We start from the raw sequence: 126735 nt of genomic DNA, 5'->3' as shown, positions 1-126735 counted from the left end.
CAAATGCTTACTTGAAGACAAAGAACGATAAGGGGCTGTTTCCATAACACAAGTTTAAGGGCTTCAATGAACACAATTGTTTGGAGACAAACAATCTGCTCCACAGCTGTGTTTGCAGTCCAAGCAGGGCATCATAGAATTATAGAATTGCAGAGTTGCAAGGGATTCCTGAGGCTCATCTAGTCCAACCCATGGGTGTAGCCAGGGTTTTTGTTGGGGGCAGGAGAGGTTTTTGTTAGAGGGGGCAGAACCTCAAATTTCTATAGATTTTTAATTATTTATATTGATTGGGGTGGTATCTGCCCCCCTGCCCTCCCTTGGCTACGCCCATGGCCCAACCCCTTACAGAGCAAGAATAAGAGCTGAAGTATCCCTGACCGATGATCATCCTTTGTCGGAATCCACTTGTCTCAAGAGACAATGGAGTATGTCTCCAGGGGTGAAGTCAAAGCACTGTGTTGGCAGCACTGAAGTGACCTCCCTGGGGTGCAAGCCTGGGCAGCGTGTAGGGAGGGCTGCCCAGAGGACAACACACACACACACACACACACACACACACACACACACACACACACACCGGCCTCGCTGATGTGGTCCAAAGGAAGCAGAGCAATGCACTTGGCACCAGCTTGGCTGCAAGAGTTGCTAAAGGGAAGTGTACAGTAGACCATCCTTCATCCTTTGAAAGTGGAGAGTCTTCTATGCTGGGTGAGAAGGAATTCCCTGCACAGGGTGAAGAAGAAGAAGAAGAAGAAGAAGAAGAAGAAGAAGAAGAAGAAGAAGAAGAAGAAGAGTGTTTGTGTGTAGATGTGGCATCCCTCCAGCAAAGGGACGAGGGCTCCTCAGCACGTGGGGTGCCCTCTCCTGCCTCAGGTGAGAGGACGACACCTGTGTCCCTGGAGGATTGATGGGGCTTCTTGCTTCTGACAGGAGAAGAACTGCTCGGTCCTGGCTCCAGGCATGTTTTGTCTTTCCTTGCGTGGAGATCAGAAGCAGGTCAGGCTCAGGTATTTTGTACTATTCCGCCCTCTGCAATTACTAAAGGAACACAACGCCGAGCAAGCCCAGAACTTCGGCTGGGGACGTGTCTCCCCCCCACCCTCCAGTTCACAACCTTCCAGCAGGATCATTGACACACCCACCCACCCACACCCACACCACCCCAGCAAAGGAGATGGAGGGTCAAGATGGTCTCCTGCAGTGGAGGAAGGAGGCAGCAACTGTCCTGGCTTCTGGGATCCCCTTCTGCTCTTCAGCCAGTGTAGTGTAATGGCTAGTGTGTTGAGATATAATATGGGAGACCAGGGTTCGAATCCTCACCCAGTCATGAAGCTCCCGGGTTAATTTGAGCTGCTCCCTGGTGGGTTGGTGTGATAAAGGGGGAGGAGAACCATCTACACTGCCTTGAGCTCCTTGGAGGAAAAGGTGGGAGATGAATGCAATGAAGGAAAGAAGTTCTGGTTTTCTGAACCAGGATTTGCTGGCTTCAGTCTTGTGCGGTGCTTAGTCTTAAAATGGTTGCTGGACCCCATCTGATGGACCACTGATGAGTTTTATATTTACAAAGCAAGAGCACCCAGACAAAAAGTGCCCCTTTGCTATGCCACATTTCCCACTGGTGGAGAAGTGGTACCGCCATCTGTGCCAATTTGGGGGCAAGATCGTGCCTCTTTGGGGCGAGATCTCACCCAAAATAGACATGATCCTGCCCCAAATTGGCGCTGATGGTGGCAGCAGTTCTCCGCCAATGGCAGAAGTGGTGGGGAAGGTGTGGCACCTGCCAACGTGCCGCCTGAGGGACTTCTGACACCTGAGGCAGCAGCCTTACCCTGCCTAATGGCCAGGCTGGCTCTGCTGAGCCCCTTACATTGGATGGGACAAATGTCTTGTCACATCTCTCACCCAGGACGTTTACTAGCTGACTATTACTCCCTTGTGAACAGAGCTTCTTCTGTTATAAAACAATTATTTAATCAGATTGCACAACCTTCTTGAGGGTGTGGAAGAGTTTCTGTCCTCGCGTGACCCTTTGCAGTCTCATGCAGAAGCTGCCTGCCCCCCCCCCCCAGCCTTTCTATATCCCAGCAAAATTAGTGGTGTTTGTAGGGGCTGATTGACTGCGGATCCTGAACTGTTATTACAGACCCCAGAAGGAGGTGGGTGCATTCAGGAGAACTAAGTCACCCTGTGAGGTTCTGCTCTGAGATCAGCCCTGCCTTTCACAAGTGTCATAGGATCATAGAGCTGGAAGGAAACTCAAAGGTCATCAGGTGCACCCCCCCCCCCCCGCTGATGCAGGAAATCCATGGCTACAACATTCCTAGTAGGCGGGCCACCCAACTTCCAAGGAAGGGAGATTCCACCACCTCCCAAGGAAGACTCAAGCAACTCACGCTGTCAGGAAGTCCTTCCTAAGGTTTATGCAATACCTCTTCTTGTACATTGAACCCATTGGTTTGGACCCTTCTGTTTGGTGCAAGAGAGAATAAATTTGGCCTGTCATCTGTGTGACAAGAACAATGGCAAGAGAAATTGATGAACTATGAAGAAATGGCTAGATTGACATACGAACTGAGAGATAAGGACAACTGTGACTTTAAAGAAGAATGGGAACTTATCACATATTACTTAAAAAGACAACAAAATGGACTCCTTGGCAGGTTTTGAATAAACATACACAAATCTATTGATTGTTAATGTAGTAGGTAGATATAAGGATTCATACAATTTTACAGTATGCAGAGAACAATATGAGTTGTTATCTCACATCTTAATCATCTCTTCTCCAGACTTTGTTGTTTAGTCGTTTAGTCGTGTCCGACTCTTCGTGACCTCAAGGACCAGAGCACGCCAGGCACTCCTGTCTTCCACTGCCTCCCGCAGTTTGGTCAAACTCATGCTGGTAGCTTCGAGAACACTGTCCAGCCATCTCGTCCTCTGTCGTCCCCTTCTCCTTGTGCCCTCCATCTTTCCCAACATCAGGGTCTTTTCCAGGGAGTCTTCTCTTCTCATGAGGTGGCCAAAGTATTCTCCAGACTAAACGTACCTAATGCCTTCAGTCTTCCTTTGTAGGGCTTGTGGCTCATCCAGAAGACCTCCCTTCTCCAGCATTCCACCTGACCTTTATCCCAGTCCTTATCTGTGTATTGGATATGAAACCGTAGAGTGGATTTTTGGTGAGTGCACTGGAAAGAGGGGGTTCATCCTTCACTCACCAGCTGGAATGTTCCCCCCAATGCTGTCCCCCTCAGTGCAGCAATTAGTTGGGGGCACCCAAGCTCTGCTGCAGGATGATAATGAAGAAAGGAAAGGAAGGAGATGATTCCGAGAGCCTTGAGTTCCAAGCATTTTTGAAATACAGACTTCTATTACGAGGTGCTTGTACAGCTCAGAGAGGACTGTCATCCTTTTCATGGATGCATGCATCCGTTATGAACACCTGTTTGCCCATAACCTTATCCCCAATTAATAAGCTCACATAAGAACATAAGAGCCTGCTGGATCAGGCCAGTGACCCATCTAGTCCAGCATCCTGTTCTCACAGTGGTCAACTAGACGGGAAACCCACAAGCAGGATCTGAGGACAGGTCTCCCTTCCTGTGGTTTCCAGCAACTGGTATTTAGAAACACTGCTTCATCTGACTGTGGAGGCAGAGCATAGCTGCCCTGGCTACTAGCCCCCATTAGCCCTCTTCTCCATGAATCTGTCCAATCCTCTTTCAAAGCCATCTAAGTTGGTGGCCATCACTGCCTCCTGCAGCAGGGAGTTCCATAGTTCAATGCCGTGCTGTGTGAAGGAGGACTTCCTTTCCTCTGTCCTGAATCTTCCAGCTTTCCGCTTCCTTGGTTGCCCCCAGTTCTAGTGTTAGGAGAGAGGGAGGAAAAACTCTTCTCTAGCCACTTTCTCACACACCAAAGGAATGAAGAAAGGTTGGTTTAGTACATGAAACGAAAAGAGACAGGGTGTATAGATGCTTCTTCACGTAGCAAGGTTACACACACGAAGGTAGGAAATCACACACTAAGGTAAAGGTAAAGGTACCCCTGCCCGTACGGGCCAGTCTTGACAGACTCTAGGGTTGTGCGCCCATCTCACTCAAAGAGGCCGGGGGCCAGTGCTGTCCGCAGACACTTCCGGGTCACGTGGCCAGCGTGACATTGCTGCTCTGGCAAGCCAGAGCCGCACACGGAAACGCTGTTTACCTTCCCGCTAGTAAGCGGTCCCTATTTATCTACTTGTACCCGAGAGTGCTTTCGAACTGCTAGGTTGGCAGGCGCTGGGACCGAACAGCGGGAGCGCACCCCGCCACGGGGATTTGAACCGCCGACCTTACGATCGGCAAGCCCTAGGCGCTGAGGCTTTAACCCACAGCGCCACCCGCGTCCTAATAATCACACACTACATCAGCTCTATACAGTGGTACCTCGGGTTACAGACCCTTCAGGTTACAGACGCTTCAGGTTACACTCTGCTAACCCAGAAATAGTACCTCGGGTTGAGAACTTTGCTTCAGGATGAGAACAGAAACCGTGCGGCAGCAGCAGGAGGCCACATTAGCTAAAGTGGTACCTCAGGTTAAGAACAGTTTCAGGTTAAGAACGGACCTCCAGAACGAATTAAGTTCTTAACCACTGTAATTCTATGATTCTCTTATTTCTGGTCTTATTACAGCTCCTTCCTTGGCTTCACTGTAAGCATGCCCCCTTTTCTCTATCAGTTTTTTTTTTTACTTACCCAGCATCACTTCCCTTTTCCCAGTTGCTTTTGATGGCTCCTGGTCAAACAGGGCAGGTTTACTTAGAAACCTACCTTGCATCAAACTGGGGGAAGTCCCATATCCCATTTCAATTACACACACACACACACACACACACAGAGAGAGAGAGAGAGAGAGAGAGAGAGAGAGAGAGAGAGAAACTTGTGACTTCTGCCCCCAGTTCATGCCTCCAAGATGGCCCAACTTCAAAGATGAGCCAGTTGACATCATCTCCCTGGCCCTCAGCATCATCAGGAAGGTGATGATGCAGTGAGGATGATGATCCCTGTCAGCCCTGGGAAGACACACTCATCACCATCAGCAGGAGGCCAAGTGGCGGTGGTGGTTTGACCCACCAAGTTATCAGGAAATCATCCTTGACAGCAGCAGCTGGTAGAACTTGCTCAGCACCTTCTCTAGCCTCCCTCACCAGGAAGAAAACAGAGTGGCTTCCTCTGGGTCTGGCTCTGACGGCCACCAGAAACCTCTGTATTGAATGTGCTATCAGGGCAGGGCTTGGGGTCAGAGGTCCAGGGCCCCCACTCAGCAGTGCAGCAGCAGGGATAGCTTGTTCCTGTGAAGAATCACAGGACTGTAGACTTGGATACCTCAACATACATCTAGTCCAACCCTCTGCAAAGCAGGTATCATGGCTAAAGAATCCTCAAGAGAGGACCACCTAACCTCTATTAAAAAACATTCAATGAAGGAGAGTCCACCACTTTGCAAGTTTGTCCGCTCCACCGTCCAATGGCTCTTACTTCCAGATGTTTAGTCAAAATCTCCTTTCTTGTCATTGGTTTGGGTCCTACCCTCTGGTGCAGCAAAAAATAAGCTTGCTCCATCTTCCATATGACAGCCCTTAAGATATTTGAAGATGACTCTCATATCACCTCTCAGCCTTCCCTTCTCCAGGCTAAACATTCCCAGCTCTCTCAACCCTTCTTCTAAACAGGAGTCCGGAGTCTAGAAGACTCAGTCCTCTCCTCCAGCACTCAGGATGGGTGGGAGAGCGAGGCCCAGCTCTTTGAGAAGCTGAGCACGCTGGACCTCTGTGGGTCTGGAAGATGCCAATATAGAGGCTCATCCACAGGGGCAAAGGGGTGGGGTGGGTATTAGGAGAGACTCGGATCTGTTTGTATCTGTGTATCTAGAAAAGTGGTATATAAATGCAATTAATGACAAGCAAACTCTAGTTGATGTTAAACAAAATTCAAGCTTTTCATTGTATAATATGTGAATCCCACATAGGAGCAACAACAACTTGCATTTTAAGAGTTTATGAATGTTGTGTCTACCAGTAAAAAATAAGATTGCCCTGCAAATTAAATATGTTATTTGATTGTTTAGTTTATCCAAATAGTCATGGCACCAATGTTCAGGGAGTTTTAGTGTAGTCGCCTCTGCTTTAGGGCCTGATCGACCATAGGCCTGGAGATGGCTGGTGTTTGGACTTGACACTCACAGAAGCTGAGCTGGATGAGCACATTTTGCTTTGGATGTTGTTACACTGAGGTTCTGAGTTTAGGAAAAGAAGAGGGGTACAGTGATTGGGAGATATGCTGTACATATGTGATAGGAAAGATCCTAGCTGTAACTAACTAAGAGGAAACACAATGAATCCTGGTCTTGGTCTTTCAGTTGAGCAGGAGAGATGCAAAAGCTCTCTCCTCCCCCAGGGTAAAGACAAAGAAGGAAGAAGAAACGATGAGCTGAACAACCCTGCAAGCATCAGCCCAGCACTGAAGGAAGACCAAGCAGTCAGTGGAAAAAGGACATTCTAGAAAAGTTGGAGATTTCTCCCGATGTTGTCAGCCTGTGTTGCAAGCTGAGTTCCATCCCAACAACTTCTGGCAGAGATGTCCCTACTGAAGCGAGTCAAAGAGTTCCAGGATGGACTTTGAACCAGTGACGGGACCTGTGGGAGGCTCCTGGGCAGCCCTGCCTTTCAAGTCAGGAGAACAGGTACCAGTTCAGAAGAATGGCTTTTCTATGGCTTCTGACAGAGCCCCAGTTGTGCAAAATGGCCAGGGAGGGACCAGGTTGGGGCTAAGACTTTTTCTTACATCCATGACCCTGTATGAACTCCCTGAAACAAACTCCCAGAAGCAGCAGCTGTCTAGGATGCCATGTCTCTGCCACGTCACCTTTCACTGTAGTGTATCAGTACAGCCCCTGGCAGTTAAATGGGCAGATATTTTTTGGAGGGAGGGCAGAGAAAGTGCCTTGAGGAACAAAACAAGGCGACCCTGTTTGCCCCCTGCTTTCCAAGGGCCATGGAGGAGGGGAGAGATGGGACTCTTTCTTTACCCCGCCCTTGAGTGTCACTAATAATCGTCATATCCTGAGCTGCAGCTGGGCATGCCACCCTCCACCATGGCTGATGTGATGTGTACACAGGCAAGACCCCCCCCTCCATCGCTACCTCTTAGGAAATGGTAACAGTCTCCCTGCCCCTGATTTATGATGCTGCCTGCCAAGGCAATAGCATCCAGAGGTGCCCCCCCCCCCCAAGTTTGGGACGGTGCCACGGGGCAAACAATAGCTCCTGCCTGAGCTGAGAATCCCACACCCACCAGCCCTGCTGCCTCGTTTGCCATCAATCAACATCACCATGTGTTTGAAAGCAGGAATTAGCCAAGGCAGAGCGTCAGAGGGTGGCTCATGTCTGGGGAAAAGCAGAGAGTAGGGTGTCCAGGACCTTTGTGGAGGCAGATGCTTGCACCCCTTCACTGGCTCTGGCTGGTGGAAGGACTCTGGCAGGAGTCCCTTTCAGTTTCCAGGGAGGTCCCAAGATCCTTAGCTCCAGCCCTACCCGATTTCCCAGGGAAAAGATCTCACATGCAAGACACAGGCTGTTCCTTAGAAATATTTTATTAAAGGCATTTCTCCCCTTCCACAGTTCCCAGGGGTTGGTCTCGGTTGTTAAATTATTAAGCTTAAAAACACCACCACCATATATTGCACATGAGCCAAGTCTTTTTTTCACTCCTTCCTGCTTGCCACCTCCACCGCAGCCCCTGCATCCAAAGAGTCCTGCAGTGATGGATCAGGTGAAAGGGGGCCTGTTGGGAGTCCAGCCCCCTTTTCTCACAGAGATGCCTCTATGGGGAGCCTGCAAGCAGGACCTGAGCACAACAATAGCAGCAGCCCTCTCCCCACATGTGATTCCCAGTTGCTTGCACTGAGAGGTGTCCTGCCCCCTAGTATTACCAGCTCCTCCAGTGGATGGACCTTGCAAGGGAGGAGGTGGCGGCAAAATGTACCCTGATAAGTGCACCTGGCAGGGCTGGGGGTGCATGTGTGGGTGTAGCTGGGCATGGGGGTGCAGGTCTTTTCAGAAGCAGGATTAAAAGGCACCCCTTGAGAGCCAAGGCTGCTCCTTCTGCAAGGTGTGCTCTCAGAACCAACCTTTACAGCTTTGGGACAAAGGCAATATCTTGAAGGCAGAACTTAGCTCCCTTCCAGGCCAGCTGAAACCAGGGAGCTGCTTTCAGCTTCAGCAAAAGGGAACCTGGATCTTACTGAACCCACAACCATCTTCCGTGCCTGAGGGTCAAGGTGCAGCTGGACTTGTCCTTTGCCTAAGAAGTCACAGCACTCTGCCGCAGAGTCAGCAGCTGTTGTCTGGGGGTCCAAGGTCATAGACTAAGCTCCCGCCTCCAGACAGGAACTGCCCTCGGACACCCGAGCATCGCGACAGCAGCCGCCCCAGCGAAAAGCCTGGCTCGCCCCCAGCGAGGGGCAGAGGGGGGAACTAATACAGAAACGGCATCAAGTGTCTGGCTAGCAGAATGGCAGAGTGCAGAGCAGGTGCATTTCTGTTTGGGGCAAGCAGCTTCTGTCCCCCGTCCCGCCAGAGGGTAAGTCCAGCCGCCGAGTCCAAGGAGCGGCCTTTCCTGCTGGGGTCAAGGGCATCACTGGGTTGTCCGGACCTCCAGGGTGTCATCCAGCTGCTCTGGAAAGGTGCTGGCCAGCCGCAGGGTGCTGTAGTTGGGCGGGGGGGTCCTGGGGGGTGGGTGCTCCAGCGAGAGGGGCAGGCGCATGGCTGTGTTGAAGGTGGGCAGGTCATCGTCGTCTGCAGTGCAGGCTGGGTTGTCGTGGCCCTGCAGGCCATTTTGGGGGGTTGTTTCTGCCTCTGCCTCTTCTTCCTCCTCCTCCTCTTGCTCCCTGTTCTTGCCCCGCCACCACTTCTTGGCCTTCTGCCAGTGGCGGCGCAGGATGATGCAAATGGTGTCGAGGAAGAAGACCTCCACAATCTCGATGACACAGACCATGGAGCAGCTCATCCAGAGGCCCAGCTGGCCCCCAATGTTGGAGACAAGAATGACGGGCTGGAAAGGGACAGAGGGAGCACTTCGTCACCAGTTTTCCCCTGGGGGGTTTCCTGGCAGGGTTTAATTTCTACACGGAGAAGCGTTTCCCTGTATGGTCCATGGACCACTGAAGGCTCCCCATTCCCCTGGCCACTGAAAGGACACTCTCTTCATTCCACTTTCTCCTTGCCCCACCCAACCCTACCAGAAAACACTTGGGACTGAACATGGGACCTTCTTCGTGCAAAGCAAATGGCCCCTGAATGATGGCCATTGTTGGATGCTGCCTTCTACTAAGCCAGATAAGTGGCTTGTCTTGCTCAGCACCGACTGGCAGTGGCTCTCTAGGGCTTCACAATGTGTCTTCCTACCTGGAAACATTGCCAGGGATTGAACCTGGAGCCTTCTGCTTCCAAAGAGGGTGCTCTACGACCATGGAGCTGTGGCTCTTCTCTCCATCACACTAGGGCAAAATCTGCAGGTGTGGTGGAAATGGATCCCTCTTCCTGCCTCCCTCCACCAACACAGCCAGGCTGGAGCCCATGGGGAGATGATTCCCCTTAACAGTGCCAGTTTTAGCTCCTTCCTGAGCCTGAGTGGAGAAGCCCCTCTTGGCAAGTGTCCTCCCAGAAGGGGCTACTCAGAAGTTGGCCAAAGGCAACACTCACATCATTTGCTGGATTCTCCTTGATTTCCCTCTCGTTCAAGTCTTTGTAGAACACCACGAGGTTTGCCAGGTCTTCCCTGAGAAAACAAATTGTGGGGAGGGGGGAGAGAAGGAGAAGTGGAGCTGGATGAGGCAGGGCTGGTTGGGAAGCAACAGTGTCCTACCTAGGACGGGCAGCCCTGGCTTCTTATGGGATGGGGGGGGGGGACTTACTTTTTAAAGGTCTCACCGCGGTTGTTCCATTTATCCCATGACAGAAGTTCCAGCATCCATTTCTTTAAAAGAAGAGAGCCAGAATTAATTGAACACGCTCAAACATCAGAAAAGCCGTGCTGCTGGGTAAGAATCCAGTCACAAAATCATCGAGTTAGAAGGTACTCAAAGGTCCTTCTAGTTCAACCCTCTGCAGTGTAGGAATCACAGCTGAAGAATCCCTGGCAGATAATCCATCCACAGATAACCCTCTCCAATGAAAGAGAGTCCACCATCTGAGGGAAGATGGTGGACTGACCCTCAGAAACTTCTTCCTGAAGTTCAGTCCAGCTTCCTGTTCTCCCAGTGGCTTGCCCGATGCCCCAAAGGGAAGAAACACACAAGCAGGACAATTGTGTGGTCTCCTCTGTGATCTTGTCCTTCCCATTTGCCACCCCCCTCTCCTCAGGGCTTTGGGGGCCCCTCAAAATTGTGCTGGCAAGGACCAGCCCCTGTGCCTAGGGTAGGGCCCAGACTTGCATGTGGCAGCCACCACCGCTGCCCCTTCGATGGAGGTAACCATCTCCTGGACTCCTATTCAAAAGTGCCAGGCACTAAAAATCATGGGTGGGTGGGGCCCTTCGAAGCCCCACAGGCTGGGGCCCAGCTTAGCTGACAGCTGGCCCTGGGTCTGACTCTTGCCCTCCACTGCTTCACTCACAGCTCTTTCCTTGCAAACCAATTCCCTGCCTCCATCCCTTAGCCTGGTCCTCCCATGGAGTTTAGGAGCTCCCTGGGTAGGGCAGGATTTACACATAAGAGAGGGCTTTGCATGTGATCTTGTGCCTGTACAGGTGAACATAGGGAAAGGGCACATTCTTTAAAAAAAAATTAAATGAAACAATTTGTTCAGATTCTTTAGAATACTGCAAGGAGGTGGAACAAGTCTTAATTCCAGGGGACAATCTAATAGTTAATTGGGTCTTGGGGTGTTCACATTCCAGAAAAAGGATTTGTCACAGTTTATATAAATAATAAAATAATAATAATAATAATAATAATAATAATAATAATAATAATAATAATAATAATTATATGCCCACCCATCAGAGGTCACGGAAATAAACAACTATTTGACTTTTAGAAGACATCTGAAAGCAACCTTATATAGGGAAGTTTTTAATCTTATAATTTTTTAATATTGTATTGGGAGGAATCCAGATTGGCTTGGGCCACCCAGTCTGATAGGATAATAATAATAATAAGTAATAATAATAATAATTTGGAGACAAGACACCACCCCAAAATAATTTATAGTATTAATTCCCTCCAGAAGTAGAACTTCTGGATCTTTTTTTTAAAAAAGTATTTTTTATTGAATAGAACTTCACAAGACAAACACATATGTAAAAACCAAACCAAACCCAGGCGGGCATGGGATGTTACATTCACAAGAAGAAATTATAAAGCTCGTTATCCGGATACTCGCGATGAGATGCAGAAAGGTAAGTGAAAAGTCCCGTCATAAGAAACGAGAGAACAAGGGGTGGGGCACACCTGACTTGCAAGATATACAGAAACACAAACCTATGACTGAAACCTATGACTGAAACAAGGAGTAACTAGGATAAAATGCTCTATATTACATCAAGAATTTTTCAAAAAAACCCAATTAGATGTTACTTATCCCAGTTTTCTCAACATACTTGTGGAAGGGCAACTCTTTGTATCTTGAAGCATGATGGCAACGCCATCAGCAATTAAGCTGAGGAGGTGTTACCTACTGCAAACCCCTGGATCAATCTATTGTTATAAAACTTTATAGCATTCCTTACAATACAAACAGGCCAAAAACCAAGACACCATCTTCCAAGGCCGCACTCTCACACAAATCACGTGACCTGCATTGTTCATGCCCCCCCAAAAGTGTTTTTTTGTTGTTTTTGTTTTTGAAACAGTAACCAAAAGTATTTACTTTCGTGCACCATGCCTGAAAAAGTGCAGCCCAAAATCATGTGAGATCGCGGCAGCCATTTTGGTCACTGTCTTTTTGTGAGAGAAAAAACGGGGTGTCCCACTTTTTCCGGGACAGTCGACAGGTATGTTATAGCCAAGTTTTCAAGGGATAAAATGAACAGGAAGGAGGAAAGGGGGCAGCCCTCTTTTGTGCAGAAAGAGCACCACATCCTAGGCAAAGGGAGGTCAAGGCAAACAGGACTTGTGGGGGGGGGGGAGACACTCACCTGGGAGGCTGAAGAAGGCCACTGGGCAAGGCTGGTGGTGAGGGTCCACTCTTTCAAGCTGGGGAGGCAAGGCAGGCATTGAGCAAGCAGGGAGGGAAGGACTCAGCACCCTGATGGCTTCTCCGGAGACCCCAATGGCAGAAGACCCGGCCCTGTCACCCTTTGGAAACCCACCCAAGTCAAGGATGCAGGAAGTTGCCATTGGTGTAACTGGAGCCTAGAGCATTCTAGTTGTGGGGTGGTGGTAGAGGGATGGTGGGGGGGGGGGACAACTTACCTGCAGGCCTCTGTGCAGCTCCCCTGGCAATCCAGCTGCTCCTTTACAAACTTTTCATGCTGTTTGTAGTAGCAATACACTGGAGGAAGAGGAGAGAGAGAAGGGAGGCTGTTAGGAGCAGCCCAGCAGCCTCCACCAATCCTGCAAAATCCCAGCGTGGCTGGGGAAAAAGGTCTCAGGACAACCGCAGGACAAGCTCCCACTTTGTTGAGGAAGCATCTTGGGCAAGGAGAAGGCAACAGCATGGCCTTCACTCCTGCCTTCTGCTGTGAACGAGCAAGGGGCTCCTGCCTTTGGAAACCTCCTGAGAAGCTGCTGCAGGAAGGGGACTGTGAGCAACATCAAGGAGAGGGGGTGTTCCTGGGACCCAAGAGAAACGGGTCCAACCTCCTTGCTATCTTTGGTATGGCTAGAACGGAGTCATCTTGTTAATGCAATCTGGCTTTATTTATAGCTCCGAAATGTGGGTGTGAATGTTTTTCTTGTATGTTGCTATATTTGCTGTTACGTTGTTGTTTCAGGATGCTATTGTGAAATTGTTCCTGCGATGGCTGATTTCTGAGATGCAATTCCCGCTTGAAGAGCTGCTTTGGGCACGATTCGTTTCATGGAAGGGTGGCATAACAAAGGAGATTTCAACTAAAGAAGGAGATTCCAGCTAAACACCAGGAAGAACCTTCTGGCACTAAGAGCTGTTCGACAGGGGGCAGCTCTTAGCGCCTTCGGACAGAGGCGGATTTAGGGGAGCGTGACTGGTTCACCTGCACTGGGTGCTGAGCTGAGAGGACACTGCAACAATGGCAGAGAGGCGGGGGGGGGCACTGAATTTTGGCATTGCCACTGAAATTTGAAAGCCCAAAGTTCACCACTGCATCAGAAGGTGGTGGGCTCTCCTTCACTGGAGTTTTGAAAGCAGAGGTTGGATGGGCATCTGTCAGGGATCCTTTAACTATGATTCCTGCGCTGCACAACGCTGGGTGGCCCTTGGGGCCCCTTCCAACTCTTCCAATTCTATGATTCTATACAAATAACATGATGATGACAACGGATGATGAAGGGCAGCTTGGCAGCAGGCCATGTAAGCAGATGTGTGCGGAAGGCGAGAGGGAAGCAGGAGCCTCTTCTTGCCTAAATTCTGGTTTAGGCCCAGAGCTATGGCTTCCCAAGGAAGGGCGTTTTCTCCTGAAATCATGGATGGCAACAAACAGCTCACATTGGACTCAAGGCAGAGTGGGATGCATTCCTGGAAAGAGACGTCTCAGAGAAACTTAAGCCCCCTCTAGGGGAAGGCGGCCCTTTGACCCAGCTCCTGAGGAGAGCGGGCAGGTGGAGTGATGGAAAGACTTACTCCAGTCTGGATATTTCTTGTAGTTGCAGAACTCGGCATTATCGGGCAGGGGCTGGGCGTACTGGGCACAGCCGCACTTTTTCACCATCTCATTCTGGAAGCAGGAATGGAGGCAGGTCTGCGAGGGGGAGAAATCAAGCAGGGTGTCTGTCAGTGCCCTCCAGATGTTGTTGACTACAACTCCCATGAGCCCCCAGCCAGCATGGTCATTTTGGACTACAATTTCCACCAGCGGTTGCTGGTGCAGGCTGCGCGAAACCATGAGGCAGAGAGGTCCTGGGGCTCCAGGCTGCCTGGGTGCAATTTACCCCCCCCCCCGTATCCCTTGGGGGGATGCAAGAGCATGGGATCACTTCTCACAGTCCCACACCCCGGCCACCGCACATGCCTCACCTGCAAAGAGTAGGTTTTGTTCTTGTATAGCTTCTTCACATTGACGTCAGACCCGTCCTCTTTGCAGTTGCTGTATGGATAGCCGAGTCTTTTGGACTTTGTCTGTGGGATAGAAAGGAAGAACTCTGTTGGCGTGAGCTTGCCAAGGTGGGGTGTGTGATGGGAGAGGGGCGTGTGGGGCAGGGAAGAGGCATCCTGGGTTGCGCTTGTGCTTCTTCCTTTAATCCCAGATGTGTGGGTGCTGGAAAGGCACTTTGCACATGCTCAGATGCACTCTATTGTGTGCTATCAGGAGTTACTGTCCCAAGAGGCCAAAGCCAGGCCTGGCATCCCAAAGGAGGTTTGGCAGGATTTACATCCTGAAAGATCTGTAATAAATAAAAAAAATACTTGGCAATGGCCAGGATTGAAGCAGATGTTGTACCCCTGAAGTATGGATGAACTCCCTCATAAGACCTGACAATGTCTTATGTATATCTAATCTTTCATTGGGGAGACACTTCATAGTTTCACTTTTGGGGGTGGAGTGAACATCTGTGGTACTCCAGGTATTGCTGGACTCCAGCCCCCAGCCATGCAAGTTCAGATTTTTTTCCCCTTTTAATGCAGCCCTGACCCTTAGTCACAGCCACACAAGACAAAGAAAATGGCAAAGAATGTCTCCTCCAAAACGGCCTCCAGCCAGGGCAGAGCTTTCCAAAGTGTGTGTGGTGACACATTAGCACGTCAGCTCAGTGGTATCTCGGCTTACAGGCGCTTCAGGTTACAGATGCTTCAGGTTACAGACTCCGCTAACCCAGAAATAGTGCTTCAGGTTAAGAACTTTGCTTCAGGATGAGAACAGAAATTGTGCCGTGGCTGTGGGAGGCCCCCTTAGCTAAAATTGTGCCTCAGGTTAAGAATGGTTTCAGATTAAGAATGGACCTCCAGAACGAATTAAGTTCTTAACCTGAGGTACCACTGTATTACAATTTATGTATGTGTCCGTACCACTTATAAGGGGTTAGCTTAACCTCCCGGTTTGCTAGTAAAACTGCACTACTGTGTCGCAAAATGATGCATGTCTAAAAAGCATGTCACCAACATGAAAAGTTTGGAAAGCTCTGAGCACTGGGCAGCCGTATGCTGGGAGGGTGGTTTCTTGTGCACCCGAGAGCAGAATCTGCCCAGGGTGACTGCTGCCCATCTGCTCCAGCACCACCACTCACAAAGTGCATCCCGATGGAGGTGGCTGTGGCCGTCTCTATCTCAGTGCCGACGTCTTCGATGAAGGGATATTCATCCTGGCCGTGAATCACTATCTTGGCTCCCGTAGACGTCACCAAGAAAGGGTTGTACTCTGCTTCGTTTATATACAGGATCACCTGCAGCCCTGTGTAAAGGAAGGAGCGCAGGATTAGGCCAGTCTAGTGGAAGGTACAGGACCAAGAGAGGCTCCGGAGGAAGAGGAGGAGAAGGTGCTGTGGGGACAGGGGCCAAAAAAAAGTCAGGGCACACGGGATGAGACTTGCCAGCTAAACTATTGCGTCTCCCGTTCTCTCCTTTGTTTCTCTGCGCAGCACCTGAAGCAGCTAACAAAATAAACTAATGCATCTTTTTTAAAAAAATTGCAGCGAAAAATTTAGCCATACCAAAATGTAAAAATCAAAATGTAAAAACCAAAAATGTAATGCAGGCAGACAGATCAGTCTGCTGAGTTTGGGCAAAGCCAGGCAATTACTTGGCAATAAAAAACAGTGGTCAGCCACAAACCTGGGTATATTAGATTTCTACGTTGCTTTCCACTACAAAAGACCTGAAGCAATTCATAATCGAAATCTTTAAACGATAAAAAAATAAATAAATCACGCAAATGTTAATAAAAACAGATCTAACAGTAGAATCGTATCAGTGATGCTGCCCCAATGCCTGGCAAAAATAAAGCACATTTGGAACCAATGATAGCAGGTTTGGCCCCAGGCGAGCCTCCCTGAAGGAGCATTCAATAGACAGGGAGCTACAGCAGAGAAGGCCCTGTTCTCTCATCAGCACCCTCCGAAACGCCCTCGGAGGTGGCAGGTGTTGATGTCCAGGTCTGGGCAGATTTACCAGGGGGAAAGGAGGTCCTTTACAAGCAAGAAGGTCTCAGCTAAAGTGGCAGCGACTGGTACAGGAAATCCCCTAATGTGTATTTGCTTGCAAAATTGTGAACTTAAGCCTCTCAAGAGCAGTGCTTTTTTCAGGGGGGGAGGATGTAGGGGTACACATACAGATTCACACCAGGCCACTAGGGACCAGCTACCCAGACAAGTAATATTTCAAATGTCAAATCTTAATAGTGGAAAAGAGGCTTGCATGCAAGATTCAGGTCAGGCAAGACTATCCATGGAGGGGAGGAAGGGGGCAGGGCGGGAGGAGCAGCGATTGGATGCAGCTGGGACTTTGTAGGCTTCTCTTAGTTAGCTAGTTAGGTTTTTCCCCCATAAAATTTATCCACTGCTTGGTTGTAAAACACACACACACACACACACACCTCAAAGCAGTTTGCAAAGAAGAAAAAACAACAAAGTTATCACTAAAAGTAACTCTTGACAACATTTGAAAGAGAAAAACAGCAATAAACTAAAACAGATTGAAACATACATCCACATTCTACATGTCTGGGTAGGCTTGCCTAAACAAAACTGGTTTTAGCAGGTGCCAACGAGAGTACAGCGAAGGCTGGCTGATATCAATAGGCAGGGAGTTTCCAGAGTGTAGGTGCTGCCACAAGGAAAGGCTGATTTCTTGCAAATGTGGAGTGGGTGTTAGGTGGCATCTGTAACAGGATCAGTTCTGCTAGTTGAAGTGATTGAGTGGACATGTTCTCTTAGCACTCTGGATAGTGGCTACAGAGCTCAGGACAAGAATCTAGGCCCACCCACACCCACTCACAACTGAGATCAAGCAGGCAAACTCTCTGGAGGGCTCCCTTACCGTATTCACTGCCTCCGGTGGTTGTGTTCAGGATGCTTCCGTTCTGCCCACTGTTGAAGGTATAGCAGTTCCCGTGCATCGGATGGTGGAATGTTGTGAAGTTCCTGGCGCCGACCAAAGACATATTTATTTTTTAAAAGCACTTTGACCCACCTACTGTAGATAAACTCAACAAAAGAGCTTAAATTGCCCAATTAACATGCAGTTCATTAGAAATAAACTGTTTCTGCAGGGACTTTTGTTCAGCTTCCTAACAGACAAGGATAAAGAGTTAGTTTTGAAATTATTTGGATGATACCCAACTCTTAAAAAATGTCATGGGGAGGCAGCAAAGAAGGATCTTTCTGGGGGAGGTGTGGAGGGTGTCGACACCAGAACAGCCCCTCTCAGTGATGGCTCCACAGGGAAGAATGCCTGGCACCATCAAGAATTAACCCTGGGGCCAGGCAAAAAACATTTATATTTTGCTAGACCTTTGGGTTTTCATTACCTGTGGCCTCCTTTGGTGGGTGGGATGTTTCAGTCCCGCCTTTTAAAAATATGAATGAGGTTTAGGTTTTTGTTTTATGCTGATTTTAGAATCATATAATCGTAGAGCTGGAAGGATCTCCCAGGGGACATCTAGTCCAACCCTCTGCCATGGAGGAATCACAACAAAGGAATCCCTGACATAATGTACTGGTATGTGTTATTTATTTCTCTTGCTGTTCTAAGTCACTTTGAGTTATTCTGTTAAAAAAAGAGAAACTAATAAGTTTAATGAGTAACAACAACAACAACATCTTAAGGGTATATGGTCCCCACTGAGAACATCTGGCGAGCACCAGATTGGGGAAGGATGGGTTAATGCAACAAGTGGCTAAGCAGGAATGGTGGGTTGAGCCGAGTGACGACTAGGCTTCCGCTTGCAATGGCAAGATCTTTGGCATGACTCACCACTACCCAGTTGCGAACCTGAACAGCCCTGTTCTCCCCACGGATTGATGGGGAAACAGATGCTTTGGGGAGGCAGATCCCAGAGGGTGGGCTGTAAAGCTGCCACCTGGAAACCACAAGGCAGACCAGGTGGGTTGCCATGCAGAAACATCCATATCTGCAGTCCTAAGCTCATGGGTGAGACCACATTTTGGACGCTGCTGCAGAAAGGGCACTGCCCTCGTGGCTTCTGTACTCAGAGGTTCACCAGCGAAAGAACTCAGCTAAAACCTGCTCCAGCCACCGACCTTCACAAACCGTGAAGGCTTGAGAGGTGGTCTTTAAAAAGACACACGTGAGGCCAGAGAGCTCTGCATTCAGGGGGCTTCCGGATTGGCGCGCTGGGCAATGGCGGATTTCCTCCGTCTCGGAGGAGACCGCTCTCCGAAAAGAAGGGTCTGACAGCCACGGCGAGGCGGAGACCTGCAAAAAACCATGGTCGGAGGAAGACCGTGGGCTTGGGATTCGGCTCGTGCCATCAGCGCCTCCCCTACACACGTGAGGCCAGAGAGCTCTGCATTCAACACCTGTCCAACTGCACAAGGCCAATTTGGTGCGTATCTCACTTCTGTCTGGCCTCCCCAAGGATGCTAGAGAAAAGCCCCTATTAAACTTCCCATATCTAAAGCACTTTTAATTTGCATTAGATATGTTCCACCTCTGCTGCTGGAGCATGCTCTGCCCCCTGCTCTGTTCCCAGTGACTGACCTGGCATCGCAGGAACGGCCGTCAAAGAAGCAGCTCAAGATGAGCTCCTCTGCCGAGTAGCTCATGTTCACTTTCTCTTCAGCACTGATTTGGGCCATGATGTTCATGTAATGCAGCTTGTACCACTCTTGGATGGCATTGACACCCGAACTGAAGGTGTAAAGGGCACAGTCACTCTTGTTGTGGGAGTCACACTGGAAGGAAGAGAAAGCAGGGGCTCAGGCAAGCAGGCAGGCCGGGGGGCTGCCCCACAGATGCATACGCTGCCTTGCAGTGTGGAAATAGGTAGGTGGCTCAGCACAGAATAGCGTGGTGCAGTGGTTAAGGTGTTGGCCTAGGACCCGGGAGACCAGGGTTCAAATCCTGACACTCAGCCATGAAGCTCACTAGGTGTGACCATGGGCCAGTCACTGCCTCTTGGCCTAACGTGCCTCGCAGGTTTGTTCTGGGCATTAAATGAGGAGTGGGAGGACCACGTACACTTTGGACAAAAAGGGTGGGATATCAATGCAACAAATAAAATGACAATAATTGTTCAGAAAGAGAGAGAAAATCTCTCTGATCCAGCCTTGGAACTGCAAGTGACTCGTAACTCTGCAGGCAAGACATATTCAACTGTGAGACAGGAGGGACACCTTGTCGCATTTGTTTGTTGAGCTAATTAATGTGTATACAGTATTTATATTTGTTTGCAGTAGGATTTATAACCTGCTTTCTGCCTCAGTTGGAGATGCCCAAAGTGGAGAACAACCAAGGCTGCCTGGCAGGGGCTTCCGCTGAGCAGGGGCTACAACAGGAAAGCCCCCAACTCACTCCAGGCTATAGGCTGCCACCAGCCGCATTTCAGGAGGCAAGTGGCACCTTTTCCTATGGTGAAGTTCTGGGCACAATCCAAGGTGCAGGTCTGAGCCTGCAAAGAGCACTTGTTGACCTCACAAGCCTGTCCACTGCCCTCCAAATGGACTACATCTCCCAGCAGCCTCAGCACCACATGGCCGCTTCATGCCGGGACTGATGGGAGCTCTAGTCCAAAACCTCTGGAAGGCACTGGGTTGAGGAAGGCTGTGGCCATGGGGATGGAAAATGATTCAGAAGAAGACCCAGAGGCGCTGCATGGGGCTCCCCATCTCCTAGAGTTCCTTCCTGCCTGTGCCAAGCCTGCCAGCCCCAAATGTAAGGCTGGCATCCGACTCAACAGAGCTGCATCGGGTTCTCCCATAGGCCACAGAGCAAGGCGACTCACCAGTTGGAATCCCACAATATCCTGAGGGTTCTTGACGCTGACGATGCTGGAGCCGCCCGAAATTATGTTGGCCTCCATGCGCCGTTTGAAACCAGAGGAGGGATTTGGAAAAGGCTGCTGGTGAGTGAGGTTGTCTAAATTTGTCAAGGGAAAGTATCTGTGGAATTTTCTGTCCTCACTTGGCTCAGGATCACCAGCATCACGACGCTCCCTGATATTACTTCCAGAAAAGTCATACAAGGACTTCAGCGCGTTCTCTGTCTCTTTGTCCAGCTCGGCCAGGTGTTTCTTGATGGCACTGTACCTACCGGGAGACAGACAGTGGATCTTGTTGCTACAGTATACCTGAAGGAGCGTCTCCACCCCCATCGTTCTGCCCGGACACTGAGGTCCAGCTCCGAGGGCCTTCTGGCGGTTCTCTCATTGCGAGAAGCAAAGCTACAGGGAACCAGGCAGAGGGCCTTCTCGGTAGTGGCGCCCTGTGGAACGCCCTCCCAGCAGATGTCAAAGCGATAAATAACTACCTAACATTTAGAAGACATCTTAAGGCAGCCCTGTTCAGGGAAGTTTTAAATCTGTGATATTTTACTGTATTTTTTGTTTCTATGGAAGCCGCCCAGAGTGGCTGGGGAAACCCAGCCAGATGGGCGGGGTACAAATAATAAATTATTATTATTATTATTATTATTATATTACAGGGGGCAAGATCTTTTGCTACAAGGTGAGCGCGGGGGGTAGGGGTGGGGGCTGTTAAAATCAGATAGCCAGGATCTGGGTGCATCCACTCAGCCCAGCACTGGGCTCAAGGACCAAGACTGACACACGATTATTTTAAAGCAGACTTGTGCTTCAAAGTGGGAAGGATAAACAGCTGCCACTCATCACTCAACAGTCCAAAGATCTTCCTGCACTTTTGACACTAGGCAGTATGTCTTATAATCACCCACCTTGCTTGGATATCTATTTGGGCATAAGATCTGCTTATATCAATAGGTATGTTTAAATTGGATTGATGGACTGTACTTAGGTATGTTTAAATTGGATTGATGGACTGTACTTACTGTGACAACCCAACAAACAAGAACATAAAACGCCACTTTTCGATGAATGTAAAATCACCCCACCCACTCCCATAGTCCAGCTGCAAGATGACACAAGCCCCATAGGGATCAGGTTCACAAGCTGGACATTTAACAGTAGCCTACTTTGCAGGGTTATTGTCAATATTTCTGGGGTGATTAACATTTGTTACTATTTTATTGTACAAGTCACTCAGGGCATGATCCTATGCAATGCAAATTGCAATGGAAATATTATTATTATTCAAAACTCTCAGAGTGTCTTACAAACCACAAGACACAAAATACATGACATTCCACCATGGCAATTCTCAAACAAGTCGAAAGAGATTGTTAACAAAAATACAGCTGCAACCGCCACCCTTGTGTCACAGGTTTGCAGGGCAACAATTCCTACTTTGGGCATTTTCAAGAGAAGGAAGAATCCCTCCTGAAAGATGATTTTACTCGTTTCCCCAAAGAGGCCGGAGAGGCCTCCCTAAGCAGGGAGTTCTACAGGTGAGGGCTGCACACTCAGCAGGGCTGCTTTAGGGGATCTTAAAGACCAGGGCGGGGAACTGTGACTTGGAGCTCTCTGAGCACTCCAAATAATAATTAAATGCTGCTATTATAAGTTGCCATTATTTATTCCACCCAAGGAGTCATCTCCCTGACTCCACATTCCAAGTTCTTGAGCAGGACTGTGCTGAAAGCAGCCTGACTCTTCGCTGTCCCTGTCCCAGTGGCGTAGCGTGGGTTGTCAGCACCCGGGGCAAAGCAAGTAATTTGCGCCCCCTAACCCGTGGATTTGCGCCCCCTAACCCGTGGATTTGCGCCCCCTAACCCCCAGATGTTGCGCCCGGTGCGCCCAGCCCCCCCTGCACCCCCCACGCTACGCCACTGCCCTGTCCACTGGCAGGCTTGGGGGAAGCTTTCCTGGATGCTGAGCCCCACTTACTTGTAGGGGTTGATGTTACAGATGGTGACGGCTGGGAAGGGGAGTGCGTGGAACTGGACCGTGACAGAGACAGAGGCTTTGTAGTAGTTGAGGACAAGCTGAGTGCAGTACCACAGGATCAGTCCCACGGCGGTCAGCGTGAGCAGGATCCACAGGAAGCGGCGCAGGCGCCCCCGCGAGACCACGATGCGCCGACAGCCGTGGGTGTTGGTGTTCATGCAGTACCAGTGCATCAGCTCCCGTAAGGTGGGCGCCTGGGGGCCGGTCACGGGCAATGTCTTCTTGAGCTTGGCCTTGATCTTCTTGGCAGGCGCCATGCTAATGGCCGACACTTTGGAGGGGGAAACACAAAGCAAAAAGCAAGGATATTGCAGGCACTGGATATTGTAGAGCAGTGTTAGAAACTCAGATATATAAGCTAGGCACCCAGTGGCTCCTTAAAGCAAGGTTGGAGTTGCAAAAAAAGGAACGTCTAGTTGCCATTTGTGGCCAAGACGGCTCTAAAGTCTTCTTTTTCAGATGATGGACTGATTGTGATTCTCAGTTAAACCTTGAGCTAGGTTAAGAGCTTTGAGAACTTAAAAGAAAAAAAGTGACTTGAAACCAGGAAAGCCCACATATATATTGGCCTATTTCAACCTCTTTTTCTTTAATGGTATCTGTTCTGGCTCAGGCCGCACAGAAAAAGCATTTTGGTTCCAGAAACGCATTCCCATTGTACAGATAAAACATAACTGATAGAATCCTCAGGATTGGGTATTGGTGTGTGAAAACAACCCAGATCCAATGATCTCCAGATGGTGGAGATGTCAGGTGCTATCTTGGCGCCCAGGCATCTTCACTTGGTTGCAAGTGGTTGAAGGTAAAGGTAAAGGTACCCCTGTCCGTACGGGCCAGTCTTGCCAGACTCTAGGGTTGTGCGCTCATCTCACTCTATAGGCCGGGAGCCAGCGCTGTCCGCAGACACTTCCGGGTCACATGGCCAGCGTGACAAGCTGCATCTGGCGAGCCAGCGCAGCACACGGAACGCCGTTTACCTTCCCGCTGGCAAGCGGTCCCTATTTATCTACTTGCACCCGGGGGTGCTTTCGAACTGCTAGGTTGGCAGGCGCTGGGACTGAACGACGGGAGCGCACCCCGCCACGGGGATTCGAACCGCCGACCATGCGATCGGCAAGTCCTAGGCGCTGAGGTTTTACCCACAGCGCCACCCGCGTCCCTTATGCAAGTGGTTGAAAGCCAGGTGCAAAAACACTGTTGTAGAGCAGGGATGTCCAACAGGTCAATCACAATCTACTGGTAGATCCCCGGGAGGTTTTGGTAGATTGTGGCTGATCTCTGGTTCCCTTTCCTTAGGGTCACTAAAACTGACTCCTGCCCTGCCCTCCATTGTTATTTGATCTCTAGAAGGGCAGACGGAGCTTTCTCTGTGCTGCTGTTTTCATCCATAGCAATCTTTTTGTGAGTGACTTTACCCCTTTGTCCCTTGCCTTTAAACCCCCCCCCATGGAAGTTCCCCTCCCAAAAAAGCTATTTTTTAACCCCTAAGAAAGCTCAACAACTTTGAGCTGAATCCCCCCCAAAATGGTGGTAGATCACTGCCAGCTTTTAATTCTGAAAGTAGATCTCAGTCTCTTGAGAGTTGGCCACCCCTGTTGTACAGTTGGAAAAGGTTCAGAAGAGGTCAAGCAGAATGATCAAGGCGATGGAGCAACTCTTCCTATGATGGAAGGTTGCAGCGTTAGGGACTTTTTCATTCATAGAAAAGGTGAGTCAGAGGTAAATTACAGAATTGCAGAGTTGGATCATCTAGCCCAGGAATATGTAGTTGCCCCATACAAGGATTGAACCTGCAACCTTGGCTTTATCTGCCCCATGCTCTAACCAACTGAGCTATCCAGACCAGAGGTTTATAAAATTGCACTTAGCATTGAGACAGTCATCACACTAGAACTTGTGCACACCCAGTGAAGATACACGTTGGAAGACTCAGAAGGGAACAAACAAAAGAAAGTCCTTCTTCCTGCAGCACATAGCTAAGCTGTGGAACTCACTTCCACAGGAGGCAGTGATGGCCACCAACCTAGGCAGCTTTAAAAGAGGATTGGGCAAATTCGAGGAAGAGAGGGCTGTCAGTGCTACTGGCCATGATGCCAATATCCTGCCCCCAGGTTAGAAGGCTGTAATACTTCTGAATACCAGTTGTTGGAAACCGCAGGGGGGGGGGGAGAAGACTCTTGTGCTCAGGTCCTGCTCGAGCCTTTCCCGTAAGGAGCTTCTGGTTGGCTGCAGGAAGAAGAGGATGCTGCACCAGAAGGCCCCCTTTGGCCTGACCCAGCAGGCTCTTTGGACGTTCTCATGGCAGGCTTAATCAGAAAACCTCTGCTGCACATCTAAAACCATCCACAAACCTGTTTAAACAGTCAGAGGCCCCAGGTGAGCCACAGATACCCGTTGAGCCTTTAATAATACAAACACAGTGTCAGCAGGGACCTCAGAGGACATTTAGGCCAACCCTTTGCCAATGCTGGCACTCCACTGCTGTAGCCTCCCTGAAAGGGGTCTCTCCCCCCCAATGCCCCTTCTGACATTTGCTGGCCCCTCCTTCCTATTCCTAGAGCTGTTTTGTTCTTAAACCCACAGCCTTGCATTTGTGCTGTGTGTTCAATACACCAAGACCAACCTCTGAGATGGGGAGGGGACCAAATAAAGACAAATATTCCTCTTCCCATGGTAAGACTCAGGCCTGGCCCGACTTTCATATCGCTGTATACCACCCTGATAATTTTAGCAAAGGGAGGTCTATAAAAATACTCTTGGTAAATAAAGAAAGTAAGAGCCAGGCCACTCCCCCTGTTAAAAGCCATAGGGAACAATCATCACAATGACTGGCTACTTGAGAACATTTCCTAGAACTGCGTAGGTCAGTTGGCATTGAATAAAAAAAATAAAATTCCAAGAGTTTACTGAAAGTGAAAGGGGAGGAGGACCTCTGCTGAATCTCCAGGAGCGTTTGTTTGCACAGGATGGGGCTGGTGGCACATTGAATGCCCAATGTCTGGCTGAAACCAACCAGGCCTCTCTCCCTCTCTCGTGTGTGGGTGTGTGCTTTATCCTCACAACAACCCTGTGAGGTGGGCTAGATGGAGAGGCAGTGACTGGCCCAAGCTCACCCAGTGAGATTCATGACGGAGTGAGGGTTTAAACCCTGGTCTCCCAGGTCCCCAGTCCGACACACTAACCATTGCACCACACTGCACCCGTTTACTCTGCATCCCACGTACACCTACTGCGGGTTTGGAAAGTGGTTTACACACAACACTAGTCATATGCCATACCAATCCTGCCGTTTCTTATAAAATACTGCAACCTGACGCATTTCCCCTGAAACCAACTTCCATCTGAACGGAGGAAAAATCCCCGCATAACTGTGTTTTAAGCTAGCAATTTATGCTAAGACCCCCTGTTTTCAGTGAGTTGAGGATTGTGTATGTCACAAGACAAGGAGATCCTCCAGTTGCCGTCTTGCTCCCAAAATACGGGTGGCCAAGAGTATTTATATATTTATTTCATAAAATTTATAAGCCGCTTGGAAATCCTCAAAGCAGCTTACAAAGAGTATATAAAAGGGTATGTGGCAGGCCTAGATAGAGGAGTTGCTCCAGCTTGAAGAATTTTGTGAAACTCTGAGGCTTGCATCTCCCTATAGCTATGGGTGGCTGTTCAGCCAGAGGATATCTGTTTTGTCCTGAAATGGGTTCTCTCAGTAGCAAACACCTGCTTCCCATCAACACCTTTTATAGACTGGGATGAAAAGCCGTCTTTAAGATGCACGCACCTCTGGGAATTCCAGTGGTTCCCGGGGACCTTTTCCCACAAAGGGATTACCTTAGAGGCCAGAGCCTTCTCTGCTAATAGTACACAGTTCAGGGCAGCCCCTGCCAGCCACTCCCCATACGCAAGGGGACCTGCCCCCCAGCTGGGAATCTCACTTTAGCCCTAGAGAGAGCCAGCATGGCACAGTGGTTAGTGCTGGGCTAGGACCTGTGAGAGAGCTTCACTGGGGACCAGTCACTGCCTCTCAGCCTAACCTACCTCACAGGGTTGTTGCGGGGATTAAATGAGGAGGGGGAGAACCATTGAGCTCCTGGGAGAAAAAGGTGGCATATAAATTAAACAGATACATAAGAATAAAAGGTGGAACAACCTTCCTTCCTCTCTCCTCCCTGCTCTCCAATCCCCAGAAAGAAAGGGAAGAAGGACATTTCATGGGAAATCAAGGAGCATTGCTGTTATATCCCTGATACAACCCCATCTTCCTGTGACACCATCAGGAAGAAATGGTGTCACCTGGGATGTAAGGAAGTCTTCTGAGCGATGGAGGAGGAAGACAGAAAGCCCCCCTTTGACTGAGTCATTTGAGCTCAGCACTGTCAACACTGACTGGCAGGAGCTCTCCAGGATTTCAGGCAGGAGCCTAGTCTGTGCTTGGAGATGTCAGGGGGCCCGGAGGCAAGACAGTAGCTCCAACTGTGGCAAATGAAACACTGGGGAGACCCCTTCTTCTCCCTGGGGAGGGCTAGTTAAAATGGTCGGCTCTGGATTCCTGTCCCCCCTTCCCTCTCCACCCACCCCTTGGAGAGGGCAGACGTCTGCCCTGGGAGAGCCTCACTGCAGAGGACACCAGAAGAGCCCTGCAGTGCTGGATGAGGCCAAAGGGGGCCCATCTGGTCCAGCCTCTTGGTCTCTTCTGTGCCTCTTCTGTGAAACCCTCAAGCAGGACCTGAGCGTAAGAGCAGCACTGTCCCCTCCTGTGGTGTTAAGCAACCGGTATTCGGAATAAATATATAAACAAATTATAGAATCATAGAGTTGGAAGAGACCCAGGGGTCATCTAGTCCAACCCCCTGCAATGCAGGAAACTCAGCTATGGCATCTATGACAGATGGCCATCCAACCACCAAGGAAGGAGAGTCCACAACCTCCCGAGGGAGGCTGTTTCACTGTCGAACAGTTCTTACTGACAAAAGTTTTCCCCGTAGTCGGAATCTCCTTTATTGTAACTTGGAGCCATTGGTTCCAGACCTACCCTCCAGAGCAGGAGAAAATAAACTTTCGCTTGCAAAAGAGAGCTCGATAGAAGCCATCGATAGCCTTCCCCTCCATATATTAGCTCAATCTTCTTTTAATGCCACGCCACTCAATACAGGGGCACTCGCTGCCTTCTGCGGCAGCGAGTTCCATAGTTTAAGTCCTTACTTCTGCCTGTCCTAATTCTCCCCACAACCCTCCGGTCGAGGCTGGCTCCCAGCCCCGGGTTTGGACCCTCGGAGGTGGGCGCGTCTCCAATCTCCCTCCCTCCCACCCACCCAGGCAGCTGAACTTCCCAGCTTCCAGAGGCACCCGAGACAGAGAGCAGACCCGAGCACCTCATCTCCGCCGCGTCTCACCTGCGGGGCCGCGGTTGACGCTGAGAGCCGGCTGGGACTGCATGGCGAGGCTGGCGAGGGCGCAGCTCCTACTGCGGGATGCCGCGGCTGGCTCTGCTCTGCCCCGGCCGCTCCAGCCCGCCCCCGGCCGGCCGCCACGCCTTCGCCAGGCTCGGGTTGCAATACGCGCCCGCCGCCCCGCGAGCTCGAGGCGCCCCCTGCAGGTTATTCACCGCCCTGCCGCGCCACTCGCCCGCCGCTCCCTGCCCTGCAGCGGCCCCTGCCGGCAGCAAGCGTAGGAGCAGGCGGTCCAGCAGTGGAACAGAAAGAAAGGATTATGTTGTTTGTTTGTTCGTTTGAAAGAAGGAAAGAAAGAAAGTCTTGATCCATATCGTCAAAGTGGAGGAGCAGCTTTATATTATGCTGCCTTGATTTGCTTCATGGTTATGTAGTTATTTAAAATACTTTTAGCCCTTTCTTAAGGGTGGAACCCCACCCCGGGGGATGTTACATAGTTTGAAGCTATATAATACAGCTGCAGATATATATCAGTTAGAAAAGCCAAAAGAATGCAAGGAAGCATCCACCCTCTTTGAAAAAGACAATCCAATACTCAACTACAGCCAAAGCCAACCAACAATTGAAAAGATCAAACTCAGGAAAAAGCCAGTGAAAAGAATGGAGTCTTTACCACCCCTGCCAGCCTGGTGCCCTTCAGCTGTTTTGGACTACAACTCCTATCAGCCCCTTGAAGCAACATGGTCCCCTGTCTCCCTCCTGTCTAACCTATATGCTCTCAGAGATGGGCAAGTGAGGCAAGGTAGAGGTGAGATGGACCTTTGAATAATTTGGTCCAAACCATTTAAGATTTTAAAGGTCAAAAGCATCACTTCAGAGTAGACCAAGAAAATTGTCAGAAGAAGAAACAAACATTTTTCATCCCATAAATATTCTGGGTTTGGGGTTTATTCCTGTCCCTTGCTTTTGTTGCAGGATAGTGCAGAAGTTGGCAGTAATATGGTAACATTGGGGAAAGCAAATTATAAAGTAGAATGGAGGGTCTAGTATAAACCACCAGTAATGTGCTTACATTGATTATATCAATGATGTGTCACAAAATACTCCCCTGCCCCCACAAAAGAGTCTGGAGCAGGGGTAGGCAACCTAAGACCCAGGGGCTGGATGCGGCCCAATTGCCTTCTCAATCCGGCCCGTGGACGGTCCGGGAATCAGCATGTTTTTACATGAGTAGAATGTGTGCTTTTATTTAAAATGCATCTCTGGGTTATTTGTGTGGCATAGGAATTCGTTCATTCCCCCCAAAATCCAGCCCACCACATGGTCTGAGGGACGGTGGACCGGCCCATGGCTGAAAAAGGTTGCTGACCCCTGGTCTGGAGAGACCCATAGAAAACTGACTTGGGGTTTGTAAGCAAACTGTATTTGGGTGGGCTGGCTGTTTCTCTGCATCAATCCCATGTGGCAGCAGAGGACCTTAGGCACTTCAAAAGTCCAGCTATGCTCAACTTGTAGACAAATTCAAATATTACAAAACATCACAAATCTCTTGTGACCTCCTTCCAAAGGCAACCAAACACAGGAAACCACTGATTCCGTGGAACAAGCCACCAGACAAGCAGGAGTGAGCATAGCCATTGGACATTTAGAATGGAAAGATAGATGAGGAGAGCGTGGGAATTTCCCATCCAAATATGTCCATAAGTAGTCCATAAACAAGGGGAATATGGGATTTCTTTACCTATGTGAATACTCAGCAGGGATAGTTCTCAATCCTACAGTTTCGGAACTGCATAATTAGAGATATATTTGATGGTGAGGTGTTTCTACAACGAGGCAAAGAAGAAAAACAAGGGCCCCCCTCTTTTGGCTGAAGAAGGTAGTAAAAATGTTCCAAATAAATGATTCAGTGTAGTGTGTCATTAATATTTTCTCTCAGCCTACAATAACTGTGGTTGTATGAGGTATGGTGAATGCTGACATTCACATGAAGGTTAACAGCCCTCAGGCAAATGCTGGGAATGTCTGCAAACTCCGAAATGCTGGCGATTGTTTGAAAAACATAGGATTGAATAATGAATTATGTGTGTGTGAGTGAGTGTGCCATTCACAAAACCTATCTTGGACTGTTAGTTTTTAAGTGCTACAAGACTCTTTATTGTTTTTGTTGCAACAGACTAGCATAGCTGCTCTTCTGAAATGTGAATTTAACATTTGCTACGTTTGAGGTTTTCAGTTTAACATATGCAGATACCACTGGAGGGTGATTCATTAGGGTGAGCCTTGGTCTGCCCTGTCCAGCCCTGCCTTCTGACAACCAGTCCAGAGGGTAGCAATGCCTATCAAGTTCCTCCTCTATAGCCCCAGTTCTGCCCTTGTAGAACTCAGCAGTTCTACACTGAACTCACGCATTGGCTCTGGCTCCCCCTACTGTTGACCTCCTTCCTTAAACTCTACCAGACTCTGTGAACAACAGCCACCCACTGACTGATACATAAATATATGTGATAACTTCAGCAGTGTCACCCAACCACATAACACACTGTAAAGCAGTGGGAGTCTGATCACTCCCAAATCATCTGCTTCTTGTTTTTAATAGCTCCCATGTGGTTCATCGATGCCTTTACAGTTGCAAAGCAGGAGGAGGGCACATTCAAGATCTGTAAAGACTGAAGGCATAACTGAGGTCGGGTGAAGCTGCAGCTTGTCTTCATACCCTTGCAGCAGCCTCTGCTGAAGATGCCAAAGGTTATCTCCAAAACAGCAGTGCATCACAGGAACACATCAGACAACCTTCAAGCAGTCAAGCAGTAAAGCTTTCCAAACTTTTCATGTTGGTGACATGCTTTTTAGAAGTGCATCATTTTGCGACACAGCCATTCAGTTTTACTAGCAAACCGAAGGTTAAATGAACTCCTTTCCACCCCCTGGAGGAGCGCGGGGAGCATTTTCACAACACACCTACACACTGCAGCCGACACACTAATGTGTAGCGAAACAGTTTTGAAAGCTCTGCAGTAAAGGAAGTGTTGCTCTATAGGGAAGAACTAGGAGCACTGATGTTGCTGGAGCCAGCGATGCTGCAAATGTGTGTGCGTGGGGATTGCTGTGTTTGCTGGTAGAGGCTGGTCCAAGACATTTTGTTGCCGGAGGCAAAGGGCAAGATGGCACCTCCCTCCCAAGTTCAGAAGGTAACTAGATTGAGAAGGGACTTGAACTCAACACTGGCAACAGGATAGCAGCACACCTGAAGGCTGCTGTTCAGGGGGGTGCAGGACAGGCCCTGTGGAACACCTGCTTTTGCCCTCCAACAAAAGCAGTGGTCGCACCCGCCTTGCTCAGGGAAAGCTCCCTGGGCAAGGGCGGGTGTAGCAATCTAGTATGACCGCGACAATCACAGAGAACAATGGCTCTTAAAGTGAACCACTCAGTGGGATCAGGTGTTAAACAGGGTTGTGTTATTGCCCCAACTCTATTCATTATTTTCATTCCATGATCCTACGAGTTGTCGAAGGGAAACTCCCCACTGCAGTAGAAATCATATATTGAACAGATGGAAAGCTCTTCAGTCTGAGCCGGCTGAAAGCAAAGAGTAAGGTTACTGTAACTTCCGTCATAGAGCTTCAGTATGCTGATGGCAACGTAGTGTGTGCACGCTCAGAGGATGACCTCCAAACCATCCTAAATATCTTTGCAGAAGCTTACGAAAAGCTTGGCCTATCATTCAACATCCAAAAAACCAAAGTGATGCACCAACAAGTACAAAATAACCCCTCTGCAGCACCACAAATCTAACTCGATGGTGTCACGTTGGAAAATGTCCATCACTTCTCCTACCTAGGCAGTTATCTTTTCACAAGGGCCAACATTGATGTCAAAATCAACTATCGCCTGAGCTCTGCGAGTACGACTTTCTCCCGAATAAAGTGCAGAGTGTTTGAGGACTGGGACATTCGCAGGGAAACCAAAATGTTTGTTTACAAAGCTATTGTACTGCCAACCTTACTATCTGCTTGTGAAACAAGGACCACTTATAAACGCCATCTCCAACTCCTTGATAGATTCCATCAACGGTGTCTCCGAAAAAATTTACACATCACTTGGGAAGACAGGTGAACTAATATCAGCGTACTAGAAGAAGCAAAGATCACCAGTGCTGAAGCAATGATTCTTCAACATCACCTTCGTTGGACTGGTCATGTTGTGTGGATGCCTGATGATCGTCTTCCAAAGTAACTACTCTATTCCGAACTTAAAAATGGAAAGCGTAATGCTGGTGGTCAACAAAAGAGGTTTAAAGACTGTCTCAAGGCAAATCTTTAAAAATATAGTATAAACACTGACAACTGGGAAACACTGGCCTGCGAGCGCTCCAATTGGAGAACAGCCTTTACCAAAGGTGTCATGGGCTTTGAAGACACTCGAACTCAGGACGCAAGGGAGAAACGTGCTAAGAGGAAGGCACGCTTGGCAAATCCTCACCTTGTTCAACTCCCGACTGGAAACCAATGTCCCCACTGTCGAAGGACGTGTGGAACCAGAATTGGCCTCCACAGTCACTTACGGACTCATTGTTAAAACCGTGTTTATGGAAGACAATCTTATTCGGCTACGAGTGATGACCAAAGAGAAGAGAGATAGAATGTTTGCATGCTAGCTACTTTATTTATTTATGGCCACGATAATTCCGTCTCTGTGGAGAAAAGGCAACTCCTGGCTTCCCTGTGAGCTCCCTGAGGCGACGGAGGTTTTGGCGGGAAGTCTAGAGGAGCCGAGCAAGAGGAAACAGGCTCGGGCCTGGGCCTTCGCGAGCCAGCGCCGAGGGGAACTGGGCCGCACTGAAAGCTGCCCGGCTGGCAAGAGTGGCCGAAGAAGCCGCCGCCGCCCCTTTACGCTATTTGCCTCTCTTCTTCACTGAGGGAGACGGAGGAGGGGGAAAGAGGCCTTTGCCAGGACCAAAGATGGCGGCGGCCGCGAGAAGGGTAGGCCGGCTGGTTCCCGCGGTTGCCCGCAACCAGCATGGCGGCGCCGGCTTCCTGCGTGCCCGTCTCGCAGCGCGGGCTCCGCCCCGCCCGCCGCCGCCTCAGCCTGAGCAGCAGCAGCAGCAAGAGGAGGAGGAGGAGGAGGAGGAGGAGCAGCTCCGGCTCCTGCACGGCTGTGCCGCCGGTGAAGCTCCCAGGCGCGGAGGCTGGGCTGCGGCGGCGGGGATGAGGCGGTGGTAGGCCCGCGGGGAGAGGGCGCCATGTCGGGCCGGGCGAGTGGCGCTGCGGCGGTGGCGGCCCCGGTGCTGCCCGCCGCCGCTTCGCCGGTGGTGGTGGCGGCGGCGGCCAAGGAGAAGCGCTCCTTCAGCAAGCGGCTGCTCTTCCGGGGCCGGGTGGGCGGCGGCGGGTCCGGCACTGGGGGCTCGGGCTCCTCCTCCTCCAGGTCGCTGGGCGGATTCATGAGCCGCGTGCTGAAGACGCTCTCGACGCTCTCCCACCTGGGCACCGAGCACGGGCCCGCCGCCACCACCGCCCGCCACGGACACCCCCCCGGCGGCAGCAGCCTGGGCCGCTGCTTCCAGCCCAGCCCGGAGCCCGAGCCGCCGCCTCCCCCGTCGCCGCCGCCGCCTCCGCAGCCTCCCGCCACCCAGGAGCTGATCTCGTCGCCGCCACCGCCACCGCCGCCGCCGCCGGGCTCCTCGGCGGGGTCGTTGCTGTTGCCGGCCGTGCCCGGCGTGGCGGGGCTGCGCAACCACGGCAACACGTGCTTCATGAACGCCATCCTGCAGTGCCTCAGCAACACCGAGCTCTTCGCCGAGTACCTCGCCCTCGAGCAGTACCGCGCCGCCAACGCCGCAGAAGCCGGGGACGGAGGCAGAGGCGCCGGCGGAGAGGAGGAGGAGGAGGAAGAGGAGGGCCGCGGCGGCGAGAGGGACGTGCCAGCCGTGGCCCCCGCCCGCCCGCCGGAGCCCGCCCCGGACAACTGCAAGGGCGAGGTGACGGAGCAGCTGTCGCACCTAGTGCGGGCCCTCTGGACGCTCGAGTATACGCCGCAGCACAGCCGGGAGTTCAAGGTGAGGGGCTCTCCCGCTCCTCTGCCGGCTCCTAGCAGCCCCTCCGCAGGGGAAGCATCTAATCTGGCCAGGGTCCCCTTTTCAGAAGCACAAAGAGCAGCAGCAGGGCCAGTGCATCGAGACCTGCAGCACCTAAAAATAATCACCAGATGCCCTGCTTGCTTGGAAGGCATGCTGCGCTGTGACCTGGGTGCTCTTGGCAAAGGTGTCATTCCCTTGGGTTAGAGCTGACATTTAGACTGTAAGCTCTTTGGGGCAGGGAGGTGCATTGGTTGTTCTTAGGAAGCTCCCTCACTGGCACTGATGGCAGTGTGTTAATGATTTGTGGTGGCTTCCAGAGGTGGTATATTCCAGATTCACAGGTACAGGTGCTGAGATCTGGCGGTGGAAAAGTGATACCTTTGTTTAATTCCTAGTTCAAGTCATCCCCTTGTGCAACTTAAGGTGCCTCTATCAATCAGTACTTGCATAGATGATTTTTTTCTTTCTACTTATAGGCTGACTGAAAGGAAACCTCTGAGCAGATGCAGAGTGCCATTTGTGATAACTGTAGTTTTCCTTCTGTTCCAGGGGTGAGCTCTGAGGAGTCTTGACTCATATTAAGACCGGCAGTGAATGAAGAATAGCAGAAAATACCTGTTTGGAATCTCCTTCAGGTGTTATCTGCAATTCTTATTGAGTGAGATGAGAGAAACAGTTCCGTTTACATCATTTAAATATGTTACTTGTTACCTATGAAACTTCCATAGGAGGGTATAAAGTTTGGAGTTGCACAGAGAATTCTGTCATACCGAATAGAGGATCATAACTTCCTAGGATCATAAGAGTTGGACTCCCACCCGGCTTAGTTCAGGAATCTTCACCATTCCTGGCATATGGGTGGCCATCCACTGCTTAAATGCCTCAAGTGTGGGAGAACCCACCAGCACTACCTGTGCTGCTCCCTAGTAGCCTTTTGTGTTGCAATATTTCTTTTAATGCTCAGTCAAAATTTGCTTCCTTGCAGTTTCTACCTATCAGTTCTAGTCCTGCTCTATGGAGCAACAAAGAATGAGTTTGTTCCATCTTCTTCATGGCAGAATGTTCAGGTATTTAGCACTGGTATGATTCTTAGTTAAACACACGTGTTTCTGGTATTTCATAGATAGTAGCCCTGATTCCCTCTCTGCATAGAACCTTGGAAGCAGCCCAGTGCTGAATTAGGTTATTGGTTCATCTCACTCAGTATTGTCTACACTGACTGGCAGTGGCTCTTCTGGGTCTAAGGCAGGAGACTTTGTCAGCCCTACCTGGAGATGCTGGGGGTTGAACTGAAGAGGTCCTTCTGCATGCTAACCAGATGTTCTACCACCTAGCTACAACCTTTCCCCAAAGGCACAGCATCCTCTGCAGGCTTTGGTCTTGCTGTGTAGAGAGCTGTGACTAGTGAGTTAGTTCATGCCCAAGATCCCTAAAAACTTGTGTGGAAAGATAAGTTTGGTGTGTGTATCAGAAAGAAAGAGACATACATGCTAGTCAGTACTCCTGGCTCATGAATAACACCTGATAAATGATGCTTCATAGTTGACTCTTATCATACCAAGACTCTGCCTATGATTGTGATGCCTACTCTGCCTTCTTTTAATATTGGGTGATGGAAAAACTGCAACTTCACACAGCTCTGTTGTCAATTGGGTTTTGTTTTTTTGAGGCAAAGCTGGTGGCTGCCTTGTTAACTCAAATTGGAGACAAGTAATTGTATAGGAGGGACATGGGTGACACTGTGAGCCTAGGACTTGCCGATCAGAAGGTCGGCAGTTCGAATCCCCGCGACGGGGTGAGCTCCCGTTGCTCAGTCCCTGCTCCTGCCAACCTAGCAGTTCAAAAGCACACCAGTGCAAGTAGATAAATAGGTACCGCTCCGGCGGGAAGGTAAATGGCATTTCTGTGCGCTGCTCTGGTTCGCCAGAAGCGGCTTAGTCATGCTGGCCACATGACCCGGAAGCTGTACGCCGGCTCCCTCGGCCAATAAAGCGAGATGAGCGCTGCAACCCCAGAGTTGGTCACGACTGGACCTAATGGTCAGGGGTCCCTTTACCCTTTACCTTTAATTGTATAGGAACAATTGATCTAGTCTTGTTTCCAACTTACCCTTTTGGTAGATGACAAGCAGTGCAATCCTAAGCATGCCTACTCAGAAGTAAACCCTATTTAATTCAATGTGACTTACTCTTAGTTAAGTGGGGGTAGGAGTTCAGCCTTAGTTAGCAAAGTTCTGGGTTGGAAAATGGTTGGGCTTGGTCAACAGATTAGTCATTTATTTTCTCTTGATTTTTTTTTCAGGGTGGGGGGCTGCTCTTCCACTTTGTACCCTCTGGTCATGGATGAGGCTTCCTGGCTGCTCAACAAGGGCTGCTTAGAATGGACCTTGCTTCCAGGGTACTGTTTGTTTATGATTTGGTGCTTGGGACAATGAGGAGATTGTTCATTGCTTGTTTTTAATGATTGGATCAGGAGAATATGGAACACTTTTCAGCAGAGCTGCTTCTCTTTTAATCTCATGATGTTGGAAAACAAGTGGGGTGCCAGGTTTCAGGAGGCCACCCGCTGTTTACAAGAGCCAAGAGTCTACTGTTGTGTGCGAGAAAAGAGGGAGTCCGGGTTTGTCCCTTGCAAACTATGAGGTCAAATTGCCATAAACAGTGGATCTAGTGCAGCTATACGGGTTCAAGCTCAACAAGGACTGTTAATGTTCTCAGTGGATTGCTGAGATTTTGAAAAGGGCGTAACTGTTTGTGTGATATTTGCCATTTCTTGGAGTGAATTGATTCAGTCTTGTTTCAGCAATTTTGATCACCATTGGAAGAGACTTACTTAAATTATTATTCTAACATTTGTTCTAATTGTTTCAAAAACAACTTTGATCATGTTGTATGTCAGATTTTTCCTTAGAAAGCGTGTTTATTTGTGGTTGCCAGCATTGAACCTCACAGAAGCAGAGTTTTTGCACTTTCTAGGCATTAGTTGTCGAAATACTTGCACAGATCCTATATGGGGGAGGAGAACAACTGTGAAATTAATAAAAGAGGAGGAATCCATGTTGGTTCATTGTAGGCAATGCCTTTATTAAGACCAGCCAAAATGTCATAAAATAGTGATCATGCTATTAAGGGATTAATTACTCTCTACTTCTCGGTACACATGCAAGGGTACTTGTCAATACCTTTTTGCTTGAAGATTTATTTGAATAGGTTTGAACATTGAATATTTCCTCCACTTACTGTGTGCCCTAGCTGCCTACCAGGGATGGGACATACTGTGTTTCTTAGGCAGTTCATGGGTGCAGCCGTTGCACCATGGATATTGTAACATGGCTCACTCTGCCTACAGAATGGCTGCAGTTATCAGCCAATAGCCACTGGGATTATTTATGGTTCTTGCCAGGATGCTCTGGGACCTACTGTGTTAATGGGCAGGCTGTTAAATAAACTGTGTTAAGGGCTCAAGCTGGCCAGTTCCTCCCCTCTTCCACCCTTTTCCTTTTAGCTGACACCATTGACATTCTGTGGCTCAGCTGCCCTCAGCTTTCCGAAGGTCCTGGAAGCTCATTGCGCCCTGTTGCTTTATTCTTATCAAACTAATACACTGCAGTTATCCTCCTGAGTATGAAGGAACCCTTACCTTGTTTTTCTTCCAAACTGGTGGGCATGGAAATAACCATCCCGGTCAGATTTAAACAAAACCCACAGATTTCTATCCAAACTGTTCCTTCCTGAAGCTTTAGAATGGCACCAAATTTGACTTGGTGTTTTGAGCAGGAATGGTGACTGTTGTTAGGTTGCCTGGGGAAGAGATAGTTGCTGCTTAGAGCCTGGTGACAACTTAAAGGCTAACATGTTTATTGTAGCCTAAGCTGGTGAAGTGGGCTTTCTGCTTGGTCTTTAAGGAGCCACAAGAGTTTGGGATGTTGGCTGCAGCAGACCAGCATGGCTGCTACTCTGGAAACAGCTGTTCTGAGGCTTCACCTTCATGTGGTGCTTTACTTTCTTAGGATCTTCCTGCTGAAGACGGGGAGCAATTTATTCTTGGAAACAGAACTGAAAGGCAGTTTCTAACCATAAAGGATGGATGAGTGGATGAATGAATAAATAGAGAGGAAAAAAGAGGACACTGATCTTACTTTATCTCAGGGGAAATAATCTGTCTGGTTTTTCTCCAAAGAGCTGAAACATGGCAGTCATGCTACTAGCCAGGATGGATAAAAATAATTTCAAAAAAAGTGATAAGATTATTTCCTTGATAAGCATTTCCCTTTTAAGAATAAGATAAAGTAAAGGTACCCCTGCCCGTACGGGCCAGTCGTGTCCAACTCTGGGGTTCTGCTCCCATCTCGCTTAAGAGGCCGGGGGCCAGCGCTGTCCAAAGACACTTCCGGGTCACGTGGCCAGCGTGACAAGCTGCATCTGGCGAGCCAGCGCAGCACACGGAACGCCGTTTACCTTCCCGCTAGTAAGCGGTCCCTATTTATCTACTTGCACTTAGGGGTGCTTTCGAACTGCTAGGTTGGCAGGCGCTGGGACCGAGCAACGGGAGCGCACCCCGCCGCGGGGATTCGAACCGCCGACCTGATGATCGGCAAGTCCTAGGCGCTGAGGTTTTACCCACAGCGCCACCCGCGTCCCCCTAATGTAAAATCAAATGTAAATGTAATGTAGACTCAGCTTGTGACACTTAAGAAACGTCATCAAATCTGCTTGTGAAGAAAGAACTGGAAGGTGATAGATACCCTTGTTGGTCATTGTGCAGCACAATTGTTCATGCACTTATTAAGGCTTGATTAAAGCTCAGCAGGAAAGCCTCAGCCTGTGGGCTAGCGCTAGCTTTCTTGGCACTGAAGTGAATCTTTTGTGATTTTCTGTAATTCTGGGTTTCCAGTTTTTGGAGGGGGACAGCAGTTTTGTTACCACAGATTCTATGGTGTCTGCTTTATGTTTATTGTAGCAACTTTGAATATTTAGTGGAGCTTTTAAACTTTTAAATACGGTTCACAAGGTCAGAAACTCAAGTGGGCATTTGCTGTATCAATGGTGATAGGTCTTATGCAGGGTCCCCACTGGTTTGCTGAAGCTGCATCACAGAAATAGTTACTTTGCTTGAACCAAATGCACAAGAAGAAGATGGATGAGAAGAGGTTCATGGCACTGTGAACTTTACAACTCTTTAAGGTCTTTGCGGCTACAGAATATTGGCACATTGAGGCCTGTTATGTGCTCCAGTCAGTGGCTGGATGCTCGACCACTTCTTTCCTCTCTTTTTGAGGAAGCTGGTTGCCTGTAGTGGTGGGATTTTGCCACTTCCACCTTGAGCAGTTGGTTGTGGGGTGCTTTCCTTCCCAGGAGACGGCGGCTTTAGCTGTGGTTGGGAGGCACATTCTTTCCACACTTCCTTGCCTGCCGGCCTCCTCACTCATGCTGCTGCCCCCCTCCTGCTAGTGTTCCCCACCAGGAGGAGGAGGAAATGGCGGCAGTGATTACATGGTGAGCCTGGCGGGCTTTAGCACATACCAACATTATATTTCTTCACATGTTACACAACTGCACGTACATCAGGAAACAGAGCTAGAAGCATGGCTTTAGTACTGGGCCTTGTTACCGTAGACCTGTGTGTCTCCTACATGTCCTTTTCATTTTGTGCTGTTCCTCTTGAGAGAAGGAGGGAGGAGAGGATGTGCTGTCCTCCTTGCAAAGGAGTGGAAGCCCCTTTTAAACTGTTCAGGAGAATGCTGCCAAAGAATGGCTTCTCTTTCCATTTCCAGGGTGCCTCTACCCAGTATGGAAATCTGGATAGCTTATTCTGTTAGGAGGGTAGCTTCTGTATGTCATATGCTGGAGCAAAATGAGAGTCTTGTAGTAATGTAAAGTCTATCTAATTTATTATGTCATGGACTAGAAAGCCTCTGCCATATTAAATTTGTTAGTCTTTCAGGTGCTATTAAGGCTCTCTTGTTGAGCTGGTTTCCTTCTCAGTGTGGCAGGAGCAGGGAAGGAGCGAAGTGCCTGTGGTTGAATAACCATGTACCAGCAACCGCTTGCTCACACTAATCCATAGCTAGTTTTAAATATGGTTTAATGTGATGTGCTAACTAGAACACTATGTAGAAAGCAGACTTGGGAATACGGCTCATTATTTAATTGAATGTTATCATTTTGTAATGAATGGAGTCCCTGAATGCACAATGCAAAACTTAAGTACATGGTCCTGGAAAATGCTTACAGTAATTCTTATTACTGTTACTTCCTTTTCCCATCTACCGTAAATGGCTATCAGGTGTTTGGAATGTCAGGCCCTCCAGATGTTGCTGAACTACAGCTCCCATCATCGCATGCTATTGTCCATGCTTGTTGGAGCTGATGGCAACACCTGGAGGGTCAAAGGTTCCCCACGCATAATATAGAATTGTTACTCTGGTTCTGCTCCTCTGGCTTTGTTGAAGTTGGCCAAGCCAAGAGGGTGCACTTGGTTTTTCTGTAGCCAGGTAGCTTTGCAAGGTTGTCAGGAGTAAAATGGGCTTCCCTCTCATAAGTGAGTAGGGCTGTTGAATGAATAAGAATTTTGTTTCCTGTATTGTCATTGTCAAAGTCTGTTTCAAAAGGCTCCTTTTTGCAAGACAAGATTGCTTTAACCTCCCTGTCTTTGTCAGCTATTTCAGTCAGCTGTATTCTGCCTACCTAAACATTTTCTTGGTCTTTTCAGTTGGATACAGAGAAGACTCCAATTCCTGCCCTGCATTTTTCGGTAGCAGCTACGTATGTGCCTCTTTGTATGCAAGAATGAGGGAGATTCCTGTAGCTCTGTGTAATAAGCACATCGGTTTCCTCTTGAATGGTCTTCCTCCATAGGCTGCAGGTGGCTTATGTTTTTAAAAAAGTTCTACATACAGATTTCCCTCCCCCAGTGCAAGTTCTATCATTCTATCTGTGAAACGGAATCAAATAAAGAAATAAACCCCATCACCTGTTTTTAGACCCTTTGAAATTGAACCCCTTTCTAAAAATGCCCTTCATGATCTTGTTTAATAGAGAGTTCAGAAATGTTTGATCCCTGTGTCTAGCTGCATGGGGATCTGTGGATCTGTGGATTGGAGCAAACGGATACCAAAGACCCTGACAGCCACTGCAAGTGTCAGCTTAAGTGCTTGACAAGAAGTGGCCCTCCTGGATTTGGATCACAGAATGCAGGATGAGGTCCTTGTGGATTTTAAACCACACATCCAATGGAGAGGCAAATATGAAACTTAAAGGGCTCATTATCATAAATAAACCCCCGATCATAAATAAACCCTGCATCAATTTTTGTCTCCTCGAGTGCTGAGAGAGGAGGCAAATCTGATTCTGATTTGGGTCATACTTTGTTTTATGTACACTTTTTATTGCTTTCATAGGATTAACTGTATACATTGTCCAGGCATGTTCCTGTGCTTAACAGTTGGCAAATTCTGTGATTGATGGGATTGTTTTTGCTTACCAACAGGTTAGCAAACTATTGTTTAGATGTTTCAGTAAACATACTGGTTAATGCAGAGATTGGGAACTGCAAGCGAAGCAAGTAATTTATTGTTTTAAAGTACCTTTTTAAAAAAAATAGAAAGCAACTTTCTCTAATAGTTTCCTGTCTTGAACGGTCTGTAAACAGTGCACAGGGTAAGAGTTCCTGGATTAATAGTGGAAAACTGCAGTTCCACCCCGGGGCTCAGGGGTTCTCAGTAAACTCCTGCAAATATTCTATGGTAGGATGTAAAGTTTATTTTGCATTCTTTAGGCAGGTAGCAGTGGAAGTGTGTAGCTTGTCAGGGTTGACCCCAAAAATTCTGCTTCCCAAGGGGAACTGGCCATGCCTGCACCCCACTTGAGAGCAGGAGGCCTGCACCTACCAGCCTACTCTGCCTAATGGTAGGGCTGGTCTTGGGGCTTGTAGCAGAATAATATGAGACTGACAGTGCCTTCATATGGGATCCTGCAGTGGTTTAACAGTTTGAGGCTCTCCTTGTTGTTCCCTGTCGTTGTTCCCTTTGCTGTTTGGGCACCTTTGTCGTGCCGCTGCCAGTGTACCTCATCCTGTTTTCCTGGGCTAAAGCAGGGAGGCAGAGGGGTTTACTGTTTTGCCATCACTTGATCAAGGAGCTTGGGTATCTTGGCCAAGCGTCAGCCGAGAATGCCCCCTCTGGGGCAGTGGTGTGCTGCTGGTTTTACATGGCATGCTCTCCGGGTATTCTGAGAATACAGCAGCCTCCCCATACTCTTCCTCAGAGTTGGAGAGGGAAAGGGACTGCCACAGAGTTGTCAGGGCTGTTGCTTCCCACCTCTGCAACTCTTGTGTTCTTATGTATTTTAATCACAGTGGTACCTCAGGTTACATACGCTTCATGTTACAGACGCTTCAGGTTACAGACTCCGCTAACCCAGCAATAGTGCTTCAGATTAAGAACTTTGCTTCAGGAAGAGAAAGAAATTGTGCTCCGGTGGTGCAGCAGCAGCAGCAGCAGCAGGAGGAGGAGGAGGAGGAGGCCCCATTAGCTAAAGTGGTGCTTCAGGTTAAGAACAGTTTCACGTTAAGAACAGACCTCCGGAACGAATTAAGTACTTAACCCGAGGTACCACTGTACTGTTTTTAACTGGATTTTTTTTTTATTGCTTCTGTTTTGTAACATTGTTTTTAAACGTTGCAAGCGGCCTTGAATCCCAAAGTGGGAGAAAATGCGGGATATAAATAATATTGCAGTAACATCAAAGATGAGAAGAAGGCTCAGCTTGTGACAGCAGCTCCCTTGCCTGAGTGAATGTGGTAGACAGAGGTGTAGGTGCTTGAGATCCTGACAGTCTCTTTGAGGAGGCACAAGCGTTTGGGACTTTATGCCAGATTAGCTTGGAAATGGGCAGGATTCGAGGGTCATCATGGGGAGGGTCAGGACTTAGTCAGGATCCTAAGCTGCCTCAGACCCTGTCTCTGCCCTGCCAGTGAGTGAATATGAGACTGGCAAAAGAGGTGGCATAAGCTGAAGTATTTCCTCTGTGGAGAGACAGAAAATGCTGACTCCTGACCACCCACACCTAATTGCTGCTCCGCCGAGCAGTTTGCAGGGGGGCAACTGCTGCTCTGACTTAGATGGGGCTGGTTTAGTTAAGTTGTGCCTGTAGATCTTTCCCTCCTTCTTGGGTTGGATATGTTGAGAGTTAAAATGCTTTTTATGCTTTCACACCGTACACAGTATTTATGGTTTTTAAGGCAGTGCAAAAACAAAGAGGAATTGGTGCTATTTTAATAGAGACGGCAAATGTACAACTTCAGGTATGTGCAATAAACATGCAACTACTTGTGGTAGCGGTGGATTCCAGATTCATGTTTGCTTAGACTCCCTAAAAACTTGATATTGATATCTAGGGTCTTTCACTATTTCCTGCTTTCCATGCAATTTATACAAAATCTCTTGGATTGCTTTAGTTAACGCTAGTGGTTATTCTTTCTGCTTAAAGCTAAATAAAAAACACAAACCCATAACTACCTGAGATACATTGTGTGGAGCAAGAGTTATGTGCAGAATGCAAGCTAACTTCATCCGGCGACCTTGCTGACAAAGCAGAAAGGGGGGGGGGGTGTACAAGGGTCTGAAGGGGACTTGATCATGTTACATGTTTAGGAATGGGGCCTAGTCCTGCTCTCCTTTGCTCATTCCCACTTTTTGGCAGACACTGCTTGGCGAGGCCTGTGCTTATTCCCGAGTTCCAATTAATTGCCAAGGAGCCAGTGTGATTTCCATCAACATTTGCATCTCTTGACTAGACAGCCTTTCCGGCTTGTTGGGGTAGACAGAGGCAGTTTTTCTGTTGGGTTCTTAAGGTTAAACTGCCTGTGTGAATGCACCCCGTTGTGATTTCCTTGTTCTCCTTTGAGTGTTACCAGATCTGTTCCTTGCAGCCGGCCTCTTCTGACTGCTCAGCATTTTTCTGCATGAGCAGTGCTACCTTCCCCCTCTTGTTTGTGGCTGTGTGGCAGCACAAGGCTTTTTTCTGCCCATCAGTCCTCTTTCCTCACTGAGAAATGTGGGATGGTGACAAGCACTTACTGTGTATTGAGGAGGGGAAGCTCCCTGGTGCCTTTTGCCGTCTCCTTCCAGCTTGAGCCGCTGCCCGCCCCTGTGGCTAAGCAGCGGGTGCCACAATTGGGCCGGGTGGGATTTTTCAGAGCTGCCTGAGGATTTTCCAGCAAAATAACAAGAAGGGGGATATCTAGGTTGCCTGGTGGTTCTGAAAATCCCTCTGCACCCGCCGCCTTAAATCTCCTCAGCTGACCTACATTATGGCTTGCTATTCTACCTGCTTGAGTGAGCCCATGGCTATACTATTATGCCTGATTTCATGCTTACAAAAGCCATCTGTCTGTCCTTCAGCAGAGGTCCCTAGGGTGGGAGCCGTTTTCACCCGGGGTGTGGTGGTGCTTTTCATGGGAGATGGCTTCTTTTTAATAATCTTTTATATTTATATCATAGTGGTTCCTCTTGTTTTGCAGTTGTAAGCCTCCTGGGGTGTTGAGCCAGACTAAAATTCAGGATGGATTCTTGCCAGGGAAGCCATAAACTCAATCAATACAGTGACAAAATCTTCAAATTCCATTTTGTCTGTGTACTTAAGTAATGCCGGTCACTCTGTCCGTGCTCCAGGATGGGGGTGGTGCAGGGAGGAGTCTCCCTGTATCAATTCCTTGTGAGTGTGGCATTGGAGCAGGGTTCAAAGCTGATTGCCCTGAGTTAGTTACACCCATGGAAAGATAGCTCAGCTGGTTGGGGTGTGGTGCTGATAACACCAAGGTTGCAGGTTCGATCTCCTCTCCTCATTGTCATTTGAGCACAAGAGTGTCTGGATTATCATTTCGCTGAATGCATACCAAGCTGAATGTTGAGTGGTTGGCAAAACAGCATCCACTACAGCCTTCTTTTGCAGCCTAACTTGTTGCAGCTGAAACAAGATTTGGTGTAGGCCTTCCACACAAGGCTGTTTTACCTTCAAGTTGAACCAGCAGGGGGTAGTACATGCAAACAATGTATTCCACTATCAGTCTTAAGTTCTTGGGGGCTTTGCCTTTAGTGGCTTACTGGATCAGTTTCAAGAAGGACCAGATCCATGGGAAGTTTTCCTGTCCTTATGGTCTGTGTGATCCAATACTTGAACGCTTGATCAGTAGACAGATCCATTATGACATTGTCAGTCAGTGAAGAGGCTCTCCGGTTGTGAGTTTGGTTAATGAAGAAACAACATCAAGTTCTGTAGCAGTGTCTTAACATCTTGTTAGTGTTACCTGTCCACTTGCTGTTAGACAAGGTCTTTCCATTGAGTGCTGGATCAACTGTCACGGGGTAACTCATTGGTGTGGAGGGCACAAACCAACCTGATCAGCTTACAACCAAGCTTGATCTCTACCCAATGCATGGTACTACCCTCCGAGCCAGTGTTAAGATTTGTAGAATCACCTTCAGTGGCTTTCAGGCTCTTATCAATGCTGCTCTTCTTAAGGAAATCTACAAAATTATTAGCAAAAACTCCAGCCTTTTCCCAGTGTGAAGTGGTAGAGATATCTTCCACCTGGCTCACTGCACACATATTAATTCTGTTCTGAGATGATGTTTGGGAACCGCTGATCTGAATTGTCTGATTTGAGCGTAACTTTAGTTGTATCTTCCTGGCCGTCGAAGAAGATGCTGTCAATTTCATCCTTCTGACAAAGGGAATCAGATTCCTGATCCAGGGATTTCATAACTTTTTCTTGGCCCTCTTGACTTTACTGTGATCAAGTCTCTTTGTCTTCAGTGATCAAGCCAGCATCCAGAAAGGTGGCAGTGGTGAGGGCAGCTGTGGCACAAAGGCCAACACCCTATCCGATGTTCTACATAGCAACATTATGTATTTCTAATGTGTTGTACTCTGACTTTTTATTTGAAGTGGAAGTCGTACTTGTTTTTCTTAATGTCAACTCATAACTTCCACCATTTCCATCTTGGGCACCTTCATTTTCACTAGCAGAGAAAATTATTTCATTTCATGGTATTCAAGCAACCTACCTACTTCACTGCTTATATTCAGCAAGTCTTCTTCTCTCATCTTATTGCCGCTTCTGCTTTGTGGCTTGTCTGTTATGCTCAGGCAGATCTGGCAAGACAGTCTGATGTGGCCCAATCAAACCAGTATTCTCTCTCTGACCTTTAATGAAAGCAAGTTCCTTCCTAGGGATCTTCATCTCCATAGGGCATTTACAGTGAACATGAGCTTCTTTTTTGCAACCAGAATCTGTAGGGCAGTCAAATTCAGAGCAAAGAAAAATCTTACACTTGCAATTGAGGATATCAAAAAGCTTGTCAAGTTTTGACGTTTCGATTTTTATGCAATTTCACATATATATTTTTCACTCTTATAGGACAAGTCTAAAATTATTGGAAATTTATTTAAAAGGTCAATATTTTATGTACTGTAGTTGTTTACTATGCAAAACTAAATTATATTAATTTAACCAAAATAGCTTTTGAATTCCCAGGTGATGTTATAACTTTTTAGCACCCCTCATTTTTGGAATGTGAAAGTTGAAAAAATAAACATGCTCTAGTAGTCTAGTATCCCCTTCTCACAGTGGCAGAGCAGATGCCTCAATGGCAAACCCTCAAAGAGGATCTGACCACAAGAGACCTCTCCCCTCTTGTTTCCAGAAACTGGTACCTTGGTTGTCAAACTTAATCCGTCCCAGGAGTCCGTTTGACTCCTGGAACCATTCAAAAACCAAGACGTGGCTTCCGATTTGCTGCAGGAGCTTCCTGCACTCAGTCGTCAGGTGTGGAAGCTGCGTTGGACGTTTGGCTTCCGAAAAATGTTCGCAAACCGGAACACTCACTTTTGGGTTTGTGGCATTCGTACAAATATAAAGGCATTCGAGAACTAAGGTACAACTGTATTTGAAAACATAGTTGCCTCCAGCTGTGGGGGGAGAACATAGACATTGTGGTAGCTTTACCTTCCTCCATGAATTTGTCTCACCCTCTTTTAAAGTAATCCAATTTGGTCGCCATCACTGCCTTTTGTGGGAGTGACTTCCATAGTTTAACTATGTGTTGCATAAAGAAATTGTTTATTTTGTAGCGAAGGTTCCTCTTACCTGCTTTAGGGGAAGTATTTCCCCATCTAGAACTGCCTAAACAGTCTTCTTGAGCAGACAAAGCACCTACCAATAGTGCCTCCATCTTGTCCAGATTGAATTTCAGCTTATTGGCCTTTGCCCAGCTTCTCACTGATGTCAGACACCAGTTCAGCATTTCCACTGCTTTACCTGACTTAGATGAAAATGAGAAGTAGAGTTTGGTGTCATCTGTGTATTGATGAAACCCTTCTTTGCAATCCCTGGATGACCCCACAGTTTCATGTAAACATGGAAGAAGATTGGGCTGGGATGTGTGTGTAGAAGCAAGACAGAGCCCTTCAGGACCTCTTAGTGCAAATGTCATGGAGCTCAAGAGCAGTCACTAGGCATCTGATTCTGGTGTGGAGACCCACCCAGAAGAGTACAATGGTCAAAACCTTATGAGAGATCCAGAAGGACTAACAGGGTTACTCACCCTCTGTCCTCTTCCATCAGTGTAACAGGCAGTTTGAGAACCAAAAGCAGGCCTGAAACTGGATTTTAATGAGTCTAGATTGGGCCCTTAATCTCTGCAGGGATAGAGGAACAATTTGTGTGGTTGCCAAAAGAGGCTGATCAAACTGCTTGGTTTCCATAGGGCTCCTTGGCAGGTGATCCTCTTGAAGTCCTAGTTGACTCTGGAATGGGGGTGGGGGGGGGGATGACCCAGACAGTTGACACAGTTGTCCCTGAGCATCCTTCCCTGCTTTTTACAGCCAAATAAGCTTAATTGTCCCAATAAAAGAAGGAAACAAGAGAGACAACTGCTGGAGCAATGTTGGAGGAAGACTTCCATCTACATGAGCCCAGGAGCAGCTCTCCCCTCCTGTGATTGCCAGCAGCTGGTTTTCAGAGGTACATTACCTCTGACAGTGGAGGTAGAATGTAGCCATTGTGGCTAGTAGCCAATGAACTACAGCCTGGGTACTCTTTGTGCTTTGCTTTTCCTCTGCAAAGAGGTCACTCCTGGGATCAAGTCATGGCTGCTTCTTGAGGCCAGGCAGCTGCTTTTAGATCTGGTCTTCTTTGGGGATAAACTTAGGTTTTCAGCACAGTGGGTTAGGCAGCACAGCTCCAGGAACTTGGTATAAGTGTTGGGAAGCAAGCGTTGTGTTGGTATTAGCAAGCTTTGCTGTGAGAGTGTCGCTGCACGCTGGTATCTCCAAAAGCAAATGGAACAACTCAGAGATTGCCAAAGAATAGGAGGCCAACAGAAATCGATGCGTTTCAGCAACTGTGGCTGGATGTTGCTGTGCCAAACTGGCCTAAAAGCTTTTGCTAATGGGAGCTGTGATCTCTGAGGGGATCTCTGAGCTATAGCTGATGTCACCTATCCTGGCCACATGGTAGTTTGGCAGCCAAAGCATAGCCGTTAGTCTCCCAGTTGTGCACAGTTGATTCTTGACTAAAATCTGGTCACTGGCTTGTTTCTGGGACTGGAATAGATAACAGCACAAAAAAAGTGGAACAACCCTTTTAAAAACACACAAATTGAATTGTCTGTTCTCAGCAAAGTTGCAAGCAAAGTCTAAATTTAGCCTTGAACAGCCACCCTCTGCTTTTTCGTAATTCACACCTGCAGATGACTTTTCATTACGTTGGTGGGCAAATTCTTTCCTCCTTTGGAGGCGACTGTCACGCTTGGGAGGTGCCTGGTTTGTGGTTGAGTGGCAGGAGGCATTGGGAGATCAGTGGCCAAGCCCGTCTTGTTTCCCTGGCCTCCAACTACATTCTCTTTGCCCCTGTCACCTGGTAACGTTCTTTCTTTCTCTCTTTAGATAGGCAGGCTTGAGCAGCCACCTCGCTATGGGCACCTGGGATGTCACCATTAGGTGCTGTGTGCTACATCATGAGCAAAGCAGAGAAATTGCCTGCTGAATATCGGCTTCCTTTTTTTGATAGCAAGCTTCTAAGGCTCATGGTGACAGAAGAAAGCTTAGAAACTACAACTTAGTTGTATCTGACTTACTGCTTACAGGACAGAGAAAGCTGACCTCTGAAAAAAAAGGTTATGTTTTGAGGCTGATGCTCCTTACTGCTGTGGAAAGGGTCAATCTTTGGGTGACTCCAGATGGTTAGTATTTTTTTGGGGGGGGGCAATGTTAGGAAATTTAGGTTTGTGCAACTGAAGTGGTTTTAAGCACAGCAAATTAACTTTTTTTTTTAAAAAAAATTACAATGGTGGACTTTTTGCAGGAAAATACATTGTAAAGTGGAGGAGTAATGAAGAAAGACGTATATGCATCCCACAAGGAAAAGGGGGATAAATTCAAGATGAGTGCTCATTGTGGGCTAACTGCCCTCCAAACAAGGAGGAATGAATGCTCAGATTAGATATAATCTATTCTCCAAGCAAATCTTCTGCAAGGAAACCAAGATGAATGTCCAATAAATAGGTTGTCTGGAGGTGTCCCTATTACTCTTCCTCTGCGCTCTGCTTTGGAAGACTTCAAAACCTTTTCCCCCACTCCATTCCTTTGCCATCTTCCAGATCCTTCTTGCAATGTTATCCAGGAGGTGGCATTCCTATGACTTTGCTGGGCTATGTGCAAGGCATGCAGCCTTCAACAAACTGGGACATGCACACTGCCCCTTCTCTTTAGCTGTTTTGGGAAGCCTTGGAGTGATGTTGAGAATAATGGGTACCAAGGGGCTCAGATCTGGTGAAAAATGTCCATTAAAAAGGAGATTATCTGTCTTGGGGCTAAGCCCTCAACTGATTGGGGGGAGTGGGGCAGCAGGCAGCTTCTATTACATGACCAGATTGTAGTGTCTGATTTGCAGTGGCTGTGATGTAGGAAGATTAATTTTAATAATGTGATACAAAAGCATCGTCAACCTATGTGGGGGTTGTAGTTGTGAGTTGTGGGCAGGGAGGCTTGTTTTTTTTTAAGGATTACAGGTCCCACCACCCATTGAGTTTAGTCCACTGGAAGGAATTATCTTGAGCTGGATGATCCAGGACTGTAATACTTTTCCTTTGTCTCCTGTCTTGTTTTCCAGCAGCTGATTGGGTGTGCCTCGGTGTTTGTATTGCGTTCAGTCTTGTGAACAGGATCATATCGCTGCTTAAGTGTGAATTCCAGAGCAGCCAATGAAATGCCTTTGTGTTACTGTGTTGTGCTGGACTCTGCTCTCTGTGTGGTGGGTTAGAGGTCGGGTAACTCCGCATATTATCCCTATCTGGTAGCTGAGGGAGACTGAATTAGCATGAATATCCATTTACCTGAAGTGGCCTTCATTGGGCTGGTTTTGTGTTGAAAGAGCCTGAAAGGGCCACATTTCAGGAAACATACTTGAGTCCAGAAGCACTTCTAGGTTTGGAAATTGATTGCGTGGGTTGAAGTTGAAACAGGAACCCTGTTAGTCACCTGCATATCCTGCAGTAAGCAGGTCAGCAAAACAGTGTGTGCCTGCATTTGGGGACCCCGACACCATTTCCATAAGCAGCAACATGTGTGTCTGTGTCAGAGAGAGACCCCCCCATCATACATATTTGTTACCTAAAACCCTGGACTACATGCATCAAACATACATTTGCCACCTAATTTGTGAAGCTGCCCATAGCTAACTTTCTACTTCACGTACTCTTTAAAATGCTGTTTTCCAAAGGGTCAGTGGATAGTAGGAAGAATGGATGTCTCTTGCAACTTGCTGGGCGGTTGCTGTTGTGTCACTACATAGGCAGCCTAGTCTGGAGCTTTGGATTTCAGTTGTGTTTATGAATGGCCAGGCCATTCTGTGGGGCTGGCTCTTGCGTTTGCGGTACTTGTATACCCACGTGAGAAATTCACTGCTGGCCAAGTGTGAAAGGGGAGCATGTGCCTACATGCATGGAGGCCAGGGCTGAATGAGAGGCTGCTGAGAAATGCAGAGAGAGAAGCAGCTTTGGGAGGAGAGGGAAGTGGCCGCTTTTCCAGACTTGGTGGGAATCAGGTCTGCCTAACAAAGAGTTGCTAATCTCTTGGGATCTGTGTTAACCATCTTAAGCCCATGTATTTTAGAAAGTACAGAAGGAGGATGGAGAACGGTGGATTACCTCAAACTTATGTGAGGTATTCCATCTCCTGATAGCATGGCTGGAAAGTAGATTAGCACATTGAGTTATGGTGTAGCTTTTAATCTTGGCAGCTGTCGATGTTTATCTCCAGGGGTCTCTAAACATAGGTGCCAGAGGTGACCAAGGAATTTGATTCTGGCAACTGGTAGCAAAAGCCTCCAGTAATAAGTCGCATGAATAACAAATCTCTCTTTTAAAAAATAAATAAATAAGAAGCAACTGTTAATGCAGGAAAGCAGAGTTTGCTTTTTCTTAGGTGGCACCAGGCTAAGATGTAGCATCTCTGCCAGAGGTTGGAGGGAAGGGTTGCCCCACTTGCTGCCCCTGTTGTGCTCCCCCCCATGCAAACCTCTGGTCTCCCATCCAAGTACTAACCAGGCCTGGCCCTGCTTAGCTTCCGAGATCAGATGAGATAAGGTGCATTCAGGGTAGTATGGCTGTAAACATGCAAACCTCTGGTAATAATGTGTAATGACAAGAATGTAGCCTTGCCTGTTGACTGTTTCCTCTCTTCTTGTTCCACAGAGGCTATGTAGCTGACTACTAATACAGCTAGGATTTATGGGTCCAGTTTCACTTGGGGCAAGCAAAGAGAACAATGCATACAATTATTGGGGGGGGGGATACTTAAATTGCTTTTTGAATAAAGGGAGCTTTTTTCCTCCAGAAGAGCTGTCATGGTTATTTGTGTACACTGTACAGGTATTCTGCTGCCTTGCAAAAAGGGAAAGAGCCCTTTGCCAGACCCCTGTGGACCAAAAAAGCCACCTGATGCCAGCTGATTGACAAGTGCAAAGCCCCCACCTGTCTCATTTGACCCCCTTGCTAGATCCACACTGGGCTTCTCTTATCTGCTTTGATCAAAGGGATGCATGCATTTATCCTGCCCTGTAAGCAGCATCTGTGTTCCCTTGGAGAGGGTGGAACTCTGGCCCTTCCAGAGGAAACAAACACTATTTGGGTTCTCAATTTCTCTTGTCTTGGATGGAAGACAACTGGGGATTTAATAGGGATGCCTCACCTCCCTCTGGAAGAACTTACTGACCCAGAGAGCAACATCTTTCCCTGCTAGCTGGTCTTAGAGAAGGACAAAAATTCACCCAACTGCAGTTTTCCTTGAGCTGAAACACAACAGTGTCATCTGGTGGTGACATATATATTCATTTTTGCTCCGTTGCGGAGAGCTGTGAGGGTGGGTGTTTCCTAGGGGTTTGGTGCAGCTGCTGAGCTGCTGTGCTGCTTCTCCACAGAGCATCGTTTCCAAGAATGCCATGCAGTATCGAGGGAGCTCACAGCACGACGCTCAGGAGTTCCTCCTCTGGCTTCTGGACCGAGTTCACGAGGACCTCAACAACATAGTGAAGAACAATGGCAGACCTCTGAAGGTGAGGCACGTCTTCAGGGCATGCTGGCAGTGGCCCAGGGAGTCCTCAGCTGACACTTTGCATGCCTGTGCATCTACTGCTCCAGAGGAGTCAGATGTCGAAGGAGTTATGGGCCCAGAAATACCTGGATGAGTCCCATCTTGCCACTGAAGTCCCAGGGCTGTGCTAAGTGCATTCTGAGTGGAAAGTATTCCTCAGCTCTTTCCAGATGTGCATAGGTTTCTTACTTGGGGGCAGAATTTCTGCATGTGTGCATGCTCACAGAATTCTGGCTGTGGAGGTGTGTGAACACAAACCAGATAGTTGCCACCCTGAGCATTTTGCAGAAGCAGATAGTTTGTTTCCTCCTGTGCTTAGCTCTGTCCTCTGCCCACCATAGCGTGTGATTCCCCCAGCACATGCCTGAACACCTTCCTTACAAAATGCTTTTTTTTCTTCCAGCCGCCTTTGGAAGATGAAGTGCTGATTGAAGGACCTGCATTTCCAATCAATAGCACTTTTGTCCAGGAACTCTTTCAGGCCCAATACAGGTATGGCGCCCCTTGCCTGGCTGTCAGCATCACTTTGCTCTGTGTCTGGTTTGCCAGGGGCAGAGACACTCGCAGGACTCCTGGGACTAGGAGGAAGCCTCTTTGTTCTCTACGGAGCATAACCACCTTCTGGGATGAACAGCTGTTTCATTCCCTGATTCAGCCTACCCACCCTGGGGTTTGTGAGTTGGGTGCTTTTCCTTGGGGCTGAGAAACAAGGTCTTGGGGCAGCCGGTGTGGGGCTCAGCTTTCCAGTGTGGCCTCTAGGGCCCAGTTCTCAACAGCTGAGGAGGTGAATCTGTTTCTCAGCTGCCATGTGATTTAATGCTTCTTCAATGAAAAGTGAATAAATCTCTGCACCCGGAAGAATAGCTTGTCGGAGAGAAGGCATGACTACAAACCTGCCTGACATCTTTCTTTCTTTTTTAATATTGGGTGGAAGAGCATATTCACCTTATGGGAGCCAGATCTTAATCTTGCTCATTGCAAGAGGTGGAGGTGGGGGAATGGAAGGACCCCCACATTTTGCTTGAATGCTGTGTTTTTTCCAGGCTCTAATTGCAAGGGAATTTGGGAGTTGGGTGGCCTCTGATTATCCCTTCTGCGGAGAGGGGGGCTGCTGTACTGTGTCCTAAATGAGGCTTCTGTTCCCTTGTTGTCTGGCAGGTCATCCTTGACGTGTCCTCATTGCCAGAAGCAGAGTAATACCTTCGACCCGTTCCTGTGCATCTCTCTGCCAATCCCCCTGCCTCACACACGGTATGTGTCCCTTGCCATGGGAAAAGGAGCGGGGAGGAAGAGTGTACCTTGCTCACTCATTGGCGCTTTCCTGCACACCAGGGATGTGGAACCTCTGGTTCAGGTGGCCAAATTATTTCCTGTGTAGCTCACAGATTCTTTAATAGTCTTGAGGACCCACAGTTAAATTTGGGGGTGAGGGTGGGGAAGGAACCCTCACTGTTTAAATGTGGATTGAGCTCAAGTTTAGCAATATACTGCAAATCTGCTGCTTGGTGCTGAGCGAGCAAGCAAGGGAGGGGTGTTTCCAGTTCCCCTTCCCCACTGTCCTCGAACCCTTATAAGAATCTGCTGCAGGAGAGGGACTGTGAGCAACATCACGGCATGCGGTATTTCTAGGACCAGGGTGAAACTCTGATTTTTGCCATTGGATGCTGGATGTTGTTTACATAACCTTGTTATATTTATAATAGTGAAAAGTGTTTCTTTTTTTATGTAGTTAAATTTGCTGTTGTGGTGTTTTGCTTTGTTATTATGAAATAGTTTTGCCCTCTTTGGTTTTAAAGTGCTTTCCTGTTTTCATTGTTGGAAGCCGCTTTGAGTATCATTTTTGGTGTGTGTGGAAAAGCGGCATATGAATGAATGAATAAGCTAAAGTTCTTGCAGCCTGTGGAGAGTGAGCTGCAGCTGGGCCCAGAATGTCCATGTGTGCATTAGTCCTGTTCCACCCCACTCACCTCAGCAGATTTGCCTCCTCGTCCAACTCCCAAATGTCTGCCCTCCAAAAAGATGTGCCCTTGTTGTCCTCTCTGCAGGCCGTTGTACATCACAGTGGTGTACCGAGGGAAGTGCTCCCACTGCATGCGCATCGGGGTGGCTGTGCCTCTGTCTGGAACAGTGGCGCGACTGAGAGAAGCTGTGTCCAGGGAAACCAAAATCCCCACCAAACAGGTGAATGTTGGTCCTGCCAGACATCAGGGTTGAGGACATTGGGGCTGATTCTTGCAGCTGTACCACACTCACTGTTCAGCATCCAGTGACCTAAAAATGTACCAAATATCTCTTCCTGTGCAGTGTTTATGATGCGTGGCTGAGGGTGGTGGCTGAGGGTGTCTCAGTGATCCCTTTTATTTCTGCATGATTGTAGAAACCCTCAAAGTGACTGGATCCAGTTTCCCACCCCTGAGTGGAAGGATTTTGGGAAGCTGGGAAAAGCTAGGCGGGCTTTGGGCACCTTGTATTATTTTGATCTATCCAGGGGGTGTATGTAGCATTTGGGAGTCTTGCTACTTGGCCTCAGCAATGCTGCAACACAGGTACTTACTACATTCTGGCCTCCTGCAGATCGTGCTCACTGAGATGTACTATGATGGGTTCCACCGCTCCTTCTCTGATTTGGATGACCTCGACACAGTGCAGGAGAGCGACTGCATCTTTGCTTTTGAGACCCCGGAGATCTACCGGCCCGAGGGGATCCTAAGCCAGAGAGGTATGTTGGGCTGCTAGGCCATCTGTCTGGCATGTTCCTGATTCCTGCAAGAGTTTTCCTTTTGCCTCCCAACCTTTCCGGAGATGTTTAACATGACTGCTCTTGGAAGGGAAGAAAAAACCTTGTTAAGTTGTGCTTTCCCCACTCCCCCGTGTTACTTCTGTTCCACGTAGGCTGAGAAAAGGCCACCTAAGAGCGCGAAACATTTACCAGTGACCTCCATGTTATCTGGACTTGGCCATCAGATGGCTTCCCCAGATGTGCCCCTGCGGCGTGTTGACCATGAAGTCTCTTCTTCACTCTCTTTCAGGAATCCACGTGAACAGCAATCTGAATCACTTGAAATATGGCCTCGACCATCCTCGGGCAGCTCCGTATACCCAAGGGAGGCTGGAGAACTCCAATACCAGGGTGGCGGCGGCAGCGGCGGCGGTAGCAAGCGATAAGCTCGTGGTGTTGGTTTGCAACCGGGCTTGTACTGGACAGCAGGGGAAGAGGTAACCGTTGCCTCGCAGGCAAGAGGCCCCCTCTAGTTCTGGTTTTGAGAGGTGTGCAGTGAACTCTGCAATTGTTTTATTTCAGCTTTTGCTTATTTAACCTGGCTTTTTAAATACTCTTTTCTACAGTATCAATTTTTAAACAGTACCATAATAATTAAAAAGTTGAATCTCTTTTGTTTTTGATGTTGTAATTCACTTTGGGCTATCAGATTAAAGTGATCTCTGTCAGATCAACAGCCGAATTATGAGTCTGTCTAGAAACATTGTCCTTGTTCCCTTGGCGAGCCAAGAAGGGTAAAGGGTGTCACTTGCGCCCTGCTGGTGGTCTGATTGTGCTCCAACATAAGACTTTTTAGACCACATTGCAGGGATCTCTCATCAATTGTATTGAAGTCTTGTTTCTTTCTGGGCTCAGTTCGAGGTGCCTCCCTGTAAAGCCCTACATTGTTTGGTGTTGTTTGTTTGTAAAGTTTGTAAAGTTTACTTATCTATTTATTTCATTTTCTAATGTATATAAAACAAAGAGAACAATTAAACAGATGAGAATTAAAAGATGAAAAACAAAACTGCACATGGGTTTAAACATGGGGAGGCATACTAAGGCCCGTGGGCCGGATCTGGCCCAATCGCCTTCTAAATCCGGCCTGCGGACGGTCTGGGAATCAGCGTGTTTTTACATGAGTAGAATGTGTGCTTTTATTTAAAATACATCTCTGGGTTATTGGTGGGGCATAGGAATTCGTTCATTCTCCCCCCCCCCAAAAAAAAAAATATAGTCCGGCCCCCCACAAGGTCTGAGGGACAGTGGACCAGCCCCCTGCTGAAAAAGTTTGCTGACCCCTGGGTTAAAATAACAAAAACCAAATAAAGACTACCAGTATTATCAGATTATCAAGTACAGTTCTAGATTTGCCAAGGTTATGACGAGGGCTGTCTTGAAAACGATGGTTCCACTGCATATGTTATAAAGGAATGCCAAAACATTTAAAAGCAATATAGAGTACAATTTAGAAACTAATCCATTTCTCCCTCTACCCATTGTGTTTAATAAATTTCCAAATTCTGTTAAGGGATTTGGAACTTATGTTTTTACATGCACTTCTATAATAAAGCTATAAATTAGATTAAAATAAAGCCAGTTTGTGTTAAGGTTTGACAAAGTTAATTTTATTTGGTTAATAGATATGTTGTTTACAAGAATTGTATACCAATAATGTGTCTAAACTCAAGCCCTAAACTTAAGACTGAGATACTGGAAAGATTTACCTCCTCCTGTATGAAGCTGCCTACAGGTAAAATTCATCTTTTGAGACCCTGTTTTGTATCACACCATCAAAGGAGGCTTAATTGGTGGGAACAAAAGACGGAGCTTTTTCTGTGTCTCCTCTGAGTAGGCCTAATGTTGGCTGTAACCCCAGTATTTCCCCCCTCAGTGTGATGACAGCCCTTCAGGGATTTGAAGAGAGCTTCAGAAACCTGGATGAGCCTTTTCTCTGGGCTAAATGTACATAGTTCCTCTGGCCTTATGTTTACAAATAAATATAAAGGCGATAGCTTCCCTCCCAACTGAAATTAGACAGGCAGCCTCTTTGCTGAACAAAGACTTTCTTATTCCAGCAGGCTTATTAAGGTTTCTGTTTGGCTTCATACAATTCTTTGATGAACTTCTATTGCTTTATTCTCTGCTGTTTATTTTTTATGTGCTCTGCTTAGAAATGCTAACGATTAAGCGGCATAGAAATGCCTTAAGTTAATAAAATTTTAAATGGTGGGAGTCAGAAAGAGCTGCTGGTCCCTTCATGGCCTTGCTCTTATCTGCAGATTTGGCCAGCCCTTTGTGCTCCATCTGGAGAAGACGATTCCTTGGGATCTACTGCAGAAGGAGATCCTGGAGAAGATGCAGTATTACCTGCGGCCCTCAGCCTGTGTCCAGGTAAGGCTGCCTGGAACTGGGCCCTCTTTACACCTTGATTTGTTTTTCAGCATGTGTATGTGCATTTGAGAGCTGCTGCTGTAAAAAGCCAGTCTAATTGTGGTGCTAAGTAAATAGCAATATCGCTGCTTACATTGCTGGCTGCTCAATAAACTCATTGTCAAGAGTGCAGCTGGTAGTGCCTTGTGAAGTTCCTACTCCTCTTGCTTTCCATCTGCTGGAGAGTGAAGAGAGGAAGAGAAAACTCCCCGCTCAGGGTGGATGAGCCAGGCTGATGATATGTTTCTTCTGGCCCATGTTGCACTGGAGGAGCATGTGCCAAAGGGCAGGTGGGCACACCTGTTGGGGAAAGGGAAAGCCAGCTGTGTGCCCACCTAGGAGTCTCTTTTCCTGCCTGTCCTCTCCTCACCATCTCCCCCTCGCAACTGCTCTTCTCATTTCCCCTGCCATGTAGGTTTGTCCGTTCAGCTTGCGAGTGGTCAGCGCTGTGGGCATAACTTACCTGTTACCTCAGGAAGAGCGGCCTCTGTGCCACCTAATGGTGGAGCGGTGAGTGTGGTTTCCTTGTTTGTGAAGGATACGGGGCCTCAGGCCTTATGGATTTGCTTATTTTACTGGGGTGGGGAAGGGGACGGCATCTCACCTGCCGAGAGCCGCTTCAGTCTAGCAGGCACCAATAGAGCTTCTGGGCTCTTCTGCAGGCCTCGCTTCTCCTAGAAGCTGGCTGCTCTCAAGCTGTTTCTGCCTGGATTGCTGCTTGTCCTGGAGAGAGAACCATAGAATTGTAGAGTTGGAAGGGTCATCTAGTCCAAGGGTCATCTAGTCCAAGGGATATTTTGCCCAACATGGGGCTCATACCCACAACCCTGCGATTCATAGTCTCATGCTCTACCACGAAGGAGCAGAATAAACTAGAGGGAAGCTTTCCTGTGATGTCATCTCTTGAACTGTTCCTATGGAGTGGCTATTGCTTCTTTAGTAGGCTGGTAAAAGTGGCACCCTTTGGTCTGAAGGAGAAGCCCCTGAACTCCTGTTGTGGTTCCTGTTGTGGGGGATCTTGATGGGTTTGGCAGGTTCTTTATGGGGGTGAGAGTTAGAGAGAAAGAAATATGCTAGTGACTAGCTAACGCACTGCTGCTTTTTGAAAGACTTTGAGTGATTGTGGTGTGTTTTCTGCAGGGCCCTGAAGTCATGTGGGCAAGGCGGAACTCCTCATGTGAAGCTGGTTGTGGAGTGGGACAAGGAGACAAAAGACTAGTAAGCATCATGTTCCATTTGGGACTTTGGGGTGGGCTCCTGGCTGGCTGTGGTTTGAAACTCCCTTTCCCACATGACTGCTGCTCTAGGGACTTCCTGCTGCTCTAGGTTTGCCTAAGCAGGTTCTCGTGTGTGTGCTTAGTTGCTTCCCAGAACAGGGCTGGGCATTCCTCAAAGCTTGTGGGATGCACTTTTACCATAACCCTGAGATTGTTCAACATGAGCCGAGTGCAGAAGGCATCCTCTGCAAAAGATAGAACTCTGAGGCGAGGAATTTTTTATTGCTTATATGTTTTTACAACATAGCGGAACTGAACAGAACTCACAGTCTCTCTACATGCAAATCCACTCATGGTTCCTCCAAGTTCTCGTCATGTATGTAGTATTAATTGGGGTAAGGAGTCATTTTGCTGCTGCTATTGTTAAACAGTGGAGTCAGAAACCTTTTCTGATCTAATTGCCTGGGGATTTCACGGTAGATTCCGATCTATCTTCTGCACACTCAGTAGATTAATTTACAACCTGCCAGTCACCTGCCCAAGAGTGCTTCCCAAGAAGGTTGGCAGGCAGCCTCACCCCACTTGTGTGTTTTGCTAGTCGGCCTGCAAGCACAGGAATTGTTAAATGCTGCATTTCCTTGTTGCAGTTTGTTCGTCAACACAGAGGATGAATATATCCCGGATGCTGAGAGTGTCCGCCAGCAGAGGGAGCTCCACCACCAGCCTCAGTCCTGCACCTTATCACAGTGTTTCCAGCTCTACACCAAAGAGGAACAGGTGAGAGATTCAGTGACCTGTCAGTAGCAGCACAGGAAGCAGTCTTATACCGAGTTGGACCCATTCAGCTCGGCATTGTCTATGCTGGTTAGCAGCAGCTATCCAGGGTTTCAGGCAGGGGTCTCTCCCAGCCTTCTTTGGAGATGCTACTACTGGAGATTGAACCTGGAATATCTGTGTACAAAGCAGGTGCTCTACTGTTATGGCTCTTCCCCAAATATCCCTTCCTGGATATGGCCAGGAGGTCCCTCGTTGCGTCATGAGTGGTCAGAGAGACTCTCGTAGTTCTGTGTGCCTTCAAAGGCTGCCTCTTCCATGTGTGATTGGTCTGCTTTGGCTTTCTGTCTCCTAAAAGTGTGGCAGGCACATGTTGGGCTGGGAGCTGGTCATGGCACAGCTGCTTTGCCTGCTGTTGTTCATTGTATAAAACATACAGTTGTCTCATAGGAATACTTGTGGAATACAACTAGAATGGAGTATATTGAGGTGATAACTAAACATGTTGCTGTGGGGTCTTATGATGCAGGGCAAGAAGCATTTCTTATGTTTATCTTCTTCCTTTATAAAGAGTGGATGTTCCTGGCATATGCCAGGGGTGTGTGTGTGTGCGTGTGTGCCTATCTGTCTAATAGCACCCTCCTCTCTTTGCTGCTAGCTGGCCCCGGATGATGCATGGCGTTGCCCCCACTGTAAGCAGCTGCAGCAAGGAAGCATCACGCTGAGCCTTTGGACTTTGCCTGACGTCCTCATCATTCACCTGAAGCGCTTTCGACAGGTGAAAGGAGGCTTGCTTGCTGGGCTGGAGGGAACTCAGGAGCCAGGGCTCTGCTTGGATTACTGCAGTGGCCCAGTGATTCCTTAGTCACGTGGGCTGTTTTCATGCAGGGGCATTGTGGCTTCCTCCGCTGTGAGGAGAGCCCTGTCTGATCAACTAAGAGGACCAGCCTTGCAGGTGCTGAACTCCTCCTCCTCTTTGGCATGGTTTCATTCTTGCCTTTGCCCAAGCAGCCTCTGGGGCTGGAGGGGAGTTGTGTGTGCTCAGTGCTGATGTGGCGCCTCCAGCACCACACTTCTCTTGGCTGGTTGCAACCTGCATCTCCCCTTTAAACAGGAAGGAGACAGAAGGATGAAGCTTCAGAACATGGTCAGGTTCCCTCTGATTGGCCTGGACATGACGCCGCATGTGGTCAAGAGAAGCCAGAGCAGCTGGAGCCTGCCGTCTCACTGGTCCCCCTGGAGGCGCCCTTACGGCCTGGGAAGAGACCCAGAAGACTTCGTCTACGACTTGTATGCTGTGTGCAATCACCATGGCACCATGCAGGGCGGGCACTACACAGGTGACTGGGCTGCGCTGCCGGTTTGGGCTCTGCTCACCGCCATGCTGCTCCTGCCTTGCACCCTCCATGACTTGCTCTGCTGACAAGGATGTTAACAAGTGGGCAGATGGCCAATGGCTCAGAATGCCTTTGCCTGCTCAGCTGAGCCTCTCCAGCAGCCCCCCTCTCGTAGTGGTGGTGCACTTCCTTAAGGGTCTTTTTACATGGTGGCCTTAGGGGGCAAAACATGCTGCCCCCCCCCAGCCCTCAGCACAGTCTAGCAGTTTAATTCTTTCCTATCTTTTTGGGGTGGTGGGGTCTTAACAGAGCCATGTCTGGGCAACAGAGACCCCGGCATGTTCCGGCTGCTGGCCCAGCAGGGCTCCCTCGTGCTCACCTTCCCCCTAACTAACTCTGGCACCTTCTCTCACAGCCTATTGCAAGAACTCCATCGATGGCCTGTGGTACTGCTTCGACGACAGTGAGGTTCAGCAGCTGGCTGAGAACGAGGTGTGCAAGCAGACGGCTTACATCCTCTTCTACCAGAGGCGGACAGCCATTCCCTCCTGGTCGGCCAACAGCTCTGTGGCAGGTAATGGCCTGGAGTAGCATCTGGTTTTGTAGCTTCCACAGAAACACCAGAAGAGCCTGGCGGCAACTGGGCCAGGCCCAAGAGGGCCCACCTGTATCCCACCTTGGCCAACCAGGTGCCTTCCCTGAGAAGGGTCCACAGGCAAGAGCAAGAGGACACCAGGGAAAGATGTCCTCTCCTGCTGCTGGAAACTAGGGTTCTGGTTCTGAAGGTAGCTATGGAGACTAGTAGCCATATTGGTAGCCTCATTCTCCTCCATTCTCCTCCTCCACTTTAAAGGCATCCAAGTTAGTGGCCATCTTTTTCTCCTGTGGTAGAAAATTCCATAATTTAGTTATGTGCCATGTGAAGAAAAAGTTGTTCTCTTGTTTGTACTGAATCTCCCAACGTTCATCTTGACTAAAGGACCCCCTTGGGTTCTAGTGTTATGATGAGAGGAAAGCTTCTTGCTACCCACTTCTTCCTCCTGCTTCCACAGGCTCCACCAGCTCCTCTTTGTGTGAGCACTGGGTGAGTCGACTCCCAGGCAGCAAGCAACCCAGCATTGCCTCTGCGGCTTCCTCCCGGCGCACTTCCCTAGCCTCCCTCTCGGAGTCCGTGGAGCTGATGGGAGAAAGGAGCGAAGATGACGGTGAGTGTGAGGGCTGCGTGCAGTTGGTGAGTGGCTCTGCCACACCTCACTTTGAATGTTGATGGCAGGGGGGCCCTTGCAGAGCACTGGGTTCCTCCTCTGCAGCTCAGCCACCCTGAGGCTCACCAGCTTTGCCCGAGGGACTGTGAAGAGGGGTGCTGAGGCAGAAAAACCAGCAGCAACAAGGAATTCCTTCCTCCAGAAAATGAGCAGAAACCAGGGAGAAAGGGATGTTGCTGGTATTTTCAGGCCATCATCTTCACTGCCTTCTTTCTCTCCACATCTCAGTGCTGGCATGTGCTAGGTATGTCTGTCCTCTGATGTCTGATGGGAGCAGGTATCCTCTTCTGAGGAGTTTCCCTTTCTCTAGCTTCTACCCCTGGGTCATCCTTGGCCTTGCAGTGTTCTGCTCAAAGCTGGGAGAGCAATGAGAATGTCTCCTGCAGAATGAACAGCTTCCCAGCACTGTTCCTCAGAGGCTAGTGGGGAAGTTTCCTGTGACCTTTGTGCTAGCACATCTGTCTCCTGCCAGCAAATGAAAGAGGTGTGGACAGAATTCTTGCTTTTCTGAATTATGGATGCTGCATTGGGCCCTTGGTATTCAGTACACAGACGGGAGGAACTTACTCTGGATTGATGTTTTGCCTTCTGAGAATTGCTTTGGCTGCTGCTGCCACCCTCAGTTGTCCCCTGGCAGCAGGGTGTCCTTCAGGGGAGGGTCTCCTGATTTTTCAGCCCATGAAAAAGCTTTGATAGGTTGGCAAGGAAGTTACCATGTTGACACAGTTTCCAGAGCGGGAGGTGTGTGTGTGTGTGTGTGTGTGTGTGTGTGTGTTTCATTTGTTTTAAAATGTGCACTCTGCTATTCACTGCATCTGGGTTGCAAAGCAGCTTGTGACAAAACACAGTATGCAAATTAAAACATCAGAGAATGAAATGTGCTCCCGAAACAAACGCATTGTAGCTTCTTGTATGAAATAGACAGAGCCACAGAAACTCAACGTATGAAAGCAATTATAAAAGCACGGGGGGGGGGGAAATCAGTGAAAGGCGTTTTAGGATGGCTTCCTTGCTTGTGCATGTGTCCATGCTCTGTTTGTGTATTTGGCTACCATGTTCCTCTGTGCTCCACAGGTGGCTTTTCCACCCGCCCCTTTGTGAGGAGTGTCCAGCGCCAGAGCCTGTCTTCCAGGTCCTCCGTGACCAGCCCCTTGGCCGTGAGCGAGAACGGGATCCGCCCCTCGTGGTCGCTGTCAGCGAAGCTGCAGATGCGCTCCAGCTCGCCTTCCCGCTTCTCTGGGGACTCTCCGGTTCACAGCTCGGCTTCCACCCTTGAGAGGATTGGGGAGTCTGCGGACGACAAAGTCTCCACCTCATGCTTTAGCAGCCTGAGGAGTCTCTCTGGAAGCCACATTGAGTCCAGCGAGAGCAGCGGCCGGCAGGAGCACCCCACGGCAGGCAGAGCTCCCCTGGCAGTCATGGAGGGAGTCTTCAGAGACGAAGCGCCCGGGCGAAAGCCAGGCTCGGGCACGGACTCCTACAGCAAGACTCTGTCGCAGGCAGACAGGAACTGCCCCGCGCTGGATCCTTTCGATAACAACAACCAGATTGCTTTTGTTGACCAGAGTGATTCTGTTGAGAGCTCTCCAGTCAAGGAGGGGAGAAGCTTCAGTGGAATGTCCAAGGCAGACAGCAGCCCCCAAAAGGCAGCCCACCCCAAAGACACATTGGAGTCAGACAAAAGCTCCAGGAAAGGCAGGACAGATTCGCCAGTGTCCTGCCAACCGGCAGCCCCGCTCCTTCCCTCCAAGAGTTTGCCGAAGGGGTCCCGGACCAGGAGCAAGCTGAACTCTGGCCGGGCTAGTGGGCGGCACGGCTCTCCTGCCCCCTCTGGGCAGGGCAGGAAGGAGGCTGGCTCAAAGGGCCAAGAGGCTGCCAGTAACACCTCTGCTGAGCATCAGAAGCAAAAACCTGCTTCCTCCTCTTCCTCCACTGCGACGAGAAGAAACTCCTCGGGGTCGTCTGTGCGGGGGCACAACACCCCCACGAGCAAAAACAGGACTTCGGAGCACAACCTCAGCAGGGAGGGCTCCAAGCTCAGCCTCAGCTCAGACAAGGCTGGCGTTACCACCGGTTCGCGGACGGGCTCTCCGCGGATCAGCCAGTCGCGGAGCGAGGGCAGGAGGCCGGACAGCAAGCACGTGCGCAGCTCCTCCATGGCCAGTCTCCGTTCGCCCACCACAGGCGCCCCCCGTGCCAGCCTGAGGAGGGACAGCAAGTCGGAAGAAAAGGGACTTTCTTTCTTCAAGTCTGCCCTGCGCCAGAAGGAAAGCCGGAGGTCGGCCGACTTAGGCAAGACCACCATGCTGTCGAAAAAGATGGCAAGCAGCTCCTCCAAAGCTGCCAGCAAGAACTTGCTTGAGGAGAAGCTGGAGAAGAGTGGTGGTGGTGGTGGTGGTGGCAGCCCCTCCCAGCCTCCGAATGCCCTCCCCTCGAACGCCACCCCGGCTTCTGCAAAAGACAACCCCTCTCCTGCCAAACACTCGCTGCTCACGAACCGCAAATCCAAGTCTTCCCAGCTGGAGGCCAACCCCCCGCAGTCGCCCAGCAGTGGCAAGCAGGCAGCCGACAAGGCCTTGCGCAAACTTCCTCCCAGCATGCCCTCCTCTGCACGGCCGCCGCCAGCCTCTTCGAAATCTCAGTGATTGGCTGCTGCTGCTGCCGCTACTGCTGCTGCTCTTCCTCCTCCTGCAATCCAATTGGGTTGGTTTCCTCCTTTGCTTCTTTTTGTTCATGTGCCTAACGTGTTTGAAGAAAACTTGACTACTGTTCAAGCGCCTTTCGACTCCGCCATCGTACCAAATAACTACAGGCTGCCGCTGGTATTTTGTAGCGGGCTTGTGGGGAGGGGGGGTGCTCGCCAAAGGACATTGTCATCATCTTCTCTCTTCCCTCTGCCTCAACCCCACAGCAGAACTGCAGTCTGCACAGAAGCCTTCTTGGGGAGCCTTACCACTTTTCTCTCTGAAGAGGGACTCTGGATTATGTCAATGGCCAGCTGTGTCCATGTTGCAAAGCTACCGCTTCTGTCCCTTGCAGTGTGTGTGTGTGTCACTGAGCAGGCTGTAGCCTTGCTCTGTGAGCTGCAAAGGGAAACCGTGAAAAGCAAGACGATCATCCTGTTCTGCTGTGTGTCCCTCCTCCCCAGGCCATGTCTCCTCCCCGGCCTTCTGCCCCCCCCCCAGCACCCCATTTCCCAAGCTTCTTAAAGGGCAATATTTCAACGCTAATGTTATTTCTCAGGTAAGCGCTCAGCCAGTACTGGAGGGAACAGAAGATTCTGGAGGGAAAGGTGCATTCTCTCTCATAGAGGGGTGTATGTGTGTACGTCAGAGAAGTCTGCTTTTAAGTGTGTCTGTCTGTTTCTGATTTTTTTTTCCATTCCAGCAGATTTCTGTATGTTTGGAATTTTTTTTTTTTTTTTTTTAAAGTCTGTCCTGCTTGACTCTCTTATCTGTTCAGAGGTGTCTTCTCAAAAGAGGGAGGGACCAGTTGGCAGCCTGGAAATCAGCATGTTGGGCCTGGAACTTCTGCAGAGTGGAAGGGGGTGGTTCATGGAATTGTAGAATTGGAATGGACCCAAAGGGTCTTCTAGTCTGACCTCCTGCCCTGCAGCAATCGCCGCATCACAGGTTAGGTGGAAGGAGGTTGTGTGTGTGTGTGTGATGAGCATATTCTGTAGTCCACATGGAAGAATGCTTGACTGCGCGCGCACACACACACACACACACTTTTTATGGAGCTGTGGATCAGTTGTTTCTACAGTCCATGCTAGAGGAAGGAGGCATTTAAGCTTTTGTAAGTCCTAGCTGGAACTAGGCTCCTGCTGCCCTTCCTCAAATCCTTTGGTCCTCACTCTTCTTGCTCCTCATCTGCCATGTGGCTTTGGCAATGAATGGCCACTCTGAAGCCTTGGGAGGGGGGCACCTTTGTGCCTCACTGTTAGGCAAGCTGTACAATGACTCCCTCCATGCACTCTTCCCTCCCTCCCTCGGCTCATTGCTCTTGTTCCCATGATCTTTCTGTGGATTTTGAGCTTGCAGTGCCCAGCTGCTTGTTGCCATTTCTTTCGGCACAGGTGTGGGGAACCTTTGGCTTTCCAGATTATGCTGAGCTGCAACTCCCTTCAGCCCCTGGCAAGTATGACTGAACAGCTGGGGTGATGGAAGTTTTAGTTCAGCCGTTTCTGAAGGCCCAGAGGTTCCCCACATCTGCTTCAGCCCCTGAGTTGGCAGCCTGCTTGCCTCCTGCAGCCTTCGGCTTGAGCAGGGAACTTTGCAGAGGCGTCGCTGACAAGCTGTGCCTTTTGTCTTTTTTAATGCTGGGCGGCAGATGGGTTCCTTCCCTTGGCCATGTCATCTTACTGAGGCATGAAGCCTTTGCCTGTTTGAAGGTTTAGTTAACAAGACTTCAGCCCCTGAATGCAGCGGCTCCTTCCATGGTTTATTATTCCCTGTGCACTGCCTTGGGCCTGTCTTTGTTCAGCTGGAGCTGACACTGCCATGGCCCTAAGTGGTAGATCCCACTGCACAGCCAGGTTATCATCTCCTCCTCCTCCTCACCTAGGAACAAGGGATCTTGGGTCTTTGGGTCTGCTTCTGAGTGCCACAGGCAGCCTTGAAAGGTGGCAGGCGAGGCATTCGTCTTATACCTGGGTTGTGTTTCCAGTTGCTGAGCTGTGAACAGGTAGGCTGCAGCCCCATGGGAACTGACACCTGGCAAAACCCCTCCTCACACTGCCTGCAGTTTGGCTGCTATGGGGCAACAACACATCTCCTTCCTCCCATCCCCACCCCTTGTGCCCACCTGTAGGTTAAAACAGGAGCTTTTGTGTGCTCAGCTCTTAGGTTGCCAAGCTCACCCCCTTTGCTTTTAGATGTTCCTCTTTCTCAAGTAGTGAGGCACTACAGTTAGAAGAAAAATGTCTGGTTCCTGGAGAAAGGACTGTCTGGGGGAGTGACCTCAGTATGTCCCATGAAACATGATGAGAGATCCATGGGCACAGGATGCCTTAGGCCAGCCTTGGTGAATCTGGTGCTGCTGCTGGGATATGAACCTTGACCCCTTCTCCTGCCCCACTGGCAGTGTGTGTGTTGAGTGGTACGTGTGGGGGGTGAGCGATTGCCTTCCTTGCCCTTCTTTTGTCAAAGGGACCTTGCTGAGCTTTGTGGAGGTAGGGTTTCCTTTTTGTTCCTTTGGCCTGGGCCACTTCCTTGTGTTGGACTGGTTGCCAGTTTTTCATTGGCCAGCAGATCTCCCCTCATTTAGGAAGAGATGCAACCCTCTGGTCTTCAGCAGACTTCTAGGCCCTTAGCGCTGTCTCTTCTTTTTAAAGAAAGGACACAATTTCATCTCCCTTGGTTTAGATCCAGGAGGACCGTGGGATTAAATTTAGGCCTCTCCTGACATGCAGCTCTGCAATTCTCTTTGGGAGTAGGGGTTGGTGGAGTAACTAATTCAAGGCTCCTCTGAATAGGGAGGAAATTGAGCCCCCCTCCCTGACTCCCCTGCACACCCAGCTCCATTCAAATGGCCCGAAAGCCTGTTTCTTCCTAATTCCATGAATGACACCTAGTCACCCTTCTAGTTGCGGGACGGTTGAGTTCTGCATCTCAGAAGGCTTCCCATCCTTTGGGGCTAGATTTTTGGAGAGTGTTTATAATTAGTATGCACATTCTAAGCACATATCCAAGGGATTGTATTATAGAGGCACCTTGGACTTCATGTTGCTTGTACTCGGTGGGCGAGATGGTGCCAACAGCCACTCTTTGTAGCCATGGCAAAGCACCTCACTTTTCGCTTCTGTCTTTTCAGATGTATCTATGGCTCAATGCGACTGAGTCGGACTAATCATTTTAGGTAGAGAGTGAACCTCCATGTTCCAGACACATTTAAGCTAGTTTTGTAGGCTCTTCTCTGCTTGGCAGTGCTGAATTTCTTTAGCATGGTTGACCACTTATCTCTCTTGCCCCACTCCCCAAAAAGCCCACAATGAAGGTAACATGCATGGCCCTTCCCTTTGCCCCCCCCCCCCCCGCGCTCACGCATGACCATGTTAACTATGCAAGCAGCTAAAGCTAAGCTAAACCAGGCTGCCCCTGTCACTGCTGCTGCCCAACTGATGCCCACCTAAGCTTGGACTGGAGTTCTCAGCCCACCCCTGGAGCAGCCCGAGGGCCAAAGGGTCCCAGTTTCTGGCACCCACAACCCTCTCCTTCGTACAGCTCTTTTGTTTACTGATGTTTTTGGGGAGGGGTTACGGAAGTTACTGTGGAGTATTTAAAAGGTTGCAGGTGATTCCTCCCTGTTCTTTCTGAGGGTGCATTTTTGTTTCCAGACGTGAGCAACCTGCTGTTTTCAAAGGGGCTCCCAGCCATTTGAGGGATGCTGCTAGCAGCTGGCAGCTTCTTTAAGGAGCAGATATCTGTGATGGCAGAAGGGCTCCTTCCCCACCATAACACAGGTTCTCTGGAGCCAGCTTTTTGGGGGTGTGAGTGGTGGCAAAGCAGGACTCTCCAGTCCCCTTAGTTTTGTGTTGGTGCAAGGAAGAGCTGGCTGCAGAGCTGGGAAGGTCTGAGAGGAACCTCCTCTGGTTTCTGGGAACGAGGTCCCAGGGAGCTTTGTTGCAAAGAGAGACGTTGCTCCTTAAATCGGCACCACCCACAGCTCCCAGGCAGCTCCTGCACAGGAGGAGGAAGGGGAGCAAGGGAAAGAGGAAGAGGTTTTTCCACCATTCTGGAAGCTCTCACCAGCAGTCAAGGAAGCGTTTTTGTTTTGAAATGCCAGTTCAAATCATGTTAAGGGCAATCCTCTTTTTGGCTTTGCTGTCATTTGCCTGTTAATCCGCAGCAACTTGTCAGGGGTCCAACATTATCTGCAGAAGCAACTGAAATTTAGTTCTAATCTGCGGTGAGATGGAAGTACTACATGGCTTTCCTTAATTATTAAAAAAAGTAAAAAAACAAAACCAAAATCCATTAGCATGCAGGGGGTTGGATTTGACAGAATGAAGGATGAAATGTAAATTCCAACACCCACTTTTTTTTCCTTTTTACAAGCATTAAGCCAACCTGATTTGAATGCTGGGTGCTGAAATGGTTTGATTGGGCCCAAAATGAATTCTCTGCAACACAGCACGCGGGGGCTGGTTGCAAGGGGCAATTTGGAAAGTCTTCCCTCTTGCCTTTTCTAACTTCTTTTTTTTATTATTATAAACGAAATGTGGCACTTGCTGCATTTGCATCCTGGGCCCCCAGAACTGGAAGTGGTATCCAGAGAATTCATTTCCTCGGCTGCTGCTCACCAGTCGTGCCTCGTCTCACCTTTGGCTAAAACTGAGTCTTCAGTGCCATTCCAAAAACTGTGAGCCTCAAACACTGGACACGCTTTCCTGTCTGACAGCTGGAGTTGCATGTGACATCACAGGATGCTTCCTTCCTCCTCTCTCTCTCTCTTTCTCTCTCACCCCCTTATTCCTATCAAGAATTTCTAAGTTTTTTTTAAAACTGTACAGTACTCTGGGAGGGAGGCTGTGTCTCTTCTTGGGGTGGAACCATTACTATGTACCATAAGAGGGTTTTAACTTATTTGACGGCAAGTGCATGAGACTGTGTCAATGCCTTTTATTTATTTGTATGCACTTTTAATATGCAGAATTTATATTTTTATGTTTTAAAAAATCATTTCCTGTCAGGAAGAAGAGTTTGGATACAAGGTATTGGATGATTTAAAAAGTGGGAAAATGTAATAAAGTACAATAAATTTATTACAGGGCATTGCCTGAATGTGTTTTTCTCTCCACCAGATTTTGTAGCACCTTCTCTGGCCCATCTGGTCTGCACTGATGGGTAACAGTGGCTCTCCAGGGTTTCAGACTGGGTATCACTGGAGACACAAGGGACTGAAACTGCTGGGATGTCATGGATGCATAGGAGTGGTGGGAGGCACTAGCTGTGGAACCCCCACTGTGTGTGGTATATTTGGGGGGGGGGCAAGGTGGGGGGGGGAGACATGTTGGTAAACACTTTTAACAATCACACCATTTCTATGGTTCTCTTAAGCCTGAGTCTCTTGCCGCCAGATGGCGCTCATGCCTTTGTGCCACCGCTAGAGATGGAGAGATGATTCTCCTAAGTGTTGGCTGGCTAGCTGGCTGTCTACTAGGCCAGGAATTGTACACTGAGCCAGAGCTGGCTGTAGCTGATGGGAATCAAAGTCCAACAACAAATGGAGAGCCACAGTTTAGGACGAGTTGAGGGAATAATGCAAGAAGAAAAGAGGTCTGAGTGGGGCCCACTTGCCTGCCAATAGAAGGAGCTGCCAACTGGTGCATCCACTCATAGAATCATAGAATTGTAGAGCTGAAAGGGTCACCTAATCGAACCCCCTGCAATGCAGGAATCGCAGCTAACAAATCCCTGACTCGTAGCTTTCCAAGCATCTTCCCAGAAGAGACCTTTCCTGGTGTGCCAGGCTTATGCAGTGTGGGATGGGGCTGGATATTCTTTTTATTTATTTATTTATATTACACCTTTTTCTTCAAGTAGCTCAAGGTGACATACATTTTATCCTTGCAGCAACCCTGCGAGGTAGACTGCGAAGTGACTGGCCTTCAAGGTCACCCAGAGAGCTGCATGGCCAAGTGGAGATTCAAACCCTGGTATCCCAGGTCCCGCGTCCCAACACCCTTGACTGCTGCACCACACAGGCATGCAGTGGAGCCCATGCAAACCATAGTGCCCACCCACAGCGGGCAAGAACAAAGCTACGGCCAAACTTGTTATGGGACACACTTCCTTTTCTAAGCCCAGTGAGCTCTGCAATGCTTTTATCCCAGCCCAAAAATCTACCTCCAGCAGTTTCCTCCTTGTGGCACCCTGTGCAAGCCCAGCATATGGGGTGAATGGGACATGTCCAAAACATCTGGAGGGCCCCAGATTGCTGAAGGCCATCTTGCAGGTTCCATAGGTGGTCCCAAGGGCCCACCATTGTCTGAATCTGTACCCAGCCTTGTGATGGTAATGAATGAACAATTTCTGTGCTGGTTTCTGAGTCAAGCCAGGAGTGAAGGCAAGGCAAGTGAAGGGGTGGCTTTAGGGCAGTGAAGTGGGAGACTGATCTAAGCTGTGAGATGCTGTCTGCTTGGAATGAACAGAAGATGTAGGTGTATTGCTCTGGCCCATCTTCTGATTTCAACCAGAAGGAGCATTCAGGGTGACTGTGCTGCATATTAATTAGGGGACAAAAAGAGGGTCCCATGTTATTTCTTTACGGCTGTTACCTAGGCCAGGGTACAAATGTTACATTAAGGATGATGTTGATGTGTTCTGGTGCCCAGTGCAGGAAATTAACATGGCATCCTCTTCTCCAGGTATATGATTAATATAGAGCACAGACTCTGAGCCCCCGCTTCCACTGACCCATTGGCCACCACAGTGGGTGAGGCTGGGCAGCTTCCTTTTTCCTGAAAAGTACATAGAGCTAGAGAGGGAAGTTGGAAGAGTGACCCTCCTTCCCGTTTCCTCTTCCAACCCCTTTGGCTTTTCAAGGCTCAAATTACTTTTACTGGATCTGAACTCTTGGAAAAGCAAAGTGGTGCAGACTTTCTGTCTTAGAAACAGAACTGTAGAGCTAGAAAGGACTCGCCCAACCCCAGCAGTGCAGGAATCACAGCTAAGAATCCCTGGCAGATGGCCATCCAACCTCTGTTTAAAAACCTCTTCCTGATGCTTAGTTGGGATCTTCTTTCCTGTCATTTGAATCCATGGGATTGGGTCCATCTGGAGCAGCAGAAAAGAAGCTTTGTTGCCATCCTTCATGCAAGAGCCCTTCAGATATTTGAAGATGGCTCTCATACCACCTCTCAGTCTTCTCCAGTCTAAACACCCCAACTCCATCAACCGTTGCCCATCATGCTTGGTTCCCAGACCCTTGATCATCTTGGCCACCCTCCTCTGCACACCTTGTTCAGCTTGTCAATATCCTCCTTAAACCGTGATGTCTAGAGCTGGATACAAATCTCTTTGAGTGGGGCGGGGAGACAAGAAGTGACCAGAGGGGGTGACTCCCATGGGACTTAATCAAAAATCCCAAAGAGCCCCCAGAGGTTCATAGAATCATAGAGTTGGAAGAGACCACAAGGGCCATCGAGTCCAACCCCCTGCCAAGCAGGAAACACCACCAGAGCACTCCTGACATATGGTTGTCAAGCCTCTGCTTAAAGACCTCCAAAGAAGGAGACTCCACCACACTCCTTGGCAGCAAATTCCACTGTTGAACAGCTCTTACTGTCAGGAAGTTCTTCCTAATGCTTAGGTGGAATCTTCTTTCTTGTAGTTTGGATCCATTGCTCCGTGTCCGCTTCTCTGGAGCAGCAGAAAACAACCTTTCTCCCTCCTCTATGTGACATCCTTTTATATATTTGAACATGGCTATCATATCACCCCTTAACCTCCTCTTCTCCAGGCTAAACATGCCCAGCTCCCTTAGCCGTTCCTCATAAGGCATTGTTTCCATGCCTTTGACCATTTTGGTTGCCCTCCTCTGGACACGTTCCAGTTTGTCAGTGTCCTTCTTGAACTGTGGTGCCCAGAACTGGACACAGTACTCCAGGTGAGGTCTGACCAGAGCAGAATACAGTGGCACTATTACTTCCCTTGATCTAGATGCTATACTCCTATTGATGCAGCCCAGAATTGCATTGGCTTTTTTAGCTGCCGCGTCACACTGTTGGCACCTCGTGGCATGCAGATATACATTTCCAGAGTTGGCATTTGGACTAAGCTGGCCGCTGTCTGCTGCCGCTTGCCCCTTCCCTTCACCTTGGCTGCAGCCACAGAGCGGGGCAAACCTCTTCCTGTTTTGATTTCATTTCCAAGCTCATAATTATTTTATGCCACATATGGAAATTGCCGGGACAGATGTCATATTAAAGTGCAAGGCCATCATTTATTTATAAGTGATTGGGTTATAGCTATATTAATACTGCCTGGGGCAATGCCAAATTAGAGCTAATATAGTTTTATTGTTTATTATATTGGCCAATATTTTTCCAATTCTGGTAGGGTCTTTTTTTTTATAGCTCCTTATTGGATCAGGAGCTGCTGGAAGGAGAGGCGGTGGGGCGGCAGAGGGTGTGGGGAGAGAGTCCCATGTGAGCAATGGAGACCCTGGATCTCTCTTCCTGATTGCATTGTCTCCTGGACTGGCATTGGTTCTCAAAGGAAGGGGGGGGGAGTGTGTGTTTGTGTAGCAGATGTGGGGTGGGGAGGATCAAATCTAGGTCATTGGAGGAGGTTAAGAGCCTGGAGGCAGCTGGGTGGGCAAGCTACTGCAGGCTCCAGCAGTACGGGGAGCATTGCTGTCAAATAACATGAAATCTTGAGGGGGGGGGGTGATGTATCCTTAGAGCAGAGGGTTGCTGGCACCAGGAGAGCTTTGGTTCTCTGTATGCTGTATGAATGCTGTACAGTGGTACCTCGGGTTAAGAACTTAATTCGTTCTGGAGGTCCGTTCTTAACCTGAAACTGTTCTTAACCTGAGGTACCACTTTAGCTAATGGGGTCTCCCACTGCTGCCAAGCCGTGCGATTTCTGTTCTCTGGGGTGGCTTCCAGGACTTTAGATTAGAACCGTCTTCACCCTCTGGGTGCCCTCCAAATTCCTTTATCTGTTTATTTATTGCATTTACATCCCACCTTTCCCTCCAAGGAGCTCAAGGTGGTAAACATGGCTCTCCTATAATTCCCACAACAACCCTGTGAGGTAAGTTTGGCTGAGAGGCAGTGACTGGCCCAAGGCCAACCAGGAAGCTTTGTGGCTGAGTGGGGGATTCAAACCTTGGTGTCTCCCAGGTTCTTGTCGAACATCTTGTCGGTCCAGGAGAAGTCTGGAGGGCAGCCTGTTGACAGAGACTGTCTTTAGGAGCAAAATTCTTGAGAGTCTTCTCTCCCCCCCCCCCCGGGGGTGGCTGGAGGTCCAAAGTCCATGGCAGCAGCTATATTGAGATGCTGCTGACCACCACCAGCCCCCCCCCGGAGAACTCCTTGCCTCTGGCCCTGCAGCAGCCTTTTATAGCGCCTCGTCTCATCCCATAACTGCTGTTTCCTGAGAGATTGATGGAGGCCCCCAACTATTGCTCTAACTGGCCTTTGGGGGTTCCCTGCACAACAAACCTCTCCAGGAAGCACATGCACCCATGGGTGCTGCGTGAGTCGCTCGGTGATGGCCATGCATGTGTGAATAAGCTACCTGAGGACTTCCAGGGGGTGCTGCAACCTGTCCCTGCTTCTGTTCCTGTGAACAGCCTCACCTGTTTACCTGAGCTCACCTTTTCCTTCTCTCCCAGAGAGAGGGGTGCTTTGTGCTCTAGTGTAGGGAGATGCTAGCCCTGTCGCCGGCTTCGGTGGCGCTCTGTGTGCTCTCCTACCACCCTCCTGTGGTGCCTCTGTGTTGTTTGTGTTTGTGATTGAGTACACCCAGCCTGAAGGGCAGAGGCTTCCCATAATTTATCCCCTGTTTAAGTGCTGTCACTTGCACCCCTGGTCTCTTAAATCCTGGCCTAATTAGCATCTCTCTCTTCCCCTTTCTCAGCACTTTCTCCCTCTGCTGGGTATCGATCCTTCCTCCACAGGCACAGGACCAACTGTTGACAATTTATGGTAACATAAAACCCGCTCTCTCTCTCAGCAAAAGTGGCACCTCTTAATAGAATGCGCTGCCAGCCTCAGCCACTGCGCTGGCAGCTGAACGTGATTACAGAATAGATTGGACTGCTAGCCCTGCGCTGCGTGGCAGCAAGGAGCGGGCAGCCCATTAAGCCAGCCGGTGAGGAATCTTCCCTCAGCCGCCAAGAGTTTCATAAATATCCAGCCACCTAATTGAAAGCCACAGAGGTCAGCCGAGAACTGGGAAGAGCCACGGAGCCCTCCTGGCTGCTTGAAGGACCGACTCTGCTTTCAAGCACAGACAGGCCTCCTCAGGAAGTGAGAGGTACCCTGATAAAGGGACTGGCTGCTGCTTTCATTGTGCAGACAAGACCAAGACAAGATCTTGGATTGTTGACATCTGGAGACACCAAAGGACAACATCCTTCCTCCCCAGTGCATTTACAGGATGATGGCTGCTCTGACAGTCTATCTTTTAATTATTATTTATTCACTGAATTTATTTACTGCCTTTCTGCCAAGATACCCAAGGTTTTAAAGAACTAATGCGATTGATAACAATTTGTAAAAACAAGGTAGGGGGACAGTCCAGGTGGAGCAGGCCTTGACTCCCTTGAATTTTCCCCCCCACCTCACCCACCAACATTTCTCTGATGAAAATAGGGACATCCTATTCTATTACAGTGGTACCTCGGGTTACATACGCTTCAGGTTACATACGCTTCAGGTTACAGACTCCACTAACCCAGAAATAGTACCTCGGGTTAAGAACTTTGCTTCAGGATGAGAACAGAAATTGTGCTCCAGTGGTGCAGCAGCAACAGGAGGCCCCATTAGCTAAAGTAGTGCTTCAGGTTAAGAACTGTTTCAGGTTAAGAATGGACCTCCAGAACAAATTAAGTTCTTAACCCGAGGTACCACTGTACTACTACTATTACTATTAGTATTTTACTACAGTGGTACCTCTGGTTGCGAATGGGATCCGTTCTGGAGGCCCATTCACAACATGAAAAGAACAAAACCCGCAGCAGCGTGCGGGTTGTGATTCACCACTTCTGTGCATGCGTGTGATGTCATTTTGCGCATGCGCAAGTGGCGATGCCCGGAAATATCCCTTTCTGGTACTCACAGGTCGGTGCAGGACGTAACATGAGGTTTGACTGTGTTTACACCCTGCCCATCTGACTGGGTTGCCCCAGTTCCCTGGGTGGATTCCAACATATATAAAAACATAATAAAACATTAAACATTAACAACACTATACAGGGCTGCCTTCAGATGGCCCATACCCACCAACAGTTCTCCGATGAAAATAAGGGCATCCTTCCATATCCTCCAACATTTCTCCGATGAAAATAGGGATGTCTTAAGGAAAAGCAGGACATTCCAGGATCAAATCAGAAACTGGGATGGCTTCTGTAAATCCCTGGAAAATAGGGACACTTGGTGGATCTGCAGGGCTGTTGGTTGAACAAAGCTTTTGTGCAGCTGGTCACCTGGAGCTTGAAATAGAGCCAGGCCATTTCTGATAAAGGTCTACTTGCTCATTTTTGGTTTTCGTTTGAGACTGGTCACTGATTGCCTTGCCTGTCTCTTTTGATGCTCTGCACCTCTGAGCTGAACCATGTTGCCAGCAGATTGTGAATGGGATTGTCCCAGCATCCAACTGGCAGGATGTAGCTCAGTAGGAGAGCATCTGCTTTGCATGAGGAAGGTCTCAGGTTCAATCTCTGGCATCTCTGGGTAGGGCTGGGAGAGACCCCTGCTGGAGAGCTGCTGTCAGTCAGTGCAGACAATGGTGAGATAGATGGACCAAGTATAAAGTATAAAGCAGCTTCCCGAAATCCAAAGTCTTACTGTGGTTTCAATGTGGGGGCTTTAGGGGATGCAAAACCCACAGCTCAGGGGCACAGCAGATGCCTTGCCAATCAAGATCCCTTCTCCTTGGCACTTTGGCTTCAACCTGCTCCATCCTGCCCTGCTGGGCATGGCCTTTGGGTGGGGGTGGGGTCTGCTCACTTTTCTGGCGCATAACCCAGTTGGTTTAAGAACCTTTTAAATCCCTGTGAGATTATTCCTTTAGAAACTATTTGCTGGACGTTTGTAGCAAAGGGGGAATCCCAGTCTCCAGTGGCCTCCCCCTTCCTGGCTCTTCAAAATGCCCTTCCCACAACATTTGTGGCTGCCTGCTGATGCTCTTGTTGGTGATGGAATGATCCTGAACATATTGAATATTCCTCAAAACTATTTATCACCTTCACGACAAATGCAGCTGTCAAGTGCTGCTGACGCTCGATTTTAAATACCTCTTTCCCCTGTGCAAAGAGAGAGCGGGTGGGTGGGTGGGGGCTGGCTGGCTCCAAAGGCTGGGCCTCATCATTTTTTAATGCACTGCAGTCCTTTGGCTTATAGAATATTGATGGTGCCGTCTCTTATTTATCAAACAAGCTGAGCGCTGCTGTGCAAGGGGGCAGGGCCACGCAGAAGCCCCCATTCATCTGCGGGGGGTGGGGTGGAAAGAGGCTTCCTACATCGTATCTTTGGCAAGAGAGCAGCACACAAGACTCACCTGCGATCAGGTTGATGGTCAAAGGGAAGGAATCCCTCTCCATCTCTCACCTGGCAGTGGTTTATAGGATGCCCAGTTCAGTGGCAGCAACAGACCCTCCAAGTGCCCCTTTTTTTCAGGGATGTCCCTGATTTAGAGAAGCCATCCCGGTTTCTGATTTGATTCTGGAATGTCCCACTTTTCCTTAGGATGTCTCTATTTTCATTGAAGAAATGTTGGAAGGTATGGATTTATCCAACTCCTAAGCCGTCTGAAGGCAATCCAGTACAGTGGTACCTTGGTTCGCAACCGCTTTGGATTTCAAGTGCTTTGGATTACAACCACTTCAAACCCGGAAGTGCATGTCCCCCTTTTTTTGGATTACAACCCATTTTTATTTTATTTTTTTGGATTACAATCAATTTTTTGGGAGAGGTCCCATTGGCGAAAGCGCGCTTAATATTTCTAAAATCTCTGTGAGCTAGACCATATGCAAACCAAACCAAACCAAACCATGGGTGGTAGCCAATGTTGGTCCTACTCAGAGTAGGTCAGTTAGAATGAATGACCATGACTAACCTAGCTCTATTGATTTCAATGGGTCGACTCTTAGTAAAACACAAGTTAAAATTGATTTTTAAAAAGACTATAAAAAAAGAAAACAAAATTCAGGGGACTGAAACAGATAAAACAGTGTCCAGCCTTGTAGGTCAGGGAAAACTTGGATAAAAAGATAAGCATTTTCAAGATGCCAGCCAAAGCAACTGATGTGGTTGCTGTTTCACATGTGGCAGGGAGGGGATGGACATTCTGAAGAACAGGGGCAATAGCAGGAAATGCCTCTTTTGGGGTCACTGTCCACAGCTGTGCCAGGAGTAGAATTCCCCCAGATGACTTAAGCGATCTTCCGAGTCTGCACAGGAGCAGATGGACTTTAAGGCAACCTAATCCCAAGCTGTTCAGGGCTTTATGCATTAACAATGAGACCTTAGACATGGCCAAGGTGTCAGGGACCATGCTGAGGAGGGCTGCACTGAGGAGGAATGGTGGGAGCCACCCTCTTCCCCTGCTCCTGCTCCTGAATCTTCCCAGGAGCAGGAGGACAGTATAGATTTGGAACAGTGGTTTGCAGAGGGACATAGTTCAGAAAGCAGAAGCTGGGAAATACTGGATGGGGGACAGCTAGGAGAAGAAACACTGGAAGAGAGAGGGTTAACAGATTCACAGTCTCTGGACAGCATTCCTCTGATCTCTCCAAAGTCCAAAGAGCTCAGAAAGTCTCAGAACAGAAAGCACAGAGGGTACAAGCTCAGATTACAAAATGTAGGAGTGATGTAGACAAATAGGGACGGAAGGGGGTGTGATCCTTAATTGGGAGCACTGTCATTTCTAGGAGATGTGTTCTTTGTTCTCTCGCTGTGATTATTAAAGTTTCTAACTGGTAAGATGTTCCTTTCTTTGATCTTCTTATCTACTGCCAAGGGGGGGGGGGAGCCGATTCCCCGAAGCCTGACACCAGGTAGCTGATGGGCTGCCTACACAGATCCCTCAGCCCGTGTGTAAGGTACTCCATCCAAAATCCAGGTACTCCATCCAACAACCTGGCCAGGGCAATCTGCACCAGCTTCAGCATCCCAGCATCCATCCCAGGAGAGCTCCACATAGAGTGCATGACCCACAGGAGGTACCACTGGAACAGGGGAAGGGCTTCCCTTTCTTCTCCTGGACATTGGAAGTCAGGTTCTAAGGTTGTCAAAGCCCTCTTCAGAACTCAGTTGCTCCAGGCTGCAGCTGGGTAGCCCTCCCCTGCCCCTTGCCCAACACATTAGTGCTTGCAAGTGTGTGGTTGACATAAGAAGAGCTTGCTGGATCATCTAGTCCAGCGTCCTGTTCCCACAGTGGCTGGCTCAGGGGTGCCAACTTGAATAAAATATTGGGAGGCCCAGGTTAAGCCTCATCCAACATAATCAACCACAGGCCCAACACACATACACCATTAAAATGGCAATGCCCACCAGCTTTGGGGGCACCGGCCCCCTCAAACATTTTATTGGGGTGTGTGAGAAGGGATCTCAGCCCCTAGGAGTTGGCTCCTATGGGCTGACCCTAGAGAAACCTGCGAGCAGGATTTGAGGCTCTCTGGTTTCCAGCAAGTGATATTCAGAAGCATTGCTGCCTCCCAATCATGGAGGCAGAGCATAGCCATCCTGGCTAGAAGAACAGAAGAGTTTCGGATTTGATATCCTGCTTTATCACTACCCGAAGGAGTCTCAAAGCTGCTAACATTCTCTTTTCCCTTCCTTCCCCCCAACAATCACTCTGTGAGGTGAGTGGGGCTGAGAGACTTCAAAAAAGTTTGACTAGCCTAAGGTCACCCAACAGCTATATGTGGAGGAGTGGAGACACGAACCCGGTTCACCAGATTACGAGTCTACCGCTCTTAACCACTACACCATTGACAGCCCTCTCCTTCATGAAAATGTCTAATCCTCTTTCGAAGTCATTTGGTGAGTTGGTGGCCATCACTGCCTCCTGTGGAAGTGAGTTCCACAGTTTAAGTATGTGCTGCGTGACGAAGGACTTCCTCTCATCTGTCCTGAAATTCTAGACAAGTCAATTTTCCAGGGATCGGAGTCATTTTTTAAGCAACTCTAGCGTTTCCAGGCGGGGGCAGGGGACTGTCAGCTTTTGCTGGCAATGTTCCTAGTGACAAGACTCTGTTGCTTCCGTGGGTTGGAGCCCCAGCTCCTCAATGGCACTGCGCTTGAAGGGAGGGGGAGGCAAATAACCTTCCTCTCTGCAAGAGTTGCCTGCTCTGGGCAGCCGCTCTCAGGGCCTGGATGACAGTCTTGAAGCATTTTAATATTTCCTCCATGATTTATCCTTGGTAATGAGCTGGTGATAGACTCTCCTTCAAGCGTATGGATTATCTATTAATGCCGGCACTGCGTGGAGCAGCTTGTAAGTGACTTATTGCCAGGACGGAGTTTAATGGGGGAAGTTCAGTGGCCTCCAAAAGCAGTTCAAGAGCCAGCTGGCTGGGAGGAATAGCTTGCTATTGACAGCGTCAAGCCCAGGCGGCACATTTAGTTTAGGATTGGCCACTAGCTCGGGAATGAATCCAGCAGGGCGTGGGGTTCTCCAGCCAATAGTCACAACTCTGTTTTCCCAAGAGGATGATTTTCTGTGGTCAGGACTTGCATTTGCATTGCTCAGTAACCAGAGCAATGGTGGCCATAGGGAAACTGGACCCTTGTGGTCCATCTAGCTCTGTATTGTCTGCCCTGGCTGGCAGCCATTGCGTGGTTTCAGACTGGAGACTTTCCCCAGTGCTATCTGGAGATGCCAGAGTCTGAAATTTCCCCTTTCTTTCTTAAGGGAAAGAAAGATTCTAGTCCTCAGTATTCTGAATAAAGGGCAAATTCAAATTAGAGCACAGGAAACTACCCCGTTCCGAGTCATACCTTTGGTCCGTCTAGCTAAGTACTGTCTATAGCAGGGGTAGTCAACTTTTTTATACCTACCATCTCTTGATGGTAGGTATAAAAATGCTTTTGAATTATGGTGCTGGAGGAGACTCTTGAGAGTCCCATGGACTGCAAGAAGATCAGACCTCTCCATTCTTAAGGAAATCAGCCCTGAATGCTCACTGGAAGGACAGATCCTGAAGCTGAGGCTCCAATACTTTGGCCACCTCATGAGAAGAGAAGACTCCCTGGAAAAGACCCTGATGTTGGGAAAGATGGAGGGCACAAGGAGAAGGGGACGACAGAGGACGAGATGGTTGGATAGTGTTCTTGAAGCTACTAACATGAGTTTGACCAAACTGCGGGAGGCAGTGGAAGACAGGAGTGCCTGGCGTGCTCTGGTCCTTGAGGTCACGAAGAGTCAGACATGACTAAACGACTAAACAACAACTCTTGATGGTAAAATTTCCTTACCGCCCACCAGTGCTCGATGGAAGGAGGATTCAGCTTGTGACGTAGAACCCCCTACCGCCCACCCAGAATCCTGAAACGCCCACTAGTGGGTGGTAGGAACCAGGTTGACAACCCCTGGTCTACAGTGACTGGTAGCAGCGGCTTCCCAGAATTACAAGCAGTGGTCTCCCTGATTCATACCTGGCGATGCCACTGGACCTGGGACCTTTCGCATACAAATGAGGTGTTCTGTCGCTGAGCTGTGGCACCTCTGTGAATTCCACGCCAAGGGAATCTGCAGCACAGGCCCCACTCTGGCTCTGGGGGAAGTCTGGCAGTCTCCCTCCATGGCTTGGAAGTTTTCTCAGATGACCCAAGCATGTTAAGAGCATAAGAAGAGTCTGCTGGATCAGGCCAATAGTTCATCTAGCCCACCATCCTGTTCTATCAGAGGCAAACCAGGTGTCTCTTCTGGGAAGCCCCAAAGCAGGATTCAAGCCCAAGGGCCCTCTCCCCTCCTGTGGTTTCCAAGAACTGGCATTCAGAAGCATTGCTGCCTCCAGCTGTGGAGGTTGAGCATAGCCATCCTGGCTTGTTGTTGTTGTTGTTTAGTCATTTAGTGGTGTCTGACTCTTCGTGACCCCATGGACCAGAGCACGCCAGGCACTCCCTGCCTCCCACAGTTTGGTCAAACTCATGCTGGTAGCTTCGAGAACACTGTCCCACCATCTCATCCTCTGTCGTCCCCTTCTCCTTGTGCCCTCCATCTTTCCCAGCATCAGGGTCTTTTCCAGGGAGTCTTCTCTTCTCATGAGGTGGCCAAAGTATTGGAACCTCAGCTTCACGATCTGTCCTTCCAGTGAGCACTCAGGGCTGATTTCCTTAAGAATGGAGAGGTTTGATCTGCTTGCAGTCCATGGGACTCTCAAGAGTCTCCTCCAGCACCATAATTCAAAAGCATCAATTCTTCGGAGATCAGCCTTCTTTATGGTCCAGCTCTCACTTCCATACATCACTACTGGGAAAACCATTGCTTTAACTATATCCTGGCTAGTAACCATCAATAGCTCTCTCTTCCATGAATTTGTCGAATCCTCTTTTAAAGCCATCTAGAAGGGTATCCGTTGCTGCCTCCTGTGGGAGGGAGTTCCACAGTTTAACTAGCGCTGCATGATGGAAGTCCTGAATCTTCCTACACAGCTTCATTGGGTGTCTATGGGTACAAGTGTTAGGCAGAGGAAATGAACCCTACAGGTTGGTGGCTTGTTCTGGAGATCCAAAGCTTGCTTCACCTTTTGGGTCCCCCTGGAAGGTTGATCTACTGCCAACGGATCATTGCCCTCGTTGCAACCTGGGGCTTCAGCTTTTCCTGCTGTAGAGATGCTGGGCGTAAGTAAGCTCAACCTGTTGGACTTGTCACTGTGATGCAACTGTTAAAGATGCTCTCGTCTGCCAGTAAAAAGGAGAGACACACCTAACATCCCGCCTCCCCCTGTTTCTTTGTGCTTGGGGGCAGCCGTATCGGGTGACCCACGGAGAGCTCTCTAAGCACCCCCATCTCCGATCCTGCCCACAGCTACCAACTGTTGCTTTTCACCCCAGTCAGCGTTGCAGAGAAAGGGGAGAAACAATTTTGGGGGCCGCGCAGGTGAAACCGCATTGATCTAACAAGCTTCCAAATGAAAACCAGCATTTGGACTTATTGCTTTCCGGCTGGAAATTTGATTACATTTTTCTGGGGCTGTAAATCTGCCTCTCTCTTTCTGCAATGTTATTATTAAAGCCACTGTTGAATTTGTGTGGCGGTGGCAGCGGCGGCGGCGGAGTTGTGGGGTTGGTGGCGGCGGCAGCGGCGGGAGGGGGGTGTGGGTTGGAGGGGGAGGAGGAGTGATACGTAAAATTTCAATCCTGGCTCTGACATTCCAGGAACTTAAAAAGCAATTACAGTGTGTGCTTTGCCTCGGGACAGAATGAATCATTGAACGCAGCCGCTCTACCAGAAGAAATTAAAGGCTGAAGCAACAGCATGCCGGTGGTGGAATGGGGGGGGGGGGGAGGCGGCATTGCACTGAGAATCAAAGGTCAATTAAAGTAGAATTGAATCCATTTTATTTTATTTTTTGAATATTTTTGCTCACGTCCTCCTCTCTTCCCAAGTGTGCAAAATAAACCTGCAACTGGTATTTATTTGCTGAGTAATAAAGCTACCCTCCACTTTGTTTTGGAAACATGGCCGTGATAAAAAAAAAATCTCCCCCACCCCTACGCCTTGATAACTTGCATTAATCTCTCCATCATGAAGTCTGAAAGAGGTTGCAGCCGAGGAGGGGCATTCATTCTTTCTCCGCAGCCCCAGGTAAAGAGGCTTCGGGTGTTCCCTCCTGCCTGCCAGACTCTATGGGGGGAAATGATGCGTCCGATCCTCACCCTCTCTTTGCCTAGGAATCTGGTGGTAGTGGGCATTGGCACTCAGGAGGCGGCGGTGGGTGTCCTCCACCCTCCACCAGATGGCAGCAGTAGCCCCCATGGGCTTTAAATTTTAGTATACATTTTATTTCAAAAAAGGAAGGGTGTTTCTAGTCTGTGGTGAGGGAGGCTCCAGGTTCAAGGAATTGTTGGGGGTGTTGGAGCAGTTGCAGGTGGAGGAGCCTTCAAGAGCTGTGTGCAGCAGAGCGTGTGTGTGTCAGTCAGTCAATCAGTCAGTCAATCAATCAATCAATACTTTGCTCCTTGGTTTTCCCTGGCAGAAGCAGCTATGCCTGAGCTGCATCCTCCTGGGATGTGCCTTTGACTGTATGGAATGTCCTCAGTCTCAGCGGTTTTCAAGATATGGTCACACTGAAGAATGTTTTTTGAGAGAGAGCCGCAACTGGAGTGGTAGGCAGGGGTGCCAACTTGAATAAAATATTATGTGAGCCCCACCCCGAATAATCAATCACATGATGCAGTCCACGCACACCATTGAATGGAAATCCCCATCAACTTTGTGGGGGCCCAGCTCCCTCAAATATTTTATGGTGGGGGGCCAAAGTCCCCATGACCCCTAGGAGTTAGCTCTTATGGTGGCAGGTAATGTTCCAGATGTAGGCCCACTAAGTTGCAGTGGGGTTCAGTATGGGCTGCAGGGTGTTTTGGGGTGTGTGTGTGTTGGGTGGGGGCTTAGACAAGGTGTTGTGAGGGCCCCTCTTCTCTGGGTGGGCCCATCTGCTGTTGCTGCAATCCTTTCACTGGACCAGTTTGTGGAACTGGCCAAAGCATAAGGCAAGGGGAAGATGAAGAACAGGGCAGAGACAACAAGGGAGGGGTGAATTAGATTGCAGGTGGGTCAGGGGAAGGCAGCTGTAGCATGCAAAAGGAGAGCAGGGCCTTCTCAGCCATGGCTCCCTGGTTGTGGCATGATCTGCCTGGCACCTTCACTGACATTTTTTTGGTGCCCCCCCCCCCCGGATCTTTGATGGTCTGAGCTGATTCTGTTTCATTGTTAGTGTGCTGCCAAAGCTTTCTATGGCTCTAATGGTGTGTGTGTGTGTGTGTGTGTGTTGAATGTTGTCTTATCATATCATAGCATGGTAGAGTTGGAAGGGACCACAAGGGTCATCTAGTCCAGCCCCCTGCATTGCAGGAATCTTTTGCCCAATGCTGGGCTCGAACCCATGACTCTGTGATTAAGAGTCCCATGCTCTACTGACTGAGCTATGACCAAACACAGGCAGCTCCCTACTAACACACACACTTAATATGTGCCCGACCATGCCGAACCCAAAAGTGATCCGAAAATGCCACAAAAAGGGGAGGAATGGAGAGGAACGGAACAGAACGGGGTCTTTGCAGGCTTTCTCAATGGTGTTTCATATATATGTGATTTCACTTAAACATGTGGTAAAGGTAAAGGTACCCCTGACCGTTAGGTCCAGTTGCGGACGACTCTGGGGTTGCGGCGCTCAACTCACTCTATAGGCCAAGGGAGCTGGCATTTGTCCGCGGACAGCTTCCGGGTCATGTGGCCAGCATGACTAAGCCATTTCTGGCGAACCAGAACAGTGCATGGAAACCTTCCCGCTGGAGCGGTACCTATTTATCTACTTGCACTTTGACGTGCTTTCAAACTGCTAGGTGGGCAGGAGCTGGACTGAAGAACAGGAGCTCACCCTGTTGCGGGGATTCAAACTGCTGACCTTCCGATTGGCAAGCCCTAGGTTCTGTGGTTTAGACCACAGTGCCACCTGCGTCCCTAAACGTGTGGTACCCCCTGCGTAAATTGGGAGTTACCTGTATGAAAACAGGTTAATGTTTTTGTATGAAATTTTCTTCCCCTGCCCTGCATGGTACAATGTATCTAGGTTTATGCTTTTAAGTGTAAGTTGTGCTGAGTCTTTTTTTTTAGGCAAGAAGCTACTAATAAGTTTTAATAATAATAAAATTGCTAGAGGGGGTCACCACAAGTGAGTGAGCCTTGGCAACTCCCCAACTTTGCCTATTTGTTACTCTGGCCCTACAGGGGCTTCCTTTGTGCTACCTTAAAGCACCACCCAACAGGGCCTGCTCTCCGCTGTTGGGATGCATGGGGGCAATGACCAATCCTGGCACTGATGGGGGCGGCCCCCTGCCACCCCCCTCCTTGCAACAGCTGTGCTTATCCTGCCCTCCTGGCCTCCTCCTGCTGTGCCCAGCCTGGCTGGAGCAGAGGCCGTTCTGGATGAGTGAGGTGGCGCTGGGTTCAGTCCAGCATCATTAACCATGCCACACACATGCCCATCGTCTGTTAGATTAATGGCTGGCTTGAGGTCATTCAGTAATAAGGAAGGGAGAGGAGGGTTATTAGTTGTTAACAGACATTAATTCACTATTATTGATTCTTTCCTAAACATGCAGAGGGGTTAGGGGAGGGGGAGGGGATGTGTCCCACTAATTAGTGCCCTCCCCTCACCAGCTGGGCTGAGGCTGGGGAGGGGCTTGGAAGAAGAACAGGAGGAGGATTGGGGTGGTGTGGTGTGGGAGAGTGAGGATAACAGCTGCACTTGTCTGAAGAAGATGCCCTCCAGCCATGATCTTCTCCTGAGCCTTCCTCAACCAGAAGCCTTCCTGAGGTTGTTGGGGTATGTCTCCCATGAGCTTCATCCACCGTGGCTTGTGGAAGCTGGGGATGATGGGAGTTGTAGTCCAAGATATCTGGAAGGCACCAGCTGGTGGTGGGGAGGCTGCCTGAAGCTCAGAAGAGAGTGTGGTGTGTCTGTGTAGGTGTAGAGGGGTTATCTGTTACCTCTCAGTTTTGGACATTAGAGCAGAAGAAAATGCTGAACTGGCTGCCACCTTCAAAGAAACAAGGGCAACATGGGCATGATGTGGCAGCCCTTCTGGCACCTGGGCAGGGTGGTCCGTTCCAGGAGCTGAGTGAAGGTAGAGCAACAAGGAGCTTGCAATCCCCTGAGTGGCTCACCTGAGCAAGGCACCAGGGAGAGGACAGGAGGTGTGCCTGCGTATGATTTCTTGTCTAAGGGTCTGGAAACCAAGGTTTATGAGGAAAGGTTGAAAGGGTTGGGGCTTTTTATCCTGGAGAAGAGAAGAGTGAGAGGTGATATGAGAACCATCTTTAGATATCTGAAGGTCTGCCACATGGAAGGTGGAGCAAGCTTGCTTTCTGCGCTTCCAGAGGGTAGGATCAAACCGATGGATTCAAATGATGGGAAAGAAGATTCTGACTAAACCTTAGGAAGAACTTTCAGATGGTAGGAGCTGTTTGACAGTGGGACAGAAGCTGGTGGACTCTCTATCACTGGAAGATTTTAAACAGAGGTTGGATGGCCATCTGTCATGGATTCTTTAGCTGTGATCTCTGCATTGCAGGGCGTTGGACTTGATGAGCTTTGGGACTCCCTTCCAGCTCTACAGTTTTATGATTTTCTGAATGCAAGGGAGGATATCAGGCTGAGTCGGGAGTGCAGCTTGTTTGATATACCTGCCTAGCAGGAAGCACAGCCCCTCTTTCCTTCTGACTACTGACCAAAAGGAGACATGTGTCCGTCCTCTCTGAGCACCTTCCAGCATTCAGAACAGGTTAACCACCTTGAGTGATTCTGACAGACAGGGTGAAGTCAGGCCTGCAGCTGGTGGAAGGAGATTCCCTGCCCTGGAGCTGCAACCAAAAAGGCCCTGCTCTTAGAACTAGGGCAAATGAGAGATGGCCTTGCATCTTGAGTTCTTTGTCTGCTTGCTTACAGGGAAGGAGGAGAGCTTTCACATCTGATGGCTTCCCAGATGGTCTGTATGCTTCCATCCTGCCTCCCCCCAACTTAGAACAATCCTTGAGGCCTCCCACTTCCCTACTGACAGCTCACAAAAGGAATGATAATGCACTGAAGGCAGCATCACTGAACAAGAGCAACTCACAACAGAGCTTTGTGCTCGGACTCTCTCCATCTGAACCAGGGCTTTGTGCTTTTCCTAGCAAAGGGTTGGAAACATCCTCCCTGTCTGTCCCCTTTCCTGCCCCATCAGGGCACCTGGGCTGGGGGCTCTTTATGCTACCCTCCCAAGTGCCGGGACCAGGAAGCGGCTGAGGTGGAGAGGCAAACAGGCAGCGCTTTGAATTAACAGGAATGCACAAGGAAGTGCTTTTCCTGGCTGGTTGCAAACTCATTTGCAACTTGACTTTCTCCGGAAATTAAGCTCCCCCAGTAGACCAGGAGGAAGTGTTAAACCTGCTGCTGCAGCTGCATCCTGTGAAACTCTCTCTCGCCCCCCTCCCTCATTTCATCCAAGGTTCATACCTCATACAAGAGGTATGGCGCCAGGGCTGAATGCAGGGCCTCCACCTCAGGAGCCGTTTTCATCCCAGTAGGTTGGTCAGGCTGGGCCAAGGCTGTTTGCTGTCAGGACAAACAACAGATGCTCCCCACCTTTGATAAACCAAAACCTGCCTTCAAACTTAACATCTGCCCTAGCACTTCAATGAGAATCATGATGAGCTTACTGCCACCAATGGCCCACCCAGTCCAGCCTTCTCTGCTCACAGTGGGCAACCAGATGCCCCAGTGGGAAACCCACAAGCAGGACCTGAGCACAAGGGCCCTCTCTCTCCTCCTGCTCTTTCCAACAACTGGTATTCAGAATAATTCCTGCCTCCAACTTTGGGGCAGAGCATAGCCATTGTGGCTGGTAGCCACTGATAGCCCTCTCCTCCTCCATAATTTTGTCTTATCCTCTTTCAAAGCTGGTGGTCGTCACTGCCTCCTGTAGCAGTGAGTTCCATAGCTTAACTATGGGAGGCCATCTTCACAATGCCAAGTCCATCTCCAGGGGTGGGCCAGGGCTCTTAACACAGAATCACTGAAGCTGCCAGCCGGCCAGCTAGCCCCCACCTCCTTGCAGATGGCTGGCTGCCCTTCCAGACAAGCCAATGGCTGGCTCAGTGCTGCTCCGTTTGACAGTTTAAGTCTAATGCTGCTTTTTATTTTTTATTTTTTGGCCACGCAGCTGCCTGGCATGATTCTGTTGAGTGTTCCAGGAAGCGGCAGGGCTGCAGCCTCCGCCTGAGCTGCTGCAATGAGCCTGAGCACAAATGCTCAAAGAAATCCGCTCTCTTTTTGAACGGAGGCACTTGGGCACATCCTCCACCACCACTTGCAGTGGCAATTGCCACTTGCTGCCCAGGGGAGGGAGGGTCAAGATGTGCTGCTCCAGCCCCACCGGGTGGCTGCGTGGGAAGCCTGCTCACACACCCCACTGCTTGGCACTATCCTGCCCCAACAGGCAATTCTGTGTCACTCCCCAGCGGTGTCTGCTGGGGCCTTTTGAAGCTGACAAAAGGCTCTTTGAGCAAATGGCACCAGCAGGGCTCTGAACGCTGGGAGCAGCTTGTCTGCTGAGCATGGCAGGGAAGGTGCCACCCATTTCGCAAGTGCCACAAAAGGGGAAAAGGTCACGGCTGCCTTGTCAGGCAGCGGGGAGGCAGCGGCAGCAACCTGCCCTTTCCAGTTCCCATGCAAAGCTCCGGCTTGCAGCTCCTCCTCACAGGCAGCTGCCTTATGCTAAGCCAGACCGTTGTTGGGCTCTTGCAGCTCAGTGTCGTTTACACTGACTGGCAGCAGCATTCCAGGGTTTCAGGAAGGAGTCTTTCCAAGCCCCAACTTGGAGGTGCCATTCACGACTGGTACTCGGAACTTCTCCCTGCAATGCAGATGCTTTGCCCCATCCTTGGGGGCTTCTGGGGTGATGCTGGCAAAGCAGCTCAGCCACAATGAGGTTTATGGCCCCAGGACAGGGCGAGGAGGAGGCTGCAATGGAGGCGAGACACAGTCCAGTCATGGGCAAAGGGTTCCCCCCATCTCTTCCCTCCCTTTCCAAGGAGCTAATAGCAGTTGGTGGGGGGAGAGGCACTTAAATAAAGGCAACAGTGTTTGGAGGCGAAAGGGTTAAACAGCCCCTCACCAGCCTGGATTATTCAGCCACCTTAGCAGCCCCTGTCCCACCCTACCAAACATGGGAATCAGAGTTTCAGCCAAAAAGGCTCCCAGAGTGACTTAGGTAAAGGTAAAGGTACCCCTGACCGTTAGGTCCAGTCACGGACGACTCTGGGGTTGTGCTCTCATCTTGTTCTATAGGCCGAGGGAGCCAGCATTTGTCCGCAGACAGCTTCCAAGTCATGTGGCCAGCATGACTAAGCCTCTTCTGGCGAACCAGAGCAGTGCATGGAAACGCTGCTTACCTTCCCACTGGAATGGTACCTATTTATCTACTTGCACTTGATGTGCTTTTGAACTGCTAGGCGGGCAGAAGCTGGGACTGAACAACGGGAGCTCACCCCATCGCGGGGATTTGAACCACCAACATGACACATAAGGGGGAAGGGACAGGGAGTGAAGAGGAAAATCAAAACTCAGGTGCCAGTTTCCAAGCAGTTGTTCCTGTTCAGGGGAGGTGGAAGATGGAGCTGGGCGTTCAGCAAATCTAATACAATGGACCCTGCTCCTTCCTGTCTGTCTGAGGCAGCCTGATGGAACGGCTGCCCTCAGGTGGCAGTTCAGGGAGAGGAGGCCTGATGGGGCTGGCCTGTAACAACAGAGCCATTGGAGGGAACCCTGCTTCCCAGCTCTCCCACTGCTGCAATGGCTGCTACCACATACTAGAAACAACTTATTTTTAAATGAAAGCTGGGCATCTAGGGTTTATGGTCCACCAACACTGACTGACAGTGCACTTGAACTGAAGGAAGGTGGCCTTGGCACACGGTCCAAGGCAAAGGATACAGATGGGGCAGGAAAAACCCCTGGGGTGTCCTCTGGGAGCATCAAAAGGGCCTGGGGCAGTGTGAGCTGTCATCCAACAACATTTAGAGGGCTACAAATCCTTGCCCCCCCCCCAGCTGATCATTCCTCCTTTCTCTTCCCTGCACTTGTCTCCCAGCTTTAAAATATCCTTCTCCTGCAGAGACCTGAGCTGCCTTCTGAGAGGGGCTACATCACAGCCTGGCACACTTTGCCCAATTCTGGTTGAGGCATGTCAAAAAGGACCTTTCTTCTCTTTTCTTTTCCTGCTCTGTCAAGTGACAAGTACTGTACACTGATCACCCCTGTATAAATTAACAGCAGCACTGGGAATTTGGAGAGCTGGCTGGGAGCCGATTAACTTTACAGATCAGTCTGGAATGAGGGGCTGGGGCTTGCAACACCCCTGAGAGCAGTTGGGGACAGGGCAGAACCCTATAGACCCCTCCGTGGGATATCAACAGGCTGAAGGAAACTATTCTTGGCAACCCCTGAAATGAACTGGAACAGTTTTAATAATCTTGTAACTGTTTTAGAATGCATTTTTTAAAATAATAATAATAAAAACAACTAAATTATGGGTGTGCTTGCTGGCCTTGGAGAAAGGGTGGAATGTTAATTCGATAGACAGATAGATGGATAGATGTGCTTCAGCATCAGAATATAGGAAGCTGCCTTTTACCAAGTAGTCCACCTAGCCCAGCATTGTGTGTTGACACTGGCTTACAGCAGCCCTGAAGGATTTTCAGTCTGCAGCCTCTTCCAGCCCTGCTTTCAGAGATTGAATCCTGGGTCGTTCTGCATGCAAAGCAGATGTTCTGCCACTGAGCTATGGGCCTTTCCCATAGTAGGAACCAGGGTTTCCCAAATTTGGGTCTCCAGCTGTTTTGGGACTATGGTCGCCATCATCCCTGACCACTGGTCCTGCTAGCTAAGGATGATGGGAGTTCTAATCCAGCAACAGCTGAAGACCCAAGTTTGGGAAACCCTGGTAGGAACATTGGAAGATGCCTTATACTGAGCCAAGCTTTTGGTCCATCTAGCTTAGTATAGTCCACACTGACTGGCAGCAAAATAGCTCTCCCGGGTTTCAGGTGTGAGTATTTCCCAGTCCTTCCTGGAGATATCTGTTGTGGGTTGAAGCTGGGATCTTACTCCTACAGAGCCAGTGCTATGCCACAGAGCTATGATGGCCCCTCTCAGATCCTGCCAGCCTTGAAGTTCAGTCCTTCATTTACACAGCCCTGTTTGTCTCCAAGGGCATTTCTGGGTGCTTCCATGCTTAGGCATATGCATTGCAGGGGGTTGGACTAGACGACCCTTGGGGTCCCTTCTATAATTCTATGACCTAAAAACATTTTCTGCAGGGTGGATCTGCCACCAGCCTTGCTGCACTCCACATGCTCATGCTATTTTCATCACAATGATATTTCTCCGTGAAAGCAAAGAGCACCTTTCTGGCTGTGACTCCTGCTACTGGGTGATGCTCAGAGAGCCACATGGGTAGAGGAGCCCTCCATCCAAGGGCCATCAGGGTCTTCCAAGGCTGAAGTCCTAGTTTCCAGAGGGAAGGGGAGAGGTGAGGGTGTGGCAGGGAAGAGAAGAAGAGAGAAGTGGAGTAGGAACTGGGAGGCTCCCCTTCATCAAGGAGTGACCTGAATTCCTGGCCTTGCAAGAGGTTTTGGAGGCCTCTCCCACACTCTCCAACATTTCTCCGATGAAAATAGGGACATCCCATTCCATAACGATAATTTTACTATTTATACCCCACACATCTTACTGGGTTGCCCCAGCCACTCCGGCAGCTTCCAACAAATATAAAAACATTAAAAAAAACTTCCCTATACCGTGGTACCTTGGTTTACAACCACAATCCATTCCAGAGGTTCGGTTGTAAACCAAAATAGGTTGTAACACAAGGTGCGCTTTTGCCAATGGGGCCTCCTCCCAAAATTGGTTGTATTCCATATATATATATATATATATATATATATATATATACACACACACATAAAAAACTTCCCTTTACTGGATTGCTTTCAGATGGCTTGGGGGGTCGGATAACTCCATACCCTCCAACATTTCTCCAATGAAAATAGGGACATCCTAAGGAAAAGTGGGACATTCCAGGATCAAATCAGAAACCGGGATGGCTTCTCTAAATCAGGAAAATAGCGATACTTGGAGGGTTTGCTCTCCTGCCTGCCCCACAAGCTGAGGGTTTTGGTCACAATACATGTAAGGCACAAAAAGACCCATCACGATGACATAATCCCCTTTGGGCAGCTGCTGAGCCCCTTGCCATGCTCTTGTTGCTCACTGTGAATTCCTTTCTTGCCCTCATTAAAGCTTCCTTTGCAAACCTCTGGAAGCCTTTTGGCCTTGCCTGCTAATTGGTCAGGTGCCTTCAGTCAGGGTGACAGTCACTTGCAGTGTCTGTGGCTCAAGCTCATGTTCCTGTGCCAGGCCAGCAGCCTGGAAGGTTGTTCCCTGCTTAACTAGCTGGGGGGAACTGTTTGTGTGTGTGTGTGTGCATGCACACAAAGAATCCTAGAATTTTAGAGTTGGAAGGCACTTGAGCAGAAGAGCAACTGATATCCCGAAGCATTGCTACTTCCCAACACTGGAGGCAGGGCACAAGGTGTATCATGTCAGGGATAAGGCCAGGCTGCAACATTTCTTCGTTGCAAAGAATAGGAAGCAAGAGAAAGTTCCTTGGCCAAACCAGGATTTGAGCAGATTCCATCGCTGTGCCCACAAACCCATGGAGAGTCAAATTGGCTTCCTGGACAGAAATTCCATTTTGAATGCAGCTTCCTTTCCTCTTCCTTTTTGCTCTTAATCCTAATTGCATTCAGATTTTGTCAGCTCAAGGTGACATGATATTCTAATCGCCTCTGTAGGGCTGAAGCAGAAGCTGTTTGTGTGAGTTGCTTCCTTTGGAGCCCAGAGTCAAACGGGAGGGTGAGAGCTGTGGCAGAAAGGCGGGCAGGTGGGGAAGGGGCTTGTTGCTAAGAGCAACACTCTTTTTTGAGTAGTGATTGGCTTTTTTTCTCTTTAATGTGGTGTATGCATGAGGAATTATAACACCCTTGTTGATGGCCAGGAGGCTCTTTCCCACAGGAGTTGATGGAAGAGGGCTGACGCTTAATAGGTGCTATCGCGGGCTCCGTGGATCATTTTCTTGTTTTACAGCCGTGGGGGCTCTGCTTCCTATTGATTTCAAAACCCACTAATGGGCATTTTTTGTGTGTGCTATAAGAAGCTTTTTGTGGTCACGGCTAAATCCAGCCCAATGGCAGAGAAAATTTGTGCAGCTTCCTGGGCAGGCCTCCCGGACATATGTGGCTTTGCAGGAGGAATTTTATCCAATCTTCTTATTGCTCTGATATTTTTATGGCACAGACAAATCTCATTAAATGAGCCTCTGTACTATAAAAGAAAAGAAAAGGTGTGGGTGTTGGGAGGGGGGCAGTTGGTTCACCACACCAAACTTCTCAAAGGAGAGAGGGGTGGGGGTTCAGCTTGTCTTGAAGGGCACACCTGGAATCTTTTCACCTGGAGATGTGAGGAATGGTTGCGGCAACCCCTTTGAGAAAAAAGGTCTCAGTCGGTTAGAGCAGGCACCCCCATACTCAGCCCTCCAGATGTTTTGGGACTACAACTCCCATCATTCCTGACCACTGGTCCTGTTTGCTAGGGATGATGGGAGTTGTAGTCCCAAAACATCTGGAGGGCTGAGTATGGGGATGGCTGGGTTAGAGCACTTGTCTTGCAGGTTCAGTCCTCAACAGCATCTCCACGGATAGCTTGGAGAGACTCTCCATGTGAAACCCTGGAGACCTGCTGTCATGGGATAAGGCAGCTTCCAATGCACCTAATGGTACTGTGCACATGCCCAAAGCACCCCATGATTCATGGGCTGAGCTCTACTGCTGAAAATGGGTTCCAGGACTGATACTTTCAATGCAAAATTTCATTCTCTTCTCAGAGGCCAGCATGCATAGAGATCCCATCTGCATTCCATGTTGGGCCACCTGGGAGGAAAGAAGGGTGAACACCCCCCCCCATTTGATTTTCAGGGAACCTTGCAAGCTGCCAACTTTCTCCTGCCTCCATTTTGTTCCAATCACAGAAGAGGGCTCCTTGTTTTGCATAGCTCCACCCCCAAAGCAAGTAATTGGTCCCAGCTGTGTAGATAAATACTTTCAAGAGAGGCTGTAGGACCTTTGGCTGAGCAGGCCACTTGATTTCTTTGTTCTGGTGAAACTGTAGCATACTTGAGACAAAGCATGCTAAAAAAATAAATAAATCCAAATGAAATTGCGTTTGGAAGTTTCATGGCAAATTCTCCTCCTTCACAAATTCATTTAAGCTCTTCTTAAAATCTGGCGCGGTTGAATGTGAAGCACCTCAAGCTGAAGTACTTCCTAAAGAAAACTCAATGAATTTAGGCCAAGTTACATTTCAACCAGGCAAAAGATTCCTTAGTTTGCAGGGGGTTGGACTAGATGACCCTCATGGTCCCTTCCGATTCTGCAGTTCTATTATTCTTCATGCAAGATGGATGGGGGAGGGCACTCTCTGGAAGAGTCAGGCAAGTGCTGCAGGAGAGAGATGGTGTCTGTTTGACGTTGGACAGGGTTCATTCGTCTGTTTTGCAGTTTGAAATAGTCACCCCCCCCCGGGGGGAGGGGGGAATCCAAAGTAGGGTCTTTGCTTCTGTGGGAATCAAGTTGCTTACTCATTCAGGTGCCTCCAGCATGGTGGAAGATGCAACAGCTGCATTAGGTGTGAATTTTGTGCGTAAAAGGGAGGTCTAAACAGGGACTCAAAATATCTGGAAGGATCTTGGTGCATCTCGCATAAATGAGCGTTCTGTGATTTGCTTTAATTAGCATTCCTGCCTGTGGTGGTGAATCTGTCCTGTGTGGACAGATGATGGCACAGACTTCCCAATCAAGTTCATTACAATGCATGTGTGTGTGTGTATTGAACACTGTGTGTGCTTCATAAATGCTTAATAACAATGGGAGGGGGAGGGGAGGCAGCGAGCATCTCTTGTCAGCCCTGCCCTCCTCCTGCTCTGGTCAAAGAGGGCTTTGCTACACTCTACTGCGGGTGCCCATCACACCGCTTGACAACTGTCATCTGCTTACAGTCAACGGTAGTGCTTGTCCTTGCATGATTTATAGCCTGCTTATTAAGGCTACAAATTCTTAGTTGCAAAATACACCCAGCTGGAAACTATGGGGTTTACTCTAAGTAAGCAGGTAGCCTAGGTTTGTACAAGAAGCCACAGTGGATGGAGAGATCCAGCATTGAAGAGGGCAGAGCCATAGCTACGGGGAGTGGGGTGGTTATCCAGGTTTCTTTGCTCCAGGTGAAGCCTCCAGAGGGGCACCATTGAGGCTCCCAGCCTGGGTGTGTGTACACAAAAATGGTCATTTGGGGGAGGGGGCAAACTGGATCTTTGACCCGGCTGAAATAAAGTCTAGTTTAGCCCCCGAGGAGGGCTAGCCCCCCATGTCTGCTGTCCTCCGACCCCCACTTCACTTTTGGATGACAGTACAGGAGCTTTGGAAACTGCCCTAACCTTTTCTCCAGGGCTTTGAGGGCATTTCGGACATCTTTTATTTTTGGCAAGCCACTTGCTCCTGGCAGCTAACCACATATTTTTGGACAGGAAAGGAAACTGGCCGGGCTCTTGGCACATAAAGTGGCAGGCACAGCTGCCCTGCCCCCATTTGCTTTCCTACTGAGCTCCAAATGGAGATCAGGATTACTCAGCAGAAAGGAAAAGCAGTACCCTGGTAAATACTAAATTTGCCATGGAAGCCAATATTCTCTTCCTTCTTCACCCACCTGAAACAGAACACTTGGAGTGGCGGCATTGGAGAGAACATTTCAAAGATACCCCATTCTCGCTGCCTTTTAAAGTGCAGGGCATTTAACGGGATGTTTGCAACCCTGCTGAGACCACAATCCTACATCCACTCACCTGGGAGTAAATTGCAGTGAGCTCAAGGGAGCTTACTTCAGAGTAGACATCTGGAGGATCGCACTGTAAATCTTTCATGGGCTTTAATACAGTACTGCCCAGGACATTTTGCTGCCTGGATCAGGGAGTGGAAACAGCAAATGGTGCCTCTTTGCCCTGCTCAGGGTGCAAGGCCAGTCAGGTTATTTGGACACCTGAAGCAACAGAAAATGCCACAATCACATCTCTTTGGAGGTTTCAATTAAGCAAGCAAGCAAGCAAGCAAACCCTTGCTGCACATCAAATCCTCTGACGAGGAGAGTTGCCCCTTCTGCCCAATGGCAGAGCCAGCTCAGCCCCATCTGCCTCTGTAAAACTCACTGTGAAGCAGTGAAACTTGTGTTTGCTCTATCTTGAAAGAATTCCATTAAAGCGACATTAATAAAATATGGTGGCTGCCTTTCCTTCCCCCAAATGAACTGAGCTGTTTCCTCCCTCTCCAAATGTACAAGCAATGAAACTTTTATGGCTGTCAATTTTCTCTCCGATGGGGACCTTTTTATAAAATCTGCTCATTGCCCATTTTCAAGGCACTCAAAGCTGAACATGCAGGCAGAGGCAGAATGCAAGGAAGGTGAAGACAGGAGGGTTCTGAGTGCAAGCTGCTGGTTGTGGGTAATTGTGTGTGGGTTTGCTTTTGTTTTCTCACATGCATGTTGAAGCATTCACACTCTCTTTCTCCCCGCCGCCTCTCTTTCTCTCTCTCTCTCTCTCTGTTTCCTTTACTCTTTTTCAACAGAGGCCGGGTTCCGTTAGGGCCTCTTGGGAATAAAGTGACCAGAAACCTCTTCCTCCTCATGATCTTTTTAGCTCTGAAACCAATCCGGAACATCTTGAAAACCCCGACTTCCCTGGACAAAAGGACTGCAAGGTGGGGGGAGGCTGGATCACAGCCCTTTCCTGCTCTCAAAGCAGCATTTGTGGAGGCCATGCAATAGAAAGTATGTGCTCTTTTATCTGTAAACCTAGGGAAGTTCTTGCCTGCATTGCAGGAGGGGCAACAATGAAAAAATGCATTTGCAGAACCTTTCCTTGGGGGAAGTAAGCTGTGTGAAAGAGTTGCGGCTGTTCGGGAGGATGTGATGTGCTTAGCTGGGAGACAGGAATTGCTCCATCCCCTTTTTCAAGTGGAACAGAGATTGTCTGATCCTCTTGTGGTTGATGGTAAAGAGAAGCTTCGCTCCCTGTGATTGCTTCCATTTTTCTCTGGGAGGCCAACCCACCCGCACTCTAAACATGGTACCAGCTTCTCTGCCAGTCTCTCTCCACATTGGGCTGTTGGTGCATGTTGAAGCTGAATGCTGGAAGATTCAAGACACACCAAAGGAAGTCCTTCATGTAGCAAATAGTCTGGAGAACTCACTCCCACAGAAGGCAGTGACGGCCACTAACCTAGATGACTTTAAAAGATGGTTAGACAAATTCATGGAGGGCTATCAATGGCTGCTAGCCATGATGGCTGTGCTCTGCCTCCACAGTTCGAGGCAGCAATGCTTCTGAGTTGCTGGAAAATGCAGGAGGGGAGAGCATTCTTGTGCTAGAAACCTGTTTGTGGATTTCCCGCAAACCTCCAGTTGGACACTGTGAGAACAGGATGTTGGACTAGATGGGTCATTGGCCTGGTCTATCAGGCTTGCATAACATTCCTAGGTTTTTAATCACTTTTGCGTTTGGAAAACTGCCCCTTCAAGTTGGTTATTGTGTCTAGGTGTGTGTGTGTGTGCAATAATGTTGCTACTGAATGCTCCCCAAGCTCAGAAATAAATTTCAGTGGGATCACCATGCTTTTCTCCTTGCAAGGCATTAATCACCACTCCACAAAGTTCTGATCCAGCTGGTTCATTCTTCCTGAACTAAATTACAAGCCTGATTTGGGGTGAGGGAGGTAGAATAATTTTTGTTTAGATCACCTTAATTTTAATGGAAGCATATTGGAGGGGGAATCTACCCCCTGCCCCCAGTATTATGCATTGTCAGCATAGCCAGAAGTCAACAGAAGGCGAAAATATCTACTTAGCGATTAGGACCTGGAGCCTTGCCTAATGCAAGCAGCTGAAAGAAACAGACATTCCCGTTTTGCTATCCTCCTGCTGAGAAAATGTATTTATTTGTCTGGATCTGCTCACCCTGGACTCTCTTGCTCTTCCTGGCACTGAAATTTCATATCACCACTGCCTTGGCCAGAGCAGCTTTCCTGATGCACTGCTGCCTCTCTAGGGATGTTTTACAATTGTTTGGAGATTCCTGCAGACCAAAGAAAGCAGGAGGGGGGGGGCGTTCTCATCCCCCTCCTTCCCTCAAAAGCCATTTATAAAATAGACGCAAAATCTAGCAAAACCTGCAGGAGCCCTTCAAAGCTCTCTAGCTGGCTATGAATTATAGATCACGGCACTGTGTTAACCATTAGCTGCTTTCAAATTTTCTCACTAACAAGGACTTGGGCATCAATTATTTTTCAAGCCTGTGCAAAAAACCGTTCCTGGCGTCCTCTTCACAGAAACCACAGAAGTATTCCCGCCCCCGCCCCCGCCCCCCAATGGTACGGCTGGCCTTTGGGAATGTCTCAGAGCAAGGTGGGAAATTGCTCCTTCCCTGTCAGGAATATGCAGGCTCTTTCTAAATCCCCTGTAGATGGTCCGGCTACACTTCTTTGCCTGTCTCAGTTGCACATGATTTTCCCTTTGCCTCCCAAATTGGTCAAAGGCAGCAAATGTTTCTCTTGGAAAAGCCACACTGAGCTAAGGCTGCCCCAGAACTGATTCCTTCAACACACTTTTCTTCCAAGCACACCTGATGGGAGATGCCCTCCCCTGTCCTGGAAAACAACCAGGCCCCCTTTTCATTGTCTTTGGAACTACAGTTCTCTCCAGATTTCTTCTAAGCAGATTTCTTCTGTCTGGGTTAGGTGCCTGCTCTAATAGAATCATAGAGTTGGAAGAGACCACAAGGGCCATTGAGTCCAACCCCCTGCCAAGCAGGAAACACCATCAGAGCACTCCTGACATATGGTTGTCAAGCCTCTGCTTAAAGACCTCCAAAGAAGGAGACTCCACCACACTCCTTGGCAGCAAATTCCACTGTCGAACAGCTCTTACTGTCAGGAAGTTCTTCCTAATGTTTAGGTGGAATCTTGTTTCTTCTCATAACAGTAGAACCCATGGACATGCAATGAAGCTCAGTGTTGGAAGATTCAGGAGAGATAAAAGGAAGTCCTTCTTCCTGTAGCACATAGCTAAACTTGTTCCTTCAGGATGCAGTGATGATCACCAGCTTGGATGGCTTGAAAAGAGGACTGGATCAATTCATGGAGGAAAAGGCCATCAATGTCTAGTAGCCATCATGGCTCTGTTTTGTCTCCATGGTCAGAGGCAGTAATAGTTTTGGATGCCAGTTGCTGGAAACCACAGAGAGGGAGAGTGCTTTTCTTGAGCTTGGGTTCTACTTGCAAGGGCTTTCAATTGGGGCACTTGGTTGACCACTGTGAAAAGAAGAGTCAGACTAGATGGGCCATTGGCGTGATCCGGCAGGCTCTTCCGGTGTTCTTATGAGGGTGCCCTACTCAGCTATGGGTAGTTTTTTGAGTGCCTATGAATCTGTGTAGGCCACTGAGCTAGATAGAGCACTATCCATGGTGCTGAAGTAGACAGGCAAATGCTTCCAAGGCTGTTGTCCTCCACCACATGGTCCAGGCCCCCAGGACTCTGCTTGTAGTAGCACTACTCAGGGGGCTGTAACCTGTTTGCCAGAGTCAAGATCTGCATTTCTGCTTGTAGCTGCTCAGTCCACATTAGGGATGCTGAGGACCTACTTTGGTTTGGGAGGGGTCTCCTTGGGATTTCAGTTCTTTCTGCCACACACTTCCTAACTCAGTTAGTACCCCCCATTTTTCCATGCTCATATTACCCTCGTGGGTTGGTTCATACAGATGGATCAGCTGACTGTAAGAGCTTACAAAGAATCAGGCCAGTTTGATTTCCAGATTGTGTGGGCAAGGGGAAGTAGCTCACCTGACACCTTTGTGAGGACAGGTGATTGTTGAGTGGGTGGCACCCACTTGCTAAAGCTGACCCATAGCAGTTAGGGGAGGTAAGAATCTGGCCCACCAGCAAATTCAAACTCATCATCCCTGTCTCCTAGGGTCAAAGGGGATCACATAGCCTGTGAAGCCGTGCCAAAATATTAGCCCACAACAGTAATTGTTGGATCCTTGTAACAGAGCCAAACTCCCACCCTCAGTTTCTGCATTTTCCTGTGCAGGCTGACTTATTTATATGTCTTGGCTCAAGTCTTTGCTGTTTCTTGTTGAAACACTTTGCTGGAAGTTCTGTCATTTGATTCCACCAGCAAAGCTGGATTTATTTTAGGCAGTTCTAGGCAGCCCTGTAACCACGTTCCCAGGGCAGCTTATGACAAGAATGAAAGCAGATTAAAAATACATACAGAAAATAAATTTGTGTTGTCCTACCAAGACAACTCCTGCTTGTCCTTTCCAGCCCTCCCTCCATTTCAATATATTCTAAGAAGGTATTTTCTTTGTGCAATACATTTTCCTCAAAACTGAAGAAGAGCTCTGTGTAACTCAAAAGCTTATACTCCAAACATTTTGCCCCTTGTCATTTCACTCCTTTGTTGTTATTTTACTACTGTTAATAAATAGCTATTCTCCTTACTTCCTGCACTGACTGCTGCTGTTAATTTGATGTGTCTGAAAACATCAGAAAGGGAGAGCCATTTTCTTTCTACAATATGGACCAGATGCTTGCTCTGCATCTCTTTTTCCTCAGGGCAGGCTGTGGTCCTGATTGTGTTGTCTGGCTCCTGGAAGGGGGTGGTCAGGGAGCTGAGCTAAAGGGTCTGTCACCTTTCTAGCTCTGTGATGCAACATTTGTCTGCATAGCATTTATTTATAGAGGGTTTTCTATTTTACTTTTCCCCTCCGAGGGAGGCGCCCAACTAAGCTAACAAACAAAATATAAAATCAACAGGAAACAGCAGGAAAACACTAAAAATATCAGAAGTAAAACAGCAGTAAAATCCCTGAAAGTACAAGGAAGCAGACTTAAGCAAATCAGGTTTGTAAAGGAGATAACACACACACACACACACACACACACACAACCCTTGCTGGAAAATGAAAGTCCAGAGCGCAAAGGAGGAAGGACTATAGAGGAGTGATGGACACCTGTTTTGCATGCAGAAGTTCCCTGGTTCAATCTGATATCATCCCGTCAGCATCTAGTTGTGAGCTGTGGGAATGGACACCTGTTTTGCATGCAGAAGGTCCCAGTTCAATGTGATATCCCATCTGCATCTGGTTGTGTTCTGTGTGAATTGGGGATTGCATTGGACGGGCCTCTGGTCTCTTCTTCTTAGGTCCTCATGGGTAGAAAGGGCTTTTCCTTGACATGATCCTGTGAAGAGTTCTAGCACCCCCCAGCCAGCAGGAAAAGCAGATCCCAGAGTAAGGTGGGTTGAGCCATGTGGGAAATGAGCAGAAAGCTTTCCCTGCAATGACACTGGCAGAGTGATTCATTGCTGAAGGGACCCTCAGTAGTTAGGGCTTAATTAGATCTTTATCTTGTAATGTTATCTTTGTTTCGGGGATTAGTGCTTAATGTCTGTATTGTACTCAGAGAGAGCCATTTATTAAATGCGGAAATATGACTGTAGGGTGGGCATGGGGGAGTGAGGCTGGGAGCTGCTCCTGAGAAGGTCTGGCCTGGTGCAACAGGAAGTTCTTTCCACAGAATCTCAAACTGAGCCACACATGACACAGCAGCAGCAATCCTGGGTTTACTCCTGGGTGTCCCCTTGACAGGGAGCTGCAGCCAATAAAGAGTCCTTGACCATTGTACTTGCACCTGTTGGCCACATTCAGATGTTTCATATTTGCACCAACTTTCCCCAACCTGGTGCCCTCCAGATGTGTTGGCCTATGATTCCCATCAGATCCAGCCAGTACAGCTCATTATGTCATCAAAGCATCTCTCTCTGTGAAAGAAAGCAAGGCAGCCAGGCTGGGACTGAGAGCCAAAGACATGCAGATGTTAATTTCACCACCCCAATCTCCAAGTGGTGAGAGATTTCAGGGGCTCCAGGGACTTTCCCAGGTTTGGTTTCCTTGGAATGAAGGTCAGCAGAGACTGTGGTGTCTTTAGAATATAGGGTTTTATTTACACATATATGCAACATGAACAAAGGATGGAGGGGCTCACAGCACTAACACCCCAACAAATCCTGCTTCTCCATTAGTCACAGCTTTGGATTCAGCACAGTGGAAGGAGGTTTCTGTGTCTCCAGCTTCTAATCTGCTTCCAGCTCAGCTCACAAACACCTCTTTGGCTATTGTTCACCTATCTAGCAGCTAGATGAGGGGTGGTGGTGGTGGAGGAAAGGTCTCCCCATTATCCTGGGGGGCACCATCCGTTATTTGGAGGTCTTGTAACCTAGCTCATTCTTTTGGGATGCTGATGAAGACACTTGTCTGACTAATAGAATCCTCTGTTAGAGTCTAACACTCACTGGGTAAGGTAAAGGGACCCCTGACCATTAGGTCCAGTCGTGGCCGACTCTGGGGTTGCAGCACTCATCTCGCTTTAATGGCCGAGGGAGCTGGTGTACAGCTTCCCAGTCATTTGGCCAGCATGACTAAGCCGCTTCTGGTGAACCAGAGCAGCGCACGGAAGCTCTGTTTACCTTCCTGCTGGAGAGGTACCTATTTATCTACTTGCACTTTGATGTGCTTTCGAACTGCTAGGTTGGCAGGAGCAGGGACCGAGCAATGGGAGCTCACCCCGTCTCGGAGATTCGAACTGCCGACCTTCTGATCAGCAAGTCCTAGGCTCTGTGGTTTAACCCACAGCGCCACCCACGTCCCTAACCCTCACTGGGTACAGGATCCCCCAAACTGGAAGGGACTCAGGGTGCCATCCAGACTGACTCCCCAACTCATAAAATTGGGACTACTTGTGGCACTGGGGATTCTCCATGTGGGGACACGGTCTGTTGGAGAGTTAATGCTGTAAGCCCATCAATTGCATGCTCAGTCAGTCTAGCTTTCAACCTATCTACCCGTCTATAGGGTCTGACTGGAAATTGTTTTAACTTTAATATTGTATTTTTATATTGTTGTAACCTAGCTTGAGCCTTTTGGAGAAGGGCAAGCAATAAACCCAATAATATAAAATAAAAATAACAGCAGAAAGTAAATAAAATATCCAGTGACTTAACTCAAAGGAAATCAGCCCATGATATGTGATGGACCCAATGAACCCAATATTCAGAGATTGGGATGTGCTTAACAGCCTGCTACAGGGCAAGAAATGTTCTTTGTGGACAAGATCTCCCCAACACACATTGGCTTTCTGTTCACTGCTGTGTTTGCCACCGGTGGAGGCTGTGCCTCCTTTATGCAGGGTCCCATTCTTGTTTATGATGCCGTCTGCACTATGCACAGGCTCATTACCTGGAGGTGATCAGTTCTCAGGCAGCAGCAAAGTGTATTATTCTGGTAATTGCAAACAGGATCCTTAATAGCTGTGAGCATAGCTGAAGCTATCTAACCCATTGGTGTTATGTTGAGCTAAAATGCCTCTTGTACCCCTTGCAGGGCTTGAGGCAGATTGGGGAGGTGGCTGCAGTGCAACACTCAGCCCTCTGTCAAGAGCAACAGGAACTTCATAGGAACTGAGGAAGCTGCCATCTACTGAGTTTGGGTGCTTGGGGGTGGATTCTCCCCCTTGCACCATTTTTCACATTACCCAACACACACACAGAACATCAACTTTTTGCCTGATGTCAGGGGCGGAGGAAGGGGGGTGCAGGGGGGTGGTGGTCTGCGCCGGGTGTCTTCATTGAGGGGGGTGACAAAATGCCAGGCGGCACTCACTGCAGTGCGCCCGAGCCATGTGTCTCTCCTGGGAGTGACACAGTGGCTTGGGCACCTCCAGGCTCCATGGTGCCCCAAACGGTCCACCCACTGCCTCCCCCTCAGCTGTAGGATGGCTGAGAGGGAGGAGGCAGGCAGACTCCTCGGAGGCCCTGAGGAGCATCCTGCCCCAGCTCACCCCACCCCACAGGCGGCTGGCCCCGCCCCTGGGTGCAGGGCATACACGCCACCCCAGACACCCGATTAGCTCGCTCCGTTGCTGCCTGATGTAACTGCGGCATCATGGAATGTATGGTATGTCCCCTGCTTGAAGCTTTCTGGAGAAAGCTGCTGCCAGTCTGGGTAGACAATACTGGGCTAAATGGACCAATGGTCAGACTTTTTATCAAACAGCTTTCTGTGTTCCTACCTGCTTCAGCTCCCAAACCTGGAAGACTCTCTTCTTTATTTTATATTTTTTTCAAAATGCCAAGGTTTTGGTGTACCATGATTCCTGGTTATGAACACCTTTCCTTTAAGCACATAAGAGCCCAGCTTGGTCAAGAGCAAGATTCAGAGCATCTAGGTACGGTAACAGGGGGCTGCCATGATCTCCACTTTTGCAGGCTGTACAAAGGTCCTGTCGCATCCTGCCTCCAGGATTATTTAGCTGTGATTCCTGCATTGTAGGTGATGGGACTTTGGATCTGTCCTAACTCTACAATTTTATGTGTGTGTGAGAGAGAGATTTGTTCTGCATGATGGTCTACTGAGGTGGGTGCTGTAACTCTGCTGCTTTTCATCACAGGCTCACTGTCTCTTCCTCCCTCCCTTGGCTCTTGGCGAAAGGGTGGAGGAGGGTGCCCTAATTGGATCAGCTTGCTAATTAACTGCCAGAGAGGATTGATGCGGCTTATAGTCTCATAAACATGAAAAATAAACAGAATTGATTCCTGCTGAGGGAAGGTTTGCAAGAAACACCTGTTCCATCGCCCAGGGGTTAATTTCTAAAATGGAAGAGGTTATGGGGGTCCAAACTCACTTGGCAATGGGGGGAAGTGACAGGTCACAGAACTCTAGATGGTGGGATGTGGGACCACAATGTCCATTCTGTGTTTAGCTGATGGCGGGAAAGCAATGTCTCAACAGTGCCGAAAGGGGAGGAGAGGAATCTGCCTGCCTTAGGGCCCACACTCAGGTCTTCTGCTGCCTTGGCAGAGATGTTATGCAGGAGTGATGTGCATCTATCTTTTTAAAAAAGAAAGGAAGGAAGATGTGGAACCTGGGATGTGAATCTCATTCCATTTCCTAAAACAAGAACTTAACAAGAACATGAGAACCTAAGAAGATACTGCAGGATCAGGCCCTTTTAGTCTAGCATCCTGTTCTCGCAGTGGCCAGGCAGATGCCCCAATAGGAAATCCACAAGCAGGATCTGACCACAAGAGCCCTCTCCCCTCCTATAGTTTCCAGCAAGTGGTATTCAGAAGCATTGTTGCCTCCGACTGGGGGGGCAGAGCAGAGCAGAGCCATCATAGTCAGTAGCCATCAACAGCCTTCTCCTCCCCCGTGAATTTGTCCAATCCTCTTTTAAGCCATCCAAGTTGGAGGCCATCACAGCCTCCTGTGGGAGGGAGTTCCATAGTTTAACTACGCAGTGCATGGAAAAGTACCAGGTTCAGGCCATTGCTCCATCTAGTTTTGCACTGTCAGCACTGCCTGTTAGCTGCTCTCCAGGGTTTCAGGCAGAAGACTCCCCTACCTGGGGATGGGGCAGGTGCTCTGCCACTGAGCTATGGCCCATCCCCTGAGAGCAGGATGAGGTCACACGTGCAGTCCAGCACACTCTCTGGCAGATTTGCCTGTGCATATCAAGTCAGGATTTGGGCATGGCTATAGCAGAGCTTCCCTTTCCAGTATTTCCCTGAGAAGGAAAGAATGGAAAAGGAGACCCCTGCTGGCATGCACCCTCCTGCAGCCAGCCTTCAGCAGAAATCCACACAGCTGTCCTTGCTGTTCAAGTCTTTCCTCTCCACCCTCCTTGTGTGCCCTCGATCTTCCTTGGTGGGCATTTCCTTCTCCAAGTAAGCACTAAGGGAACCAGCCCAGAGGTACCAGGGTGGCCTCTTTGACCATCAACAACAGAGGATCTGCTATGGCCCACTTTCCTCAAGCTCCAGATGTTTTGGACAACAACTCTTGTTAACCTTGGCCATTGGCTGCAGGATGAGTGCTATGTTCCCAAACATCTGGAAGGCCCCCCAGGTTAGGCAAGGCTGTGCAGGAGAGGATCTCCATTCACAGCTCTTCAGAAGAGCTCCCTGAGCTGCTTCTCACTGTCAGTTGCTAATTATTTTTGAGATTATCATAGGATCATAGAATTACAGAGTTGGAAGGGACCCCAAGGGTCATCTAGTCCCACCCCCTGTAATGCAGGAATCACAGCTAAATAATCCTTGGCAGATGGCCATTCAACCACTTAGAAGCCTCCATGGGAGGGAGTACATTCCATTTGTGATTAGGATTTTATGCTATCATTTGTTATAATGAAGCTGTTAATTGATCCCCCCTCCATATATAATGGATAATAATTGTTGGTGCACTTATATTTTGGGTGGCTAGTTATGAACCAGCCTGAGCATCGTATGTTCAGGGGAACATGTGACACCCCAATAAAGCAGCAGTCCTGATGATAACCACATGGCTTCCTTGAGTGAAGTGCTCAGCCCCACCTACTCTTCCTTCTCTTCACCTACTTTCTCTCCAGGGGAACAAAGAAGTGGGCATGTGCCCCACCCACTTGAGAGCAAATCCTGCCTGAGCCTGTGCTGTGTACTGCCCTTCAGCCTGGGCGTGGGCCCCCTGGTGCCAGGTAGGCTGCAATAGAGTCCATGGAGAGGGCATCTTTTATTTCCTGAGCTGTCAGAACAGCAGGAAGCCTGGCCTGGCAAAGAGAGAAAGAGAGAGAGACACACATGCTGATGGTTCTGCCTTCACAACCCTAAGCCCCAGGGCTGCTGTTGCTCTGCCTCTTGAATGTCAGCCCCCGCTCCCCCTGACTTCCTATTAAGGCAGCTTAATCTCTCCTCACTGGGCAATCTGGATTCAGCACTTTGAACTTGGTGTACCCATTCATCATGGCCCTGAAAGGCCTACCTTGTCATCCTGTCGGTGGGCATTTCCATCACATCTCTAGAGCAGATTGTAGCCAAGCCTCCTCCTCCCCTGTCCAAGAACAGCCAGCAGCCTGCCTTGGCTGAATACCAAAGTGACAGAGTAGCAGCCAGCCCCATTGCCCAGGAATGCACAAACACTCAGGAGGAGGAGGGGTTGTTCTCCCAGCAGCCAGAAGGCAGAGGGACAAGTCAGTGCACACCACTTGGGTAGGAACCGGAGGAGACCCTTGACCACCACAGAGTCCCAGGAGTTTGGTAAGAGCAGCTCCACCAACAGAGACATGGAGGCAGCAGACTAGGAGCCCCTGGCTTTACGGGTGGAAAGACCCTGGTCAGCTTCTCAGGGTCCCCTCTGGAGTAGAATCCCAGCCACTTCCGGTGCCACTTTGCCAACTAAGGCAAACATTTAAAGCCCATTCACCCCCTCAACCCACCTACCCAATGTTTGAGGAGTTATTAATCTTTGTAGGGGTGCCAACTTGAATGGAATATTGGGAGCTCCAGGTAAGCCCCGCCCTGCATAATTGGCCACAAGGCACTGGCACATGCACACCATTTGAATGGCAATGTCCATCAACTTTGGGGCCCCCTCAGATATTTTCTTGGGGAGGGGCAAAGGAACTTTGGCCCCTTGGAGTTGGCTCCTATGAACATTTGCAATAGTAGAAACTACCTTGGACTGATTCACACCATCAGGGTCCATTGAGTTCAATATTGTCTACACTGACCGGCAGCAATGGCTCTCCAGGGTTTGAGACAGGGGACGTTCACGGCCCTGCCATTGGGGATTGAGCCTGAGACCTTCTGACTTCAAAGCAGATGCTCTATATACCATTCACCTCATGGGAAAGCCTTGGGGATAGGCTAGAGTCCCCTTGACCAAAATGCTCCCAACTTCCTAATGTAACATCAGACCCAGTTTTCTTTTGGGGTGGAAGACAGCAAGGAGGAGGAGGAGGAGGAGGGAAAGGAGGACGAGGAGATGCCACTTAGCTAAATTCCTAAGTGCCGGAGAGAATAATTGTGGTTCCGTGTATAAATCAATAGCTAATTTGAGAAAACAATGGGCAATGTAGGGTAATGTAGTGCCTCAGCAAAATCCTATAGGAATCACCCACTGATGGACTCTTGGCTTGGCGGGTGTGAAATAAAGATGGCATCATTAATTGGGATTCATGATAGGGTGTTCCTGTGCTGAGCAGCCTGATCCTATATACATGGACCTCAAGAGGGATGCTCCCGCGGTGTTTGGGGGGGGGGCACAGGATGATGGCAACTTGCTCCTTGCATTTCTGTTGCCTTGGGAACCTCCATGTTGCAGCTGACCCCAGAGTTGTGCTATTGCCTGGCCTATCCAGGTAGGGCTGGGAACGTTCCCTGCTTGAAACCCTGTAGAGCTGTTGCTTCCACTCCGTGTAGGAGGTAATACAGAGGTCAGTGATCCAATGGTCTGCTTTCCAGCATGAGGCAGCTTCTGATGTTCCACTGTCCCCTTGTCATTCTGCTCAATGTTTGAAAGTCTTACTTCTTCACACAGCACATAGTTGAACTGTGGAACTCACTGCTGCAGGAGGCAGTGATGCTCTCCAACTTGGATGGCTTTGAAAAGCATTGGAGAAACTCGTGGAGGAGAGGGCTATCAGTGGCTACCAATCACAAGGGTTATGCTCTGCTCTGCCTCCACATCCCAAATACTGCAACTGTTCTTCATAAGGGAGTTGCCCTATTCCCTTGGTCATTTTGGCTGCCCTTTTCTTGAACCTTTTCCAATTCTACTCTATTGTGTTTGAGATGAGGTGACCGCAGAATAGATTTGGCATTATGATCCAGGCAGTTTTATTTTCACTTCCTTTCCTAACAAACCCTACCCTGGAATTTGTCTTTTTCAAAGCCACTGCACCCTTAGTTCAACCTCTTTTTTGAACTATCCACTAGAGACCAAGATCTTGTTCCTGGTCAGTCACCACCAGTTCAGACCCCCTGTAGCATACAGTATATGTGAAATTAAACTTTTGTTTGCCCTGACGTGCATTGCTTTACACTTGATTACACTCAATTGCATTTACCATCCATTCACTCAGTTTGCAGTGGTCCTTTTGGAGCTCTTCTCTTTCTGTTTTTAGGACGCCGAGGCTGGATAGCTCTGTCGATAAACCATGAGACTCTTAATCCAGGGTCGTGGGTTCGAATCCCACATTGGGTGAAAGACTCCTGCATTGCTGGGGGTTGGACTAGATGACTCTCCAACTCTGCAGTTCTACAATTCTATGATCAGCAAACTTGGCCACTTCACTGCTCATATTAGGAGTGTAGAGACAGTTCTTAATCTGAAGCATAGCATGGAATGGTGGTGGAGGGGCTGTGGCTGGTAGGGTCAGCCAGAGAGATACTAATTGTGTAATTGTCCACATAACTATCTAAAACAGGTGGGTCTTTGCCCATAAGACTGTTAAGTTCGCACCCTGGGATTCATTTCCCTGCTCAGGGATTGATTTTAATGAAGAGCAGGTTATAAATCACCCAAGTAAAGCAAGCAAATGAAGTCCAGGGTCTTAAACTGCCTGCTTGGAGCTGCACCAGTAAAAGTGGGGAGGGAGGGGGCAGCTTGAGGCTGGCTCTGGATTTCTGTGCTCTCTTGCCTCCCCCTCTCCCACAGCAACAGCACTTTTGACTCAAGAATCTTTCTTGAGCTGCCTCCTCCACGTAAAAAACAAACCCTCCCCATGCCTTTGCAAGATGGCTCTAATTTAACCATTTCTGCAACGGAAAGTGGCAACGGCTCCTTGGTGATTTAGATGCTGGTGGCAAATTGCCACCTTTGACAGGAGCTGCTGAGATTTCCTGCAGAAATCGATGGGTGATTCAAGGAGTCTGCTGTTCAGCAAGGCAAATCAGCTGCCAACAGGTGGCTTTATTGGCTCCCAGTGAAAGGTGGGACTCATTATGCTGCAGGCCGGGGTGGGGGTAGGGTGGGTTGCCATAGGGGGTGTCTGCGCTGGGGGATGCATCAAAGCTGCCCTCTGCTCCGTTGACAAGGCAGCAGTCTCTGCAAAAGGAGCCTTTAATCCTGGCAAGTCTGCCAAGGCATCTTGGGGGTGGCTGAGGGGCAGTGGTGGGGCACCCAACCGACCTCCCCCCCCACAGGTTGCCTCCCTAGAGCAATCCTGCAGGTGCCTGAGCCCTGCCTCCTGAGCATATTATCTGTGCCCTCCTGCCATGGACATCTGCCAGGGCTTCCCTCAAGGAGGATGAGGGAAGATTTAGGAACAGGCAGATGGGAGCATGATCAGACTGCTTTAAAATGTCAAAAGATGATTAAAAAGCCAAGGCAATATGGAAGTGAGAGGCAGCATCGGGGCTAAGAGGGTGGATAAGGCTGCAAAAGTGTCGTTTTGGCAAGGGGGGGGCACCCAGATTGTGTGGCCCTAATTCTCAAGCCGAAACAACCCTGAAGGTGGCATGGTACCCAGTGATATGTCTCAGAACATGTTCTGCCTTTAATAAAATCATTAGAGAGGGAGAGAGAGAGAGAGAGAGAGAGAGAGAGCACATTCCACAAACATTGCCCAGTTTACAAGAGGACTTAATTGCTAGTGTGGCTAATAGCCAACTATGGCTTGTAGTTAATGTGAGTCCTCCTCAGAGTGGACCCATTGGAATGGATGCCTGGGTTTTAGTGGGACAGCTTCCAGGGGCCATGCCAAGCCTAGCCCTCCAGAGATTGGAAGGTGATCAGAGAGCAGAACATTTTGGATGGGCAACAGACCACCCATGTGGTAGCTGTGCTTGTTGATAATATCATTTACAGCCCCCAGCCCGGGACTCTCCCACTGGTTCCTGCCCATTTAGTCTCACAAGGCCCAGGGGAGATGTGACTTTGGGGTATAGCCTTTTCTGTGTGCCATAGTGAAGAACCTTCTCCCTTTGCATTTCCTAGCTGGGTCTCTTGAGGGGTGGGGTGACTCTGGCACCCAAAGCTGCCCTGCTGCCACCCACCCCACACAGGACAGACTTGTGGGACATTAAACCATGTTGGCACTTCTGCCCACCTCCTGCTTGGCACCTTACAGGGCAACGGAGACACCACAACTCCAGGGGGAGCCCCTCTCCCCCAAGCTGACTTGGGCAAGGCTCTTTCATTGCAAATCTAGTTGCTCTTGCATTTCACCGGGGCACTTTGAGACTGAAATCCAAGATGAGTTGACATGCGTGTGTTTGACCTTCAAGTCCAAACAGCACACAACATTTTATTTCACCAAATGCAGAAAAAGCACACCAGGTTGTGGGGGCTGGAGTTACCACCTTGAGCCTCAGCTCAGCTTGTACTGCTTGGCTGTGGCCAAGAGTTGGGGTCTCACTCTCTTTACAGAGCCAACTCCAGCCAGGACATTTCAGGAACCAGACTTCCACCAGCTCCCCGACTCCAGTGTGTCTCCCCCATATTTGGGACAATTTCAAAACCCTGAGCAGAACCCATGCCTCTTCCTTCTCTCCCCTCCACCCCAAATTACATTTGAGCCATTGGTTTGTCCCCCACATGGTTGCAAATGGAGAAGCCCCTATTAAAGCCGAGAACTAATTTGGGAGCAGAGGAGGTGAGGCTCCTCCTTCCGAGGCAATTCAGAGCAGCACTTGACATTCAATTAGGACTGCGGGTTCCCATAAAACAGCCTATTAAGCATGCCCATAAATCCCCACTGGCTGTGCACCAAGCCGTGCGGCCTGCCTTGTCCCTGGCACAAGGAGGAGGAGGAGGAGGAGGAGGAGGCGGAGGAGGTAGGAGCAGCAGCTCCAGCAGCAACACTTTGGCACAAATGCAGCCATCACCTCTCCTTGTCACCTGTTTCATGCTCCAGGAAGGGGAACTGCTGCTGCTGCTGCCACCATCGCCGCTCTGCTTTCTGCCTGCATCTGAGAAAACCCCGGGATCCTTAGTGGCTCTTCCAGGCTGGGCTTGGAGAGACCCGGCTGCCTGGAACCCTTGATAGCCGCTGCCAGTCAGTGTAGACAGTACTGAGCTAAATGGACCAGTAGGTGCGATTCAGTATAAGACAGCTGCCTATGCTGCTACGTACTTCCTCACCTCCTCTGCCATGATCAGGTTATTCTGCTTCCCTTCAGGGCTGATAGGAGGGTGAGAGCAACGTTCAATGGGAAAGTGCTCATTCTTTTTTAAAAACCACACACAGAGAAAGATCAAAGAGGGGAACGAAAGGGATACTTTGCTCCCACATTATAAAGGAGCCTGATTTGACAGTTGCTTCAGGTGAACCAAAAGTCAGCTGGGTCTTGCTTCCCTCCAGCAGGAGGTCGTAGACAGGCCAAGCCAGTGGGTTAAAATGGGGTGGGTAGGTGGAGAGACCCCAGATCAACCCCCTAACCAGCCACAAAGGTCACTGGGTGACCCGAGGCCGGTTGCTTTCTCTGGCTGTGTCCACACCATACATTTCATGCAGCTTAAGGGACGCGGGTGGCGCTGTGGGTTAAACTACAGAGCCTAGGACTTGCCAATCAGAAGGTCGGGGGTTCGAATCCCCGTGACAGGGTGAGCTCCCGTTGCTCGGTCCCTGCTCCTGCCAACCTAGCAGTTCGAAAGCACGTCAAAGTGCAAGTAGATAAATAGGTACCGCTCTGGCGGGAAGGTAAACGGCATTTCCGTGAGCTGCTCTGGTTTGCCAGAAGCAGCTTTGTCATGCTGGCCACATGACCCAGAAGCTGTACGCCGGCTCCCTCGGCCAGTAAAGCAAGATGAGCGCCGCAACCCCAGAGTTGGCCACGACTGGACCAAATGGTCAGGGGTCCTTTACCTTTAAGGGTGCTGAGATTTGTAGCTCTGTGGTGCCAAACTGCACTTCCCAGGATTCTGGAGGGGTGTGTGTGTGCTTTCAATGGGCTCCTAATGCCAGGTGTGGGCGTAGCTGATGTCTTGAAGCCAAAGCATCTACATTGGTCAAAGGGCATCTTCACTGACTAGCCCTCACAGGGGCATGGTGAAAGGGTGGTCATGAGGGAGACTGGCACTCAGGATGTCCTGCTCAGAAGTATCACCAGGGCCTGCTCATCCTCTGTGCCCGGGGTCAGGGCAGCCTCAATGCCCACCCCCTGTGGCCTCTGGGGTGCTTTTGAATGCAGAGCTTTGGTAGAAGGCGAAACAGGAGAGCCTTTCCCAACTGGGATTGGTGAAGCAGCCCCTCCACACCCTTTGCCCTGGAGGGAAGAGGCGCTCTAAGGAGGCTCACCTAAGAAAAGGACCCGGTCAGCTGCCTCCCTTTCACCCCCACCCCCAGCGTCACTGAGAAAAATCTCTCTCTGATGGATGTTTGCATTATTTTATTTCACAGGAGGAGGGGACAAGGAGGGTGGGGCGGGTCACATCCTGAACAGGGAGAAGGGGCTGTGCCTGAAGTACCCGTAACAGCAGAAATCTGTGCTTTATTCACAGGACAGAAATGTCGTAAAGGACGGTGCGTGGGGGACACAGGGCTCACGCAAAAGCCCCCCAAAGAGAAGGAGCAGAGGGGCCCAGTCCTTTGGCATGAGGCTGACACCCCCTGAGCAGGTGTGGGACCCCTTTCACTTTTTCAGAAGCTGGAAGGGTAGGCGCCCCCACCATGGCTCCCCCAGCTCTCATATTCTGGCTCCTTTGCCTGAGGGCTGCTCTGAAGGATCTTAAACCAGAAACCCTGGATATCTCAGGTGCCAAGTAGTGCCTAGGCAGTGATATTGATTTATAGACTATATTTATGTATATATATAATATATATATATGCATGTATTATCATTATTAAAAAATAAAATCCATCCTTGGGCATCACACACCCTCATTGCACCAAACAAAGGGACCTTCTGGAGCTCCCCCAACCCAGCTGCCCATGTGCAAAAATGCAACCAGGGGAGGAGGCACTGGCAGTGTGTGGCCACAAACCAGTGAAGTCAGGGTGGTAGTGACAGGCACCCCTTGGCACTTCAGGATGTTTGCTCCTGCCAACCATTTGCCATGGGCCAAGAGGAAGGCCAAGGCAGCCCAGTGGAGGGGGTGGAGGGAGAAGGGCCGTAGCTCAGGGGTTGGAGCACCTGCCTTGCAAGCAGAAGGTTCTTGGTTCGATGCCTGATCATGCTTCTCCAGAAAGGGCTAGGAGGGACTCCTGCCTGCAAAACCTGGAGAGCCGTTGCTGCCAGTCAGTGTAGACAATGCTGAGCTAGATGGACACTGAGTCAGCAGAAGGCAGCTTCCTACGTTCATTCAGAATAATTGGGACTAGGGTCTTTATTCCTAAGGGGAAGGACCATAGTTCAGTGACAGAGCAACCTGCGTTGCATGCGGAAGGTCCCAGGTTCAATCCTCTCCTGTGACATCTCAGGAAAGGTTAGGAATGTCCACTTCCTGAATCCCTGTCGAGCCACTACTGCCAGTCAGTGCAGACAATACTGAGCTAGATGGAGCAATGGTCTGACTCAGTCTAAGGCAGCTTCCTATGTTTGTATGAAACTCCCCTCTCCCCCCAAAAAATCACAGCTGCTCCCTGTCCAAGTGCTTATTCCCATCGGAAGTCCTGGCCCACCGTCTCGTAGAACTTGACGTTGTAGGGGTGGTAGAAGTCCTGCAGCTGCTCAATGACCTCGGGGTCGATCTGGACATGAGTCCTGCCCTTGGACTTGCCCAGGCAGCGTGGCAACGTGCCTCCAGGGGTGGCCTTCTTCAAGCAGGGGAAGCCCTTGGTCTTGTTGAAGTAGAAGTGCTTCTCGCTGATGAGCCTCTGGATGCCCAGGAAGTCCTGGATCTTGCCCATCTCCCCCGCTGGGTCGGTGATGAGCCGCTCGCCGCTGACAAAGTGCATCTGGGAGAGTGGAAAGTACTGGAGCCAGCTCTCCAGGTGCAGGGCGTAGAGGCCGATCCGGATGGCGCTCCAAGAAGTGTCCACCAGGCCCAGGCTGCGGTTGCGGAAGGAGAGGCCCTCAAAGGTGGGGATGTCAGGCTTCTTGGAGAGCGTCTGGGTGTAGTCGGAGATGGCCCGGGTCACCGGATTGCGCACCACCACGATCAGCTTGGTCTCCCGAGACATGTTGAAGATCCGCCGGGGGGCTTCCCGTGTGACAAAGTAGCTGGGCGTCTTCTCCATGGTGATCTGGGTCTCCAGGGTGCGGGGCATCAGGCGCCTGCAAGAGGAAGGCAGTGCAGGCAGAGGTCAGTTGCAAAGCAAATAAAAAGAGAGAACTTCTTCGCACACGGCTCCCTCCCACAGGAGGCAGAGGGCCATCACTGCAGGGGGGGGTGAAGTAGATGGCCCTTGGGGACTGTCAGGAGTGAGGAGGAATGATGGGGGCTGCATCCCTTCTCCTGAACCTCCCCAAGAACAGGAGGACAGTATAGATTCAGAACAGTGGTTTGCAGAAGGGCATAGTTCTGAGGCTGCAGAGGGGAGAAGCTGGGAAACATTGGAAAAGGAACAGCAGGAAGAAGAAGAAGCAGCACCAGGGGAGAGACAGCTGACATACTCAGTGTCTCTAGGAAGCGTTCCTGACCTCTCCCCCTCCAGGACCAGGCATGCATTGAGAGTAGTAGAACAGAAAGCTCAGAGGCAGAAAGCTCAGATAGGGATGACGTAGGATAAGAGAGGCAGAGGGGGTTGGGCTTTACTCGGAGCAATGCCATTATTTAATAGAGACTTCATTTCTTTGTCTGTCTCTCTGAATACAAAATAAATTACATTCTAAGAACTCCTCTCATTTATCTGCTTTTTGGCTGCCACTGAGGGAGGGATCGGATTCCCTGAAACCTGACAGGGACCCTTCCAACTCTATTTTTCTATAATATGATGGCTGCTAGCCAAGGTGACTATGGCTTCCCTCCAGTGTTGGAGGCCACAATGCTTCTGAATGCCAGTAGGTGCAAACCACAGGAGAGGAGACTGCTCTTGTGCTCTGGTCCTGCTTGCTGGATTGGGGCATCTGGTTGGCCATGTGAGAAGAGAATGATGGATTAGATGGGCCATTGGTCTCTGCCAGCAATCATCTTTGCATGGTCAGGAGGTGACTGGAAGCCCTTCTTTGCCACAAAATGTCCAGAACAGTGGCGTAGCGTGGGGGGTGCAGGGGGGGCCGGCCGCACCGGGCGCAACATCTGGGGGGGCGTGCTCGCACTCGCAGCTCTCTGCCCCTACCTGGCTCACTCACTCTCTCTCACTGCAGTGCTGGCTGTGCGAATCCGATCCGAGCCGCCGGGTCGCCGCCCACTGTGGAGGGGAGGGTGCCAGGCGTGCGGTGCGGAGCGGAGAGAGAGCGAGGGACTATCTGGGGGAGGGACAGTGCAGCGGGGGGGGGGTGCAAATTACTTGCCTTGCCCTGGGTTAGGGGGCGCAAATTACTTGCCTTGCCCCGGGTGCTGACAACCCACGCTACGCCACTGGTCCAGAAAGCCCCATTTGGACTTCTGCTGCAGACATCTCCCCGCCCCCCCCTTGTTTAACTTTTAACTTTTTTAAAAATAGTTTTTATTTGATTTTACAAGTATATAATCATAGTAAAACTACCATTCACATTTACAGATTCCTCCAAATTTCTAGACTTCCAACCTGCCCTCCATGGGTCCTTATATTATACCTTTTCTACAACATCATTGTCTGTGGACATCTTTTTAAAAAGCCACAACAAGTGTGACACCCTGAGGATGGAAAGGATTCCCTTGCCCCGTATTCAGGTTATCCAAGGCAGTGATTATTTCATCACCATATCCAGGAAATCTCTATAATATCTATCACTTAAAGAAATTTTTAAAAAATATATTCTTTGTATATCTCTTTTTAAATTCCAATAAAATTTATTCAAGAAAAGAAATCAATCCTTCTTTTACTTGCATATGGGAATGTTGTTTTTAATTAAGGACCAGATGAAGTGTATTCTAATAGTGGAAGTCCTGGATTAGTGGGAAAGGGTCAGCCACCATAGGCTGGTGGAGTGGAGCCTTTATTTTTGCAGTGCAGAGTCAGGCCTTCATTTGGGGGCCTGTCCAGACATGCAGTTGTGTTTTTATTGATGGCTGCAATGATTTTCATGTGTCAAACAGCAGCAGAGCAGGCTGCACTAAGATAGCATTCTTTCTTGATAAGTATCTAATATAGAAGAGGACAGTCAGCATTGTCATGTTTGCCAAATCGAGAGGACTTAAGGAATAATAAACATTAACTGATGGTAATTCCCCAGATACTTGGATACTAATGGTTTCCCTATTTTTCTCTTGAACTGCCAGTCTTATAAGAATGGAAAACTGAAACAATGCCCTTCTGCAAAGGCGCCCTTCCCTTACTAGTCCTCACATGCTGTGCCTGCGGTGAATTTTCATGACAACTTCTGAAAAATAAATTTGTAAACTCCTGCAGAAATGTGGAGAACTTGAATTAAGATTGGACAAATGAGAAACAAAGGAGCCAAAATCAAGTGCATTTCAGCCTGTGGGGCTTCTCTCCCCTCCAGGGAGACTTTCACAGCCTGCAAGATGCATGGTTGCTGGGAAGACACACCTTTCCCTTTCTCCAGCTGAAACCATTGCTTATTATCTCCTCTTCCGCCTGCAACTCCCCTCCCTTCTTGCCACCTTGGCACTCCTCTGTTGCTCAGGGGCTGCAAACGCCACCATTCCATTCTGCAGATTTGGAGAGCTCTTGGCTCTGCTCCTCTAATTTATTAATGCAGTTTATTCTGCACTTTTTGTAATTGATTAGGACCTGTAATTTTTGTTTTTTAAATACATGGACCCAATTCCTCACGGAATAGAGCTTTATTAAGCCCAGAGGTGGCCCGTTAATGAAACAGCCGTTTTATGAATCTCCCACCAACGCTGAGCTGCTTATAAAGCTGTCTGGCGCTGATGGATGACCCAAACCTGTTTTTGTGATCTAAACCCAGCAGTGGAAGCAGGGGCTCCCTGACACTGAATTAGCATCTTGCTGACAGCCTTTAAACAATAGGACTCATAATCTGGATTTATGAGGCTCAGAGCAAAGCAAAGGGCCAATTAAACCTACATGCCACTCAGGTACTTGACTAGGGTGGTGGCAGCAGTAAGATGTGCCTCCTGATCTCCAGCATGCCCTGTTGGCGCAGCTGGCGAGGAATACCACATCCTCTCTAGAAACCTCCTGGCGCAGGGAAGACTAACACCAGCTCTATGCTCTATGCCACTTCATTTCCAGGCTCAACTCAAGGGACTCATGTTAGTCTTTAAAGCCCTAAACAACTTAGGCCCCAAATACCTGAGAGCAGGGGTGAATAAAATATTGGGGGAGACATGTAAGTGTCACCCCACATAATTGATCACAAGATCTGGCATGCACACCATTTGAATGGAAATGCCCATGAATTTTGTGGGGGGCAACCCCCGCAAATATTTTAAGGGGGGACCTCAGCCCCTGGGAGTTGGCTCCTAAGCCTGTGAAGTCAATTTCCTCCGTACAGACCCAGGTGTTAAGATCAGCAGAGGGGCCCCTCTGGTAGTTCCACCAACCTTGGAAGCTTGGTGGTGGCTGCCTGGGCGAGGACATCTCTGTGGCAGCCCATAAGTGGTGAAATTCCCTCTCTACAGAGCTGCCCCATATACCAGAGAGGCAGCCTTCTCCCCTACAGACTCCCCCCACCCGCCTGGGTTCATGCTCCTTGTGTGAGTAACTGGGACTTGAGAGAGAAAAAGCTGGCTCCGCAAGGACTAGATGCCCTCTCTGCTCCCCTTTGTAAATTGAGTGTGATTTGCTCAGTCACCTTAGGCAGGGCTGCAGCTCAGGAGGAGAGTTAATTCTCCCTATGGGCTGTGACAGGATGGATCAGGCACTGGAGAACCCTTTGCCTGTGCAAGACTCCCCACATGGGGGTGGGCCTTTGACTCACGTTCAGAAACGCTCTCCCTCCCAGAGGCAGGCTGATTTGAAAAGTGCATCTGAGTGGCTTCTGCGCACATGCTCTCTGCCCCACCCAAGGCACTGCCAGAATTCCTGCCCACCCCCCTCCCCCTATTCATTCTCCCAAGCCGGTGCTTGTTCCATTTGCAACACAGAAGAGTAAATATATTTGTTTGTGTCATTGTCGTCCCCATTGTGTGCAGAAGACTGAGCAGGCAGGGACCCAAGTCTCTCCTTGCAGAGCGTGCCAGCCGACTTCAGGATAATCCTGGGTCTTAGTCACTTGTCAGCAGGAAAATGAAGTGTTTAGCTTGGCAAGGTTCCCAAACGGCAAACAGCAAAAACTCCACTCTCTTCCATCCTTCAGCGCCAGAGTCGCCATGAGCCAAACTCAGAATGCAGGAGTTTTCACAGGAGAGATAAACAGATCCCTTGATGGCCTCAGGGCCAATTCCCCGTGATTTAGCTGGCAAGGATGTGCCTGGCTAGTTAAGGCAGGTGGCACAACTTGCCATGCCCATGAGGTCCCAGGAAGATGACAATGGCTTTGGCCCTGGCTGATCAGCAAAGAGGGACCCCACCTACTTGCATTTAAAGGCCAGCCCACATAATTCACACTTTCTGAAGCAATATGCGAGCGAAAACACAAAACCATCCTTTGAAAGTAAAACCCCTCTGAATTTTGCATGCCGTTCCCCAGTGGAATAACATGTACAAAAATGCACTTATTTAGTGAAAATGGCACACGGCGATGCCCCGTAAGGGGAAACTGCTTTGCAAAAATGTCCATATCGGGAGCATTTTGCACTAAAATGGCTGGTGAATTTTCATGAGAATCCATGGAATCATAGAATGGTAGACTTGGAGGGGACCCAAGCAACCATCTAGTCCAACCCCCTGCAATGCAAGACTCATAGCTAACAAACTCACAAACTGATGTGGAAATATGCAGAACTGAATTTATGATTTAGACAAGAAATAAGGAAGAGAGAAACTGAAACTGACAGACATACACAGCCCTAGTTTCATCACATTTGTTAAGAATGCCCATAAATGTTTCTTTTTAATTTTTGTTTTTCTTCGCAGAATTGCAGCACAGCCAACCAGCATGGCTATGCCAATGAAGCTTGGTTCCAGAATGGCAGAACGCTGCCTGCCTCTCACTGGAGACAGCAAGCAGGGCTAGTCAGCCAAGCAAATGTGGAGAAATAAAAACCCAATGCTGTGTGTGTGTGTGTGTGTGTGAGGGAGAGAAGGGACATTGTACCTTAACCCCAGCCTGTGAGTAGACATAAGTCATTGACTCCTCCTTTCTTTTCCAATAGTCCCATAAGCTCATAAGTGTATTTTTTCCTGCAGGAAAAACGTGTGCAGGTTCATCGCAAGAAATGGTGCTCTGGTTAGTGCAAAACAACAAAAGTGTCTCAGAGAAACAAAAATTATATATATTTTTTCTTTTTTGCAAAATCAAAGCATTACAGGAATTACAGACCACAACAACGAATGGCACGCCTAACACCACACATTGGCTTGCAAAAGGGCTTTTCTTTTGAGTAGCAAAGGGAAGCGGCATCCCAAGCCACAGAAAAAGGCAAATGCCAGGCAAAAGCTTTGCACACTGGTAGGAGTAGGGCAGAAGGTGGGACATGCCCTGGCAATTCAGCAGACATTAAAAGCACCCAGAAAACCTTCCCTCTTTGTGGGCAGTGGAGATGCAGCACATCCTCTGCCCTTCAGGCAAACTCAGATGCTCCAATAATTATTCTTTAATTAAAAGCTCATTTAGAAGAAATGTTACGTGCCCAGGGAGAGAGTACTGGCTGGCGTGATCACTCAGGAGCAAGTCAGGTGGTGCATAAGACTGCAAGAGTTCAAGTTCTGCAGATGTTGTTAATATCAGCTGCTGTTTAGAGCACTGTCTGTTAGGCAAACAGGTAGGGGGACAGCCAGATCCCAAAGAGAGAGGGATGGAAGAGGAGGGCAGGCTAGTCACCAGAGGGCTGGCAAGGAGCAGCAGCTGTTTGCTGCACAGAAGCAGCTCCAGAGAAGAGATATCAGGCTGCAGCAAGGTTTGGGGGAGAGAACCTTCCTCTCAAGCCCTTGCATGCTCTCAGTCTGAGACCCCAACCAATTCAAGGAGCCAACATGCAGAGAGATGAACCAGCCAGCAGGAGACAGCTTCGAATGTCCGTCCATAAAGAGCAGCACACAGAAGAGGGCTGGCTGGCTTGCCAGAAGGTCAAGCCACCCAGGGGTGGGGAGATGGCTCACCTCCTTGCTGCTCATCATCCCAGACCAGGCCATTGGCATTCCCTCTGCCCCTCTCTCAAGGTGTTAGCATCCATGCCAAGGCTGCATTCCAGGGCGTCTTGGCAAAGAAACTCGAGCCCATCCTATTATACACAGGAGGACAAGACCTGCCATGCCCAGAGCAGGTTGGGCGCTCCATTTTGCAAGAGCCAAATCAGTCCAGCACACTCTGCTTTCTTTTACAGTTCTGGCATGTGTTGGAAATTGAAGGAATATCATGAACCTTGAAAAGTCTCATTTAGCTGTTCTGCCTGGGCACCTTATGTTGTTTTGTGGGTTGGTAGAGATGGATTGGAGCACGAAGCAGGCCCCCCAGAGGACACATAAGCAGAGCCTCACCCCCCACCATTAGCCGGCCATGCACATGTTGAAGTCTTCTTCTTCATTTTACTCAAATATATATTTATTGATTTGTATATTTATTCATGGCTTCCTACAATTCAAGTGTAGATTATCAGCAAATTGCCCACACAATGCAGTCATTCAGTGTGAAGGAAGGCAGAATTCACGACAACCTAACTTGAAATAATTTGCGGTGAGTGTTTGACGCAAGGTTGTCCATGTAAAATCATACAGCTGGAAGGGAACCCAAAGGTCATCGAGACTGACCCCTTGCCAGTGCAGGAAGCCCACTGTAACAGAATCCATTTCAGGCAAAGGGCTGTAACTCAGTGAGCCCGGGGGGCGGGGGTTTCAATCCCTGATGGCATCTCCAAATTGGGCAGGGAAAGACACCCTGCTTGAAACCTGCAGTGTTGCTGCCAGTCAGTGCAGACACTGCTGGGGTACATAGGCCAGTGGTCTGCCTCAGTATAATGTGGCTTCCAAATAGAAGTTTTTAAGCAGAGGCTGGTGACAACCTAATGAAGGACAGCCCACACCCTTCTGGGGCAGCTGCAGTTTAGTTCCCCTGTCGGACTGTTTATACTGCCTTCACATTCTAAATTTGGTCTAATTTTATTTTTTTTATCATTTGTACCCCTTGGTTCAGGTCCTACAGACATTTGAAGATGGCTAGTGCCTTGATGCCTTGTGAGAAGGCTGTATGCAAGTACTTTTATCAATACAATTAAAACATCAATAACAATATTGCCTGTTAATTGTCTGTTCTCCAGGCTAAACATATGCAGTTCCTTCAACCTTTCCTGTCACCTTCTTCTGACCATGTTTATCTGTATCCTTCTTAAACTGCAATACCCAGACCTGGAAATAATGTCCCACGTGAGATCTGACCCCAAGCAGAACAGAGTGGAACCATTACTTTTTGAGACCTGGGCATGATGCTTCTGTTGATACAGCCTAGAATGGCTTGAGCCTTGTTTGCTGCACTGTCACGCTGCTGACTTACACTCAGCTTGTATTCTATTAAACCCCTTAGATCCTTTTCACATTGACTGCTGGTAAACCATCCTGAATCTTACTGCTTTACACTTACCACTGTTGAAATTGGTTATGATTGTTTTGACCTCAGTTCTCCATCCTATCCAGAGCATATTGGGTCCTGTTTCTGTCTTATGCACTATTTGCTACTCCACTCAGTTTGGTATCCTCTGCAAATCTGATAAGTATCCCCTCCACTCTTTTGTCCATTTAATCTCTAAAGATCTCAAACACAGGGCCTAGGACAGAATCCTGTGACACCCTGCTTCTCCCCAGGTTGATGAGATGCCACTGAGAGCCATTCTTTGGTCCATCAACCAGCTACAGTAGTATCACCCACCCCAAATTTACCAGCTTGCTAACAAGAATATCAGAGGGAACATATCGAAAGGCTTTGCTGAACTAAAGATAGTCTATATCCGAAGTGTTCCCCTGATCTACCAGGCATTCGTGCAACTTAGCAAAGGATCTTCACGCACTCACCCAATCCAGTCAAGCAATGACCTGATACTGAAGGTCGTACGTCATTCCTCTCAAGGCAGGGAGACGTCCCAGCACAGCTCCTGCTCCCTAATCCTGCCCTTAGTCCTGAACATTGATACACTTATGTGAACAGCTGCCACCTCCAAGGGACAGTTGGACTGAATCTGAGGTAGGACACTTGGCCAGCCCAGGGACTGCATAAACCACCTGTCCCCATCACCCTTGACTTCAGGCAATGCTGGCTGTATGGATGATGCGGGATGAAATCCAAAACATCTGGAGGGTGCCATGTTGGTGAAGGCTAGCTCAAAAAATGGTGTAACTCAGTGTGTTGCTGGCAGCTAGTTGGGCATGATGGGGTTGTGCCAGCAGGCAGGACACCTCTGCTGAGCAGTAGTGCCCTGAATGCAAGAATGGAGACCTCATTAGGGATGTGCAGGGAAAGAGCACACCTTGAGATCACACAGGTACAAAGGGCTCTAAGTCCCACTGCAAAGGGCAGCACATCTTGGCTTGACAGTACTTCCTGCCCCATATTCAGGCAAGTGAAACCACAAAGGATCCTCCCCACCCCAGCCGAGCACCCCCCCACCCCAGCTTTTTCCGAGGCGTCATTCCTCTGAGGATAACAAGATCTATGTGTTCCTGGAAGTGCTTCAGACCCAGCTGAAGGCAGAGACTCGGGGACAAGGTCCACAAACAGCTCTTCTTGGCTTCAGGCTCCCCAGTTAAAAAGACCCACATTATGCACATGTTCTAGCACAATTTGTAAAGCTGATTTGGAATGCAAGTTTTATGATACACATTTCCCACTTGGGCTGGGAATTAGGTTTCCTGGGCAACTCTGGGGCCGGGGAGGAGGAGAGGCTTCTCCTTTTGACGGGTGGGTGTGGAATGCAGGATGCCAGCCTCGGCCTACTTGCTTGGTAGCAAAGGAGCTGAGAAAGCATTTGTTCCTTGCTGAAGCTCTAGGGGTTGGAGGTGGAGAATGCACAAGAGCTCCTGGAAGATTTAAATACCACCCTGATCTGTGGCACAGGAGGAGCTTTTTCTGCATAAAAACAGATGGAAGTGGCTATGATCCCAAGTCAAAGTGGCAGCACTGTGCAGCACATGGCAGGAGGCCTGGTGCCAGGTGCCTGATATGGTCCTGAAGTTGTTATGTGGACCTGTGCAAGCACTTCACAACCTAATCTACCCCGCAGGGCTGTTGTGAGCATTTTTTATTTTTTAAGCCCAAAACCCAACACAAAGAGAACAGAAATAACTTTTGGGCAATGCAATGCAAGACTAACTAAAATGGAAGCCAGGCTCCCTCTGCTGGTACATCACCAGCCAGCTGGGCGTTGACAGGTGGGTACTTTAAAGGGCATAAGACCACAATGCCACATGCAGAAATGGATGCAGGCAGATTTGTGCCTTGGAGCAAATTAAGATGGTGGGTTGAGCCGGGTCTGGGCAATGCGCCCTGGGTGCAAAGTTTAACAAGCAGTTATGTTTTTAAAGGGGGGAGGAGGTCTAGGGATGGTGTATAAAGACCCCGGGCCGCCCACCCTTACAAAGCCCCCTGCCAGTCACTCTATTTGCGAAGCTTCCAGCTCAACTCTCCATCAGGGTTTTGGGCTGCTGTCAGGGGGCTTGGGTATATTTCACGTGGGAAGGTCCTCCTTTGGGTGAGGGCTGTTGTCAAATGGCCAAAAGGAGGCAGGACTTGCTGCAGTGAGGAGGTGGATTGGCAAGGGGAGGGGGCCAGGGGAGCTCACCCCACCTGTCCCATGCCTTTGCTCCCCCACTTCGCTCCGCGGCTTCTAATTTGGAGAACCCAGAATGCCAGCCAGGCCCGCCCCTAGAGAGGCGAGCAGCTCCGCAGCTAACCACTGCACAATTCAGAATCTTAAGCCTTCTATCCCCTGGACTTGGCTGGCTGGGGGGAGGGAGACGTGGGTTTTCCTCCTACGAGTCCGCTTTGCTGGCAGACACGTCGACGAGGTTTAGGAGTCCTTCTTGATGTGCAAAGGCAACGCTCGGCCTGCGTAGCCCTGGAAGATGGCGGGGTTCGGGGGGCTCAGTCTCCCGGTACCTCTCCGCGCACCCAGAGAGGTGCCTCCAGAGGAGGATAGACTGGGGGGGGGGGTGGTAGCTGCAAGGAACTGGGGAAGACTTAACGCCCAGCACCCATGAGCCCAAAAGACACATGGAAGAGGAAAGTCCCCCAGTGCCCTGGGATAGGCACTTTGCACATGCTCTAAGAACTCGTTGATGCGCATATGTCATGGCTTGGGCAAGGAGATTCGAGCTATATAGACCTAGCCTTGAGAGGCGTTGCCAGCCAGGCTCAGCCAGTGCCCGGGACTCCCGCGCGTGTATAGAGTGCCGCTCCTCTCTGCCACCCTCCCCTTGCGCCGCCGCTCACCTGTACCACTCCAGGCCACGCTCGTAGTGCCTGTCGAAGAAGTGGGGCTCGGTGCCGAGGGCGCGCACGGCCGGGTGGCCGCGGATGAACTCCAGCACCGCGCGGGTGCCGCCTTTCTTGACGCCCACAATGAGTGCGTGCGGGAGCCGCTTGGTGCCCACGCTCCGGGAGGCAGGCGGCGGCGGCGGCGGCGGCGGCGAGGAGGAGCCGTTGCCGGCCGTGGCGGTGGAGCTGGCTGCAGCCGGGCAGGCGCGCCACTTCTGCAGAAGTTTCTTGCGGGCGGCGGCAGCAGCAGGCAGGCAGCGGGCGGTCGTCCGGGGAGAGGCTGCTCTCGCTGCTGCCGCTGCTGCCGCCTCCCCGCTGGCCAGCGGCTCCGGCTCTGGCGCGCAGCAGAAGAGGAGGAGGCTGTAGCAGAGGTAGGTGCCGGCCAGCGAGAGGAGCGCGCCCAGCACCAGCGCCCGGCAGCGCCGCCGCCGCCGCCGGCTAAGCGCCATGGCTCCATCGCCAGCAGCCGGGCGCGGCGGGCCACGGCTCCCCTCGCCGGCGCCGTCGTCGGAAGCGCATCGGGCCGGGCGGAGAGGCGGGCGGAGATGCAGGCAGGCGAGCTCGGCGGCCCGCCACTGGCGGCCCCGCTCCTGCTGCGGCCCCGCTTTAAGGGGCGCCTGACGTCAGCCGAGCCGGAGCCGCCCCCGCGGCAGCCCTGACGCTCCCGCCGCCTCGCCGGGCTGAGCCC

At 49.3% G+C, this 126735-nt stretch overlaps 3 protein-coding genes across 4 annotated transcripts; 1 reads left to right on the top strand and 2 right to left on the bottom strand.

Annotated features, from left to right (window-relative positions):
• Nucleotides 1-7615: 7615 nt before the first annotated feature.
• On the bottom strand, nucleotides 7616-27659 carry SCNN1G (sodium channel epithelial 1 subunit gamma). Its single transcript, XM_083412692.1, has 13 exons — nucleotides 27541-27659; nucleotides 22091-22421; nucleotides 20075-20378; nucleotides 18832-19025; nucleotides 17149-17252; nucleotides 15402-15565; nucleotides 14194-14295; nucleotides 13801-13918; nucleotides 12453-12531; nucleotides 12176-12233; nucleotides 9954-10015; nucleotides 9742-9817; nucleotides 7616-9091 (listed from the first exon to the last, which is right to left on the bottom strand). The coding sequence occupies exons 1-13, from the start codon at nucleotides 27581-27583 to the stop codon at nucleotides 8675-8677; spliced, it is 2052 nt and encodes a 683-aa protein (XP_083268818.1). The 5' UTR covers nucleotides 27584-27659; the 3' UTR covers nucleotides 7616-8674.
• A 5008-nt stretch (nucleotides 27660-32667) lies between these two features.
• Nucleotides 32668-69017, top strand: USP31 (ubiquitin specific peptidase 31). 2 transcript variants are annotated; one of them, XR_014504781.1, is made up of 17 exons: nucleotides 32668-33592; nucleotides 52094-52228; nucleotides 52670-52758; nucleotides 53425-53517; nucleotides 54312-54447; nucleotides 54841-54985; nucleotides 55296-55482; nucleotides 57307-57418; nucleotides 57873-57967; nucleotides 58598-58675; nucleotides 59322-59451; nucleotides 60107-60226; nucleotides 60563-60788; nucleotides 61201-61359; nucleotides 61838-61990; nucleotides 63125-66978; nucleotides 67017-69017. XR_014504781.1 is itself a non-coding variant. In XM_083412686.1 (16 exons), exons 1-16 carry the CDS (start codon nucleotides 32780-32782, stop codon nucleotides 64693-64695), a joined length of 4242 nt encoding a protein of 1413 aa, XP_083268812.1. In that variant the 5' UTR covers nucleotides 32668-32779; the 3' UTR covers nucleotides 64696-69017. The 2 variants fall into 2 exon arrangements, 1 of the variants encoding a protein (XP_083268812.1); XM_083412686.1 differs by having other exon boundaries at nucleotides 63125-69017.
• Nucleotides 69018-113843: 44826 nt separating this feature from the next.
• LOC310664116 (heparan sulfate glucosamine 3-O-sulfotransferase 2-like) lies at nucleotides 113844-126622 on the bottom strand. The gene is made up of 2 exons (XM_083412699.1): nucleotides 126003-126622; nucleotides 113844-115685 (listed from the first exon to the last, which is right to left on the bottom strand). Exons 1-2 carry the CDS (start codon nucleotides 126494-126496, stop codon nucleotides 115064-115066), a joined length of 1116 nt encoding a protein of 371 aa, XP_083268825.1. The 5' UTR covers nucleotides 126497-126622; the 3' UTR covers nucleotides 113844-115063.
• Nucleotides 126623-126735: the final 113 nt, after the last annotated feature.

Source organism: Podarcis tiliguerta, assembly GCF_965153285.1.
Source record: "Podarcis tiliguerta genome assembly, chromosome: 14".
NCBI lineage: Eukaryota > Metazoa > Chordata > Lepidosauria > Squamata > Lacertidae > Podarcis > Podarcis tiliguerta.
Note: the sequence above shows the minus strand (reverse complement) of the source record. Positions and strands in the feature narration are given on the sequence as shown.

What these genes read in the sequence shown, in the direction of transcription:
- SCNN1G (XM_083412692.1), bottom strand. Translation starts at nt 27,583, where the DNA reads ATGCAGTCCCAGCCGGCTCTCAGCGTCAACCGCGGCCCCGCAG. An exon ending in ACAAAACCTACTCTTTGCAG is followed by an intron (nt 13,919 to 14,193) that starts GTGAGGCATGTG and finishes TCCCCCTCGCAG; the next exon opens with ACCTGCCTCCATTCCTGCTT. An exon ending in AGCTGCACAGAGGCCTGCAG is followed by an intron (nt 12,234 to 12,452) that starts GTAAGTTGTCCC and finishes TTGCCTCCCCAG; the next exon opens with CTTGAAAGAGTGGACCCTCA.
- USP31 (XM_083412686.1), top strand. Translation starts at nt 32,780, where the DNA reads ATGTCGGGCCGGGCGAGTGGCGCTGCGGCGGTGGCGGCCCCGGTGCTG. An exon ending in ACTGGACAGCAGGGGAAGAG is followed by an intron (nt 55,483 to 57,306) that starts GTAACCGTTGCC and finishes TCTTATCTGCAG; the next exon opens with ATTTGGCCAGCCCTTTGTGC. An exon ending in GCAGGGCGGGCACTACACAG is followed by an intron (nt 60,789 to 61,200) that starts GTGACTGGGCTG and finishes CTTCTCTCACAG; the next exon opens with CCTATTGCAAGAACTCCATC.
- LOC310664116 (XM_083412699.1), bottom strand. Translation starts at nt 126,496, where the DNA reads ATGGCGCTTAGCCGGCGGCGGCGGCGGCGCTGCCGGGCGCTGGTGCTG. An exon ending in CGTGGCCTGGAGTGGTACAG is followed by an intron (nt 115,686 to 126,002) that starts GTGAGCGGCGGC and finishes TTCCTCTTGCAG; the next exon opens with GCGCCTGATGCCCCGCACCC.